Genomic DNA, 110,909 nt, shown 5'->3' on the forward strand with positions numbered 1-110,909 from the left:
GAGGTGGGGAGGGGCTGCTCTGCTGGAAGGCTACTCTGTGGTCCCAGAAGAACACTCACCTCTTTGCTGCGACCTGCCAGGCCCTCCAGAGCCAGTGCTGTCCACCTGGGCCACCTTCCCAGACTTTCTGAGCCGGCCACCGGACTTTTGGCTGTTCCTCAAGCTTCCAAAACCTCAGGACCTTTGCATCTGCTGTTCTTTCTGCTAAGGAAGCCTCCCCTTGCTCTGCAGGGCTACAGCTCCGGTGTCAATGGTAGGAGAGCCCCCTGGGCCGTTGCCAGGGCTGGGGGCTCTGCCTGGGCTGGGCGAGGTCAGAGGGAGAGGAAGGGGCGGGCCGCAGTTCCAGCTCCGAACCCAGCAGGTACCATGAACCAAGGAGTTGAGCCGGAGGGAGCGAGCCAGGAGAGGGCAGTACCCCTGGGGTGTGTAGGTGCGGGCACAGCAGAGCCCAGGGGTCTGAATCTGCCCCTGGCACCTGGGGTTCCTCAGCGCAGACCTGCAACATCGACCCCTAGCTCAAGGGCCTGGCCCACGGTGACCCAGGCGGGGTCACCATGTGCCGCTCACGGAGGACACCTGGCCTGGCGGACCGGGGTGTTCGCAGGGGCGGGAGCCGAGGGCAAAGCCCGTGCAAGGCGGTGGAGCGAGACTTCCTGCACTGCCAGCTTGGCCCCTTGGGGGTTGGGGCTCCCGCGGGGCCGGCCCCGCCCCCAGACCCACGGGGCGGGGCCCCTGGAGGGCGTGTCCAGGGCTGCCCCGCCCTTCGTGCTCGGGCCCCGCAGTCCCCGCAGAGCGCCGCGGAGCGCAGGGATGCCCCGGGCGGCCGCGACCCCTCGCCGCAGGGCGAAGCCCGGGCAGCGCGCGGGGGACGCGGAGCCCTCCCCGGGAAACCGCACAGGTGAGCGCCGGGGCTGCGGGCCACGAGCGGGGCTCTGCACCCATTTCACGGACAGGGAAGCCGAGAGGCGGGCGGCACGGAGGAGGCGGGGAGACGGTGCGCACAGCTGGGAGAAGGGGCGCACAGCCGGTTCCGGGACGGCCCCCAGCCGGACACCCGCCCTAGAACTAGCCTCCCCGACCCTCTCCGCCCTCTCAGCCGGCGCCCCAGCAGAGCCGAAGCCCGGCTGCAGGCGGTTCGAAACCAGGCGGCGGCGCCCAGCCGCCCACCCGCCCAGGTGCGCGCCCTCTCCCGGTGCGGCGCCGGCTCGGTGCAGGGGAAGTCGGTGCGGCGGACGTGGGGAAGGGGCCTCGCTTTGCGGAGAGGTGCTCCTGGCTGGCCCCCCACCCCCACTTCACAAGTGGGGAAACAGCCTGGAGGGGGAACGCCTGCCCGCGGTCCCGGGGCTGCCGGGCCGGGATGAGCTCCGGGGTCCGGGGCGAGGGAGGGCTGGCAGTTAGTTTACTTGGTGATTGATTTCGAGAGTGTTTTGATGAGGGCTTACCGTCGTGCTTCGGCTGGGCTGTAGGAAACTCCTCCGGAGCCCCCGGTTGGAAAGCCGGCTTTGCTGCGTGAACGCGTCTAAAGCCTAACCCTTGTAGAGGCAGAACCACGTGCCCCAGAGCCTCACTTTGGTGGCCGCTGCCCCTCCGCCTTGAGCCGGAGGGTCTCTGCACACCTGTGCCCCAGGCCAGGTGCAGGATAGGACCTGGAGGAGCAGGCCGGCCCGGTCACACCCCTTGGGTGCAGCCGTTCAGCCTTCAGCAATGACACCTGCCACGCTGGGGGGCACTGGCGGGCAGTTCTTTCTCACTTGGGGAAACTGAGGCCCAAGGGGGTACGTTGCCAGCAGAGCGGACGTGCTCAGCTTTGGGAAGCAGGAGCTGAGACCTGCCCCTGGCTGGGTGAGGTGGGTTTGTTTTCTTTGACTCCCTCCCACCCCACCCCTCCCGAGTTTGGTGCTTTGCTGCTTTTCCTGAGGACCCTGTGGCTTTGTTGCAGCACTGCCTGGGGAGGTGGGTGTTGACCAAGAGCTGAAGGACTTGCACAAGCTGAGCCTAGGATGGGGACTGGGAGGTCCTGATGTGTTAGCAGACAAAAGACTGCTGAGAACTCAGCGTGGGGAGGGTTCTCAGGGGCCAGTCCCTGCCCTCTGGCCAGCCCTGACGGGCCCCACCCCTGCTTCTGGTCCGCTACCGCTCAGCCTCCCACACGGAGCCCTTCCCCAGCATGTGGGCTTGGACGCCCCCTCTGACCCGGGGTGTGTCTCTCTGCCTCTGGCCTCAGTTTCCCCATGTGCTACGCGGTGGGCACTGTATACCTGCCCCCAGGCTTGTGGGCTGGCCAGGCGGAGTCGGGGCGCCTGTGCACCCACCCTGGCCATGGTGGCTCTGCTCCTGGGTAACAAGTTCATCCAGACTCCACCACTCCCGTGCCCCGTGGCCCTGGTCTTTTGAGCTGTGAAATGGGGGCCCTCTTGTCCCTGTGGGGTTGTGAAGGGATGCGTGTGTGGGTCTTTGGGAGACACTTCGGCAGTCCCTAAAGCAGAGCATGGAGGGTGTTTTCCCTGGAGTCATAGAACGGACGCGTTACTCTGCTCTCCTGAGAGTGGGTGTTGAACTCCAGCTGCGTCCTGGGGTCCACGTTCTTCCCCCATCGCCCATGTGTGGCTGGTGAAGAGCAGGGGCTTAAATGTTTGTTGAGTGGCTGACTGGGTGCCCAGCCCACCCCAGAGGCCACCCTTCCACTGCCCACAGGCCCCCGCCGGCTCTGGCCCTCGTCCCAGGGCAGCTCTAGCAACTCCCTGACGGGGGAGATTGTGCACGCACGCAGCCCTGCAGGAGGGACACAGGGTGCCGGCAGCTGGAGGTGACCCCCATGCCAACCTTCTGGAAGTCCTTGAGGGAGGCGCCTGGGAAGAGGGCAGCAGGAGGACCCAGGATGGTGAGGGCGTGCCCTGGGCGTCACTCCTACAGCCCTGCAGCACAGCGGACCTGCGCTTGCTCCTTCACAGAGGAGAAACTGAGGCCCGGGGGAGCCGTGGGAATCCAGATTGCCCTGTGTTCCCCCGAGGCCAGCTTGGCCTCCTGCCAGGTGCGGGCAGAGCCTCGATGTTCTCCCCTGAGACGTTTGGGCGGCACACTCCTCCTGGGTCAGAATCAGCCTGGTTCTGTTCTGGAACACACTGTTTATTCCGCTGGTGTGAGCTGACCTGCCAGCCTCCAGGGGAGTGCCTGGGTGACCCGGTCTCCACGGTGGCCATGGTCCACCCTCCATGGGGAAAGGAGCTGTGCTCCGAGAGCGAGTGTCTTGCCCGAGGACACACAGCCAGGGCTGTAGGCCTCCCACATGAGGCTGTTCCTCCTGCTGGGGTCCTGGGGTCCCACCCTCCACAGAACACCTGTATGCGCGCAGGTCACCCTTTTAAACTCTCCTCCTTGGGTTTCCCTTTCCATTTGGGGGAAACAGACTCAGAGCAAGAAGCAACCCCCCAGTGGCGCAAAGACCCAGGCCCAGGGTGGGCTGTCCCTGTGGCCTGCCTCCCCCATCTCCAGTGTTCCTCTGGCAGAAGTGGGAGAGGTAACTTATTTACCTGGGCCCCCGTGGGTGAGGTCAGGGTTTGAGGGCAGCGTGGTCTCCAGGAAGGAGGAGGGGAGGGGCGGGCCTGTGGTCCAAGGTTCCAGATAAAAGATTAACAAGCGAGGCTTGCTCCTTACCCTGCTGGCCACACGGGCTGGGCTGGGGAAGCGCCTGAGTCAGGCTCTGCTCCCCTCAGTGTGAGAGGAGAGAGGAGATGTGGGCCTTGGAGAGCGGGTCTGCCCCTCACTGACCCGGGAGCCCACAGGGTTTAGTTGGGTTTGTGTCTTCTTTGCATCAAACCCATTCACTGTGTTTTTTCTCTTTTAGGGTGTATTTGGGCATAACAAAAAAGAGATAGAGGTGTTATAAAGGACCTGAGAAAAATGCAGCAAAGGCTGAGGGGTTTGCTGGGGTGCAGCGTCCAGTGTCTGGGTGGGTCACAGGTGGGAGGGCCGTCCAGGGGCCCCTGGGTGTGTGTGAGGGTTTTCAGCAGGGACGGGAGAAGATGGGATTTGCCTCTTAGACATCAAGGGTGGGGCTGTTGGAAGGCCAGTGACAGGGGTCTGGGGGTCTCCAGGCTGGGGAGGGGTCAGTGAGGGGTGTGAGCAGAGGCTGAGTTTGCAGTGTGTAGGGGCACGGCTGCTGCAGCCAGCTGGCCCAGCCGCCGAGCCTTGGTGACTCCTGAGGACAGCTCTGGGAGGGCGTCTTGGGCAGGTGTGTCCGAACCCCCAGTAGTGCTTTGGCACCGTCGCACCTCCCTGCCCTGTCCTGGCTGTGTGTCACCAGTCCTGCGAAAGGCTTGTGGGGACCCTGCCAGTGGACAGCTGGGGCCTTGGGTGGACACTGTGGACCTCAGCTTCCTCATCTGGAAAATGGGCTCATCCTGGGGAAGGGATGCAGGAGACCCGTAGGAGCCTGGGTGGGGGAGGGTGGCAGACAGAGGTGTCTGGGGTACCACCGGAGGGTCAGAATGAGGCATGAAGCCCCCTCCCAGGGGAGAGTGTTTCTGAGCTCTGGGCACAGCTCTAAGGTTTCCATGGGTTGGTCCTCCTGTTCTCATGACCCTGGGGCGCCATCGCCCCGTTTTGCAGAGGGGCCATGGAGTCTGCGCGAGGACATGAGTCTGGGAGGTGGTGGAGCAGAGCCTGAGCCAGGGGAGAGGGCCTGAGGTTTGGGGGCTGGGGGACACCTCCCGCTTGTGCGCCTCCTGTCCAGGCTCTGGCATTTCGGGGGCCTGAGCTCCCAGCCTGGCCTCCTCTGCAGGGGGGCTGTGGGCAGGGCTGCTCGCCCTCCCCTCACGCACCAGGATTATTTCCTCAGGCCTGTGTTTTCAAGTGTTCAAGCTGCACACTTGTGCTGGCGGTGCGGCTCCCTGCCTCTGATGGGAATGAGCCCCCCCCCACCTGTGCCGGGACTTGCAGAGTCTGAGCCCACGGGCTGGGAGGGGCCAGGACTGCATTGCAGCCCCCACCCTGAGTCTCTCAGAGCCTTGCTGCGTGCTCACTGGGTGAGCCTCACATCCTTCTTCCTGTCTTGCGTTGGGGGTTCTCCGCGGAGGGTCTGCAGGTCAGCGCCGCCCCTCCCCCGCCTCGGATGCCGCCTCACTGTCCCACCTGCATGGCTCTGAGCACTTGGGGAGGACCACTGCCGGCCGGTGAAACCGAGGTCGGGCACCGGAACTGGCGGCAGCCCAGGATGTGACTGTTGACCGTGGGCCCTCCCCCCACCCCACGCACACGCCAGGGCGCGCTGTGTCCAAGATGGCAGTGATGGTTTCCCTGCTGGGGCTGCGCCCCCCGCCCGGCCCCCTGCTGCACCCACAGGTGGGTCACAGGCCCAGAGCGGCAGAGTGACAGGGTCACCCAGCGGGTGGTGGCCGGCGGGGGGGTGTGGGGGGGAGCTGCAGAGCTGGCTTGCTGCCAGCTTCCTGGGCTGGTGGTGTAGGCAGGCCATGCCCAAGGGGTAGGGGTCTGGGCTGGGCTCTGGGGGGGCAGACTGTGCCACCCGGTTACGGGCAGCAGTGACGCTTGCTGGGGACTCTCCCTGGGTCTCAGTGTCTGGCACACACCCGCAGAGTTGAAGGGATTTGTTACCACGCCTTCCAGCTTGACCCTCCCCGTGGACCTCTCACCAGTGGCTCCGTCCTGGCTCCCGCCACTTGTGTCCAACCCGGGGGCACCTGGCCTTCTTGAGAAAGTTCGAGCTGTACAGACCTTGCTCCGGGGCTGGCGCTGGCGCTGGTGCTGGTGCGAGAGCAGGTGTGGGGGCTGGGCAGACCGCTGTGAGCACCCCCAGGGCTCAGCCCCCTCCCCTCCCCCTGGGCCCTGCCGGGCAGCGCAGAAGGAAGCCGCTCAGCCCCAAAGAATGCAGAAGTGATAGCTCTAAATCGGGGACTGGGAAGTGCTGGCTGCCTGGTGAGCCTGCGGAGGGGCCACGTGGCCGGCCTGTGGCTGCCCTGCACTATCTGCCCGGTTCCAAAGCGCCCTGCCCGGAAGGACGGCATGAGCCCCGGTCCACGGATCCTGGGGGGGGGGCGCTGATGTGCGGCATCCTTCCACTCATGCGTGAATGTGTGGCCGAGCTTGGTCACTTCCGGGCTGACTCTGGAGTCAGACTGTGTGTCACACGGGTACCCCCAGGCCAGCGAGCGGAAGCGGGACGCGTCCAGGTCAGGGCACAGGGCGGGCGCTGTACCCATGCCCTTCCACCCCCCGCCCACCCTGATGGGCTCGTCTTTTTAATGTTGACCGGGCTAACAGGCCAAAAACGACCTCACATTTTAAGTTTGCATTTCTTTGATTGACAGAAGTATTTCCCTGAAACCGTTTGGAGCTTTACTGAGATATAACTCATATGCCATATGATTCACTCATTTGAAGTTACATTTAACGCGTGCAGCTTGGTGGCGCGTGGTGCATTACGGATCTGTGCAGCCGTCGCCGCGGTCCGCGGTGGAACATTTTCATCACCCCAGAAGGGAGCCGTGCGCGTAGCGGTCTCTTCCCGCCCCTGGCTAGTCCACTTTCCGTCGAGGATTGGCCTCTTCCCGGCGGTTCCTAGAAATGCAGTCAGACCACGTGAGGTTCCGTGGCCGGCTCGGCCCCACGGTGGGTCTGCGCCTCTCTCCTCTGATACTCCGTGTGTGGCTTGTACCTCATGCCATTCTCCGTTCATCAGTTGGCAGACATGAGGACGCTCTGGGAACGTGTGTGTACAAGTGCGTGCATGTGTTTCCATCTCGGTTCTGGAGCTGGCGGGGCGTTGCTGCCTCACGCGCTGACTCTCCCCGCCAGGGCCGCGCGCGAGGCTCCGGGTTCTCCGGCTCCCGGGTCCACGGGTCCCCCTCTGTGGCCCCTTGGTAAACCTTTAGAGAAATGTCCATCCAGATCCTTTGCCCATTTTGGTTCCCTTTAAGCATCTGCCTTCAGCTCAGGGCCGGGTCCTGGGATCCAGTCCCGCATCGGGCTCCCTGCTGTGCGGGGAGTTGGCTTCTCACTCCCACTGCTGCTCCCCCTGCTTGTGCGCTCTCTCTGTCTTGCTCACTCGCTCTCTCTGACAAATAAATAAAATATTTAAAAATAATAATTTGTTTTCATTCTTAATACAAGTCCCTTAGCAGAGGTGTGATTGGCAAATGTTCTCTCCTGCTCTGTGGCTTGTCTTTTTACTTTCTCGGGCGTGTCCTTTGAAGCACAAACATTTTTAATTTCGATCAAGTCCCATGTATCTATTTTTTGCTTTTGTTGTTTGTCTTTTGGTGTCATATCTGAGAAATCGTTGCCTGATCCAAGGTCAGGAAGATGTATCCCTCTGCTTTCTTCTAAGAGTTAGCTCTTATATTTAGGTCTGTGATTCGCGTCACGTTAGTTTTCATGGACGGTGTGAGCATAGGGCCAGCTCGACTTAGCACGTGGGTGTTGTCGTCCCCGCACCGTTGCTGGAGCACTGTTCTCGTCCCCACCGAATCGTCCCGGCACGCTTGTCGAAACTCGCTTCACTGTAAATATGGGTTTATTTCTGGACTCTCCGTTCTGCTCCATTGGCCTCAACGTCTGTCCCTTTGTCACCGTAGTTTTGTGGCAAGTTTTGAAATAGGAAAGTCTGAGTCCTCCAACTTTGTTCTTTTTCAAGATAGTTTTTGTGTGGGCTCCTAGGTCTTCTGCAAGTCCTTATGAATTTTGGGACCAGCCTGTCAGTTTCTGGAAGGACAGCAGCTGGGACTCCGGGAGAGGCCATGTTGCGCGTGCAGATGAGTGGAGGCAAGCGTCCGTCCCCACGGGGCCCGTCCCCCGGTCCGCAGGCGCGGGCGGCTGTCCCTTCATTCAGGAACTTCATTTCTGCCAGCAATGTCTTAGAGTTTTCATGGTTTAGGTTTTGCCGTTCTTTCGTTCAGTTTATCCTACGTAAGTACACGGGATTGCTGTCTTCGTGTCGCTTCTAGGCTGTTCACGGCTGCTGTGCTGAATAGGACGGATTTCCGCGTGTCGGTCTTGTCTCCTGCGGCCCAGTGGGACCTGCTTATTAGTTTCTGTAGGTTTTTACTAGATTCCTGGGGATTCTTCTGGACCCAGGATCATGTCATTGGATGGAGAAGTTTTGCTTCTTCCTTTCTGATGTGAATGCCTTTTATTTCATTGTTTTAACTGATTGCCCTGCCCCTGGTTTTGAGACATTTTGTTTTTCTTTTCTGATTGACCCTTGCTTTTCTGTTGTAACTTTGGACACTGTTGTTGGTAGGTAAGTATGGTCTCTGAGGGACAGACACCCCCTGCTCTGCTGCTGCGTTACTTCCGGGCCCTCCCCGCAGCCAGATCGGTGTCCTTGCGGGAAAGTGGGGATGAGGACTCCTCGCCACTGTCCTCTGGGATGCTTACGAGTGCTGCACCAGGCCAGGGGGGAGGGCCCTTCTCGACCGGAACATTCTATCGGAGCTGCATTGCTGGTGGTGGTAGTGATGTTGGTGATGGACACCCGCACGCGGGGAGGCCCAGCCCTGTCCAGCCTTGCAGTGCCTCAGTTTCCACATCTGTGAGGGAGTGATGGACTGCCCTGCTCACGGGAGTGAGGCACCCATTAGGTGCCCAGCACATCCGAGCTGATCCGGGAGTCAGCCCCCCACCAAGTGCACAAAGCATAAGGCCCCCGGCTCACATTCTCCCCCACATTGCAGCCTGTGGGCTCCCCCCCGCCCAGGTTCTCGGTGGGGCCGAGCACTTGCAGCCTGGCAGAGCCCAGCCGGACGCCATCCCTCACGGTCACTGCACACAGCCAGTGCTCGGGCAGCCACGGCTCCTGCTGTTTTCCTGGCAGGGGGCGGCCTGGCTCTGCCCCACACGGGCCGATGCTCAGGGCATGGCCTCCTTCGCAGCCTCGCACTCACAGCGTGGCAAGGGGTGGCCTGACCTCCCCCTGCACGGGGCTGGTTGTGCACAGACGTGTGATGCACCATCCGGGGCGTGCTCTGCCCCCACAGCCTGTGTGAAGAAGGGCTCCGTGGGGGGCGCTCCAGCTCCCTGCAGATGTCCTGCGTATAGATTTTAAAAGCAGGGCCCACTGGGTTTGCTGGTGAATCGGCCGTGGATTGAGAGAAGGAGTCGGGGAGGGCTCCAAGTTTTGGGGCTGGAGCGAGTGAAGGAAGGAGGCCTGGTGCTAACGTCAGTGTGAACACGGGGAAGGCCACGTGAGAGCAGGCTGGGGAGTGCGGGAGCTTGGTGGGTCATCATGTCTCGCGCCCCCCCCCCCGGGCATTGTCCTGAACAGAGAAGCTGAACACAAGGGGCACGTGGCTGGGGGCATGTGTGTGTGCGCACTGTCTGTGTCTGCACACGTGTGTGTGGAGAAGCTGGCCTGGAGCCACCTTGCCTGGTTCCGAATCCCTGCTCTGTGACCTTGGGAAGTGACTTAGCCCCTGTGCCTCAGTTTGCTGACCTGTCAGGTGGGGAGAATGGCGGCTCCCCAGGAAGGTGCTGTGCGGATCAATGCGTTAATGCGGGTAAGGTGTGGGTCCAGCGTCCGGCACGCAGTAAGCTCCGGGAAGCGCCCGCCGTGGTCATTGTGGTTATTTGTACAAGTGCTGTGATTGCTGCTGCATTCAGACGGTCTCTGCACCCTCATGCAGGACAGCGTGGTGGCGTTTGTCGTCGGGACGTGCCTGGATTCCCTGCCCTGGTCCCACAGCAGGGAGCATGGGTGGTTTCCAACCCCCACTCTTCTGCACACTCGGGGGTGAACATCCTGGTGTAGGAATCCTGGCTGCAGACTCGTAATCTTTCCTTTGGCTAAATTCTTGGATGATACAGGACACAAGGCTCTTCACATCATTTTCCCAGACTCGTCCAGGGAGGGTTGGACCCGCACCCGCCAGCCGAGTCCCAGAGTGGGCGGGCGTTCCCAGCCTCAGGACCTTCGCCCCAGGTTTTTTCCCTTCCTTTTTGCCAGCCTGGGGGGAGGGAGACCAGCTCTCCCCACCACTGTGAGGGTTAGCGTCCTTTCCTGCCGCTCGGCTCCTTGCATTTCTTCTTCTTTTTTTTTTTTTTTTAAAGATTTTATTTATTTATTTGACAGAGAGAGGCAGCCAGCGAGAGAGGGAACACAAGCAGGGGGAGTGGGAGAGGAAGAAGCAGGCTCATAGTGGAGGAGCCTGATGTGGGGCTCGATCCCATAATGCTGGGATCACGCCCCGAACCGAAGGCAGACGCTTAAGGACTGCGCCACCCAGGCACCCCTCCTTGCGTTTCTTCTGTGACGGGCTGCTTCCCACGTCCACCGCTCCTGCTCGCGGGGGTGTGCCGCGTGTGTGCGATCTCACACGGCTTGAACCTTTGTCCTCTGTTCCCCAAGTATCTTTTCCTAACTGTTTCTGCATTACGGGGAGCAACGGAAGTTTTCCTGTTTACTCCTCACGCGGTCGCGCTGCCCACGTCTCCCTCCTTGCTTTCTGGACTCTGCCTCCGGAGCAACGCCGAGCTGCTAACGATGTGCCGTTGACCCTCGAACAACACAGGGGTCAGGGGCGCGACCCCCACGCATTTGAGATTCAGGTGTAAGTTCGGACTCCCCAAAACCTTTACCACCGCTGCTCCTGGTCACCGGAGCCCCCCGATCACATCAACAGTGGCTGGACACGTAGCTCGTGTGTGCGACGTGCTACGTACCGTGTTCTCACAAGAAAGGGGGCACATGTCGTTGGGAAGGTCGCAAGTAAGGGAAATACGAGGTCAGTTCTGTCCTGTAAAAAGTCCAGCATCAGTGGACCCCAGCAGTTCAAACCGTGTTTGTTCAAGGGTCACCTGAATTAGCTTTTATGGTCTTCTGACACAAACTTATGTTTTCAACACCGTGGTCCTCAGAACCTCTAGAGTTTGCTTGATGTGGGGATCGGCTCCGTGTTCATCCCTGGGCCATCGGCCGGATGGCCGCCACGCCCGGTGTTCTGGGCCGTGGGACCCTCTCCAGAGTGTCATGTGGCTGGCAGGGCTCCTGCCCGCTCTCCACCCACCAGGGTGGGATCCTCACGCCATCTCTCCTCTTTTCTTCCCTAGGTGTGTGCACACGCGTGCAGCCACCCCCGCGGGGCACCTTCCAAGTCCTCCGTGGCAACGGCACTTCTGTGGGGACCGTCATCATGTTCCACTGCCCCTCAGGCCACCAGATGGTCGGGTCCGGCCTCCTCACCTGTGCCTGGAAGGGTAGCGTTGCTGACTGGTCTTCAGTGACCCCTGTGTGCAAATGTGAGGCCCGCTCCCCCCCGAGCTGCCCCCGGCTCAGCACCTGCAGCGGGTGGGGGGCTGCTGATCCACGGAGGGGGTGCAGTGCCTAGGGGGTCACTGCTGGGTCCTGATCCTGGTGCTGGCAGCTGGACAGCCCCCACGGGGCTTCATGTCTGCATGTGCGCTCAAGGCCCAGCAGCCTGGACCCTGGCTCTGCCACTGACGTGGCCTGTCACCTCCGAGAGGTCACTTGTGCCCTCTGTCATCTTTGAAGCAGGCAGCTCCGTTTGTTCGTTCATCCATTCTTTCATGCACACACATGGCAGATCTTACTAGGAGGATGCCACGGATTGTATGTGCCACGGATCCTAGAACTGGGGACACTGGTGCTCCCAGCCCTGGGCTCCCAGCTGGGGGGAAGAGACGGCTTTCTAGCTTTCGAGTTGTATTTCACACAGGGTGTTAATAATACCCAGCACAGCATTTCCCGAAGTGCAGTCACTGTTGTGTTGATGTGTGTGTGCTTTGAAGACGGGCTGGAGTCATAGGCTGCAGTACTTCTCAGAGCCTTTAAGATGCTCATGTGCCGGATGAACCTCTGAGAAGGAGGGTGCCAGTCAGGATCAGACTCCAGGAGACAGAAAACACAAGACAATGGGTTCACCGAGCTGGAGCTTCCTCTTGCCTGGGGCCCTCGGGAAGGGCATCTTGTATGGATCCCCCTGTGGGGGACCCAGGCCACTGTGGGCTGTGGCTGGGGGCAGGGCCCAGGATGGCGGCACCTGTTCTGGCCGGGCAGGACAAGGAAGCTGCAGGGGAGGCCAGGAGAGGTCCGCAGTGTGGGTGGTCCTGTTCAGCTAGGGCAGGGGATGGGGACAGGGGTGTGAGCAGTGTCCGCGAGGGGGGAGGGTGTGCAGTGTTGCTCAGACTAAGACCCCGGGCCTTGTTTTCCCAGAACACCCTTTAGAATCGGATAGAACCACTTCTCGGCACGTAGCTGAGGTCCCACGGCTGGTAACTGGCAAGGGCCCTTTGACCCCGAACACAGCCATTTTTCTTGCTTTTGAGCCCTTCAGCAAAGTGACTTGAGACGGTCTCTAGACCCCGGGGGTTGTGCCGCTTAGGACCTTGCAGAAGCAGGCTGTGGGCTGTGTGCGGGCATGTGGGGCCCAGGCTGCAGTGTGTGGGAACCAGGGGACCGCCATGGACCTCGCTGTCGGAGCTGTTTCCAGCATGCCATTGTGAACTCCTACACACCCTCCAAAACCCTGCCCACACACCGCGTCCTTAGACGGCAGTGTTCCCCGACAGCCACCCGACAACAGTGTGCACAGAACTTGGCCCCAGCCACCAGCACCTCCCTGCCTCCCCTGTGAACGGAGCTTGCTGAGGTCCTCAGCAAACCCCACGCAGGAGGTGGCCTTGTCTCCCCTGCAGCCGTGCCGCCGTACGAGACCTTCGGCTTCAAGGTGGCTGTGATCGCCTCCATCGTCAGCTGCGCCATCATCCTGCTCATGTCCATGGCCTTCCTCACCTGCTGCCTCATGCGGTGTATGAAGACGAGTGAGCAGCCATCCGACAGGTATGCTGGCCCCGCGGCCTCCCGCCCCCACTGCTGCCAGAGCCCGAGGACAGAGGGCTCTTCACAGGTACCTGCCGTCCGTGCCCGGGCCTCCTGCGGGCGTGCCGGGACGCCGGGGCTGCCCTGGCCACACAGGGAGCCAAGCTACTGAGCGCTGCCCCACAGCAGCGGGGGTGCAGCATCCCGTGGCTCCCGGAGCCTCGCGGCCGTGGAAGGTCTTGCCTAATGGGCCGCGCGCATGCGGCCAGTGTGGTTCTCCCGCAGTCTGGGCCCGCTCGTGGCTTGCGCCCCGCCGTGCTGGGCGAGCAGGGCTGACCGGCGATGGCGCGTTTTCGCGGTGGCTGGAGGCTGACCCACCACCACTTTCCTTTTTCACGGTAATGTAGCATTTCCCATGTGTTTTTCCTTATAAAGTATTTACAGCATGCAAGCTGCCATCTTCACCCTCTGTAAGTGTGCGATTCGGGGCTCGGTGTCAAGCTTCCCGCCGCAGCGGTAGGGCCGCCTCGCGGGTTTTGCTGTCCTGAGCGTCCTTCCCCCATCTCTCCCCAGGGCGACCCAGCTGTGGCTCCAGCTGAGAGCCGGGGACTTGGAGACGGTGCCCCCCGCCTACCTCGGCCTCAAGGGTGTGAACAACAGCAACAGCGGCAGCCGCGGCGGTGGGGAGCCCGGGGGCCGCCCTGGCCAGGCGCATGACAACTACAGTTTCACCACGTGCGCATGGGGGCGGCGAGGGGGGTGCCGGGGCGAGGGCGGGGGCCCGGCGCGGTCAGGACACCGCTACCCCACTGGCTGCCCAGGCTCACCTGGGCCTCCACTCCCAGCCTGCGCCCGCGGCTGGCGGTCCTTCTAGCCCTGGGTCTGCACCCCGCATCTGAGTCCTGCAGAGATGTGAGCTCCCTTCCCGAGGACCCAGCAGGGCTCCCTGTCTCTCCCTGTCCGGTCTCTCACGCTTCCTGCATGTGTGCACACGCTTTCTGAAGCGTTACAAGGACATTCTCTTCTGCCCCTTTCTCTGACTCAGGGAGGCCAGTTGAGGCTGCACGTGGGCTGCAGAGACAACGCCTCCCGATGTCGCTAGCTTTGAGCATGTGCCCTGTGACCCTGATGACAAACGGCACTGGCGGCTGGGGTCTCTGGGCGCTGTAAATGGGACGGCCGTCTGTCTTCGGCGGCATTGCCTTTCGTGGGCTCTGGGCCTGTGGTCCCACAGAGACGGCGTCCTGGCCGCCAGGCTTCCTCACGGTCACACTCGGGCTGCGTCTCTGCGAGGTGCGCCGTGGTGGCGTGGGTGCCAGTCACAGACGCGGGTCGGGCTGGCGCCCTGCGGGCATGCAGACTGGGGTCTCTGTGAGGGGCCGCTCTGCTGCCCCCACGACCTCTGACCTGTGGCCTCAGGGTCCAGGGACGTTCCAGCCAGAACCAGTTACTGTCCTGGGCTGACAGAACGGGGATTTCTGATTCTGCTGTGATTCTGCCACTCCTGTTTGAGGAATGGGATGAACTCTTTTTTTTTTTAAATTCCCATTCTTTTTGTTTTTGTTTTTTGGATGTTGCTCTGAACTCTTTCCTAAAACGTTATTTTGGGGAAATGTCTCGAATACACAGAAGCAGAGGGAACAGTGTAATGGGCCTCCTGCCCCACTGGCCATGCTCGTGGTCTCTGTCCCCTGGCTCCAACCCTTCCTTGGTGGGAGCCGCGCCACGCCCAATTCCTGCCTGCTTTCGGCACGCTCCTCCCCTCCCCACGTGATGCTGCGGGCCACCCGCTGCTCCCTCTGCTGCCGCCCGGGCCTGCTGCTCCTCCCAGCAGGTGGTGGAGGGCAGCGCTCAGGAACAGGGCCTCCTGCCCTTTCCCTCTGCCCGTCCCCACCCGATGGCCATGCCGCATGATGGCCGCTTGGCCCTCGGTGTTCTCACTCCAACGGCGAGGGTCCTGGCAGTGCCTGGGCTGGGCTGGGGCGGGAGGTACAGTGAGTGCGGGTCATCACCGTTCATCCTGCCCTTGTCACTGAGGCTCTCGAGGCGGGGCCGTGCGTGGGCTTGGCGAGGCTGTCTGGTCCCGTGTCTGCGTGCCACGTGCTGGGCCTGTGGGAAGGAATTTATTTCCTGTCCCCTCCCTGGAACTCCAGATGCGGGTCAGGTCACGCACTAGGCATACACCGCAGTGGCCCGGCAGAAACGCTGCCTCACGCCCTTTCCACCGCCGCATCCACCGCCACACCACGCTGTGTCGTCCTGGCGGTCTGAGGCCCCCGGAGCTTCACCCCAAGTGCTCCATTCACTGCACTCGGGTTTGGGTGAATGTTTGCTTATGCAGAGTGGTTTTTCTTTTCCAAGATGACATTTGGGGCCACCCTCGGAATGGACTAGTGGGGCCAATGGTCTGCGTATTTTTATTTCCACGTTCTTTCTCCAGGAACACCAGTGGAGCCACTTTCCCAGCAGCGGCCCTGTCTCCGAGTGTCCTCATTTGTCCGCTTGCTTGCTCAGCCAGTGCCAGCTTCCCGCTCACGGGCATCTCCTCTGTTAACACTGAGGAAGAGCGTCTCCCATGCCCTTGGTGCCGCTTGCATTGTTGGCTTTATTGTGGGTTCCTCTGCTGCGTGTCCGGCTGGTGACTGGTCAGTCCTGGGAGCTCTGTGTGCCTGCAGAGTGGAACCTCACCCGTCCGCTGCAAGTGCCTTCCTTCTTGGCCCAGCCGTGTTGCAGGGCCGTGGCTAATGCATCCCCTTCTTGGACAGCCAGTTCCCCTCGGCAGGTTTCAGAGTTTTTTGGTCACCCCCGCCCAGTGGCGCTATCCTGGTTACAGACCTGTGACGGACTGTCCTGTGTCCCAGCTGGGGAGCGTACCAGTGGAGTGGGGCAGGAATGGCTGCCTCTCAGATGTGCCCTCCTAGGCAAGACCCAGGTGCTCCGCGGCTCCCACTGTGCACCGGGCGGTAAAAGTTGTCTCTAGGAGGCAGGGTGTGCCCTTGACCTTGCTGCTGCTTCCTGGATGCTTCCCGGCACTCCCACCGGCCAGACGCTCTTCTAACCTGGGAGGGGGGCAGTGTTTTCATCCCATCTTAAGAAGCCTGTGCAGAATCACACACAACTAAGTGTAAAGCTGGGTTTGAACTAAAGTTGTCTAGCTCCAAAGTCCATAGACTCACCTGCTAAGCAGTCTTTTCTCTCCACTAATTCATTCATTCATTCACTTAACTCATCAGACTAACAGATAACTTCTTAATTTCTACTATTTCCTAGAGCTTTTCTGAGAATTAGGTGTGGATGGGAGCAGAGATCCGGGGGGGAGGGCTTCCCGGAGGAGGTGATGTCTGTTGTGAACAGATTGGGAGAGCCTGCATTGCAGGGGGCGGGGGAGGGAGGAAAGAGACAGCATCTTAAGGGGGGGCACAGCCTGCAGAGAGCAGCAGCCATTGTACGCAGGAGAGGGGCCCAGTGTGTGGGGGCAGGGTCTGATCAGCCTGCAGAATGGGTTCCTTTGTGGGTTGGGGGTGGGGTCCACAAGGGAACTGAAGATACAGACGGGGGACGATCTGGTCCCAGACCACCAGAGGACAGCCTGACGGGAGCAAGGGTGTCTCCCTAGACATTCCTGGGACCCCTGTGTCCCTTCTCTGCCCCAGAGCAACCTGGCCAGGTGAGGAAGTCTGGCCCCTGGGGTTTATGCACACTCTGAGCCCCCTTCCTCAGCACCACCCCAAGAAGCCCCTTCCCATCCTTGGAAGGTGGGCATGCTGCTTCTTGGAGCACATACCTCTTAGGCATGAGGGTTCTGAGGCCCACGCAGGGACACCAGTGGAGGGACTTCCTCAGGCTCAGGGCGGTTCTGAGCCTGCCCCAAGCCCACGGAAGTCCAGGCCCCAGGGGCCCGTCATGGGGGCAGGGTTACACCGGGTCCCCACTGTTCCCCCAAGCCTTGCCTCTTCTTCCTGCAGGGATCTGGGTGAGGGCACCAGAGAGCTGGCTGGCGTGGCCCGCAGCGTGGACAAGGACCCCTGGACCACCAGTTGTCCTGTGGGCTCACCCCGTGCCCAGGCGATGGTGCACACAGCAGACCTGGGGCACGCCCCGCCTGCCTCCTGGCCCACCACAGGAATGTCCAGGCAGCACATGGCCTATGTCCCAGGGTGACTGAGTCAGAGTCCGGAGCCTGCCCACCACCCAGCCACCTACATCTCGACTGTGTCCGGCTTGCGATGGGTCAGTGAAATCAGCTTCTGGGTTTAGGGATCCGTCAAGGAGCTGAGCTGGGGACTCCAGAGGGGTGTCCTGTCCCAGGGGAGCCCAGCTGGAGCAGCTTTTATATATAGGCGTCCTTGAAGCCACACTGGGGTTCTGGAACCAGATGCAGCCCCCCCAGGTGGCTCCTTTAAAGCGACTGGGGGACGTTTTAATAGGCAAATCTCGTTTTGTGTGGTAGAGACAGCAGAGCCCCAGCTGGGGCATCTGCTCTCTGCAGAGTAGCCACGAGGGGAGAGGGGTGTGAAATAAACAATTCTAACACTGGAAAAACAAAGGTAAAAATCGCTGTCTCAATTTTCAATCTCTCTGTAACAGAATGTCAGGCAGGTTTTGTTCAAGGTGTAAAACAACTCCCTTATCACTCCCACTCAGGGCTTCAGGCTTGCAGGGCTCCTCTGGGCTGTGCGGTCAGCTGGTGACTGGCATCGGGCCACGTGGAGGCCGGCCGGCTCACACGTCCAGGTGCTGCAGCTGTCGGCAGAGACCTCGCCGGTGGTGGCCGTCTCGAGTGGCCTGGGTCTCCCTGCACTCCGGTGGCTGGTGTCCGTGACGGGAGTCTGGCCTTCCAGGGGCCTGGGAAGTCATGCCAGGTCAGGGCTTCTGCATTCCACCTAACGAGGGGGGCAGCTGGGCTCCACTTCTGCGTGGGAGGAGGACCAGGCAGGGGTGGACACCTTCAAAGCCATCCCGGTCCCCCTAACCCACAGCTGCCCAACCCCAACTTGTCAGAGCAGTTCAGTGAGGAGCTGTCCGTGTCTCTTACCCGCAGCCCCTCTCCCCGAGGTAACGGACATCGTGTCGCAGCAGATGTCTGAGGGTCCTTCCTCTTTAAGGCTGAGCCCACTGCGTATATATGCCACGTTCACATGTTCTTCCATCTGCTGCTGGGCATTGGCTTCTACCTCTTGGCTGCTGTGAACACGGGTGTGCAGACCTCTGTGAGACCCCACTTTCAGTTACTGTGTGTATACAGAAGGCTATTTTCAAATGTAGAAATCAGGGATCAGCATGCCCTCTCAGCTCAGCCTCCAACTGTGGGCTCTGGCTACCTGGCTTGTGTGACCCTGCCGTCACCCGCTGACTGCACTGCTGGTGGTGAGCTCCCCAGTGCTCAGCGGGGAGCGGGTGAGCGTCCCTAAGACCACCATGGCCCAAGTATTCACTTTGCACGATGGTGGGTGCGAGAGTGGGCGAGCAGGGAGGACACTGCGCCCCCAGCCAGCAGAGGAACATGGGGTCAGCCCTTTGACCCACAGGAGCCGAGACCACCTGCTGCTCCCGGGGTGGGGCCAGGGCTGGTAGACCCCAGACCCTCTGCGTACTTCCACCAGCTCACCTGAAGGTCATATCCAGAGGCACGGGTCCATACGCACTGGGTAGGGGCCTTTGGGAGTGAATCCCTGCCCCTGGGAGGCCTGGCCTGGCAAGGGACTCTGGCTCTTTGAGCCTCAGTTTCCCCGCCCATCCCATAGCTGGAGTGATGTGAAGGTGGAATGTCGGCTATGGGGTTCAGCTCACCGAAGGTGGGGAGCACTTGGGGGGAAACCCTGCAGTCCCATCCAGACCCCAATGATACGGCGCTGACATTACTTCTAGGGGGAGAAACAACCAAAAGGTAAATGCTAGGGGCCATGACAGTGTACAGAAAGTGAAATAATGGGGTCAGGCTGCATTCCACTGGGAAGCCGCTGTGGGAGGGAGCACCTGGGGTCCGGAGCTGGCTGGGACGTGCCCCAGCGCACAGGCAGGTGAGAGGCCGGGAGGGACTCCAGGCAGAGCCCATGACCCTCCTGCCCCTGAGGTCCCTCAGCCTGGGCCTTCCAGGGAAGCCCGGCTGAGTTCGCTCCTCCTGTTTGGGGAGAGGGCAGCTCCCGTGCAGTGACTGCCGACTAGGCGCGAGAGTTCTGGGATTTCTAGGCAAGTGCACCTATTCCCTGGGTGCTCCCAGCACACGCACCCGTGATGGGCAGTTCTGGCCCTGTTTCACGGGGGGATGTGTGGGCCTTGGGGGATGGAGCACCCTTGTGCTGTCCGTGAAGTGAACGCTGGGTCAGGTCCCGCATGGCAGATTAGAGCCATGAATTTGGGAAGGCCAGCACAGTCAGAGAAGGAACCAGGTAAGACCCAAGCCCTGTCCGCAGTGGCCGTGTGAAGGCACCACTCTCCTTCCCCACCAGCTCTCCATCTCATAGTTGGGAGCAGAGCTCATTCATCTGTGGGGCTGCTGCTTCCTGAGCCGGGAGGAGAGAGCTGCCTGTGGTCACCCATTTTACAGATAGAGAAACTGAGGCTCAGGCAAGGCAAAGACCTCCTAGTCAGGGTCACTGCCGGGCTGGCGTCCTCTTCTGCCCGCGAGGTCCTGAAGAAAGTCTTGCTCCACTCAGGTGACATTGTTAGGTCTGGCTTCTCCCCTGTACCCCCTACAGCCTGGCCTGCGCGACCTTGGGTAAGTCACTTACTCTCCCAGAGCCTCAGTTTCCTCTTTCCGGCCCTGAGGCGTGGTGGCAGGGCGGGACAGCTGAGTGCCCAGCGGCGCTGAGCCACCAGCTCTAGAGGAACCAGTGTGGGGCGGGGCCAGCACGGGCGGAGCCATCGCGGGCGGGGCATCTGTGGGCGGGGCCAGGAAGTGGGCAGCGGCTATTGTGGGAGATGCGCCGGGGCTGGGGGCGGGTCTCGAGCGAGGGGCGGGTCTCAAGCCTGCGGCTGCGCCCTACGCGTCTCCAGAAGGGGCGGGGCTACAGTTACGGCGGGGTTTAGAGCCCTGGAAAAGAACGCCGGGGCGGGACTCAGTGAGGGGCGGAGCTAAGGGCTTAGGAGCACCCAGTACTCTACGCGGGTGCGAGCAAGGCTTCAGACTCCAGGAGGCCCCGTAGCGGGCGGGGGCGGGGCCCAGTGAGGGGAGGGGTTCAGGGCTGAGTCAGTGATATAATAGACGTCAACGAGGGTAGAGCTCAGTGAGGGCGGGGCTTAGAGCCCTGGCATTGGCGGAGAGGCGCAAGGAGCGCCCGGAGTGGGCGGGTCGCAGTGAGGGGCGGGGCCAAGGACTCCTGATGGCGCCTTAGCCGCCACTGGAGGAGGTGGGGCTCGAGGGGGGCGGAGCTTAAGGCCCTCGAGGCGCCGCCGCCGACGCTGGGGGCGGAGCATAACGGGAAGGGGCGGGCTTAGTGAGGGCGGCTTGGTGTTGCGGCGGGGAGGCCGCCGACGCCGGAGCGAGGCCTGCCGGGGGGGCGGGGCCTGCCGGGAAGGGGCGGGGCGAACCGAGCCTGGCGGTGGCGGACCTACAACCTGACCGGCGACGGCGACGGGGGGACGGGCCGGCCCCGGCCGGGCGCGCGCCGTGCCGCCGCCATGACAGGTGAGCGCGGGTCGGGTGGGGGTCCTGTCTGCCATCCCCAGGCCGGGCGCGCGTCCGCGGTGGCCCCCAGGGTCCGGTGCCCCGATGTTGCCCCGGCCACAGCTGCTCGCGGCCGCGGTCGCGGTCGAGTGACCTTGGTCCGTGACCGCCTCCCGGTCGGCGGGCGGACGACAGGCCGGGGGCCGGGGTCGGGGCCTGGGAGGTCCGCGGGGGCGGGGCCGGAGCGCGCCTGTGGATGGGGAGGCGCTGGGGGGGGGGGCGCGGCGGCCTGACAGCGGGAGGAGGGGGTTCTGCGGAGTCCTGCGCTTCTGTGAGGAGCTGCAGCCTCTCCAGCCTCAGCCACCTGACGTCCAGAGGGGCGCGTCCCGATGGGACTCTGCTGCGTCCCGGGACAGGCCCCGGGGAGCTGGGGACACAGACTCAGCCGCCGCCCCCTCCCCCAAGGCTTTGTGCTCCTCGCCAGGCGCCCCTACCCCCTCCAGCTTCGGGCCCCTGCCGTCCCCCCCCCCAGAGCCTGTTTGGACTGGAGAACCCACTCCATCCTGGTCCCAGCTGAGCAGGGCCACCTTGCTCTGTGGAACTTCCACAGTGGGAGACACCTGGTGATGGTGATGGGTTGGTGAGGGACCCCATGACAGCGTGATCAGGGAATGCTGTTGCTCCCACACAGCTAGTTCCCAAGTGCCCCACTTTTCCACCTCTAGGGGTGGTCCACAAGTCCCCGCTCTCTCCCCCGAGCTCACTGGAGTCCCACAAACAGGATTTCAGGGACAGGAACCTGGTGTCTTCTGGGACCACAGTGTCCCAGCCTAGGTCAGAAGAGAACCTAGCTGCCTCCCATGCCCCTGTCATCTCCCTGAACCCTTTTTATTTGTGGCTGCTGTTTCCGAGCCCCTACTTTGGGCTTGGCCCCGAGTCAGAGTTAGGTGTCTCCCATCCAGAATTTCTGTAGGATATCCTCTCTGTGTGGAGGAGGAAATGAAGGCTCAGGTCGGACAGGTGCCAAGCCCCAGGCCACCCGGGTGGTCAGTGGCAGAGGCAGAACTAGGCCTGGGTCCCGCCCAGGCCCTCTCAAGGTCCTGTGGGAGCCTCCCCACCTGTCCCTTTCTCACAGTCAAGTCTGAGTGACGAGCCTCTTAGAGATCCCTCCTGTCACAGCCCTTTACTTTTGGGATGGGTCGCTGAGGCCCAGAGAGTGCAGGCCCAGGAGGGTCAAATGGGCAGCTTTGCAAACCTACAGGTGTGAAGTCCCTGGCTCACTGTCCCTGTGCACTGATGGGGTGCCTGCCTTGTGCTGATTCTGGGGCCTCCATGACAGGTTATAGGATGAGCATTTGGACCCATTGTGTCTGCTCGGGGCCAGTGCTGGCCAGGTGTCACTACAGCTATTCCTGTTGCTGTGGAACCAGGCCCTGCCTTGTGTGCTGGGGAGTGAGCCCTCTCAGTTCCACACCTGAGGCCAGATCTGGCCCTGAAACAGGACGGAATTCTGGGAGGGCCAGGAGCCAGGGTTACTCAGCAAGGCCTCTGCAGGGGAGGATAGTGAGCTGAGCACCACTTGGCTGGGCAGGAACCACAGGACAGGTGTTTTCATCCTTGGGCAGGGGTCCTAGGTAGTATGGTGCAATTGGGGGCCCCTATGCAGGATGGCTCAGCAGCCTGGGGTAAGAGCAGGCGGGCAGCTCCCACAGGGCCTTGAGTGACAGGCGGGGGTAAGGGGTTGGGGGTCTGTGGTCCTGGCACCAGCTGGGCAAGAAGGTGGAGCTCGGCAAAAGAAGCTAGCACGGTCCTGCTAGAGCATTCCCCTCTATCCTGTAGAACTGTCTGGGATTATCAGTTAGGATTGGGGACCAAAGTCATTTCCTTTCCTGTGCTTTTTCGTTCCTGGGTGTGGCCATGTGGGTGTGGTTAGCATGCACAGTTTCCAGCCACCAGAGAAAGCTTTAGCCCCAGGCTGTGCCACTGTGCCAGGTGACTCACGCTTGCGGCAGTAAGACTCCATCTCGCTAGTGGCTGCCGCGGGGGGAGCCGCTACAGTGTGCTGGCCGAAGTCCACGGGTTGCCCTGGGCCTTGGCCCTTGGACCAATATCCATTCAGGAATTCTTTAGTGAGAGCCTACTGTGTGCCTGCCCTGTGCACACACTGCAGAGGCAGCAGTGGGCAGAACTGCCTGGGGCCAGACCAGGAACAGATTTGATGCAACTAATGGTACAGTTAATGAGTGTGATAGTTAGACACGTGGAAAGTCTGGATGTCAAATGGTTGCCACAAAACCGTGTGTGGGTCCACCCTCCATCTTCACTCCCTAGCTGGCTGTCGTCTTAGGCAGGTACCGTATCTCTTTGCCATGCCTCAGTTTCCTCATCCAGAAATGGGGGTGGTGGTCTTGCTCGAGTGGCAGAGCTGATGGAACGATGAGGATGATCTGTATGCCTAGAACTATGGACTGCCTGGTCACGGGGCACATCATCAACTGTGGCCACTGTTCCTAACTCTTGAATCAGAGAGGCTGTCAGTGGGGAAGCCGGATGATCAGAGAGGTCTCTCCCATGTGGCCATGGCGGGTCTTTTGGTGACCCGTGGGTGGCTTCCTTAGCATGCTGGGGCTGCTGATGAGTCCGTCTTCCAGGTAGATTCAGGGCCTGGAAGGATTCAGAAGTTATAAATTCATATTTTTGAGGGGGAAAGAGAGCAGCCAGGACGAGGCGGCAATGGGAGAGAGAGATGAGGAAGATGTGGTGTGTTGAGCCGGCCCCAGGGCGGAAATCAGGGAGACCGTGCTCGTTCCCACATGATGACCCCGTTTTTAAACATCAACTTTATTGAGAGATTATTTACTTACAAAAAGTGCACTTACTTTTAATGAAGAATTTTATAAATTTTGACAAATGTATATGTCCATGGAAATACCAGCCCAGGCCCAATGAAGTCAAACATTTCTGTCACTCCAGAAAGTTCTTTCATGCTCCTTCCCAGGTAACCCACTGGACCCAGGGATTCATCTGCTTTCTCTACCTTCCATTTTTTCTTTAAAATTTAACAGTGGAATTTCCAAGTAGGATTTCTCTTTATTTTTTTTTTTTTTAAAGATTTTATTTTTATTATTTATTCGACAGAGAGAGAGACAGCCAGCGAGAGAGGGAACACAAGCAGGGGGAGTGGGAGAGGAAGAAGCAGGCTCATAGCGGAGGAGCCTGATGTGGGGCTCGATCCCAGAACGCTGGGATCACGCCCTGAGCCGAAGGCAGACGCTTAACCGCTGTGCCACCCAGGCGCCCCGGATTTCTCTTTATTTAATACATTTTATTTTTAGAGAATTTTTAGTTTATAGAATATTGAGCACATAGTATAGAGAGTCCCATACTCCTCCCCCCAACCAATTTCCTTTATTAATAATATCTTGCATTAATGTGGTACGTTTGTTACATGTGATGGACCAATATTAATACACTGTTACTAACTAAAGCCCATAGTTTACATTACAGTTCGCTCCTGTGTTACACATTCTATGACTTTTGAAAAGTGTGTAGTGTCCTATATCCACCACTACAGTATCACACAGAGTAGTTTCACTGCCCTAAAAATCCCCTGGGCTCTGCCCGTTCATCCCATGCTCTTGCCTCAGCCCTGGCAACCTCCGACCTTTCTACCACCTCCACAGTTTTGCATTTTCTGGAATATCATCTAGTTAGTATGTGGCCTTTGCAGACTGGCTTCTTTCACTTAGCAGGATGCATTTAAGTTTTCTCCTTGCCTTTTTGTGACTCCAAAGATCTCTTTTTATCCCTGAATTATATTTCATTATAAAACTGATTAAACAGAACCACTGCTCAGTTATGTATTCATGCGTGTGTGTGTGTGTGTGTGTGTGTGTTAAAATGTGCAGAAGACAAAATTGACCATTTTACCCACTTCAGTGGCATTACATACATGCACAGTGTTGTGAAACCATCAGTACTTGTGCTCCCAGAACTTCGTCATCACTCCAGGGGGAAACTCTGTCCCTGTTACATGGCAACTCCCTTCCTCCCCTGCCCTGGGCTTCCGGTAATCACCGTTCTACTTTCTGTCTCTAGAATTTGCCATTCTGTATATTTCATGTAAGTGGAAATCATATAGTATTTGTCCTTTTGTGTCTTTATTTCACTTCACATGTTTTCAGGGTTCTCCCGGGTTGTAACATCCACGTCTTAGAGGTCCGTTCCCTTTTATGCCCGTGTAACCTTCCACTGTGTGCATTTACCGCATCTCATTTATCCACTCCTCCGTATGTGGACTCTTGGGTTGTTTCCACTGTTTGGCTACTGTGAATAAGGCTGCTCTGAACATTGGCGTGCAAGTATCTGAGTCCCTGCTTTCAGTTACTTGGATGGAGCGTGTACCCAGGAGTGGGATTGCTGGGTCTTGGGGTGAGTCTGTGTTTGACTTGCCTGTTCTGCAGAGTGGCTGCCCCATGTTACAGTGCCCCAGTCCTATTCATACAGAGCTGTGTATGTGTGAAGTGCTTTCTCATCGTGCTTTTTTCTGGGTTTCCCTCGGGTTGAGTGACTGAGCATCTTGGCGTGTGCTTAGTAGTCCTTTCACGTCTTCTTTGAAGAAGTGCCTTGTCAAGTCCTTTGCCCATTTTTGAATTGCATTATTCATGGGTTTTGTTGTTGTTGTTGTTGTTGTTGTTATGGAATGATAGAAGTTCTTTATATAGTCTGGATATTGTCCCTTATCTGTTACATGGTTTGCAAATATTTTCTCCCATCCTGTGAGTTGTCTTTTCTCTGCACCAGCCTCCGCCCCACACACTCAGAATAAATAGGGTTTCCTTCTGGTCTGTTTTGTCCCATTGGCCTTATGCCGGCATCACGCTGTTCTGATCACCGTAGCGTGGTGGGAAGTTTTGAAACCAGCGTGAGTCTTCCAACTTTGTTCTTTTTCAGGAGGGTTTTGGCTATAAGGTCCCTTTTAGGATGAAAAACAAGAAACAGCTTTGGAGTTTGGATAGGAATTGCATTGACTCTGTAGATTAGCTTGGGAGTATTGTCATCTTCACAACATTAAATCTTCCAATCCATGAACAGAGGGTATATTTCCATTTATATGTATCTTTTTAAATTTCTTTCAGCGATGTTTTGAGTTTTCAGTGTACAGGTCTTTCACCTCCTTGGTTAAATTTATTCCCAAGTATTTTATTCTTTTTGATGCTGTTGTAAAGGGAATTGTTTTCTTAGTTTCCTTTTTGGGTTGTTCATTGTCAGTGTAGAGAGATGCCACTGATTTTTGTGTATTGATTTTGTATCTTGCAGCTCTGTGGAATTTGTTGATTAATTTTGACGTTTAGGGTTTTCTATGTATAAAATCATGTCACCTGCAAAAAAGAGAATATTACTTCCTCCTTTTCATTTGAATACCTTTTATTTCCTTTTTTTGTCTGACAGCTCTGGCTGGAACTGCCAGCGCTGCCACGCTGACTAGGAGTGGTGAGGGGAGGCGTCTTGCTTGGTTTCTGGTCATAGGGGGAAAGCTTTCGGACTCGGCCACCACGGAGAATGTTTGCTGTGGGCTCGTCATATATGACCTTCGTGATGTTGAGGAGATTTTCTTCTATTCTTGATTTATTAAAAGTTCTTTTTCTTTAATCAAAAAAGAGTATCTAATCTTGTCAAGTCCCTTTTCTGCACCATCTGAGATGATTGTGGTGTGTGTGTGTTCACTTCATTCTGTTAATGTAATGTATTACTTCGATGGGGGATCATATGTTGAACCGTCCTGGTCTTCTGATGTAGAACCCTTTTAATGTGCTGTTGGATTCAGTTGACTAGTATTTTGTTGAGGATTTTGGCATCAGTATTTGTAAGAGATATTGGTGTGTGGTTGTCTTATATCCTTGTCTTGTTCTGGTATCAGGGTAATGCTGGCCTCACGGAATGAGTTAGGAAGTGTTTCCTCCTCTCTGTTTTTGGAAGAATTTTAGAAGTGTTGGCATTTAAACGTTTGGTAGAATTCGCCAGTGGAGCCGTCGGGTCCTGGGCTTCTATTCGTTAGGACTGATTGATTTATGATTTAATCCCCTTGCTAGTCAGAGGTCCATTCAGATTTTCTCTGTATTTGTGTTTTGGTTTTGGTACATTGTGTGTTTTTTAGGAATTTGCCCACTTCATCTCATTTGTCCAATTTGTTGGCTTACAAATCTTCATAGTATTCTTTTGCAATCCAGTTTATTTCTGTGTAATTGGTAGTTTTCCTACTCTTATTTCTGATGTTAGTCACTTGAGTCTTTTCTTCATGTGTCTAGCTAATGGTTTGTCAGTTTGTTGATCTTTCCAGAGAACCAAGTTTTGCTTCTGTTTTTTTTTTTTCTATTTTCTGTTGCATTTATCTTTGCTCTAATCTTTATTAATAATTTCCTCCTTTCTGTTATTTTCGGGCTCGTTTGCTCTTCCCTTCCTGCTTCCTTAAGGTGTGACATTAGGTTGTTGATTGGAGAGCCCTCCTTTATTGTAAAGTTTGCACTTACAGTCTAAATGTCCTCCTCTGAACTGCTTTCCTGGAACCCCTTAAGTTTTGGTGTGTTGTATCTTTATTTTAATTTGTCTCAAGGTATTTTCTCATTTCCTTTGTGATTTCTTCTTTTGATCCATTCATTCTTTCACTTTCACATGTGAATTTTCCACTTTTCCTTCTGTTACCGGTTTCTGGCTTTATTCCATGTAATCAGAAAAGACCCTTTGTATAATTTCAGTCTTTTTAAATATATTATGACTTGTTTTGTAGCCAAACTTGTTTTGCGGTCTCTCCTGGAGAATGTTCTGTGTGCACTGGAGAAGAACGTGTACAGGCCCAGCTCTGAGCTATTGTGGGTTTGTTTCCAGACAATAAATAATTGTTCCACCACAATGAAGTGAATATTGCAATCAAGTGAGTCCAGTGGGTGTCTTAGTTCAGTGCGCGTCAAAGTTCCGTTTACTCTGCTGCGTTCTATCAAGGGCACAGTAGAGTCTGTCTAGCGATGTGTAAACCCCAATTAAAAATATTTTATTGCTAAAAAATGCTACCGATCATCTGAGTTTTCAGCAAGCCATAATCACTGATCACAGATTGCCATAACAATTATAATAATAATGAAAGTTTTGAAGAATAAGAAGTTTAAATTGTGCAAATTATCAGAATGCGGCACAGAGACACAGTGAGCAAACGCTGTGAGAAAAGTGGGGCCGATAGAGTTGCTCCACGCAGGGCTGGCACAGACCTTCAGTTTGTAGAAACGCAGTCTCTGTGAAGCACGGTGACATGCAACGTGCCTGTGGTGTTGGGTGGAATGTCCGTGTGTCCGTGTGCGTGTGTCCACGTGTCTCTCTGTGTGTGTCCATGTGTGTATCTGTGTGTCCACATGTCTCTGTCCATGTGTATGTCCATGTGTTAATGTGTATGTGCGTCCGTGTGTGTGTCTATGTCTCTGTGTATCCACGTGTCTGTGTGTGTGCCCACGTGTCTCTGTGTGTGTTTCTGTGTGTGTCCGTGTGTGTCCACATGTTCAAGTGTGTGCCCACGTGTCTCTGTGTCTGTGTGTGTCTGTGTGTGTCCACACATTTGTGTGTGTGTGTACACGTGTCTGTCCAAGTGTGTATGTCTGTGTGTGTCCATGTGTGTGTGTCCACGTGTCTGTCCAAGTGTGTATGTCTGTGTGTGTCTGTGTGTCTCTGTGTATGTGTGTGTCCGTGTGTGTCTGTGTGTCTGTGTCTGTGTGGTTTATACTGCAGCTCGCCCCTGCACTTCCCTCTGTTCTGGCTGTTATTAAGGTGGGGTACTGACGTCTCTAACTATTCTTATTATTCATGATTACTAAATCTTTATGATTTGGGGGGCTCTGATATTTGGCGCCTGTGTGTGTTAGATGTTTTTGGTCAATTGACCCTTTTATGAACATAGGATGTACTTCTTTGTCTCTTGTACTCGTCTTTGGTGTGAAGTCTATCTTGTCTCCTATTCGTGGAGGCCCCTGCTCTTCCAGCTTCTGTTTGCCGCCAACACCTGTTCCCCTGCTCTCGCTCTCAGCCTGTGGGTGTCTTTGGATCTGAGTCTTTTGAAGACGGCATGTGGTTGAGTCATACTTTTTTTAATCCTGAGAGGGAAAAGAACTCTGTTCCTCCTCTACTCCTACCCCCAGCACTCGTACTTCTGAGGCCCCTGCCACGGCTGGTCGCCAGATGTGTGGTCTCCCCTACATCGAGCAGCTCTCCGACACGAGCTGTGTGTCTCACAGTTCAACTCTCGTGGGACACCGTCTCCCTGGGGATGGCCTCCAGTCCCACCTGTTCGGGGCTCAGTCCTATACGGCGCCCCATCTGCAGACGTGTCGCCAGGCCAGCCAGCTGCCACCCATGCTTGTGACGGACTGGATGTAAATCGAGGGTCCCACGACCCCGTTTTTGGTTTAGTCACTTGCTGCAGCTCACAGAACCTGGGAAAACACACTAGGTGCTATTGCCACTGATTCCAGAGGACATTCGAAAGGATACAAGTGAATCTCCACAAAGACGAGATGCTTAGGGCGAAGTATGCGCGAAGGGGCGTGGAGCTTCCATGTCCCTGCCAGGCGGACCACCTTCCCAGCACCTCCAGGTGCTCAGCAACCTGGGAGCTCTTCAGACGCCATCCTTTAGGGGTTTTATGCAGGTTTTTTTCGTTTTTTGTTTTTTGTCTTTTTACATAGGCACGATTAGTTAAATCCCTGGCCCTTGGTGGTCAGTTGAGCCTCCAGCCCTGCTCCCCTCCCTGGAGGTCGGGGTTGGGTGGACCGGGAAGCTCTGAGCCTCTGTGTGTTGACGTCACTGGCAACCAGCTCTCATCCTGTGATTCTTTAGGGGCTTTCGAAAAATCACCCCATTCACAAAGTCAGACGAGGCTGAAAGGGGCTTGTTAGGAACAACAAAAGGCACCCTTCCCCTTCATGGCTCATCCCTTAGGAAATTCCAAGGGTTTAGGAGCTCTGTGCCAGGAATTGGACTGAAGACCAAATAGCTGTTTCTTACTATCAATCACAATATCACAAATCCATTTTGCCAATCTGTCTTTAATCTGTTTACATTTAAAGTAATTACTGTAATTACTAATAATGAATAATTCATTTCTGCCTTTTCGCCATTTGTTTTCTGATGTCTTACAGCTTTTTTGTCCTTCACCCACTACTGCCTTCTTTCATGTTTGGTTGACTTTCTGTAGGAACACATTTGGTTTTGTCTCTATTCCGTGGATATTTTCTTTGTGGTTACCTAAGAATGACACATAACATCCTGAAGTTCTAACTGTCTAATTGGATAGATAGACAGTGAATTCCAATCACATACAGACGCACTGTTCCTGGGCAGCTGCCTGCGCGCAGCCCCCGTCTGCCGGCGGGTGGGACGGCCGAGGTGCACCTGTTCGGGTAGCTGACACCATGGAATCGGGACTCTCCCTTGCGGATCCTGGGCCTCCCACCAACCAGTAATCCATCCCTGGTCTTTAGAGGCCTGTTGTCCTAAAGAACATTCTTAATGGGAAAGCAGGTGCACAGTGAGGCTTTAACATGGTCCTGAAAGAAGCAACAAAGGGAAAAGCACCGTGGCCCATGCTGTTCTGCGGCGGCTTCTTCTCAAGGCCTTGCAGGTGTGGCGTGTCCGTGGCCACGGCAGCACGGGCCCCCAAGGCCTGCGCTCCTGACCCTGTGAGAAACGCTGTGGGAGCTGCGGGGTTAGGCCTTCTCCAGGCTGTCTGGGCTTTTCCACAGGGCCCTGAGGGGGTCCCGTGGACAGCACACTCGGCCTCTGTCTTCTGCGGTGAGCTCTTGGGCATAGAAGAGAGGGGCCAGAGTCTCCACTCTGCTTCTGAGCCCTTGGGGTCGTTCCCACACACTAGCACCCCATCTCTGATGAGGGGGGTAGCAGGACAAGGCGGGGTCCGGGCTGTGCGCACCCCACATAGGTGGGACGTCAGCAGCTGTCCTGGTGCTTACAGCTGATGTGCCTCCAGGGGACCTGGGGGCCATGCTGTGTGTGGTGTGGGAGACCTGCTGCCCCACCTCCACCCCAGCCGTCCTGGCTCATGGCCTCCGTGCTCTCTGCTGTTTCAGAGCAGACCTACTGTGACCGCCTGGTCCAGGACACACCTTTCCTGATGGGCCATGGACGCCTCAGTGAGCAGCAGGTGGACAGGATCATCCTCCAGCTGAACCGCTACTACCCCCAGATCCTCAGCAACAAGGATGCGGAGAAGGTAATGGGGGGCATGTCTCCCGTGGTTCCCTTCCCCCTGGGCTGGGAGGAAGCAGAGCTGGGGGCAGGGCAGGACAGCTCAGAGGTGAAAGCCCGCCTCCTTGCAGTGATGTTGGGCCCAGAACATCAGCTCTGCGAGCCTCAGTGTCTTCTTGTGTCATCGGAGGCTGCTGGCGGCTGTCCAGAGATGCGGGAGCAACCCAGGAGACAGGACAGCATGCCCCCATGCATGACAGGCCTGGGAGTGGCGTGCGGGGGGAGGGGCGAGGCGTGGGGCTGCTGGCGAGACTCCACCCCAGTGCCACAGGGCTCTGCCCCTGCCTCGTGCAGAGGTTCAAAAGTTGACGAACATTCGGGGACACCGAGGGACAGTGGGTGCACCTTGCCTGCACCTCCCTTTCTCTGATTCCCCGTCAGGGCCAGGGCTTTGGGGTACAGGGCCCCCCTCCAGCTGGGTGACTGAGTGAGCCCTGCTCTTGGAGCTGCAGCTCCCGCCGCTGGTGCAGGGCAATGGTGCCTCATGCAGGGCTGTCCACAGGGTTAGGGGCCTCTCCTGGGGACAGCTGGAATCTACATGGGCCCTGCTCCTGCCTCAGAAGCTTAAGTTATAAAAGTGTACAGTAAGTGAAAAAGCACGGGTAAAATTTATACCTTATTATTGTAAGTCTAATATATTGTGTACAAATTTGAATTTGAAATGTTTCAGACGTTTATACAAAAAAAAAGGAGGCTCCTGCATATACACACCCACGCTGTTCCACTCCTCGTAGTTTCCATGGCCCCTGCCATATGCTTGTCTTTGCCACGTAGTTTCTGGTTCATTTCTGGTTTCAAGTGGAATGGTACGCTGCCACCAGGTGGCAGCACCAGGCCACAGCCTCCAGGTCCCACAGATCCAAGCCAAGAGCCCAGTTCACTGACCTTTAGAACCACACATTTCTCCATCAAACACATCAAAAGAGCTTGTGTTCTTCTGCTTAAGCCTTGTTTTTATTTTTTTATTTTATTATTTTAAAAAATATTTTATTTATTCATTTGTCAGAGTGGGGAGGGAGCACAAGCAGGAGAAGCGTCAGGCAGAGGGAGAAGCAAGCTCCCTGCTGAGCAGGAAGCCCGATGCGGGGCTCCATCCCAGGACCCTGGGATCATGACCTGAGCCAAAGGCAGGCACTTAACTGAGCCACCCAGGTCCCTTAACCCTTGGTTTTTAAAAACTTGAATCGCATTCCTGTAGACTGTAAACTACAGGAAGTTATCCCTTTCACCCCATTGATTTCCTGTACTGACCCTACCATTTGGGAGTTTATTATATCCTTTTTACAAGTGAGGAAACAGAGTCGTAGGGGGTGAAGTGACTTGCCAAATTCACACTGCGAGCCATCAGCTTCAAACAGTTGGAATATTGTCACCACTCTCCTTCTCGAGACTGTGTCTGGCCCCCACAGGGAGGGAGTGCCAGGACTGGTGGCTGTGCTATGGCCACAGCCCCGCCTGGGGTGCTGCGTGGGTGGGCCGTGGCCCTGGGTGGTCTGGGGTGGTCAGTTGCTGCCTCCTCTGGGTGTGCTGAGCCCCCCGAGCCCCCCAGCTGCCCGTGGCCCTGCCCCTCCAGCCTGACCTTCCCTTGCACCCTTTCCACTCCCAGTTCCGGAACCCCAAGGCGTCCCTGCGTGTGCGGCTGTGTGACCTCCTGGGCCATCTGCAGCGGAGCGGCGAGCGGGACTGCCGGGAGTTCTACCGGGCCCTGTACATCCACGCCCAGCCCCTGCACAGCCGTCTGCCCAGCCGGCTCGCCCCGCGTAAGTGTGCCCGGCCCCTCACCGGAGGCCATCTCCGCAGCGGCCCCCAGAGAGAGGAGGGAGTGTTTCAGATGCAGAGATGGTTGTCTCTGTCTCTCGTGGGCCAGTCTGTACACAGAAAGTAGCATCTTGTGCGCACAGCTCTGCCCTACCCTCGAGCCTGGCGCACTGGGAATCCTTATGCTTGCGTTGGAGGCGGCTCGCGGCTGTACCAGCCTTGGGCAGACTGTCCCCCCTTCAGAAGCCAAGGTCGCACCCACAACTGCGGATGCCCGGGGGATCTCCGTGGTGTGGGTGTTTCTGTAGAACAGTCTCGGGCACAGGTGGCATGTGTGTTCGGTTTATAGTCTCGCCGGAGTGCTCAGGAGGCGCGTGAGTCCCACGCTGCTGGGTTGGGGTGGGGGAGGTGTAGGTGGGGATGGTGGCTCAGTCCTGAGGCCTCTGTGCCCTGGTCCCCTGGAGGAGGGGCTGCTGTCCCTCAATCCTCTGCTGTGAAGCTGGAGGCCTGAGGGACAGGGTGTCTCACCTGCTCACCCCAGGACGCTCAGCTGGGACCCAGGGCTGGTGTCCCTGACCTGAGGGTGGGCGGCAGGAGTGGGCCCTGAGCTCTGGCCCAGGACCAGCGCATCATACCAGCCACTGGGGGGCCCACAGCCTGGCTGGCAGTCAGGCCCCTTCCAGGCTCCTGGGCCACCGGCAGGTAGCTGGTTGGGGAGTTCTGGGGAGAGCATGCTCCCTGCCCTCATGTGGACATCAGACTTGGGACAGGCAGGCGTTCATGCTGCATTTGGTGTCTGCATCCGCAGGGAATGATGGCCCCCAGCCCGTGGCCCTCAGGGTCTCAGGAAGTGGACAGAAGGAAACACAAAACTCAGGGTTCCATGAGACTGGTCCCAGAGTCTCCTCTCTGGTGCTGACTCCCCCAAGCCCGGCCCAGAAGGCTGGGTGCCTGTACCACCTGGTCCTGCCCAGCCTGGGGGCCCCCAGGGTTGAGGGGAAGGAGCCTGAGCAGGCCCTTGGTTTCCTGCGGGCGGGGCAACCCCCTTCCTCTGGCCCGCCCACCACTAACCGAGCCCTGTGATTTTGTTTCCAGAGAACTCAGATTGCACAGAGCTAGACTCAGGCACCGTGGGCCGCGAGCTCAGTGACAGGGGTAACCACCTCCGCGTCCCCCGCCCCTTCCCCCCGCCCAGGGCTCCGTCTCTGCCTCAGGGGCTGCTCCTTTCCAAGTCAGGCTCGGTCCTGGCTTCCCGTTGCACGGGCCCCAGGGTGCTTGCTGGGGCGCCCCGTCCTCCAGGCTCAGACAGCCACTTGCTCACGTGCCCCCTTTCTCCCCAGGACCCGTGGCCTTCCTGGCCTGCCTCGGCCTGGCCGCGGGGCTGGCGCTCCTCGTCTACTGCTGCCCTCCAGGTGGGTGCTGCCTGACCAGGCCCAAGCACCGGGTCCCCTGGCCTCCCTGTGCCTCAGTTTCCTCACCTGCACAGTGGGAGAGTGGCAGGGCCCACCTTGCAGGGCACGGGAAGAAGAGAGAATGTGGGGCCCCGGTTCTCAAGCCCACCACCCCCAGGGGGAGGGGAATGACAGCCCCTGATGGGAGGCAGGGCGCAGCTGGGCTCTGTCCTTTGTGGGGCCTGGAGCAGGGCACCCACCTCTGGCACCTTCATGGCTCAGCCCTGACAAATGGTTGGGAGGCCTGTGGCCCAGCGTGGCAGCTGCCATCCCTCTCCTGCCATTCTGGGCCTGTCACACCTGTGCATGGGGAGCCCGCGCTGGGCAGGCCTGCTTGGCAGGGACACCCCGTGTCACTCGGCAGTGGGGCTTGGTGACACATGGGGCTGAGAAGGCAGGTTGGTGGCAGTTCCTGAGACCACCTTGTCTTCCAGACTCCAAGGTGCTGCCAGGGGCCCGGCGTGTCCTGGGCTTCTCCCCCGTCATCATCGACAGGCACGTCAGCCGCTTCCTGCTGGCCTTCCTCACAGATGACCTGGGAGGGCTCTGACGACCCCCGCCTGCCCGCCACCCACCAAAGAACCCCCACCTGCCCACCCAGGGGCTGGCCACTTCTTTTCTAAATGCTTGTTTTTCACTATTTATACTTTTTTAAGAAAGTTACCTTCACCTGACAAAGATGCTCAACAATATTAAATGTTGGAGTCTTGTCCTTTTTCTCAGGAGTGTTTTCTAGATGATTCTGACCTGAGACCCTCTCGCATCTCCAGCTGGTGGGCAGACCCTGCGCCCGGTGTCCCACAACCAGCCTGGGGCCAGGTCCTGCTCAGGCTGGCCCCCCGCAGTCCCTCTCCCAGTTGCGTCCCCGTCAGCTCCTCCCCCAACAGCCTCCTTTTGGGGAAACGGAAGCATATTTGTCAACCCAAGAATCACCATGAGTTTGCATTTTCCGTGGGAGGTTTCCGGAGATGCCAGGGCTGGCCAACTCCAGGAATGGCAGCTGCTCCCAGGTTTCAGGGCGACAGGGCACGGGGAGGGGAACTAGTGGGGGCAGAGGAAGCAGCTTCAGGGCATGGTGCCCCACCCCCACACAGCCAGCTCTGGGGTTAATTCACTCATTCCTGTGCCCAGGTGGGCAATGAGGGCCAGGGCTAGGGAGAGCTGAGTGCAAGAGCCCTCTGGCACACCTGGATGGGACAGCATGGCCTACTCCTCGCTCTCCATCTCTGTGCGGCAGGCTCTGATGTGTCTCCAAACTCGGAGCCTCAGTTTGCCCATCAGTATAATGGAAACACTCCTGGGAGAACTTGAGCAGGCCTGGGACAGCACTGCTCAGTTAAATGCTGTTCCCCAGAACTCTCTCTGTGAATTTACCAGTTTCTGGGAAGGTGCATCAGATGCATATTTCTCTCTGGGACACCCCGGTGGGTGGAGCAAGCGTGGTTGCTTGCATTTGGCTGTGAGGACACCCGGGCCACCCTGAGCCACTGGGCTGAATAGAGCCCCCGCAGCTTTGCCTACACGAAGGTCTTGACTTTGCTCAGGGCCCAGGTGAGGACTCTGTGAGCCTGCCCATTCCCCAGCTGTCCCCCTCCAGGGCCTGACTGGGGCTGGAGAGACGTACTGCATTTCAGATCCCTTGCAGCCAGGTCCCCATGCGAACGACTCCCATCACTGCGGAGGCTGGACTGGAGGCCGCCTTCTCGCTGGCCTGCCAGACCAGGGGCCTGGTCCCTGTCCCTGCACCTGCTCTGGACTCTGAGCTCGGGGGTGGGAGGGTGGGGGGCAGAGGTTCTGGAGGTCAGCAGACCCCTGAGGCTCAGCCAGGCATGTCCTACCTGGTCTGCAGCCATTCCACCCATCATAAGGGGCCGAGATGCCACTTCCCAGGGTACATTTCTTCCTGGGCAGGTGCCCTGGGGTGTTCTCCATGTTTGTCCCTCTCTCTGAGAGACACAGCTGGGAAAAGGTGACAGACACACCCTGGTGAAGGTGACAGAGACAGTGGGTCAAGGTGATGGATGCTCCCAGGTAAAAGTAAATTCAGCCACTGCGTGAAGGTGCAGGCATGGCTCGCCCCCAGGAGGTGAAGAGAGGTTTCTGGAGTGTTATAATTTTACCTCAGCCGATAACACCTCCTATGTTCTGAACATTTGTGTCCCTCCAAAATCCACAGTAGTGAACCTAACCCCCAAGGTGATGGTGGTAGGAGATAGGGCCTTAGCGGGTAATTAGATCATGAGGGTGGAGCCCAAGAGGGATTAGTGACCTTATAAAAGAGACTCCGGAGAGCCTGCCACGTGAGGGTACAGCGAGAGGAGGAAGCTGTTCTCACCAGACACCGACTCTGCTGAGGCCTTGATCTCAGACTTCCAGCCTCCTGAAGTAAATGTCTATATGTATCAGCCACCCAAACCAAGACAGCGCCTTTGAAGAAACATCCCAGGGACAGACAGGCCCAGCAGGCCAGTAGCGGAGAAGGAAGGTCCTGCTGCTGTCCGCCACCTGAGACCTGTGAGGCCTCCACTCCTTAGGGCCCTGTGGTAGGGTTCCTTCCCCGAGCAAGGGGTGGTCGGTCCTGCCTCAGGTCTCAGGACCCAGCTGGTGAGCTGTGGTGGTCTGCCAGGGCATGAAAGGGCACCACAGGTCACAAACTCCCCTGCTCCCCCTGCCCCAGCTGCTCTAGGCCCTCACCGTTAGTCCCTGTGGTGAGGGGACTGGAACCTCTCATCTACAACTGGAACCACTCATAATCCATGCCTGAGCACCTTTCACGTGCTGTGTCCATAGCTGGCATGCTCTTTCCTAAACCCCCATGTATTTAACCTTCAGTCTTTGGTAAAATGTTACCTCCTCCAGGAAGCCCTTCCAAATACTACAGTAACAAGAGTAGGTCCTCATCGTGGCTACAATAGTACTGAGATGCCATTTCTACCTCCAGAAGAGTTCAGGAGCTGGGAGAGGCTTCCTGGGGTGGAGAATAGTTCCCAAGATTAAATATGTCACAGTTGTGTGAGGAGGGTTAAGGACAGTGAAATGACATGTGAGGAGCGTGTGTGGAGGTGTGAAGTGGGAGGTGATGTGAGGGGGTGTGAGGAGGGTGTAGGAGGTGTGAGGGGGTGTGAGGAGTATATGAGGAGGTGTGAGGAGGGTGTGATGAAGTTGTCAGGTGGTGTGAGGAGGTGAAAGAAGGATGTGAGGAGATGTGAAGAGTATATGAGGGGGTGTGAGAAGGGTGTTGGAGGTGGGGGAAGCAGGTGGGAGGGGGTGTGAGGAGTATATGGAGGTGTGAAGAAGGTGTAAGGAGTATATGAGGAGGTGTGAGGAAGTGTGAGGAGGTTGAGGAGTATGAGGAGGTGTGAGGTGATGTGATGAGTATGTGAGGAGGTTGAAGACTGAGGAGTTGTGAGGAGTATATGAAGAGGTGGGAAGGGATGTGAGGAGTATATGAAGAGGTGTGAGGAAGTGTGAGGAGGTTGAGTATATGAGGAGGTGTGAGGTGGTGTGATGAGTATGTGAGGAGGTGGGAGGAGTATATGAGGAGATGGGAAGAAGTGTGAGAAATACATGAGGAGGCTGAGGAGGATGTGAGGCGTGAGGAGGTGTGAGGAGGTTGAAGAAGACGTGAAGAGGTAGAGGAGGGTGTGAGGAAGGTGTGATGGAGAGTGTTGGTGAAGTAGGGGTCTCCTGGTGGAAGGAGTATGGGCTCTAGATGGCCTTGCCTTGGGCGGATGTGGTGAGGGCCATGTGGTTAGGGCCGGGTGAGGACACAGCCTGGTGTTTGTGGAGCAGGAAATGGCAGCTGCCTCTTGCACAACACAGCGCTCCCTCCCGGGAGAGGGTGGTGTTGACTGCAGGTGCAGTGTCAGGGTGAAGGTGCTGACCCTGCTGAATCTGGGGTTGTTATTTCCAGTTCCCCTGGGTCAGCGTTCTTTGATGGGCTCAGAAGATTCCTGTTTTCCCCATGCCCCCCAAAAGTTCTGTTCAACACCAGGCCTGCTGAGGCCCCTCAATTGGCCGCCTGCTGGAGGGGCCCTGGGACCCACTGTCCCACAGATGGGATGAAGGTCCCTCAGCACTAGCCAGGTGGCAGCTGGGACCCTGATTCCTACCTCACCTGGAAGGGGCCAGGGCCCAACCCCCCAGCTGAGGGACTGGGACTGGGCTGGATGTGGTGAGGGGTGTACTGCTGCCCTGGGGCAGCTTCCTCAGGCCCCACACCGGTCCCCTTACATCAATACTTGAGAGAAAGAGAAAAAAAAAACAAACATTGAAACCTTCAGCTCCCTGGTTTTTAAAAGTAATGCCCAGAGAAAAGCGGAATTCAATTCAATTCAATTCAATTCAATTCAATTCAATTCAATTCAAGTGGGAGAGGAGGCACCTGAGGGAGGGAGGAAGGTAAGGGCGGGTGGCCACCTGGTGTGGGAAGGAGGAAAGACCTAACCCTGCAGCCTCACCCAGCCTCACTTCCTCGGGCCCCTGAGCTGCCCCCGTCCTTCCTCCTCTCAGGTCAGTGACTCCAGGGCCTTGAAGGGTGGGCAGTGGGGAGGAGCGTGGGGGAGGGGATGGGGGGGTATGAGGGGTATGGGGGGGTGGGGGGGTGGAAACCGCCGCTGGAGTAGATCCAGAAGACACAGGTTACTGGTAGAGGTGGCGGGTGGCCTTGGCCTTCTACAGCACAGAAGCTATTCCTCACGTGGGAAGGTGCCTGGGTGGCCCGGGGATGACCGCGTCCACTCCTACCGCCTGTCACCTACCCTCTATTGCTCACCTAACAACCCTCCGCCCTAGTCCATCCATCAGCTCTCTCCAGTTAAGCACACCCCTGCCGAGGCTCCCTCCAGGCCCCCGGCACCGCCTGAGGGCGCCCTCCATGTCCACAAGCACACCTCCTGGCTCCTCACTCCCCTCCCTCACTCGCAAGGTCTCACTGTCCCCCCAGGGCTCTGTTAGCCCCGGTTTCCCGATGCATATGCGGCACCTGGCTCTGGTGGGTGAGTGAGTAGGTCTGCAACAGACATTTACTGAGCGCCAGCGGTATGCCAGACATGGTTCCAAGGACACAGGACACAGGTGGTGGCGTCAACCCTCAGGATACTGGCAGGTAGGACCCTCCCTTTCTGGGGGGCAGCCCTGGCCTTGAGCCAGGCATGGCAGGGGTGGGCAGGGCTCAGACATGGGCCTGGGGGGACACTGTGGATGCTAGCCAGTCCAGTCATCTGGGGTTCGCCCCTCTGGTGCGTGCTGACAAACTTCCTGTCCTGGCCAAAGGAGGAGCTAGGCCATCTGTTGGCCATGTCCCTGGCGCTCCCCACATGACTACCGGCCAGCCCACATCACAGGCCACCGGCCACTGTGGACAACCCCAGGGGCCTGGTGCAGGGCGGTGTCCACCTGTGTCAGACCCTGGGCAGGACTGGGCCAGGGGAACAGGCTGCCTGGGACATGTGGGGGTGGCCGGGAGGAGAGGGGCAAGGGAGACAGGATGGGGTGCCTGGGTGGGGGCGACAGGAGGGCCAGATTATGGGGACAGGTCACAGATGTGAGCCTGACCCCCCCCCCAGCTTTCTGTTAAAAACCAAGTCAAGGAAGGGGAGACATGCTCCTGAAGCCAGCAGCGGGAGAGTGCGCTACACTCCCCGCCCCCCCAGGGCCATTTCCGTTCCTGACCCCCACGCCACCAGACCCCAGGGCCGGCCACCGCACAGCTCTGCGTCTGCCCCTGCTCGGCGGGGCTCATGCTCATCAGCTCCACGGGAAACACGTGTCCACCCTCCACCCACCTGTTCCTTGCGCTTCCTCACGGACCTTGTCCCACGCGTGGCTCACCTTTACAAACCCTCTTTGCAGGACACGGAGACGCTCACCAGAGCAGAGGGCTGCCCTGGGGCCCCAGCTCCTGGCTACCCAGCACTTCTCCACCTTGTTTCATCCGTTTCCCCAAGCTTTTTCTTGGAGTGGTTTGTTTGATTTGGGGGGGTGTGGGCAGAGAGAGAGAGAATGCCAAGCAGACTCCGTGCCCAGTGTGGAGCTTGACGCAGGGCTCAATCCCACGACCCTGAGACCATGACCTGAGCCAAAATCAAGAGTCAGATGCTTAGCCGATTGTGTCTCCCAGGCGCCCCTTTCCTGTAGGGTCTTAAAGCAAAACTTGGCCCATCTTACCCACAAGCACTTCTGTTTATTGATCACTTTGTGCGAGCTGACCAGGGGTCACCTGAGCATTTTTAAGGAATGGGGTATTGGAGCTGCCCTGGGCTGAGATGGCGGAGGGGCCTTGGAACCGGAACATACCCCACCTGAAGGGCCAGGTGAGGGTGTCGCCCCATCAAGGACATGAGGGGTGGGGCCAGTGGGGGTCGGGAAAGAGGGGCCAAGGGGGGCAGAGAGGAGGGCTCCGTCCCAGGAGGTTGCAGGGGTGGACTGAGAGAGCAGGGCGTTCCAACCAGTGAGGAGACCCTCGGGGCAAGCCCTTGCGGGTGTCTGCCCAGCACCAGCCCCCTCCCCTTGGCCCCCTCGGCTTGATTGACCAGCAGTGCTGGGCACCCTGCATGGACCAGGGCTGTGGGCACAGAGGGGAGACCGTGGGCATGCAGACTGCAGGAATCCTGAGCGCTGGAACTTTCCATGAGGTCAGGGGTTGTGGGCCGCGTGCCCTGAGGACGCATGGGGGTGACATCTGGCTGCTCCCCAAGGTCATCGTGCACACCGTCCTTCCCCCGACCTCTTCAGTGGAGGGTCCAGGTCTTGGCTTCTGACCCCAAAAGCCACCAAATTTGATGGGGCACCAGTGGCCCTCCTGCGGCCCTGACACAGCACCCCCGGCCAGTCGTCCTGAACATGCCCACCTGAGCCCGGAGCCAGAGCCAGGGGCAGGGTATGCACGGTTTATCCTGCTATACGAGTCCGCGGGCTATCTGGCAACGCACGCACAGGTCTGCAGTGTAGACGAGAGCTGTGGGTCAGGCTGGTTTTCTGACCTGGTCATCGTGTGTGGTCATGTCGGCAAACTCATTTCTGGAAGGCTCACCCTGACCCTTTTGGCAGTCGGCGCTGCGTGCTGTCCCTCACGGGAGCCATGGCTGCCCTGGAGAATCCATGTCCCAACCAGCCCCAGGGTTGGGGGCCATGGCTACTGCTCACGGAGCAAACAGCGACCCACCATGTCATCCTGGGGCTACGGGATGAGCCATTTCTGCAGCTCTAATGTGCGTCTCAATCAAAGATGCCAGGCACCGGAGCTCCCAGAACCCGGCTTCTGCCTCAAAACCGTACCCTGACATGCCAGGCACCAAGGAGCTGTGCGAGCCCTCGGTCCCTGAGAAGGTGCCCGTGGTTGGGACTGCAACCCCACGACAGCCCAGTGGGGCGGGGAACCCCTCACAGGCTCGGGGGCCTGGGGACATCATGCAGGGCCGAGGACCGAGAGGGGAGGAGGTGTGTCAGCTTTATTGGTCGTTGGTGCTTAGAAATGTGTGGGCTCAGGCCCCCGAGGAGGGGCGGGGCGGGGCGCTGCCCCGTCACTGCTGGTGGAAGGCGTGTGCAGGGCCGGTGGCCAGCGGGGGCAGCAGTCCAACGTCCTGGGTCAGGAAGCACAGATACCCCGGGGCCCCAGCGTGGGGCCTCGAAGCCCAGATGCCCGTTGCGCTGGCAGAGGCAGGGGCCTCCTTGTCCTTCTAGAAACGTCCTGAGACCAAGGCCGACCGGGGCCCCCACTCCCATTCTTGGGCTGCTGCGTGTCTGTGGCGGCCACGACCCTTCTCCACTTCTGTCTCTTGGGCCACTCTCCAGGGGGAGGGGCAGCCGAGGATGGAGCAGGACCTGGGGTGGCCTAGCCATGGGCGGCTCGTCCCAGGACACAGTCTAGTGGAGCCCGCCTGGGCTCTTGTGGTTGCTGGGAGTGCCCCCCATAGGGAGGGCCTCACGGGGGAGGTGGCTCCAGGATCTGGCTGGCTGTGGCTGGGTGCGATCCGGGGACATCTGCCAAGAAGGGAGGGGAGGGGTGTGAGGGCCTCCAGCCCCGCTCTGGTGGCCAGACTCGAGCCTCGAGGCCGCTACGACTTCAGAGGCAGAAGGGCCCGATTCTGACCTGGGCAAGCCTCAGTTTCCCTGTGTGGGTCACTGTTAGGATTTAAAGGGGGGCCTTGGAGAGCAGAGGCTGGTGGGCTGATGATTAGGGAGGGTCAGGACTGCGTCTGGGGCACATAGCAGGCAATTAATAAACGGCTTGGTCACCATGCCCCAAGCAAGGGAACAGGCCGGCATCCAGAAGGTTCCACGGGGGACTGACTTGACGATAAACAAGGGCCAGCAGCCGGGCAGCAAGTGGGACCTCAGGTGCGGCCGACGGCCATGGTGTGGGCAGAACAGACACTCCCAGCCAGGCCACGTGCCGGCCCTGCTCAGGGTCAACTGCCGGCCACTCCGGAGCAGACAGGTGTTCACGCGGCCTCCTGCCCACTCTGCCGGGGGGCGGGGTGCTGGTGGGCAGACGGCTGTGTTAGCAGTGCTCACCCCCTGTCTGGGGCAGGCCCAAGGCCGTGTGCACCTGTGGTGCGCGACCCGGACCAGGGCCCAGGTGTGGGACACGCGACACGGGCTGGACCTACCGACCTTCTGCATTTGCCCTCGAGACACCCGGGGGTCACCCAGCCTCCCTGCAGCTCCTGCTCCCAAGTAGGACGACCTTGGGTGGGTGAGGGCGACCTTGGGTGGGTGCTCACCTCTCTGAGCGAAGACAGGGGATGAGCATGGGGGGCACGCGGCCATGGGCGGGAGGCCCAGACGGGACATAGGGCACAAAGGTCTGCTTGTGGTGGACAGCGGGGCCCGTGCCCTTCTGGCTCACCTGAGCCCCTACTGCCGGGGAGCCACGTCCATCACAGGCTTCTGGACACCGAAGGCCGTGATGAAGATGTTGACCACGACAATGATGAAAACCAGGCCCGTGGCCAGGTTGTTGAGGAAGTCCAGCTTGGCGTGCTTGGCAGGGTTGTTGAGGTCGTACCTGACTGTGGGCACAAGGGGGCAGACACTGCACCGGGGCCCTGCACCCCTTGGGCCCGCTGCTGGGTTCGGGGTGAGATCCGTGCCTGTGGGCTCAGCTTGGCAGCCCTGCTTCCTGCTTCCTCCACGCACGAAGCTCAGAGCGGCCCGGCCCTGGCGCAGAGCAGAACCAGCCCAGCGCCCAGGGCTGGACCATAAGGCACACCGTGCCGAGTGCACACAGGGAAGCCCCGTTCTGAGTGCCCGTGTGCAGTGTCTAGCAATCTTCACGCCTACCCAAGGCCCTGTCCTTACACCCACGTTATACGTCGGGGAACTCAGGCCTGGGGGGTCAAGTGCCTGCCCCAAGTTACACAGCCAGCAGTGGAGGCGAGCCCTGACCCTCACCTTGGGGGCAGGACCACCATCCAGTCCCTGGAGACCACTGGGAGGTTACCTTTTCCTATATCCTCAGCTTGGGTGGGTGGGAGGACAGAGACATGGGGGGGCCTCCGTGGGGAGCCACATCCTGACTGACCGCATGGCTGGTGGGCCTGTCAGGTGGTGAGCACCCTGTCCTGGGTGGTATGCAAGCAGGACAGGCGGATCATGGGCGGGGCCGCCCCAGGGCCCTCCCCCCCGTGGGGGCCCCAGCCCAGGCTCACACCAAGGAAGATGAGCAGCACGCCCACGCCGATCTGGAGCACGAGGGAGATGGAGATGAGGACCACCAGGGGGACGAAGAAGGCGAAGCCGGGACCCTGCTCGATGACGGCCTTCAGCTGGGAGGCGTTGGCCATCAGCAGGGCGATGTCCAGCATGCTCTCAGCTGCGCTCTTCTTGTTGGCGTAATGGTTCACGTTGATGGGCCGGTTCCGGCCCCAGCGGGACGGCTGCGGGGAGGGGGCAGTCAGCCTGGGACCGGCGGGGCTGTGAGGTGGCTGTGAGGTGCGGGCGCGGTGGGGCCTGCACACCACACGTTTGAGACGAGAACGCCGCCGACCCGCCTCGGGCCGTCCCTGCGCGCCCCCGCCGGTGCCCGCCTGCCCTCCCTCCCGGCTGGTGGCTGCAGGCCAGGGCGGCAAGTGACGAGCGGGACGGTCCAGGTCCCTGCGTGCTCACCCAGCGCCTCCCAAAGGAGGGCTACGGCTGAACTTAGCTGCTTCTTTGATTTTTATTTTTACAAACAATTTTAAACCACTCTGTTGAGGTGTGATCGCCACAGGAAAAGCTGTGCAGGATGACCGTAAACAACTTGGAGCCTCAGGAGCTGAGTGCACACACGGGACCCCTCGTGGCTCCCAGGCCGCCCCTCCGGAAGCCTCCTCCTGCCTTTTTATTCAGTATTTGTGATGAGGTTTGTCCCCACAGTGCCTTGGGGACACGGGGCGGGGCGCTTCCTGTCCAGGCTTCCCAGCACCTCCGCCTGGGAACGTGGCCGGGCCTCAGAGCCAGGTCCACGCCTCGTGCCCTCCACGCCCCGCCCAGAGGTCACCACCTCCAGGAAGCCCCTCTCTCCTGGGATGCAAGGTGGGGAGGGCCCTCCTCCCTCAGTAGGCCTCCCCCAGCTGCCCCTGGCTGGCCCCTTCCCAGACCCCAGGACAAACCCGAACCCCTCAGCCCTGGCCCTTTGTCCGCAGGCTCCCCGGAGCCACCGGGCCCAGCACTGCGGCCGCCTGGGGCACTTGGGAGCTCGTGTTTCTGAAGTCATGAAAGATGCAGGCCTGGGAGGCAGGCTGCCGGGGAGGGGCCCACACAGCAAGTGAGAGGCCCCCTCCACTTTCTGCCGCTGGAAACCTCACCCCGGAAAATCCTGAACTCCACAAGTGGGGCCGCGTGGGTGTCTTGTTCAACTTAAATGTAATCTAGAATAGCATGCCCAGGAGGGAGAATTCCCTCAGCGCCCCGTGGCTAAGCGGCAAGCGCACTGGGTTTAAGATCCACGCCCAAGCCCCACAGAGAAAGCCGGCTCCTCGGACTGCTTCTGGAATATTCCACCCACTGCCAAGGCCCACCGGGGTCTCAGCTTCGCCTCCAGCTGCGCCCGCCGCTGGGGGGGCCACACCCCAGGCCTCACCCATCAGAGCACAGCTGCGACTCCCCAGGGTCTGGTCGCGGGCAGCCGCCGCCTCGCCGCCTCGGGGCCTGTGCTCCCACAGCACCTGGCTGTCCCCCCTCTGCTCTTGCAAAGCTGCCGGGCTGGCCACGCCTCCTCCCGTGTGGCCCCTCTGCGGGGCGGGGCGGGCGTCCGGGGTGCCGGCCTGCTGCGCGTGTGCTCCTGGCGTCAGGAACCAGAAGCGCCCAAGCAGCTTCCCTCAAGGCCACCACAGTCCCGGAGGAAAGAGCGCGGCGCCACAAGCACGGGTACGTCCACACGGATACGAACAAACGTAAGGGCGCACGCACGCGCTCACGTATACAGACAGGCACACGTGCACACACAGCACACGCACGTCTAGGCTACCCGCTGGCCTCCGTGGAGGAGGAGGAGGAGTTCCCTTCTCTCCTGAGCCCCTCTAGGCCGTCAGAGTCCTTTACAGACACGCAGTCAAATACGGAAGGACACCTCAGTGCCCCGCGTCCCCACTCCCCTCCGCCCAGGGCGCAGCTCACTATCTTGCTCATCCTTCTGCTGGGTGTCCTCCTCCAGGGTGCCCTCCCCAGCCCCGTCCTCAGACACACTCACTGTGGGTAAACTGAGGCTAGCCCCGGAAGCACCTTGTCCAAAGCCAAGACAAGTGAGGGCTGCACTTTGAACCCACGCACCGGGGCTCAGAAACGCCCTGCAGAGGGGGCTGGGGTCAGGGCCAGCCTGTGGGGGCTGTGCACTCAGAGGCACCCCCGGGCTCCAGCGGTGTGACCTCAGGACAGCCAGCGCCCTGGGGGCCTCAGTCTCCCATGCGTGAACCAGGGCCAGGAGCACACAGCCCGTGAGGTTGTGGTGGGCCTGGCCGCTGCCTCGGAGCCCTGGGTGGCAAGCTAGGGCCTGGGCCACACGCCTCTCCTGGTGCAGGGCACTTCCTGCCCACGCGACCATCTGCTTCCTGTTGAACCCTTGCAGTGATAGGGGGCGCCAGCAGGAGCCCTGTCCGCCCCGCTCACCACAGCCTGGCCGTGTGGCCTTGACAATGTGCTCGGCCTGCGGCTGGTCTCCGTCTCCCCATCGGTAGGCCCCAGGCCGCGCTCTGGGCACAGAGCTCCCCACTAATGGAGAGGGGGCATTAACCTCCCTTTTCACAGAGCGGGGGCGTGCGGTGGAGGGAGCTGCCCAGGGCATAACACAGCCTGGTGGCCACCGAGGAGGGGCTTGGAGCCGCAGGGGGACTCTGGGGCCTGGGTGACGGCTGAGTCCCAGGGAAGCCCACCAGGGTAGGGTCGGAAGGCGGCCGCAGCCCTGGGCCAGAACAGACTTCCCGGAGCCACTCTGGGAACCGCCCACAGAGGCCTCTGCCCATGACCTGCGTGGGCCACGGGACTTCCGCAAACCACAGTGGTGGTCCCAGGAGCTGGGTGAGCTCTGGATCTTTTTCCCTTAAAAGCCAGGAAGGCGCCTCATGGGTAAGGAGCTGGAGGAGGGCAGGGAAGCCCACCTTCTGTGGATGGAGGGCCTTGGGGTGGCTGTTCACGGGCAGCCAGCAGGGCCCAGGCCACCTAGCCCAGGGCCACTGTGCTGTGTGTCCTCGGCTCAGACGTGGAGGGTTTAGGACAAACGGGAACCAGACCTGCTGCACCCAAGCACCCAGTTCTGGCCAAAGCTTAATGGACGCTCCAGTCTAGCCCAGGCCTGGCTGGGAGGAGATAGGGTGCCCACCCCAGCCTCCTGCTCCCCTGGGAGATGAGACCAGGCCAGAGCTCACTGATGCCCTCCAATCCTGCCTGCCCTGCCTGTCACTGACCCCACACCCCGGTCAGAGTGTGGGACAGGAACTCCTGCCCAGGGGCACCTTCACATTTTTAGAAGGAGAGACCAAGGCCACCACCAAATCCACGATGTCCATCAGCTGCCCTGCTAAGAGCTAGGGTGCACTTCCACAGGCGCCTCTGTCTAGCACCCCAGAATCCCACACCCGCGTTCTCTGCCTCAGTTCCCTCATGTGCAACATGGGCAGACGGGACTAAATGCGGGCGTGGAGGCCCCTTGGTCTGCTGGAGCACAGCCAGCCAGGGCATCCGGCCTCCCAAACCAGCCGCACGGAGAAAGGACAAGCCCGGGAAACGGCTGTGTGAGCTGAGCAGGACCCAGGACTTCAGATCCTGGCCCACCACAGCCCCTCCGCTGGGGCACAGCGAGTACCAGTGGGAGCGGGGGCTTTGAAGTCCTTCCCTCTGGGGAGGGACCCGAGAACCTAGGAGGGTGTGGCAGGGCCTGGGTGTCCATCATCTGACCCAGCAGAGTGGACACAAGCCTACTGCTCAGATGTGGCATGAAGGCCACAAGGTGCGAGCCTGCCCTGAGAGGTCTGCGGACCCACGTCAGTGTCCCAGCAGGAAGTCCTGCTGGGGGAGTTTCCCGCAGCAGCTGGGCCGGAGGCTGGGCAGACCTGCTTCCCGTGGGCTCAGCACTGGCCGGCAGTGACCCCGTGGCCATGTCAGGGTGGCATTTTAGAACTTGGGCAAGACCCTGCCAGTCCTGAAGTCTTCCAGGAAGGCAGAAGTGAGGAAAGGAGCGAATTTCCCCTGGACAGCTGAGCTCTGTGCAGCCCCGATGTGGCCCAGGAGCCACATCCCCCCTTGTCCGGCTCCCTCCCTGCCGTGTCCTCAGCTGGGTGTGAGCCCAGTGTCTCCTGTGGGCCAAGGCAGGTGTCTCCACGCCAAGACACAGCAGGCATGACACAGCCAAGGGCCATTTTCACTGTAAAGTTGATGTTGACTTTTCTTCCTGTCTCCAGCCACAACCCGCTCCTGCAGGGAACGCGGGCAGCCTGGCCTCCGTGAAGTCGTGGGGGCACAGGCACAGCTGTGGGGGCACCTGCGGGGTCCATCTGCTGTCGGGCTCTTCCCTGCGCCAGGCTACCCTGGAAGGTGAGTGACCTGCCCCACTGCCCCCACGAGGACACCCTGGCCTGCAGCGGGCATCCTGAGACGGACAGGGGCTTTCAGCGTGGGCCTCCCAGTCAGTCCCCCCACTGCCAGGTGTGCGCCAGGGACACAGGACCAACCTAGCCCAGCCACCCTGCCATCTGGGGCTCCCGCTCCAGGTGGTGCATCTGAAGACCCCGGGGGTTTGCCTCTCACCCCAGCAAGACTTTCTTCCCACCCTGGCGCTCATGCGGGGAAGGCTATACCCGTCCAAAGGGTCCCCCATGGGGGAAGGTGCTGCCCCAAGTCCTCTCCAGGAGTGGGTGCTGTACGGCGGGCAGGAATGTGACTACTGTGTGCCCAGCACACACATTCACCCAGTGGGTCCTCACCGTGCTCTTGGAGAAACTCACTGCTAGCATCCTAGGTCACAGATGAGAAACTGAGACACAGAGTCATGGACACAAGAACGCAACAAGGCAGGTCCTGAAAGTGGGAGGGGAAGGCAGAGGCTGGGGGTGGGGTCAGGGGTCCCAGTCCCAGGCAGCGGGAGCAGTGGCCTTGAGGCTGCCCACCCTCCCTGGAGCCTCCCTGCCTGTGAATGGAGACCCCCCCACCACACTGGCTCTCGGGCGGGCCGTAGAGGGGCCCGACCTCCTGTCACACGCCTCCTTCCCAGCCCTGACTGGCTTGGTGGTCCAGCCCTTGGGCCTTTCTGTCGCTGTCCTCTCTGCTGGGACGTCCTTTCCCACACTGCACAGGGCCATGCCACCCCCGCTCCGGTCCTGCAGTACCCAGAGCCAACGTCCCCGCTGCACAGGAAGCCTTCCTGACTCCCCTCCCACCCGCCCACTGGTGGGGTTTAGCCCTTACCGTCTGGGCGGGTCTCCACTCTGAGACAGCGGCTCAGTGATAATGGGGCCACGTCTTCCCACACTGGTCCCAGAGCCGCACAGAGACTCCACCTGACCTCCCCGGGCCTGAGATGCACGGGAGCCTGCAGGCACACGGCCAAAGCAGAGGGTGCAGAACAGGCTTGGAGCGGAACGCACAGCCACAGGTTGGGAAGTGAGCAGGACCCCTCCCTTCCGACCCACCTGCCCTATTTGTTGCCTGACTTCCCCAAAGCAGGCAGGGGCGTTTTGTTACTCGCTTTCCAGACCGTGCACAGGGGGCCGAGAGAGGTGAGGCAGCCTCCTCAGGCACACACAGCCCTCGGATCCAAAGTGCTTACATGCCAGGACAGGGCCGCGTGAGGACCTCCTCAGTCCTTGGTTTCCCCACCACCAACCCAGGGACAAGCGTCCTGTGCTGTGCCACCCTAGGGCGGTCAGGCTTTACTGAAGGGTCAGCATGGAGGCTGAGCCCCAGGAAGCTTCTGCCAAAAACAGGCAAGGATGGACAGGATTACCGCGTGGGGCCACCTGCACACGGGCCTGCCCCTGCCACCCCGGGCCTCACTCATCTCACATGCCCTCCTACACGGGGGCAGCGCAACCCCAGTCTGGTTCATGAGGCTGAGAGACCGCCATCCCTGCCCCCATTCCCAGGGGGTCAGAGAGTGAAAGAATGTTCAAAGTCAACAAGTCACCAGAGGGCCATGCCCGGGACTGTACCACCAACAGAGGTGCTGGGGAAGTGCTGGGCCCTGGGAAGAGCGCATGCCACCGCCGGACAGGACTCCGGGGCGGGGGGGCCCAACCACCTCCCCCGTGCGAGTCGGGACCACCGCCCGGGGGCCTGCGGTGGGGACAGGGAGGGGCCACAGCCGGCCCAGGTTCCCCACCGGGGCACGCAGCAGATAGAGCGGTCGCGGTGGACACGGCGGGTGACGTAACCGTCTGCCCGCTGCTGGCCTGGGGCCCGGAGGCTGGATCCTGCGCGCCCGGGCGCGCAGCAGCGGGAGGAGATGCGGGGGCCGAAGTTAGAGGCCCGCGCGGAAGGCGGGGGAAGGTGGCGCCCAGGCCCCTCCACCGCGCGGCTCGGCGTGGGCACCTCCCGGCCGGACCCTCGCCCCTGCCGGGGTGGCCGGAGCCCCGGGGCCACCGCTCGGACTGACGGCACGGGACGCCCCGGCACCCCGCAGTGCGGAAGCGGCGCGCAGTCGGCGGCGCCCCCAGGTGCCCGGGGAGCAGCGGGCGCGGGGCCCAGAGAGGGCGGGCGCCGGCCAAGATCGCACAGCGGCGCGGGCGGAGCGGGGCTTACCGAGGCGTCCGGGGAGCCGGGCGAGCCGGGGCGCAGGTCGCCGTTGAGCTCGAACTCCTCGGGGCGCGACTCCATGGTGCGGCCGCCAGAGCCGCCTCGCTCCGGGGCTGAGCGCTGCCGGCGCGGGGGCAGCGGGGACCCGGCTGCGCGCCCGCCCCCGCCACGCCCCCGCCACGCCCCCGCCACGCCCCGCCGCCCCCGGACTCCGCCCCTGGCAGGGGCGGGCACGCAGGACCCACCGGACCCCTCCCTCTCCGGCGAGGGCAGCGGGGGCGGCGCGGTCCCCCAACACCCGGGCCTCGCGCGGGCGGCGGCACGTCCGCTCTGCCCCGTCGTGGACACTTTTAATCCATGAAACGAGGCCAAGGGCCAGCCTTTCCCGGGCCACTTCGCAAACTGCCGGGCGCGCCAGGAAGGCGAGCGCGCCGCTGCCAAGGCGTGGGGGTTCTCCCGGCGCCGCGAAGCCCGCGGGCCGGCCCGCACCCTGGGCTCCCTGACCCTGGGCCCCCCAGCCTCTGAGCCTGGCCTCCCGCACGCTTGGGAGGTGGGGGGAGGCAGAGGGCCATCGCCGTCGGTTGGGCCCGCTCGGTGCCGGCCCCCGCCCTGTTGGCGCAGCCTCTGTGCCCCATGGTGGGAGGCAGGCCCCAGTGCCTGGGGTGGCGCCGCTGCGTGCGTCCAGAGCGCGTCGGTTTCCCCAGCCCTTGGCTCAGTCGGGTCCTGTTTCCCCGGGCGCCCTGCCCCACGCGAGCGGCTCCCAGGCATCCGAAGCCAGGCGGGTGCGGAGGGGCCGCAGGCGCGGGAGGGGCCGGGTGTTACCTCCCGGGGCTGGTTTGCGAAGATCCGGGCACTGTGTCCTCCGGTCCTGACCCTGAGCCCGCGGCCAGGCCCAGCTGCTTAGTGTCTATCGATGTCTCCACCTACCTACCCCTAGTGTGCAGTGCGCACGGCCACCCACCAGCGGCTCTGGGGCATGCCTGGTCCCTCTCAAGGCCCAGTGGCCCAGCGGGGCCAGGCTGCGGGACCTATAACCCTGAACCATCGTAGCTGTGTGCGCTGGGACAGGTGGCTGGACCTCTCCGTATCAGCTTCCCCATCTGTGATGGGGGAGTGGTCTTCTTAGGCTCTGTGGGATAATCTCTTACCCTCCCCATAACCCGACATCAAAGAAGGTCACCAGCCATGCCACAGGTCAGGCAGCAGCAAGTTAGGTCACTGACCTGGAGGCTTGTTCGTTCACCCGTATCATCATGGGATGCCCACTGTATGCCAGGCCCTGTTCTAGACCCAGGGGGCTGCAGCTGGAGCCGGGCTTGTGGGGTGGCCCTGCCTGGGGCCAGGAACATCGCTTGTCTTCCAGCCTTACAGTCTTACAGTGGGCTCTCCCCCCTCACCCGGCAGGGGAGGAAACTGAGGCACAGCTAGGGAGAGGCCCAGGAGGACAAGCTCAGAACTCCTGGGACGGTTGTGGGCCGTCTAAGCAGTGGACTGGACCCTCCCCCAGGTCTGCATGGCCAGCAGGTGGGCACCGTGGGGGTGAGAACCCAGGGCCTGTCTTGCTGGTCCTGGGCACACTCCAGGCTCAGACCTCTGGTCCCCCACCCTACGCCTCACCCCTGCTGGGAGAGCAGTTTTATAAGTGAAACCAAAGGCATGGAAAATGCAAGTCACCCACGGGATTTCTCAGAAAAAGGGATCTTCCACTAAACCGAGTCTGGGCCCTGCCGCTGACCTCTCCCCCTCCCTGGCGTCGGGCAGCCAGCCCAGGGCCTGCTGGTCCGTGAAGGAGCTGCCGTAGGCCCAGTTCGAGGCCGAGGGAACTGAAGCTCGGAGACATGGCCAGTGCCTCTGTCACTCCGTCCTGCTTCAGGGGCCCTGTGAGCGGGGACCCCGCAGTGCCCCGGGATCTGGACCGTTCTTTTCACAGAGCCCATGCGTGACTGCTGACAAGCCGCTGGAAACCACAGAAGCACTCCCCCCTCCCACCCTGGGGGCGGCGCTGGTCCTGGAAGGGCCAGAGAGAGGGCTGCCTGAGAGAGCGTCCTGAAGGTGCAGGGGAGGCTGGGAGGTGCGGAGGAGAGAGGACGGGAGCCTAGGAGCCTCACCCCTTCAGCAGGGGAGAGGGTCTTGGTGGGCCTCGTGGGGGCTGCAGGCGGGAAGGCTGGGGGGCACCGGGTCTGCCGTCCCGAGCGCATTTCTCCTGTGGGCCCCAGGGCAGGTCAGAGCTCAGGTTTACCATCCGTCCAGAAGGAGGAAGTCCTGTGATGTAACAGTTCAGCCTTTACACCTGGGTTTGTAGCCCCCCCCCACTTCACCTTCCTGGGGTTCGGGTCACAGCCAGCCCCCACAGCTGGGGCTCGCCCTCCAGGCTGCCCTCCCTTGAGTGAGTATCCTCAGGGAGGGCCTTCCTGGCTCTGTTCTGTCGTCCTCGTTTGCCTGGGAAGTGTGTTTCCCAGACTGTTGCGAGCGCAGACAGACCGAGGGTTTCAGGTCCTCCTGCAGAGACCAGCCGGAGCGGCCGAGGTGGGTCTGGGACGCCGCACGGAGCTGAGGGTCGGTGAGAGTGGGGATGGGGAGCGTCCCAGAGAGGGGGTGGGTAGGGAGGGGTGGGTTGGCCTGCTCCCGCCCGGGACACTGGGACGCCCAAGCAGCACCCACCTGGAGACACACCGGCACATAGCGTCTCCACGGAGCTGTCTGACAAACAGGGACGCTGCGAAGAAGGAGTGTCCGGCCCATTTGACACCAAGGCCACTGTCCCGCGCATGGGGGCTGCGGAGCAGGCCCGGGCACATGGGCAGAGCCCAGGACACCTAAGCAACATCCCTCTTGGTGGGGATGGACCCCAGTCTCGCCCACGCCACCCACCCCCAGAGCTGTGCCCCCGCGTTACCACGGGGAGAGCACGATGTGTCACCTCGGGCCGGGGAGGATGTGCGTGCAGACAGGCCATGTTTGCTGAACGGGAGCCTTAGGAAGTCTCGGGGTCTCTGGCCCCTCTGTCTCTGAGGGGCGTGGATCCCTGCGGGCAGTGTTTCCATTTTACACAGGGAAGGGCCGGTGCGGGAACGCCCCAGGAGCCCCCGCCCAGTGAGCCTGTGCTCCGTCCTGCCCCAGGAGGCGGGCTTTGCAGCCAGAGGCAGCTCCCGCCACCACCAGGGCCCAGGCCCGCCCGCACATGCCCACCACCAGGGAGAGCCCACGGCAACGGCACACCCTGGGAGCTGGTGGCCCGCTGCCCACCGCGCACCCGGTGGGACCGTGACAGGGCGGCCCCAGGCTCTGTGCGTCTGTCAGGTACTTGCAGGGACCACAGCTCCCAGCAGATGGGGGCGCAGAGCCAGGAGGCCGGAGTTGCCGCTCCATGTCCAGAAGGTCAGAGGGGGGTCGGCCAGGCCTATGAGGAGGTGCTGTGCCATCACCCCCACTTTAAGGACAGAGAGGCATGTGCCAAGGTCACGGAGGCATGCCAGGGAAGGGATCGTAATGGGCCAGGTAGTGTGGCGTGGGCACACTCGCAGGTGTCTACACTGCCTCCCACAGCCCCCCAGCAAGGCATGACCCACCGAGGCCGCCCAGTACGATGCAGCGAGCCCCAGAGGGCTTGGAACCCCAGAAGCAAAGGGAGTGCACCACGAGGGAGACATTGAGACACAGCCATCCATGTTTTGGAATGTCGCAGAGCCATTAACAGAGCGCGTGGGCGGCAGGCTGGCTGGCCTGGAGGGACCCGCCTGGTACCCTGGACAAAGCAGGGACAGGTGGCTTCCTCCTGAAGCCCTGAGCCCTCCCCCGAGCAGGGTGGGGCTGACTCCACTTGTCATCTCTGAGCCTCTGTACTCAGCAAAGCCCTTGTCCTGGGCAGCCAGGTGGCAGGGTCTGTGGTCAGTTCTTCCCTTCTCCCTCTGTCACATACTGCTGATTTTTAGCTCAGCAAATGGCTTCCCAGAAGAGAAACTGCTTTTGCCTGCTCTCCTGCAGCTAGGGGTGCCCGTGTGGCCACATTCTGGCAGTGGAAGGGGGCGTGCAACATCAGGGAAGGGATCTGAAACGGAGGGGGTGTGCCATTCTTTATTACTTCCTCCTGTCTGCTGGGTGGCATACAGATGTAATGGCCAGAGCTCCAGCAGCCACACTGGGCCATGAGGGGACCTCGGGCCTAGGAGTCTCACAGTAGAGCTAAAGACAGAAGGAGCCTGTGTCCCCAGTCGTTGGCACACAGGCCTTCCCTGGGCTGCCCACCTCAAGACTTCTTGGGTGTGAATAAGGAAAAAAATCTATCTTGTTTGGAGGGTTCCATAATTTGGGGGGGTTTGTGATACAGCTGATTTAGATCCTATTTTTTTAATGTGTTATTTTTTCATTAATAAATAGATTTTCTTATTTAAACACAGAACATATAACAGATTGAGTCACATCCCCCCAATCCTATTTTGAAAATGTATATTAGATTATGTCATTGGCCAGCTTAAATCCCTCTCTCACTTTTTAAAATATTTATTTGAGAGAGAGAACTTGAGAGAGAGAGAGAGCACTAGCAGGGAGGGCAGAGGCAGAGGGAGAAGCAGGCTCCCCACTGAGCAGGGAGCCCAGTGTGGGACTCGATCCCAGGACCCCGGGACCATAACTTGAGCTGAAGGCAGACGCTTCACCAACGGAGCCACCCAGGCATCCCACCTCTGAAGTTGCCTTGAAAAAATCCTTGCTCCTGGTCCCTGAACAGCTGAGACCCCTGCACCCTCCCCTCCCTTCAGCCTCCCCTCTGCCCTGGACTCTATTCCTTGGACTCTATACTTGGGGCCTTTGCACCCCGCATTGACCCCGTCTGATGATCGTGCCCCCAGGCCTCCATGTGGGTGGCTCCTTCCTGTCACCTGACCACAGACCATCCCCACAGCCCGAGGCCCCCCTCACCCCATGCCCCGGGTCAGCTCCCGAGAGCACCGTGCTTATTTATGTGCTTGTTGTCAGCCCCCTCCCTCCCAGACACCAAGTCTCGGGCACTGCTGACCCTCGGCCCACGCCCTAGCTGCCCAGGGCATGCCCTAGCCATGTCTGTTTTGTCCGGCCTGCAGGCATCCCTCAGCCCAACTGGCTCTGCCCAGCCCGTGCTCCGCAAACCACTAATGACAGAGCTGCTGGGCTCCGGATTCCTGGCCCTGACATGGACCGCTGACTCAGGCCATCAAGCTCATGGGCTGCAGGTGATCGTGGGAGTGAGGCTGGGTGTCTGGCGTCCCAGCAGGGCAGGTGGCCTGTGGTTTGGCGAAGAGACATCGCTGGCAGGTCAGGTCTAGTCTGGCTCCCTCCCACCTCTCCTGAAGGTCAACCGCTGACCCTGGCCAGTCCAGGGAGCTGGCAGGGCTGAAGGCCTAACCGCAGGCCAAGAGGAGGTCCTCTGGGCAGGCAGTGGCTCCTCCTTAGTAAACCAGGTCAGAGAACAGTTGCTGAGGGACCGTGCGGCCCAGGCACACCCATCCCGCAGCCTCCCTTCCCCGCCTCCCCCTGCCTAGGGCCAGAGACTTGTTCTCCAAGTCTGGGGGTCACCTCCTCCAGGAAGACTCTGGATACGCCCAGGTCTCTCCCAAGGACACCCCCCCCTACACACACATTGAGGCTCACTGAGGCTCAGCGCAGCTTCCAGGATGCTTCCTGCCATTGGGGTCCATGGCTTATGACCAAGTGCAGACACCACCACCAGGAGGCTGAGGATGGGACTAGCAGGAGTTGCTAAGGGACCCGGGCCAGGGCCTCGGTGTGCAACACCCATTCTACATTGGGAAACTGAGGCTCCCAGCATGGAGACTTGAACCCAGGTCTCCTGAGCCCACCCCCCCCCCCCGGTGGGTGCCTGGGAGCTACCTTGAGGCTGTGGTGGGGGCACGGAGGCGTGCTCGGCTGACTCAGGGGCCTTTCCTCTGGCCCACCTCAGACCCTGTGCTGACCACAGCTTTGCTCTCCTTGGGGAGACCTCAGCAAATGCCCCCAGGAGCTGCGGTGGGGAGGGGGCTTTGGACCCAGGAGGCATGGAGCCCTCCTGTGCCCCGTCCCCTGCCCCGAGGCCCCCAAGCCTGCTGGGACACCATGCGGCCCCCTGCAGAGGGGACAGCCCTTGTGCTGCCTCTAGTTCGATCAGCATCACAACTACCGAGGGACCCGGCTCTCTGGCCCACCCCCAAGTCCCGGGGAGGCTGTGCAGCTGGTCTGGGGACCCCAGTTTGACCCCCAAGGTGGGGAATTTAAGTCAAGTCATGGATCTGACTGAGGGGCACAGAGAGGGAGGGCCCCCACTTCTGAGCACCCGCCGTGGCCACACACAGCTACTGTCACTCATCACCCCTTAGCACAGGGCACGTGTCCCTCTGCGGCGGGAAAGTCAAGGCTTGTCAGTGTGGCGTGTATCAGTTTCTGCAGGGAGGGAGGCCCCACGGAGGGTCCGTCCCGGTCCCCAGGGCCGCCACAGTTCCCATGCAGCTGGGTTCGCGAGGACTATCCTGTCACTGTCACATCTCCTGGCTGATGAGCAAATTCGAATTCGGTCCAGCAGATGCTGAGGCTGCCTGCCTCCTGCTGAAGGACTCGCCACCCGCAAGCGGGGGTCCCCTGGAGGGCCTTTTCGAAGAAGTACTGCAGGGCAGGGGCCAGGTGGGAGCAGGCTGCCCCTTTGCTCTCCACCCACCTTTGGAAACACCTGGTCCGTGCTGCTCGGTCTGAACACGTTGGCTTCTTCTTCCCGGCCTCCTTGGACCCGACGCTTCCTTCTTTCCTTGAGTCAGCCAAGGCTGATCAGAAGGTTGCAGAGCTGAGAAAGTCCATTTTGATTCCAGCGGCTCCTTCCTGGGGGGGTGCAGAGGTCTGGGGGCAAAGCAGCCTGCCCCAGGAAGCAGGTGGGAGGCAGGTGTGCCCCTGGTGGCCGGCGATCGGGGCGGCCGGCCCCACCCCAAGGGCTCCTCCTGGGGGCCACCACTGCTCAGGGGCTGAGCCATCAGACGGCTGGGGCTCCAGTCACATAGTCAGGGCAGGTGCGAGGAGCTGCTGGGCCTCTCCGTGGGGCTGACTGCCTGGCCAGCCCGTGGATGTTTGTCCCGCGCGGCATACAGGCTGCAGTCTCCGGGGAGGCTCCCCAAAGTGCCCACGTGTCCCTGTCCCCTGGCTCTGGTGGCGTCCAGGCTGGCAGCAGGCCAGGCCTGGCAGGCCCGTTGCTGGGCAGAGCCCGGGACAGCATGCAGCCGGCTCTCCTTGAGGGCATCTCACAAGTTGATGGAAACCCATCCAGCACAAAGGGGGCATTTATCGGACTAGATGCTGAGTCTCCGCCCTAACGCAGGGAGGACAGAAATAGCCCTTTCACACAGCGCCAGCAGGGCTGGGCTCTCTGCTTTGTAGGGTGTCTGTTTTCCCAGCTCCTTCTCTGAGCTGTGCAAACCTGTCGTATTCATGGTGAGCTACTCACCGTGTCCTGGGCGGGGGACTCTTGGATCCCTCTCCTGCTGAAACTGTTAAACTCTTAGAGGGAGGGAGAGGGGAGAGAGAGAGAGAGAGAAGGAGGGGAGTGCAAGAGGGATGGGGGAGGGGAGGGAGAGGGAAGGAGGGGAAGAGGTAGGGGGGAGAGGGAGGAAGAGCGGGGAGGAGGGGAAGGCAGGGAGAAGGGGGGAGAGAAGAGGGGAGGAGGGGGAGAGGGGAGAGAGGGGGAAGGGAGGAGGATGGAGAAGGGGACAGAGAGGGAGGGAAGGGAGAGGGAGGAAAAAGCGGGGAAGGAGGGGCAGATAAGAGGGGAAGAGGAGGAGAGGGAGAGAGAGGAGGGGAGGAGGGAGGGGGATGGGGAGAGGGAGGAGGATGGACAGGGAGGGGGGAGAGAGGGAAGGAATGGGGGGATGGGAGGGGGAGAGAGGGGAGAGGAGGAGGGAGGAGGGGAGGAGAGGGGGAGAGAATGGAAACAGGGAAGTGGTTCAGTCAGGGACACTGCCTCAGTGTTCCCCTGTGGCGTGAATGCTGTGGCTCTTGGTAAGATGATAGCACGTGGGCCTCACTCCTGGAAGAGACTTCCGTGTCCCTGAAAATGGCTATCCTTCCCACAGCTTTGCTTGCGCTACTCCTTCTGCCTATCATATCTCTCCAAAAATGGCACCGGGAAGCAACAATTAAGTCCCCACTTGATATCTATAAAGAATTTTAAGAACTTGAATGTGCTAAAACCAATGCCGGTAACGTTCTAAAGAGGCTAAGTACCGCAGTTGCTACTAACAGAAAGTTCAAAGACTTAATACAGGATTTTTCTCTCACATGAAACAAGCCTGGAGTTAGGAAATCTAAGGCTAGCATCCACAGTGTTATTGGCGACTTTTCTTCCCCGCCTTGCATAACGTAGAGTTTCCATCCTCAAAGTAGCCTCATGGCCCAAGATGGCTGCTGGAGATCCCACCATCAGTGCAAGAAGCAGGTGTAGGGGGCAAAAGGGGGCTGGTTTCCAGTTGTCTGTCTCCAGACAGTGGATCAGGCCAGCCTGTGTGACTGGGGACCGGTGCTGGAGTGAGCTGGGTGCCCCGAGGTCGGGTCATAAGGGGCACTGTGGCTCTGCCCTTCCCTCCTGGGCTGCCTGCTCCAGGGGAGCCACTGCCACGTGCTGAGGACACTCAGGCCGCGCTGTGGACAGTCCCGTGTGGGTGGGAGCAGAGGCCCCCAGCCAACAGCCGGCACCAGCTGCCCGTGAGGGAAGGAATCTCCTGGAAGCGGGTCCCCAGCCCAGTCAAGCCTTCAGGTGAGACTGCAGCCCCAGCCTCACGAGACCCCGAGCCAGAGCCCTGCAGATTCACTCCTGATTCTTGACCACAGAACAATTACTGGTTTTTAAGCTACTAAGTTTTAGGGTCCTTTGTTTCACAGCGATAGGTAAGTAAAACCGTACTTTGGTCCTGAGGCCAAGCAGCTCTGTGGTGTCAGAGAAGCCCCAGCATCTTGGGGCCGACCCGGTCAGATTTGTTTCTCACTCATGCACGTCGGATGTGGGCGGGGGCTCCCTGCTGGTCGCCCAGGGACCCAGTGCTCTCCGCCCCGATGCCAGGTCACTTCTTCTCCCTTCCAGCAGTGGAGTTAGTCGTGTGGTCACACCCAGACCTGCGTGGCCGGGAACGTATCGGTATAAACTCAGCACTGTGCCACGGCGATCACGGGAACCTCGGATACAGGTAACATGGCTGTGCGGACAGGAACGGTGACACGGGGTTTCGTCCGGGTGGTGGCATGGGGTGTCTTTGTACCGCTGCAGACTTGCATGCTGTCTCCAGTGGGCACTGGCCCCTCAGCAAGCCCGCTGGCCTCCTCCTCCGTCCGTCGCGTAGCTCGGTGTGTCCCAGTACCTCATAACCAGACAGAAAGGTAGAATGAGAGACCACACAGTGCTGCGGGTGGTTTTGACCCCTCATCGAGGTCCTGTCTGTGCACTTCACTGTCCCCTCTCTGGTGACATCTTCCCAGCACTCCTGAAGCTTCCCCAGGAGTGGATGCAGGTGGGGGCACAGGCCAGGCAGGAGTGGGGGGGCTTTGGAGAGCACCCGGGTCCCTCCTGGTCCTGCCTCCCTGGGCTCCTGGGCACTGCCCACTCAGCCCAAAATGAGACCTCCACCTAAGGCTGGGGACATTTCCCACCTCCCTGGCCACTGATGCCCATGCCCTATGATGCCCACAGCCCCCCAGGATGCCCAGCGATGACCGCATGATGCCCACCTGCCCATGACGTCCACATCCCTATGATGCCCACAGACCCCATGATGCCCACAGACCCCCCCCCATGATGCTCACAATCACCGAGGATGCCCGCGGCCCCCCGTGATGCCCGTGGTTTCCTGTTGACAGTAGGAACCCTCTGCTCCCAGCCCCCAGCCCTCTGCGTGCACTGTCTTTCGCGCACCCCTCAGGGAAGGCCCCGTCCTGGCTGTGGTGGCGGGAGGAGTGAGGTCTGGTCACAAGTTAGTCATCAGGGTAGGGGCTGGGGTGGACAGTGGGAGCCTGATGGACCAGCTCACCTCAAGGCTGGCCTCGGCCCCCCTGGCCGTACGGCCTCAGAGCATGGTCTCGTGTCTCTGAACCTCGTGGGGGAGATCCCACGGTGGAGCCACCTCCCCGAGCCTGGGTGCTGCTGAGCACTGACCTGTGGCCCTGGTGAATGGTGTCCTGGAGGAGGAGGGCCGGCCCGCACGCGGCCCTCACAACAAGCCTGGCTGTAGGTACTCTTACCCATTTGATAGATGAGAAAACTGAGGCCCACAGGATGGTAGAGCCGGGGGGCGGAGGGGACGGCTTGAGAGCCCAGAGGCCCCCAGAGCGCTCTCACGTGGTGGCTGTGAGGGGTGGCCCTGCCAGGGTGGGGGTCCCCCGCACCACACGGGCACAGACCGTGCTCGTGGGGCCGGGGCACAGGTGGTGGTCAGGGCCACCGGCAGAGCTGACACTTCAGAGAAGCTTGCGGGGAGGGGGGGGCCAGAGCCGCTGTGCAAGGCCTGGGGCCGCAGCTGGTGTCTCCCGGGGAGGAGGTGACGCGGTGGCTGACCTGCCCTGGGTGGGAGTCAGGGCCGGGGAGGGCCATGGGTGTCAGCAGCGGGAGCTGCCTGACAGCGGCCAAGCCGTGCGTGCCCAACACCCCCGAGGTGCTTGGCCTTGGCTCAGGGCCTGTGGGAAAGCAGAGCAGGTCCAGGCGGCCCGAGAACGACGAGGGTCAGCCGAGGCGGGAGCCGGAAGCCGTGGCCTGATCCCCGGGAGCAGCGCAGAGCCAGACCCGCGGGCACCGGGCCAAGTCCACACGCGATGGTCCATGTGGCTCCGTGTCGGACGGGCCAGAGGCTGCGGGTGCCGCGCTCGGGGTCAGCAGCCAGCCAGATGTCCTTCTAAGCTGGAGCCCAGCAGTGAGGGGACACACAATTGCTGCCTCACCCCATGGCCGCGTTGGCTGCCACAGACACTGGGGAGACGAGATCTGGAAGAGGAGAGGTCTGGTAAAGCTTCACAGAGAAAGACAGAAACGAGAGGGAACGGGGTGGGGGGGGGGGGAGCAGAGAGACAGAGATGGAGACACCGAGAGAGACAGGGAGGGAGCGAGTGGGAGGGAAAGTCAGGGAGTCGGGGGAGCTGAGACGCCCCTGATGCCCCCTCACGCACCTGTGTGGTGTGGCTGCCCTTGGAACCAGCTGCTTCTGACGTAGTCCAGGTGCACGGTGGCCCTGAGCTCCTCCAGAGAGGTGTGGGGTGACGCTCTTGGGGTGCACGCATACTGTGGTTCTGGTCTGAGGGACACGGGGGACTCCTGGGGGTCGCCCTGTGACAGGTTTCCATGACCCGCAGTCTGCCTCTCCCCTGTGGACACTGGCCCCTGGTGCCCAGCGCCCCCACTCCTCAGCACAGCCTGCACAGCCGTCAAGGCCGCATGTCCGCCCTGGGGTGAGGGACGGCCTCACGGCTGCCCAGGGGTGAGGGACAGGAAGCAAGCAACACGAGGTCAGCCTGCACTGCCTGCCCTTGCCCTGGTGTCTAAATGACATCCACTGAGGACTTCAGTAAAAAATTCCAGGATTAACTTTTCTGCCATTCATGTTTTCCAGAAATTTCTTAAAACAGATCACAATGGCTACAGGTGACCTTTTCCTCCTTCCCTCCACGCTGGGGTCCTGGCCCAGCCCAGCTGCGGATGGAGGGAGGCCCCTGACTCATGGGAGACGGGTCCCAGGGGTGGCACAAGCCCGTGGTCGTGGAGGTGTCCAGGCGGGGAGATGCTGGCCCTCGCCCCGGAGCCGGGCGTCAGGCAAGTGGTTAAGACATCATCACAGGTCCGACGGTGGCCAGGGAACTCACCCCACTCACCAAACCCTCAGAGCTGGTCCTTGGGGGCAGCTGTCAGAGCAGGTTTATAAGCTAAAAGCATCCACCTCTTAGGAATGACGGTGCGTCACATAACAGAAATATGATTTCTCCCCTCCCATCGCTAGGTCAGACCTGGGCAGCCGCAGCCTCGTCCAGAGGCTCAATGTTGTCTGAGCAGTATCTCGGGATGCTCGTGGCCTTCTCCTCAAGGTTGCTGCCTCATGGTCACAACACGGCTGCCACAGGTCCAGGCATTGTGTGTGTGTGCAGACCAGGGAGAAACAGGGAGGAGCCACTAGCCATATCTGCCCCCATTTCTCCTGAAAGCAAAAGCCCCAAACGTCTCCAGAAGACTGTCCTTTAGGTCCCAGGGCCACTCTTTGCTGCAAAAGAGTCTGGGAAATAAGGAACAGATTTGACCTACTCTTGACCGATTGCCTGGGCTGAATATGTTGTCTCTGGGGCAGACACTACCACTGCATACCCATTCTTTCCCTCTTGATTTTTAGGAATGGAACCCCTCAATTTTATCTGTATTACCCCAAATAAAGCCCGATTCTCTATCTCCTTTACAGCGTAAAAATTAGTAACAGGAAATCCCACTGAAATGGAGTCGGGAGGCTTGGTGGGGGAGCTCTCAGCCCTAGCTCATGGTCAGTTGCAGACCCAATGGGAAGAGACATACTTGACCTTGCACACTTCCCTGATCCAGCAACAGCTCCTCCAAGGAGAAGCCACCACACTCGGAACGCCTGGTTTCCTCTGATGGACTTTTAGTTCATAACCACTTTCCCAACTGACCCCTTTTCTCCTTAAAGAAGCGTACCTCTCCTTTGTTCCCCAGATTTGCCTACAGTTTCACCAGCGCTTACTGTCCTGGGCTGCAAGTTTCTCTTCCTCCCCAATAAACCCAGCTTTTGCTGGTAAAGTAACTGGCAGTTCCACGTTTGAGGTTAACCACGGCCAGGCGTGCCCACGTGCCTAAGCTCCGCTCCTCCACCTCGACTTGCTGGAGGTTTGCGGCTGAGAGCTGAGAAAGAAGGGAGCAGAGGCTGTCATGGAGGCCTCGAGGCAGGAGCTCTGGCCTTCTGCGGGGCAGCTGAGTGGCGCACATCCCAGACCTGCTCATCAGACCGGCTGCTGGTCCTCCCCAGATGAAAACCTTCTCACCATCTCCACCTTTTCCCCTCGGGTGGCGGTGAGACCACGGCAGGCCCGTCCTTGGGCCTGGGCTGTGGCACCGGGGAATGGGCTGGACAGGGAGGGACGGGCCTCAGAGGTCAACGCTGAATTGTAACTCACACCCATCTTGAGAGTCATAAACACAGACCATCACGAATGTCAACACTTGGAACCATGTCGTCCCCCGGAAAGTTCTTTGAGGCAAGGCCTCCCCGCCTCCACAGAGGCCACCGTGGTTCAGACTCATCGTGCCTGTTCTGGAATCACAGGAAATGACCTATTATGTATCCGGCTTCTCTGGCTCACAAAACGTTTTCCAGATGCATCGGTGGTGTGGGTGCGTCAGGAGCTCGTCCCCCCCAGCTGTGCGGCTGTGGGGGGGGCCCTGAGGGCGCCGGTCTGGGGCCGTGCTGAGTGAAGCCGCTCTTCACGCTCGCGTGCGAGGACTCGTGTAAACATATGTTCTCACTTCTCCTGGGCAAACGGAGTGGAATCTCTGGTGAGTGCGTGTTCAGTGTGTCAGAAACGCCCAGACCGCTGTCGCAGGGGCCGCCTTTCTTCCAGCGAAGCCCGAGTCCCACTTGCTCCGCACCCCCGCGCTGGGGGTTTCTGCCGGCCTTTCTCCCCCGCGCTGGGTTTGCAGAGGCGTCTCCCTGAGGGTCAACGAGCGCTTCCCGCGTGATCGGTGGCGTTGAGGACGCTTGGATGTGCTCGTGAGCCGCTTGCGGGGCTTTTCTGGTGAGGTGTCTCTTCAAGTCTTTGGCTCATTTTATCTATTTATTTATTTTAGAAAGAGCAAGGTCTTTGGCTCATTTTAAAATTTGGATTATTCATCTTTTTAGCCTTGATTTTTTAAGGCGTTCTTTATATATTATACATATCTACCTGTTGATCTTAAAAATAAAACAGTTCTTTTGCCAGAAAAAAAAAAATGGATTGATTGAGGAATGGCGGAGAATGGCAGTCCGGGACGGCAAGCTGTGGCAAACCACCCGCTAGCACAACACACAAAGCAGAGGAACACTGTTCGGTGGTGAGTAAGGAGGATGTCCGGAGGGTGGTTTTGAATCCCAGTCCGTTGGAGAAAAGCGGAGTCAGTGTGAGGCGGTTTCTCACAGGCTGAGCTGCGGGCTGGTGGGTTTTCTGTAGGAGACGCAGGACACATCTTCCCCTGTTGGGGCCTGCAGCTGAGGCTTCTCGCCTGCTGAGAGTCCTGGCCGGGTCTGTCGGGGACTCGCGGGGACACAGGGCCCTGCGCTGTGGCAGCTCCCCCTGCTGGCCTCCGGGCTCCACTTCAGTGAGGTTTCCTTTACTTTTCACATTTCCCACTTTCGATCAAGATTTCTTTTTTCTGAAAGCATCACTGATCAAGAGTGAGGTTTTCCGGATTCCCTGGCCTGTGTCCCTTGGCGCCAGGAAGGACCTTTCCTGGGTGTCATGTCCCACGTCGGAGGGAAACTGTACCGACTGGAGGCCCATTGGAGTAACGAGGAATATCAGGAAGGAGAAACTCTCAGACACTTCCTTCCGGTGTCCACATTTGTCAAGGTCGTAAGCACTGGGCATCATCCCCTTATCGCATATCATTTTTGTACAGGTGTGACGGGCAGCGAAATACAAAACTCAAAATAATTATACAAAACAAAAGAAGTTATATGATAATTCCAAATTGTGTCATGGTTCTAAACCAGGAATCTAGGTCTGAAAGGAGCCAACTGAAATATTGATTGGGATTTATTCCAACTTAGAGGGGAAAGATTCTCCTTACAAGGGCAAAGCCGGAGTCCTGTATACCTTCTGGGAGTTTCTGCCAGAAGCAGCCAGGAACGCTGACTAGTGGATACTGCAAGAGCACACTGGAAGAATTAACCAAGTACATTTGGGGAGATACCATGTAGATATAAATACGAAACAACAGCTGATGAACTTTTTGCAAAAACAGCACAACTTCGAAGACGTTGTAAAACAGTGTTGTTATCTCAAAAGAACTGTTTGGAACCAAATCTGCTATGGATAATACAGCCTGTAAGCCTGCCAATTCAGAGACCATGAGTTTGGATAAGAATCCAAAGTCAGTTACTAGTTCAGAAGAAAGAAGGCTTTGTGGATTCTGAACCTTCTAACCCTTGGAAGAACGCAAGTGAAAATGAACCTGTCCCGGGATCATAATGAGGCTGTTTCTAAAAAGACACGCTCCAAAGAAGAGGTTTTCCCCTTTCACAAGGACTTGGATAAAGCAGAAAGGGGCACTGTCTTCCTACAAAAGAGAGAACAACAGTGAGAAGAAGGGATACTGGCCTGGTCCAGACGTCGTGGGAAAGCTGTGTGGTCAGGCGTTGTCCGCTCCAGCTCTGGGAACTCTGTGCTTCGGGGTCACCAGACGGCACGCGGGGCCAGTCAGGGTTGGGTGCCTTCCTTGCATGTGTCCCGTGCATCCGAGAGCCTGTTCCCTGGAGTTTGGCGGCACTCTCCAGCGAGGCTGAAGATGATCCTTCTGGAGACTATCTTCCAACAGACGAAATCTCCAGGTTACAAGGGGTGATGCAGGTCACCGTCCCCCCGGGAGCGCACCGTGGAAACATCGCTCGGCCAAACGGTGGTTATTTTTAATAGAAGCAGCGAGGCCTTGGGCCCAGTGAAGTGGATCCCCCTCTATCGGCTGTGGGTCGGAGGAGGCAGGGGCCACGCGGGCCGGATGTCCTGGGACTATCTGGGAGCGTGAGAGTGCAGGAGTTCCAAAGACAGTGGATCCGAGATTCAGAAGGACCCACGGCAGTGCTTTCGGCCAAGGTGTGCAGAGGGTCTCGACAAGCGTTGCCAGTTGAGACTTCGTGATGCCGTCAGTGAGTGTGACTAACTCTGAGGACTGAGGACGGTGCGCACGGTGCCAAGTGTTGTAACACCCGCCACACAGCGCACATTTGTCGAAGCACCTGACCGGTATAATGGGTTCTCTGATCGCCGTGAAGTTTGAGAGGGGTCCCCAGGTAGGGGTTCTCTTTCTCACAGAATTTGAGCCACAGAAGAAGCAGTGGCCTGTCTGCAAGGGAAAGCTTCGGTCCAGTGACAAAACATACAGACCATGACTAAAATGTGTTTCTATCCCTGAGATACGGAAGCGACATCAGATCCATTTGCCAAATGTGGAATGGCCCATCAGGCCGTCCGGGGTCTGGGAGCAGCGCAGTTCTCCCCGAACTATGCCTTGAGCAGGCGGGACAAGCAAGATAGGCACAGTGGATTCCGCCAATATCTGTTGGAGATTTTGCCCATAAGGAGGATGGCAGCTGATCTCAGAGGGACAAATGATTAGCGTCTTTGGAATCAGCTCCAGTTAGCTCAGAGACACAGCAAAGAAAAGATGTCCAAGGGGCATTTGATTTACTTATTCGGCTACTTCTGGTGGCTCCTGTCAAATTCTAGAATGATTTCCGCCTTTGGGGAGGAAGGAATTCCAGCATGAAATTTTTCTAAGAGATCTCAGCCCGATAAGTGAACAGGAGCAGAGGAACTAAGGAGAAAAGGGCCTGGACAGAAGGGACTGGGCTCAGGGACAGGCACCTTTTGGGTTGATGAGAGACCCCACTCTGGGAGCTGTTTCCGTGCTCCGAGGCACGGGCTGCTTCGTGGCAGTGGGGCTGAGCACAGAGTGTCAATACAGACAGAGAGAGATTCACTCCCAGTCTGGAGGGTGGGTTCTCTGATTAAGAAAGAGGATTGGGAAAAGCCAAGAGTGCCTTGGAGCCCCAGCCCTGGGAATCAGGAGGACATTGGACAAAGTTGCCTAGAGGGTCGAAGGGGCCCAGAGCACTTCAGCTGGTAACAATCTTTTCCCCAGTGTCCTGGCCCTTTGTCATAATAGTAAAAACCATGAAGGTTTTGGTTTTAGGGGCCTCCATTTGCCAGAGTTGGAAATTGAGAGTTTTAGCGGTCTTTGTTTTCGGTGACTCATCCAGGGTTCAAGCAAGCTAGTTTGCCAAATTGACTAAATCTGGGGCAGACATCGTTTCACGTTCCATGCTGGTCCTTGTAACTAAAAGAGAAAGGTCCCAGTTTGGCCCCTTAAAAAACATAGAGTTAAGTGTTACCCGGTTGGATTCAATGTCTAAAGGAAGACCAGAACTTTCTTTAAAGACGACCTGGATTCAGTGACCATAGCATAATGAATGGAGTTGTTGGCTTGCTGTGTTGCACACCCAGACTAGGGAGATGTTGTGTGTCAGCTCTATTTCAATACAAGAAACAACAGAAGAGTGAAAGGGTTTGACTAATATTCTTTCAAACTACCATCTGTCATAAGCAAAATAGAAAAACAGCAAACAAACTGGGGGAAAAAAGTGGAACTACGTGACTAGTTGTCAATATGTTTACATATTAAAAGTTATTTTAAGTCAATAATATAAAGCCAAGTATTCCAATGAAAATATAAAAGAAAAAAAACAACGAAAAAGAAAACATAGAAGAAAGAAATGAACAGATAACGTGTGAAAGAAAAAAAATACCAAAGACTTATAATATAAAAGATATTTTCAGTAATAAAAAAACACTTGTAATGACAGCATCAATTCTATTAGCTGTGTTGACTTAGACAACGCGTATTAACTTTCTAGGCCTCAATGTACTGATCTGTGAAATTAGGATTAAAATTAGTAACTAATTTACAAAACTCCCGTGAGACTATATAAGATAAATATGTAAAGAACTCCCCACAAAAAGTGCTCATTAATTTTGACTATAATTTATCATAATTTTACAAATTTTACCCCCCAAGTAAACACATTTAAAAAACACCCATTGCTTGTAGGGATGTATGCAAATGTGCACGTACGTGTTGCTCGTGGTTACGTAAATTGAAATTAATATCTAAGAGTTAAATTTGAAATTACAATCTTGCTTGCACTGGTATTAAAGTAGAAGCGACTCGGAAGTCCAGGGTGGGAATGGAGTATTAGCTACGAAGAACTGTAGTTAATTCATACGATCAAATACTCTTCGCCCATGACAGTGATGCTATGGATTATTATATAACGTTTTAAAATACCCATGTGCGTGTGTGACAGTGCAGGTCACAGATAGCGTGTGGCAATCCTGGCGTGCAGAGAGACCGGCTGGGTGTGTGGGCACGGCGCGAGCAGGTGAATCCTGACTCCCGGGGCCATGCGCAGGCCTGGCAGGAGCTGCTGCGCTGCCCGAGGAGCGGCCCAGGAGGTCCGCGGCCCCAGCCGGGTGTGTCTCTGCGGGTTCCTTCCAGGCGGGCGAGGCCCCCCGCGTCGGGCCTGCTCGCACGGAACCCGCGCCCGGGCTGGGGTCTCTGAGGACCGCCGGCGAGTGCAGTGACTACTCCAGGTATCAGGCGGGCCGGGGTCCTCGGTCGTGCAGGACACTGTCTGTGGCCCCCGTTACTGTGGCGTCCGCGCAGGCCGCACCGCCGAGCTGGGGGCGCGGGGTCCTCAGAAGACTCGAGTTCAGGGGTCAGGTTTTAGTCGGTCGAGGAGGCCGGTGGAGGCTCGGAGGACGGGACGGTGGCAGAGACACGCAGACCGGGAAGCCCAGGGGTCGGGGGCCGGCAGCCATTTTGACTTCGTTCGGTGGTCCGCCTCGGTCTACAAACTGTCGTTGCTTTTTAAAAAATATTTACTTATTTATTTGAGAGAAAGAGAAGGAGAGCGAGCGAGGGGAGGGACAGAGGGGGGAGAGAATCCGAAGCCGACTGCCCGCTGAGCACAGCCTGACCTGGCACCGTGACCCTGAGGTCATGACCTGAGCCGAGCCACCAGGCGCCCCTCTGTCTACGAACTGTGTTTTGCAGAGACGCAGCTTTAGATTCCTGGCCACGTTCGGAAGCTGCAAAATACCAGTCAGTGGCCCCCCACGGTTTCGAGAACTCCAGAGCCGTGGTTGGGTCCTGGGATCGAGGTCCGCGCCTGGGGCTCCCTGCTCAGCGGGGAGTCTGCTTCTCTCTCTCCCTCTGCGGTTCCCCCTGCTTGGGCGCGCTCTGTCTCTGTGTCAAATAAATAAATAAAATCTTTAAAATAAAATAAAATCCTGTGGTTTAGTTGGTCCATTTAGTCAGAAGTGTGCATGTGGAGGCCTGCAGTGTTCGCACACAAGACTGGCCGGGGTCTCAGGGCCGGGGGAGGGGCGCCCTCAAAGCAGTTTGACGGCTTGCATCCCGTTTCTTAGAGGTTTGTCTCTAGAGCAAAGAGAAAAACCCCTGAACAGCACACTTTGAACAGCAAGAGTCTGTTCCGAAAGAAATCTGACCAAAGCCAGCACATTTCCAGTTAGGAACAGTTTGGTTCCAAAAAGGAGTGGGAGCAAAGACCAAACGAGTGCTCTCGTTTAAAACATCCCCAGTAAAGCCTGGAGAGCTCAGAACGCGGAGAGCGCGGGGCTGGAAATCCAGGAGACACGGACCCTCCAGCCCAAGGGTCTCGAGGAAGCAGGGAGGTCAGCAGGCCCTGTGGCCACCGCCACCGGCCTGCTCGCCAGCCTCAGGGGGTTGGGCGTCTTCTCCAGCCCCAGGTAGTGTTGACCTGAAAAATAAAACCGCTTTTTATTTTACCAGCAAAAACAGATTCATTTGGGAATAGCAGAGAATTGCAATCTGGGACAAGCACGCTACCGCAAAACCACAGCATAGGTCAGTGTAACAAAAGAGAGGAGCGCTGTTTTATGGAGAAGGAGGACGTTGTTTTGCAAGCACGTCACCGGGGGGGGGGAACCAAGAGTTCTGCGCGATGGTGGTTTCACGCTGCCTGGGTTGCAGGGGTGGTGGGTTTCTCCCAGGAGTTGCTCCCCTTTCCTAGCATTGAGGGTCCTTCTGTACCTGGCGTGGGCGGTGGGTGCGAGGCCCCCCGCCCGCCTCCCCACTTCCCTTCGTTAACTGTCACACGTCCTTCTCGGGACACGGGTCCTGTGAATAGTTTTCCAAGTCTGCACCTTGTCTGTTTCCTAGACGGTCCTTTGGAGCAGCTTTTATGATTATGTCTCTTGGCATCCTGTCCCCGAGGCCTCTTCCCTGCGGTCTCTGAGCTCTGAACACCCTTCACTACCTGCTCTGTGGCGACATTGCTCCTTTGCGGCCTGTGTGATGTCATGCTCTCCCAGCGCAGGGCTCTGGGGGTCCGCGGCATGGGGTGAGGATCCGGCGCACAGCCATGGGCCCCTTGTGACCTTGCAGCCCGCCTGGCCTGGTGCTGCCCTGCTGTGGACTCTCAACCCGGCTTCCCCACTCCAGGCTCACCCTGCGTCCAGCCATTGGGCTTGGCGCCAACGCCACCGTGGTCGCAGACCAGCCTGGTGCGTGCAAACCAGCGGACTTCCCTGACCTCCACGCCCTCCCCAGGGAGACCCGGTCCCTTCCAAGCTGGCCCTCCCTCCACCCTGGGTTTCCTGCAGGTCCTTGCACCCTATCAGGGCTCGCTCACTCGTGGTGCTAATGTCTCCCTAAGCGTCCCTGACTGGATGCAGACTGACGTACGGAGAGATCAGGGTCTATGGCTAGTCTGTACCCGCATCTAATCTGTATGTAGATGTCTACCTGCTTTATTTTTAAAGCTTTACTTATTCATTTTAGAGAGAGAGAGATGGAGGGAGGGGCCGAGGGAGAGAGAGAATCTCAAGCAGGCTCCCCGCTGAGTGTAAAGCCGGACACGGGGCTCCATCCCACGACCCTGAGATCATGACCTGACCCGAAATCAAGAGTCAGACACTCAACCGACTGAGCCACCCAGGCGCCCCCTACCTATTTTTTAAGAACAACTTTTTTTTTTTTTTAAGATTTTATTTATTTATTTGACAGAGAGACAGCCAGCTAGAGAGAGGGAACACAGGCAGGGGGAGTGGGAGAGGAAGAAGCAGGCTCTTAGTGGAGGAGCCTGATGTGGGGCTCGAACCCAGAACGCTGGGGTCATGCCCTGAGCCGAAGGCAGACGCTTAACCGCTGTGCCACCCAGGCGCCCTATTTTTTAAGAACATCTTAACCATTGCTAAGTGTCCAGTTCAGCAGCGTTAAGTGTGTTGGCGTGGTCGTGCAGCCATCCTCCCTGTCCGTCTCCAGAACGTTCCATCCTCACAAACGGAGACCGCGTCCTCATTAAGCTCGACTCCCCCCCGCACCCCCCCCGCCCCAGCCCCCGGCACCCACCATCCACTCTGTCTCTGTGATGTGACGACTCCGAGGACCTCCCGCGGTGTTGGTCCTTCTGTGACGGGCACTCGGCATCTGTCCTCCAGGCCCGTCCATGCTGTGGCAGGTGTCAGGGTGTCCTGCCTCTTGAGAGCTGAGGAATGTTCCATCACCAGTATGCCCGCGTGCTGCGTCTGTGTTCGCCCGCCTCGGCCACTGGGGTTGCCGCGCCGTCCGCTGCTGTGAAGAAAGCTGCTGTGGTCATGGGTGTGCACGCGTCAGACACGATCTGTGGATGACCGCAGCAGGGCTTGATGGTGGTGGTTGTGACCGGGCGTTGGCTTCGTGCTGAGCAGGGAGCTGAGGCTCAGGAGGCCGCATGGGGAGGCGGGGGCAGAACCTCCAGGGCTCTGGGCTTCTAGGAGTCAGAAGACAGACAAGCAAGCAAGCGTGCCCGGGGGCGTGGGGCAGGCCTGCGCTGTGCTGTCCCCGTGGGCCCGAGAGTGTGAGCGCTGTTCACTCCCTCCCCCACACGGTTGGGACTCTCTCACGTGCACTGACATGCTCACACACACTCAGACATAATCACACACTCACACACGTACACACTTACATGACAACATGCTCACACATAACCACACGCGTGTACACTCACGCATATAGTCACATACATGTTCACACCCAATTACACGCTCACATGTACACATGTGAACACACACATGTTCACACAGCCACACACGCGCATGTACACACGCATATGCTCACACGTGTTCACACCCAACCACACGCTCACACGCATGTACGCACTCACGTGCTCACACTCATGCATGTGCTCACACAGTTGCACTCATGCATGCACACAGTACAATGTCTCACACACATGCTCAGACGGGTATATACACACACAATTATACACACCCAGAATTGTGTGCTCACACACACTCTCTCACACACACCCTCCTTCATTCTCAGCTGACCCTCACCTACTTTTCCGGGAGTCTGGAGTGAGGGGCTCTGGGTGAGGACCCGGCCCCGGGCTGGCAGCCCCTGAGCTCCCCTGCTCACGGCATGGCTGCTGGGGCCTCCCTGGGAGCGCTGCCACCGGTCCGTCTGCTCCTGGGGCATCTGTGGAACAGTTTCAACTCTGGCTGCTTCTCCTCTGGCACTCAGAGGACTTTCCTGCCACCCAAACAGCAGATGGTCAGGAAATGAAGACTCGGTCCAATACCAACCAGAGGAAAATCTAATTCAATTGGCAAAGTGGATGGTGGGAGAAGCATGTGGGTCAACACGTGCCATCTTGTCAGGGTGCTGGCCTTCAGAGACTGAGGGCCGACAACCAACAGCTGGTCCAGGGCTGGGGCGCTGGAGTGTGGGGTCTTCTCGGCTTCGGCCCCGCTCCCAGGTGCGCAGGCCCGAGCTCCCTTCTACCCGACCCAATTGCAGCTGAGTGTCTGGGTCTGACCCGCAGTCGGATGCTGTGACAGGCCGGGCACTGTGCCTGCACTTCATATGCCGGGTTGCTCGGGGCTGAGCGCGACTATGGGAGACACGAATCCCAAAGTACCCGTGGCTTAAGCAAGGAAGACGTTTCTTTCTTATCCCGTAGAGGCCGCCCCGGGGCAGGCAGGCAGGGCTGGTGTGGTGGCTCTGCGCTGTCAGGAGCTCAGGCTCCTCCTGTCGCAGGCCGTGCCACTGTCAGCGCACAGCCTCCCCTCGTGGCCTGAGGTGGCTGCTGGGGTTCCAGCCACTGTGCTTGCATCCCACCCAGCAGGAAGGAGGAGGAGACAAAGAGAGTACACCCTACACTCTAAGACGCTTCTCGGAAGTGTCTAGACACGTGCACTCCCATCAAAGCCCAAAACTGAGTCACGTGGCCATAGCTAGATGTAAGGGAAGAGGGGGAAGTACTTCCCCAGCATCCATGCTCCCCAGTGAAGCTGCAGGTTTCTATGACTGAGGAGGAAGGGAGCGCAGAGCGGAGGGCACTTAGCCGTACCTAATTTTGCTAAGTTCTAATTCTTTCTAAAGCTTAAATCTTATTTATGTGTTTTGTCAAGTAGCCTGATTACACAATAGGAAATCCAACACACTTTGTGGTGAAACTTCTCCCTTCTGCTCCTGGGCCCCAGGACTGGCCCAGCGTCCCTGGGGATTTTCAGAAACGCAGGTTCCAAGGCCCTTGCCCTAGACCCACCGAGTCAGCTGGCCTGGGGGTGAGGCCAGGAATCCATGTCTCGTGCTACTCTCAGGGGTGCTGAAGTCGGAGGCACCCCGGCTCGTCTGCATCCGAGGAAGCCCGCTCCCCACGCCGTCCTCCCGCGGCTCCACGGAGCAGCATTCAGAAGCGTGCGCCAGCCCCCACCCCGTAGACAGCTTGGTGGAGACGCAGCCCACACTTGCCCGCGTCACTCACTCGAAGTGTGCATGTCGGTGGATTTCGTGTATTCAGGGCTGAGCGTCCGTCACCATCGCCTGTTCTAGGACACGTCGACCCTTCCTTTTCATTTTTAATTTCCTGTGTGAATAAGCCTATTCAGGTGACTCAGACATTTTGAGAACGCATCCTCCGTGCCTGCCCCTTCCTGCTCACTGCCCTCACACCCAGGCGAACTCTGTTTTTGGGTCTCTGTTTCCTTCCAGAATCTCTCTTTGTGAAGCGGTGAAGTGGGATCAGGCATGTGGTTTTTGTCCGCACACACAGGAGGGCCGGGCGCACCCTTGTGTCCTGCACGTTGACCTTCCCTGCCTCTTCCGCCTGCTGAGGGGCCCAGCTGGCAGGCCCTGGGGTTCTGCGGGTCACACAAGGAGCAGGACCAAGGCCTCTGGCACCCCCCCCCAGGGCTCCTTCTGTCCACGGTCAGCTCTGGGCTGCTGCTCGGGGGCAGTGACGTCCCTCCTCCCACACCCCAGCCCTCAAACCCTGACCCTGGCCTGGGCTCCTGGGGTCCTGACGTGCACTCCCCTATGGCGTGGCTCTCCCAGGCTGTGCGCTCCCTGGGGCTCAGCCGGGGTCTGGGGGTGTGTCCTCAGAATGTTTGTGGGGTGACTGCTCGAGCCAGCCTGTCCCTGCAGCCCCACATGTGACTCGGGACCTTGGGCTCCCACCCACTCCCAGAAGCCTCTGTTTTCTGCGCTGGGAGTTGGGACGTGCCCGCATGGAGCCGTGGGCAGGACCCAAGGAGAGGTGGCCGTGGGGCTGGGGAGGCAGAAATGTCCTCCTCTCCTACCCTCCGGGGGAAGAAAAGCAGCCCTGAGCTGTGGTCATCACTCTGCCTCGTCCCCACACCGTTGCCTGCAGCCGGCAGGGGGCGCGGGGCGCCTGGGTTGGGGAGGGGAGGGCTGCGGGGGGGGGGGGGCGGTGAAGCAGGGGACTGAGCAGGAGAGGCCTGGCTTGGCCAGGCTGGTGTGGGGGATTTACTCTAACATTCTGTTGGGCACAGTCAACGGAGGGTGACACAGCGTCTCCAAACCCCGAGATGCTGCTTGACGCCCTCTGGGTGGTTCGAATCAGAAAAAGGGGCGATCCCAGCAGCGAGGTTGTGGAGACATTGGAACCTGGGGCACGGCTGGGGGGACGGGAAATGCCGGCCAGTGTGGGGGCTTCTCTGAGGGCTGGCACAGGACAGCCTCGTGACCCAGAAGCCCCACGTAGATAGACAGGAGAATGTGCATGTGAACGTTCGTGGCAGCCAAACCCTGGCAAGAACCCCAACGACCACCATCAGGGGATGGGTAAGTAGAACGCGGTCTGTGGGCGGCGTGAAGGGAGCAGGGTCGCCAGAACCCACTCCGGGACAGCGGATGGGCCTTGAGGGCGCGATGCTGTGTGTGAGGGGAGCCGCGTGCTGCCCCCAGAGCCAGGTCCCCTGGTGGCCACGTGCCTGCCCTGGGCTTGGGCCGTGGCGGCGGCTGCGCGGGTCCCTGCCGGGCTGACTACCGCTGGGTTGCACACCTTACAAGGGAACTTTAGCGCATGTGAATTATGTCTCAGTTGAAACAAAGGACGCGCTCGGGGTGAAGATGTGGCCAGCATTGGTCATGACGCGCCCAGTGCGCTCGCTGCTCAGCGTTCCTGCCGTTTCCGAACATCTCAGGTCTGTCGAGGTCACGTTCTCATTCATTTTACTCTGTGGTTCCTTCTCCGGGGAGATGTGGTGAGAAATTGCAATCTGGCCGACAGAATCGAGTGCACGGCCGCGGCTAGGGGGCGGCCGTTTGGCCCGGGCGGGGTGTTCACCGTCCCTGGACCCTGCTCGGCTGTCCCAGGAAGACACAGGGGCATCTGTGAGGCCGCGGCCTCGCACCTGGAGGGATTTCCGCGGGGCTGGCAGTCATGCCTCGGGCTGCGGGGAGGGCGTCCTTGGGGCTGGACCCCACGATGCTGACTTTCTGGGTCGTGTGTCGTGGGTACAGCCCAGAGTTACAGATGGCATCTCCAAGTAGATTATATAACAAAACTCTGTTTTACGATTGGCCCTGAGAGAGAAGGCCCCCAAAAGCCCGGCTGGCCTCACTACCTCTGGCCTCTGGGTGTCGCTGCAGGCAGGCCTATGGGGAGGTCAGGGTGAGGCCACACGAGAGCCCCTGGTGGGACCCAACGCAGCAGTGAGCACGCCACGTGCTTCCCAGTGTGCACACCGACTGCCGCGCGGCCATGTGGATACAGCGAGGTCCCCTTGCCCCCCAGCCATGTGTGAGCCAGCTGAGAGAGCCGGGACGGCCCCTGGGGTGCCGCTGGCACCTGCCCGAGGGAAGGGTAGACGCTTGGGCAGTGGTGTTCTGAGCAGCCTTCTGCCCGCTCCACACTGCCTGCGGGGGGTGGGGGGCATGCAGCCGTGGTCCTCCCACGGGCCGGACACGCCGGTGCTCTCAGCGGAGGCAGCAGACAGGCAGGACTTGGGGCGTGGGGCCTACCCCACACACAGCGTCCAGACTGCAGCGAGGCTCGGGCCTGCGGGCCTTCCCCGGCCCTGCCCTCCTCCCGGCAAAGCCAGCGGTAGGGCTCACTCGTAGGACAGGGACAAGGAAACCACATCCGGGTTGTGATTCCCATGAGGACAGGACAGGGGCATCTCTGGGGTGTCAAGACCTTGGGGTGTCGAGTGAGTGTGCATGCTGGTGATTCGCTGAGCTGTTTCATGCCCTTCCTGGGAATGTGTTGTGTTTTGCAGTAGAGAGGTTTACAGTATAAACAGACAAGCCAATAAATGCCTGGTTTTCCGGAAAGGAGGCAGCCGTGTGCCTGGCCCACCATACTTGCCAGACCAAGGGGTGGAGACGTCCATGTGCAGAAAACGCCTCTAGAAACACAGTGGCTGGATCACCTGTGGAGGCGTGGAGGGAAACGGGCAGGGAGGGGTAGGAGAGACCTGCCAGGCCGGTGGCCGCTGTCCTCCTGCCGGAAGAGGTAGCGTCCAAATGCTGCCATGAGTGATGTCGGGCCAGCGTGCACTGCTCACAGTAACGACTGGTCGGGGCTGTGGGAAGGAGGGGCTGACGGGTGTCCATGCAGCTGTCCTCGGGTGGCCACCTCCTCTGTGGGGGGGATGACAGTCCCCAGTGCAGGCCTTTCTGAACGGTAGGCCCCTATGCGTCACCCTGAGAACACCCAGATCCACAGCCATTGGTCCAGGGGGCACGGAGGACCCCAGCTTCCCCCAGCAGAGCCTGGTGTGGGCTACAGGCAGGCCTGAGAGCTGGGGGAGGTGGTTCGGACCGCTGACCCCGGCCTGGTGATGATGCGCCGGCTGGAGTCTGACCGGCAGGGACCAGGCGTGGACTCAGCGGTCCTTATAGCAGCTGCTCCCTGGCTGTGGCACAGGCTGACCATGGGTCCTGGGAGGCATGACCTGTGGGAGGCTGGGGGCATGGGGTCGTAGATGCCCAGAGCCTCACGGACTGACCCTCCTTCGCTCCAGTCTGGGCTGCCCCCTACAAGCCCTGCAGATGTCCCCTCTGTTGTCCTCATGGTGACCTCGGGGTTGATGGTCCCATGACACAACGTACGACTGAGGCCTGAGGGGTGAGCTAAGGGGCAGTGCCCACAGACAAGGTGTGCCCTGGGGTGACCCAGGGGCCTGCTGGCCACCACACTGGCTCTATCTTGGGGCAAGACCCCACTTGGTGGAACCTGGGGAGAGCGAAGTGGTTTCATGCACCCAGCACAGGTGGCCTGCCATCAGCTTAGTCCTCTGTGGGGAGGAAGGTGCTGGAAGCAGAGGGCAGGGTTCAGAAAGGGGGTCCAGGGAGACGCCAGGCCCCATGTGGGCAGGATGCAGAAAAGAGGTGTTCGGTGGAGCAGCCCAGGGCCTGGGGCAGAGGCTGAGCTCACACGTACTGGGGACGCGGAAATTAAAGCCTCACCGGGATACCGGTTCTCTCCTGATGCAAAAGTCAATTAGCGTGCTCGGTGGGCGAGGCGGCGTCTCTGGTGGGAGTGTAAATTGGTACCACCTCTCCCGAGGGCGATCTGACAAAATCTACCACAACTACCAATGCGGACTTCTGACCCAGCACTGACTCGGGCCGCCCAGCAGGCGCGGGGCACGCACAGCTGTGGGCCAGCCGTGGCCACCATCGGAAAAACACAGAGGAAGGGAAAGGGAATTCGCCGAAGCAAAAATAGCCACGGTGCGTAGCCACGGTGCGTAGCGGGTGTATCTTCTTACACGAGATCATGCCTTCGTCCGTGGCTCGCATGAACCTTCCGTGAGCTTCCGTGAGCTTCCGCGCTGCTCTCGGCTCTCGGGTGCCAGGATGCCGGGGCCGAGTGCAGGGGCCAGCGTCTGCCGTGGTCGTGATCTCAGACCCCGTGGTTCAGGTGACGGAGCTTCCCCAGGCCCGCCTGCGGGAACCCCGTGGTTTCCAGTCTTTCTGTCGGCATTTTCAGTAACTCTGAGCTAAACAACTATGGGCCCAAGGCTTTGCTTTCCTCAGGGAAATTCCAGGACTAGGAGTAAGTGAGATTTTGCCAAACTGCTTTCCTGAAAGGCTGGTCCAGCGGACTGGCCCGCAGCTCTGTCCCACCGCCAGCACGGGGCCTAGTTATTCGAACGAGGACCGCTAGCCCCTGCACCAAGTGGCGGACTTGTCTCGCCTGCCCTGAGACAGTTCCTGGTGAGACCACTCTGTGGTTTTATGTGTCCGTGACCTTCTGTCTGAGCTTGTCCTCTGCTCTCCTTTCTTTGGGGAATTCGGCTTTTCCACCCATACTGACTCACGTAAACTCTTTGCATTTATATATATATATGCTTAAAAGATTTCATTTATTTATTTTAAAGAGAGAGAAGGCGTACGCATGTGTGCACACGAGTGGCAGCGGAGAGGGAGGGAGAGGGAAAGAGTCCCGAGCGGACTCCGCACTGAGCGTGGAGCCTGATGCGGGACTCGATCCCGTGATCCCGAGATCACAACCTGAGCCAAAACCAAGAGTCGGACTCTCAACCAAGGGCACCACCCAGATGCCCCTCAGGCTCTTTGTAGGTGAATGACAACACCCCTCACCTTTCGTGTCTACTGCGAACGCTTTTCCTCAAGTAAATGCCTGTTCCTGAATATTTTAAACTTCAGTCAGTTTACGTTTGTTTTCAAAACCCGGCTCCCCCGCCCCCCTGCTGCTCTTGTGTTTGGAGGACCACGGGCACAGGTCTGATGCCGGTTCACAGAGAGCTCCCTCTGGGCTGGGAAGGGGCCTCCTTTGAACCTGGTTCTGTGGCTCTCTCCCTGGGTGCCCGGTGCCTCCCTTTTCCTCCCCAGACCTCAGTCGAAAGGCCTGCTTTGCTCTCGCTGGTGTCTGCACTGGCCAGGCCCCTCAGCTTCAGGCCCCAGCCCCCCACGCACCCCCACAGAGACACAGACCAGAGCCACAGCCAGTCGCATGCAACACACACCGCCCCACGTCCTTACCCCGTGGGCTCCTGAGCTTGTCCTGACCTGGCTGTCCCTGTGATGCTGCCGCAGAAATCCCCCAGGAGACTGGGAGTGCCCGCTGGTGCCCTGGGGACACCAGCAGCACCTCGGGTCTCTCTAAAGCCGAGAAAGCGTCTGCTCATCGGTGCACAGTTCTCTTGCAAAACGGCAATTCTATCTCTAAGACCACCAAGCATTGTTTCATCAACGGGTCAGTGCTGTGGTTTATTGATCGGTGACTTTGTTCCTGGATGAGCCGGTCACATAAAACCTAGCGGAGAGAGACGTGCCGCCAGCCCAACAGGCCGCTGAAGCCGTGACCGGCTCCCTTCACAGGTGTGTGCAGAGGGCTGGGCCGGGAGGGCAGGGAGCGCTTAGCGAGCGCCTCCTGCGTGCCAGGCTGTCCTTCACCCGCGGCCCTGGGCAGGAGGTAGTGAGACCTTCACCCTGCACGGTGAGGGGCACAGGGCGCACCCCACCTGGGCTTGGGCAGGAATGAGCTGTGGGGCCTGGCGGACGTCTCCCCTCGGAGCCCTTCGGGGTCCCCACGGTGGGGGGAGCGTCTGAGCACAAGGATCGACTCCCCCAATTCTGGATGTCTCAGAGGCCGAGACCCACGGGCCTCACGCCTCAGGCATCAGAGGAAGTGAGAAGGGAGGGCAGCCCCACTGCAGTGAGGAAGACAAAGAAAAGCCATTTATGATGACCCGTCTGTCCTCGAGCACGGATGTGCGAAAGCTCGGTGCATATTCCAGAGCAAACTCCCGGGACGAGGTCCTCGCGTCCAGGGCAGCCTGGTGTCCCCCCGGCCCCTGTCACCCCCGGACTTCCTCAGCGGCCGGCCTGTCTGCTGGAACATGGCGTCGCGAGGGTCTGGTTATAGCTGTAATCGCCAATTCTCTTCTTATTGTGAGCGAAGTGGCACGTTTTTCATACCTTATGAGGCTTTTGTGTTTCTCTGTTAATTCTCTGCTTACCTCCTCGTCCGTTTTCCTGCTGGGTCGTGGGTCTTCCTGTTGGTGGGAGCTGTTCAGGCACTAAGGGAATGTGTCCTTGTCTTTCTCCTTTACGAGATTTTTGCCAGGCAGAGGCTCGTGTGGCTAAATTCACCCGTTTCCCCCTAAATGCAGCCCATGCTCAGCATTCGTGGATTCCGTGTGTGTGAATTTACCTACTCACTAAAGTTTATTTCTGACCCATAATCGACAGTCTCCTCACCTCCCAGGTCACTTGTGGACGCACAGAGCCGTGAACGCGGCAAGCAGCTGACGCGTGCGACCCCGGCGGCGTGTGACAGGTGCTCTGCCCCCTGGTCCAGCTCTGCTGCGAGCTGGTGTCCTGGTCCCAATTTCTTTTGCATCCATTTTGTTTTGTTTTGTATTTTTGTGCCTTTTGTTGGTGATTTTGCTGATTAAAATGGCCCAGCGTGTTGCACGGACAAGCCGGGTGGCGTTCCTACGCGCAAGGGGACGCGTGCGGAGGACGAGCTTTCCTCCGGCTCCAGACGTGGCGCTGTTGGCCGAGCTCGATGTTAGTGACCCTCAATACACGTTCCGTAACGCGCCCTCGGACAGGAACACACGTGCAAGACTGTGCGTCAGCCAGTCGACGAGAGTGTTGTGGCCAGCGGCTCACAGACCCCTGACCGCGTGTCCCCGGGGGCCGAGCTCGATGTTCACCAACGCAGGGCTGGCAGTGACGTCGTGGAGCACACGCGCTGTGAATATTGCATCACCGTGTCCCCTAGACCGAGCTCCCGTGCCGTGTGCCTCCCCGCGTGGCGATCCTGTAGAGGAAGACACCTCTCCGTCTTCCTCCTTCGTCTCTGCCTCCCTCGCGACGTGGCCGTTTTCCAGGGGGTGCGCCGGGCCCGGCAGCCCTGGCAGGTGTTGATGCCGCCTCAGGTCACCGGTGCCTCTTCAGTCTGAACGGACAGGCCCTCCCAGGGGCAGGCGCCCCCGTGAGCGCTGAGGGTGCTGGAAAACCCCACGATAGGCAGCCCGAGTCCGTGGCTGGTGGAAAAAGCCCCCTGTGTGTCATGTGGAGAGTGTGAGGTCCCCTGGGCTTGCACGGGCTGCATGGGCTCCTCTGAGGGCCAAAGGGCGACTCTGGGCAGAAGAGAGCCCTGCGAGCCCTGCGGCCCCAGTTGGCAGGACAATGTGTCTTGGTCACTGGTCAGAGCTCAGCCTGGATGGTGGCGTGGGCTCTGCCCTGAGGACCCCACCCCCCAGCCTGTCGGGCAGGTGGCTAGACATGTGTCTGCCTGGCTCCCCACCCTCCTCCACATGCCCCCTCCCACCAGCCCTGTGGCCCTGAGCACAGACCCCTGAGCCTCTGCGTCGCCCTGTGGAAATGGGGAGCGGGCAGCCCTCCTGAGTCAGGGGCTATTCCCCTCTCCTCGGGCAGACCCCGCGGGCCGGAGCCCGCCAGAGTAGAGGAGAGCCAGTGCGCTTCAGTCCTTGGGCTGATTCCTTCAGCACCCCCCACCCCAGCCCCAGGACAACTAACACAGAAGCCGCCACTCAGAGCAATCAACCCATGATGGGCTGAAGGTCACAGCCAGGGGGCGGTACCAGGATTTGAAGGCGCCTCCAGACTCTGCCCTCTGCGGAGCCCTCCTTCAGGGCCGGGCACCTTTCCCAAAGTCTCGGCAGACGTGAAGGGGAGGCACTCCCGTCCCACGTGCAGGAAAATGCACTAAAGCAGAGGCACCCACCGCTCCCTCCAGGCCTCCCTCTGCTGCGTCCCTGGGCATGACCTCCAATCACTTCCTGGGTCATAGCACTCTAGGAAGAGCTTCTAAGTGGCTTTGTCCTATTTGATCATGTGAATATAGTCTACCTGCCCCTTCGCAGCTGCAGCACGTTTGCAGCATTCACCACGCCCTTTACAAGCCATCCGTCAGTGACCAGCTCTGAACACCACAGCTGGTCACTTCATCTGCATGCCTTGTCCGAAAGGAAGGTGCTTCTAACAGAGGGGACTTGATGCCAGGTTTGGGTGCCCAGAGCCCCATGGGGGACCCACAGGGACCTGGGCAGCACCCCCGGGATGGGGGTGGAGGAGGCTGTGGCGCTTGGAGGGGCGGCCCCGCAGGTGTGTGTGGCCCCCCGCAGTGGGGGTGCTGGCTGCTCCTTGGAAGGGGAAGGAGAGGTGTGACCAGCTCTGGGGGCTAAAGAAGCCCGAGGGAGAGCCCGCAGTCACCCCGTCCAGTGGATGCCGCTGAAACCCTTCCAACCAACCCCCCCACAACACCACAGCACCCACCTGAGCAAACTACCGGGGCCGAAAAGTCTCTGTGCTGGGCCTCAGCACACTCCTCGGTGACATGGAGGTGGTCACGCCCCTTGGCCTGCCAGCCGTGGAGGCCGCGGCTCCAGGCAGCAGAGAGACACCGCCAGCACCAGCTGGGTTCAGGCAGTTTGCACAGTGTCCCGCAGCCCTGGCTTGTGGGAGCCTCAGGACACCCAGCAGAGCAGCCCCCATCACAGCCGGGGCATGGAAGCTCAGAGGTGCCAAGTGATCTAAGGACGACCATGATCCTGGCAAAGCCCTGGTCCCAAGGTCTGTCCAGGGATCCCCCAGTCTCGCCTTTCCTGGATCCTAGGACCTGCTCTTGAGTCCAGCCTGAGGGTCCTTGCAAAGGAGCTGCTGTTTACTAGCTGCTTAGCCATGGACTCCAATGGTCATGAGTCAGCAGAGGGAGTGAGCTCTCTGTCACTGGAGGCATGTAAGCACAGATGCCCGAAACCACCCCTAAGGGCTCTGAGAGCAGGTACCACTCAGTCAGGGACAGGTTCTCCCCACTCCCCCATGGCCTGGGCTGCCCCGTGCTGTGGGGGTCCTGCTCCCATGCTATGCAGATCTGCCAGCTGTGGTGGACAGAGTCTGCAGAGGGTGCTGTGACTGTCCAGCCATGTCCTCCCTCACCAGACGGGCAAGATGCTTGCTCGCTGCCAGTGTGGTCCAGGAAGCAGGGAGGAGGCCAGACCACCTCGAGTCTGTCCACAACACACTTCGCTCTACCTCTTCTCAGTTTTCCCTTGGACAGGCCTGGGTGTGCCCAGCACGGACAGGCTTGGGACTCTGGGCACCCTCCAGGACTGACGGAGTGTGGGAGGAACTGGCAGTCTTTAGAGGTGGACAAACTAGGATGGCCAGGCTGGTTCTGCGGGGGATACTGAGGCTTGCTGCAGCAAGCCAAGGTCATGCACATGATGGAGCAAGGTTAGGGGTCTCTAGGCTCCAGACAGAAAGAGCCTCAGCGGCCCCACCTCAGCCTGGCCGGCCCCCACCCTGGAAAGTTGCGCTCAGATCCCTGCCTCAAAGAGTCTCAGGCGAGTGGAGCTGGTGTTAGATGTTGTCCCTTCTTTGGGCTCTGGGCTGGACACAAGGTGATGTGACCACTGGAGGGTATATTCAGAAGGCACGCACCAACTGCCCAGCCGAGCACCAGCGCGCCGTGGGACCTTCTCTGAGGGGAGAAGCCCTGATGTGTGGCATCTGCCCGTTTCCACGGTGCAGCTGCTCCCAGCACCACAGGTGTCACTGAGCAGGGTTGGGAAGGGACGTCGGCGCTGGTGAATCGGTCGTGACTGACTCCAGGACTTGGGAAGTCCTGCTGCTCTGGGTAACTGTGGCTCGGCACACCTCCTGTATAACTGCGATGGTTTGAAGTCCCGTGAGTTAGTTTGTGCCAAGGGCTTGGAGCCCATGGGCACCCCGTGTGTCGGATGGCATGCCAGACCTAGGGGCAGCGCCCAGGTGGGAGCCGCTGGGCATCTCCCCTGGAACAGCTGCCTCCCTGTGCCTTTGTTCTGTCAGCTCACTGCAGCCACAGGGTCACCAGGGACTGGACAGCTGAGCTCAGGGCCTGGCGGGGCATAGGGCTCAGTAATGAGCAGTGAAGTCTTTGCCATATGCCATGTCCCGGCAAGAAGGTTCAGGATGCCCAAGATGGGTGTTGTCTGTGGGCGTCCAGAGGAGAAGGAGGGAGAGAGAGATGAGGGGGGGTGGCATTTGACAGGTGGGGGACAAAGAACACTGTGGGCACAGGGACTCCTGGAAGCCTCTGCAGGTCCCTGTCCACTGGCATCCCAGGGCAGTTAGAAGCTTTGGGATTTAGGGCAGATAACTTCTATCTCAGGGCCTCCGTTTGCTCAACTGCAGAGTGACCATGAGGATCACAGTACTCCCCCTCCTGGCGGCGAGGTCCCAATGGATCCTCTTGAAATGACAGGGAGAAAGGACACTCCAACCCCCTCCCAGGGTTGGCCCCGGGGCTGGGGTCTCGGGCTGCTTCCTGAGGGTTGGGAGGACCACCGGCCCTGGGCCCTCGCCTTCTAGCTCGCCTCTTCTGCCCTGGCACAGGGCGGCGAGTGCTGGCGCGCCTGCTGGGACAGGTGAGGAGATGAGTCTGTGCTTTTTCTTGGGCACACGCGGGACTGTCCCCGGCCGGCCGCCTGCGGGTCATTCCTGAGCCAGGGGCCCAGGAGCGCCGCCTTCGCGGGGCCGGGGCGGGGACCCGGAGCTGCGAGCCCGCCCGCAGGTGGCCGCGCGCGCCCACGGCCAGGTGGGCGTGCCAGGCCCCGCCCCGCCGCGCCAGCTGGGGGCGGGCAGCCGAGGCCCCGCCCTCCCAGCGCGCCGGGTCGGAGCCGGTGCCCGAGCGCAGCCGCGCGGAGCCGGAGCAGCACGCGGGAGCGCGGCCCCGCAGCGGGCCGGCCGAGGGAGCAGCGCGGCGACCCAGCCCGGAGCGAGGACCCCGGCCCCGAGAGCGACTCGGCCCCCGACCGCGGACCCCGGCCACCGGAGCGCGGCCTCGCCCGCCTCTCCCGCCCCGGCCGCCGGGCCGCGGGCATGGACGGCGCCCGCTCGCCCTGTGAGTGCCGAGCCCCCCGCCCGCCGCCTTTGTGTGCGCGCCGCGCCGCCGCAGCCCCCTCCCCGCGCGCCCCTCCTGCGCCCCGGGCCGCGTCCTTTGTGGAGCAGCCGCCTGGCCGGTGCCTCCCTCTCTCCGACCTCCCCGTCCCCTCTGCGAGCCCGCCGCGGGGACCCCAGGGACACACCGGCAGCCCCCTTTCCCGGGGCTAGGCTGGGCGCGAGTGCCCCTCCCCCGGCCTCCACCGCAGCCCGCCCCCGGGAGGGCGCCCAGGGGCAGCCCAGCAGGCGTCTTCCCCTCCCCACCCCAGCCCGGGCCTCCAGGTCCAGTTTGCAGACCCCTCCCCCGGGGCAGTCCCCCGCAGGCCCCTTAGCGGCGGGGGGCGGGCGGGGCGCGGGCCCGGGCGGCGCTGTCTCATCCGCGGCCGGGCAGGTGCGGCGGGCCGGCTCTCACGCGGGCCGGGTGTCCTTGCCCGCAGAGATGGACGGCGATGGCGGCCGCCGGGACGGCCCCCGCGCGCTAACCGAGGCCGGGCGCGGCGCGGGGCCCGCGGGCATGGCGGAGCCGGCGGCGGTGCCGCGGGCGCGGGCGGCGCGGCCCGGGCCCCAGCGCTTCCTGCGGCGCAGCGTGGTGGAGTCGGACCAGGAGGAGCCGCCGGGCCTGGAGGCGGCCGAGGCGCCGAGCGCGCAGCCCCCGCAGCCGCTGCAGCGCCGGGTGCTGCTCCTCTGCAAGACGCGCCGCCTCATCGCCGAGCGCGCCCGCGGCCGCCCCGCCGCCCCTGCAGCTCCCGCGGCCGCCGCGCAGCCCGGCGCCCCCGCCGACCCCGGCCCCGAGCCCGCGGGCGCGCAGGAGCCCGGCCCGGACCCCGCGCCCGCGCCCCCCGGAGGCCCCCGCGAGGAGGAGGCGGCGGCAGCGGCGGCCGCGGGGCGGGAGGACGCGGCGGCGCCCGAGGCGAGGCCGGAGTCTGGGCGCACACGCCGGGAAGAGCCCGAGGAGGAGGAGGACGACGAGGACGACCTCAAGGCCGTGGCCACCTCCCTGGACGGCCGCTTCCTCAAGTTCGACATCGAACTGGGCCGCGGCTCCTTCAAGACGGTCTACAAGGGGCTGGACACCGAGACCTGGGTGGAGGTGGCCTGGTGCGAGCTGCAGGTGAGGGCGCCGGCCGCAGGTGGGGGTGGGCGAGCGCGTCCCGTGCGGGGCGGCGCGTCAGCCCTTGGGGGGCAGCCGCACCGCCTGTGTGGTCGAGGTTGGACCTCCCAGCGTGTGGCGGTGAAGTGACACAGTGTGGGTCGACGCTGAAGAGTGGGCGCGTGGAGGGCGTGTCCGTCAGTCTGGCTGTGACCACCCAGGTGGTGTGTACCGTGGCCTTTGCAGCAGCAGTGTGGACGCCCCGTGTTCCAGGTGCTCTGAAGTCTTTAATGGTGTAGGCGCCCCAGCTGGGGATGCTTGAGGGGCTGCTTCTGACCCGTGGTCGGTGCCAGGTGGGGCTGCCCCAGGCTCGGACGCCTCGGGGGGCCTCTTGATTCCTCCAGGGCCCGTTGCTTCACAAAGCGGACGTGTGAGAGGTCTTAAAACCAAGTCATACAAGATGTGGGTAGGATTTTTTTTTTTTTTTTTTTTTTTGGATGCAGAGGCCCCGGACATGCATTTTTCATAACCTTGCCCTCACGTTAGCTGTGTCAGCCCCAGCCCTAGAAGATTATATAAACGGTAACCTGAGCTGCCTGGGCCAGCCTTGGAAGCCAGGACAGTGCCTGTCAGCTCCCGTGTTTACGGGCCCTCCCTCTTGGGGGGGGGGGGGGCTCAGCTGTCAGGCATGGGTCTGTCCTGGGCGAGGGCTGGCTGCGTGGGTGTAAGCCTACCCCAGCACCCTGTAAAGTTAGCAGGGCCTTCCAGGCCTGATGCACGGCTGCCCGCCACACTGTAGGCCGCCTGCCTTTTTGGCTCCGAAACTGGATTTGGTTGCTCTGTCCTTTGGGCCGCTGCAGTGTGACCTGCAATGTGGGAGCCCCACTGATTTGGTGGGTGTCGACCTGTCCTTGGTCTTTCTCCAGACACAAAGAGCTCCAGAGGCCACCCCTTCCTGCAGTCCCTTGGTTTTGCAGTGGCAACGTGGAGTTTTGTTGGTAGGGCTGGTGGCGTCCTGTGGAGTCCTTCAGGAGGACTGAGCTCTTCTTCCTCATGGCTGTCGATTCGGGGCCCTGTGGAGGGCTGGCTTTGGTGGTTTGTGGTCTTGGGGCCGTGGTGTGCCACGAATGGCATCGCTGCTGTGTGAGTGAGGGAGTGAGCTGGGCATCGCTGCTGCGTGGGAAAGGGAGGACCGGAGAGGAGCAGAGGACCCCAGGTTTTAGAGCGTGGCCCTGCGCCTTCCCTTCCCTTCCCACCTTCCCCCTCTCGTCAAGTGACCCTGTGTGGCGCTGTGGGCACCCGCTGGTGCAGGGTGGTGGGCAGGAACGGGAGCGGCAGCAGGCGGGGTCCGAGGTAGGCCTCAGCAGCGATGAGGCGTTGCAGGCGCACGTGACCCTCAGGAAGGTGTTTAGTTCCCATTCCCTGTAAGGCAAGGCAGGCGGCTCTGCCTCTCGCTCCCTGAGCAGAACACAGGCCTGGAGCCTGGCTGCCGTCCACGGGTCTTTTATGCCTGGACTCTGGGTGGTAGTGGGAAGGCTGGAGAAGGCTTCCCATCCGTCTGGTCGCCGCTCTTTAACAGGAGGTACTGGGAGCCCCTGTTGGCAGGAAACCGTCCTGTACCTCTCCCAGCGACTGAGCAACTAACGTTTCCTCCAGTTCCATGGGCAGCACCTGGGGTCAGCTGCCTCTGCTGGGCTTTTCTGGGGTGGGGTTTGGAGCAGCAGGACAGCAGCCTCCTGCTGGTGTCCAGCTGCCTCCTGACCAACCAGGAGGCTGTTATTTATCCCATTCATTGTTGAGGACCCCCCAAGGTCACCATCGAGGACGCAGATGGTGGGAGGGTAAGGGGGGGCAAGGGGGGAGTGCAGCGTCACGGGAGGAGGCCTCCAGCCTGGCGAGGCCATTCTTAGTGGAGGAGGTGAGGGTTGGGCCTCTGGGACCCCTGTGCACTGAGAGAGGGCAACAGGTGGCATGTTGGCTCTGTGCCCAGGGAAGGGGTTGCGTCCTGCACGGTGTGGAGATGTCCATCCTCTGTCGGCCTCCGGGATTGCTGGGTGTCAGGGATCCCAGTGGAGGGCAGGTCATTGGGAGTATTGCCTTCAGCATGGGGAGCTTTGCAGGATTCTCCCCGCCCTCTGACCCCCTTCCACAGCCCCCAGGAATGCCTTGGCTGGCAGCTTTGGAGCGCCCCAAAACCAGCTCTCCAAAGCCTGTTTGCTTCTCCTGCCCTGGGGTTGCTGGGGGACATGTGTACCTGCTGGCCTCTGCGGGAACGGAGGAGGGCTCACCCACTCTTCTCCCAGGGTGCCCTGCCCAAGGGGGGAAAGGCTGCATCTCTAGACCGAATCAATCTGGCTTACAGGACGAAAGATTCCCATGACATCCAATTTCCTCCCATAAATTAGTGTTGGAAGGGCTTTGCAGCAAGACACATCGCCTTCCGAATTCTCTAGACGGCCAGAGTGCACACTGATTTTCCGGAGAAGCCATTTTAAAGTCTCACTTCCCTGTCTTTTTCTTTTGAATGAACTTTTGTTTTGGCCTCAGAACCCGTTCTGATCGCAGAGGCTCATGTTTCCCTCATCCCTGGGGTCCTTGGTAGCTCCCGTCCTGTGTAGACCCTGACCGGGTGTGGGAGCAGATCTCGACCACTGACACTGTCCTGGGTGTCTGAGGGCACCTTCTCACCTGCTGCCCCCTCTGAGCCACTGTGGGTCCCTGAGCAGACCTGGCTGGCATCTGGAAGCTGTGTCGGAGGCGGGCTGCTGGCCTTTCCTGGGTCACCTGCTTCTCTGTGTCTTCCTCAGGATCCTGGAGAGAGCCTTGGTTTTCAGCCCCCTCCTGGGAGGCCACCCCACCCGTCTACGGTCCCCTGCCTTCAGGGAAGACGGGTCTCCCTGCATAAGGCTTTGGGAGCCACTGTTGCAGGGCTGGGCACTGCCTCTTGGGGGAGGGGGGCAGCTGGGACCATGTTTCCTGTGCTGGTGTTCAGGCCCACACACAGGGTGGGCGTCATTCTGCCTCATGGGAGTGTTGGTCCTTGACCCTCTGTTCATAGCACTTGCAGGGCCCTTGCGTGGCTGCGTGAGTCCTAAAGAGTTACTCCGGGGGCTGAGCCTGCCAGCTGGGGATAGGTTCCCAGACCCTGCTGGTGCCGTCACAAAGGGGCCTGCTGCTCTGTGTCGCCCGGAGGTGATTGGGCTCCTGAGGGGCAGGCCAGGCCGGGGAGGGACTGTGGACACGGGGGCCGTGAGACCTCTGGCCTCCCCTTTGTGTGGTCAGGGGTTGCTGTGTGTTCCCAACTTGCCTGCCTGCCTGCGGCCTGGGAGGCTCTTTGCAGGTGGGCGTACATGGCCAGCCAGTCTCCTCCGTCCGCAGCCTGGTGGGGTCTCCTGTGGCCGTGGTGTCCCTGCCTGGGCGGGCGCTGAGCCGGCACCTACCCATGCAGGTGCACCATTGCCTTTCACAGACGGGCCAGGGACACATCATGTGGTGCTGGGCGGCTTCACACCCAGGGTTCAGAGGTCCCCTCAGGGGCCTCGTCTGCTGTCCGAGTGGCCTCGAGCAGCGTGACCTGGGGGCGGGGGCCACACGTGGAGGGGACTGTGCTTGCTGGAGTAGGATGCATAGAGCTCAGTTTGCGGGACCCAGCTGGACTCTGGCTGGTGGTCACCCTGCTTTTTTATCTTTGTTTTCAGATGTCTTTATTGCTTCATTTTGTCGGGGATGTTGAAATTTGAAATCCGTGGGATGACAACGTAGAGCTTGCTTTCTCCAGCGATGTTTGACATGCCGGGCCCCTCACGGTTCTGGTTTGGTTGCCTGAGACACCTGTGTAGACAGGCCTTCTCCCCTTCCCTGCCTTTGCAGCAACGGGGTGCCGTGCTGGCGAGGCCAGCGTGGTCAGGGATGGATGAGCACCCCAAGCTGTGGGTCACCGTTGTGGGCGCCTGGACGCCGTGGCTTGTTTCCTGTCGGAAGCAGGTGTTCTGCTGCTTTGCGTGTGCCTTTTGGGGCATCCTCGGAGGCCCTGGCATCTGGGGCAGTGGACAGCCTGATTCGGGGCTGACCACCAAGTAATGAGGACCCCAGACTTACTAGTGTGGCGGGCTGACGGGCTTCCCCCCCATGTCATTTCCGGGTCGTGGCTTTAGCTTACTCAGGTGTACGAGCTTTGCAGGTGGGCTGTTAGCCAGAACATGATGGTGGAGAGGAGAAAAGTTGCTAAGTGGTGGGGAGCTGTTCCAGAAGGTTCCAGATGCCAGGTCCCCTGTCAGCGCTGCAGTGGTATTTGGCTCAGTGGCATTTGTTGTGTGGGTGCCCTGGTTCCAGCCTGGGGTACCACAGTGAGCAGGGCAGACCATATCATGGTGGGAGAGCCAGGTCTTCACGGAGGAGGGGTGTTTTCTAGAAGCTTGCAGGAGACGAGGAAGCGAGTGTGGGGAGAGGCCATCCTGCCGTTCTGGCCTGAGGGGGCTGGCCCTACGCCTGCCACTCACCTTCCAGAATGGCTCGGACTTGCGGCCTTGTGCGTGGCCATAGGCCTCTCCTGGGGACTGTGGCTTGGGCTGGCTATAGGCTGAAGCTGGGTGATGCCCAGGGTGACGACCTGGAGCTTCAAGTCACCTCTTCTAGGGGACAGAACTTGACCTGGTCTGCAGAGGTTTGGGCTGTGCGCCTGGGTCTCCTTTGCCATCCGCTTGGCTGAGTGGGGAGGTGGAAACTGGCGTCTGCCTCAGGTGCTGGGAAGGGGCATTCAGGAGCCTTGCGGCCAGATGGGGCACCCTGCCCAGTGCGTACGAACCCCCCAGAGCAGGGCCCCCACTGCATTTGGGCCCCAGGCCCACAGCTTCCCAGTGGGGAGGCCTTGGGGAAGACACCTGCCGTTGTGAGCCTTGGTTTACCTGTTTGTGCAGTGGGCCTAGTGCTAGCCAACCGCCATGGGGTCGTGAGGACTGTCGACAAGTGTTTGCATTGAGCAGAGAGCAGAGTGAAGCGCCCCCCCCCCCCCCCCCCCCCCCCCCGCCAAGCGTAAAAAGCAGAGGTTGGCCCTCCAGGAGCGTGGAGGTCTGCCTGCAGGTGGGAGCTGGTCCCCGGCAGGCGGGCGGCCTGTGCTCCGCCCCAGCACCTGGCTGCTGCTGCCTAATCATCTGAGTGGCTGATAAGAGAAGTGTGAGCATAGCCGTCGGAGTCTCCAAGAAGCAGGTTAGGATCTGCCTCTGGCCGCAGACTGGTGAGGGCTGTGTCTGGGCAGAGAGGCTCCGGGAGGAGGGTCCAGGAGGAGAGGTACAGCCCATTGGAGCTGGGAACCAGAGGGCTGGCCGCAGGTTTTCTCACTTCAAATAGTTTTCAGAGCCGGTTCTGTTCCCCAGAGAGTTGCATTTTAAGATTTTCCGGACTACTTGATCACTGCCTCTAATTTATGTCAGCTTTCTTTAAATACATGTTGAGTTTTTGGAAAAGAATAAAAGAAAGGAAATGAAGACAGTGCAGTACTGGCGAGAGAATAGACAAATAGTTGAGTGCGACAGAGCAGAGAGCCTGGAAACAGACCCACATCATGGAGTTACCCGGCCTTTGACGAAGGAGCAGAGGCCACTCAGAGGGGCAGGGACAGTCTCTCCAATAAACGGTGTTGGAATCACTGGACGTCACACACAGAAAAATGAATCCACACATAGACCTTACTCTTCACAAAAATCAACTCAAAATGGACCATAGACCTAAATGCAAAGTGCAAGACTTTAAAGCTCCTAGGAGATAACAGAGAATCTAGGTGACCACGGGCTTGGCAATGGCTTATGTTCTTTTACTCTATTTTGTTTTATTTTATCTAAGTTCTAGTAGTTAACACGCAGTGTTATATTAGTAAATCAGGTGTGCGATATAGAGATTCAGCTCGTCGGTACGTCACCCAGTGCTCATCACGACAGGTGCACTCCGTACTCCCCATCACCTGTTTCCCCACCCCTCCCCCACCTCCCCTCTGGTACCATCAGTGTGTTCTCTGTAGTTAAGAGTCCGTTTCTTGGTTTGTCTTTTTTCCCCCTTTGCTCACTTGTTTTGTTTCTTAAATTCCACATATAAGTGAAATCATATGGTATTTCGCTTAACATAATACTCTCTAGCTCCATCCACGTCACTGCAAGTAGCAAGACGTCACCCTTTCTGATGGCTCAGTAATATTCCATTGTATATACATGCCACATCTTCTTTATCCGTTCGTCAGTTGATGGACACTTGGGCTTTTTCCATAATTTGGCTATTGTAGATAGTGCTGCCATAAACATTGGGGTGCATGTGTCCCTTTGAATTAGTATTTTTATATTCTTTGGGTAAATACCCAGTAGTGCAATTGCCAGATTGTAGGGTAGCTCTATTTTTAACTTTTTGAGGAACCTTCATGTAGTTTTCCACAGTGGCTACACCAGTTTGCGTTCCCACCAACAGTGCAAGAGGGTTCCCCTTTCTCTACATCCTTACGTACACCTGATTTCCCAGTGTTGTTGATTTCAGGTGTGACGTGATATCTTATTGTAGTTTTGATTTGCATTTCCCTGATGATGAGTGATGTTGAGTGTATTTTAATGTATCTATTGGCCATTTCTATGTCTTCTTTGGAAAAATGTCTGTTCATGTCTTCTGCCCATTTCTTGACTGGATTATTCTTTGGGTGTTGAGTTTGATAAATACTTTATATGTTTTGGATACTACCCTTATCAGATATGTCATTGGCAAATATCTTCTACCATTTTCATAGGTTGCCTTTTAGTTTTGCTGATTGTTTCGTCAACTGTGTAGAAGCGTTTTATCTTGATAAAGTCCCAATAGTTCATTTTTTCTTTGGTTTTCCCTTGCCTCATGAAACATATATAGAAAAATGTTGCTGCGGCCAATGTCAGAGACATTACTGCCTGTGCTCCCTTCTAGGATTTTTATGGCTTCAGGTCTCACATTTAGGTTTTTCATCCATTTTGAATTTATTTTTGTGTATGATGTAAGAAAAGTGGTCCAGTTATATTCTTTTGCATGTTGTCCAGTTCTCCCAGTGCCATTTGTTGAAGAGACTGTTTTTTCCCGTTGCATATTCTTGCCTCCTGTGTAGTAGATTAATTGACCATATAATTGTGGGTTCATTTTTGTGTTCTCTATTCCATTCTGTTGATCCTTGTGTCTATTTCTGTGCCAGCTCCAAACTGTTTCAATCACTACAGTTTTGTAATATAACTTGAAGGGTGGAATTGTGATATTTCTAGCTTTGCTTTCCTTTTTCAAAACTGCTTTGGCTATTTGGGGTCTTTTGTAGTTCCATACGAATTTTAGGGTTGTTTGTTCTATTTCTGTGAAAAATGCTGTTGGTACCTTTTTTTTTTTTTTTTAAAGTAGGCTCCACACCCATAGTGGAGCCCAGTGTGGGGCTTGAACTCAACCCTGAGATCAAGACCTGAGCTGAGATCGAGTCGGATGCTCAACCAACTTAGCTGCCCAGGCGTCCCAACTCTTGGTATTTTGATAGGGATTGCATTAAATGTGTAGGTTACTTTGGGGAGTATGGACGTTTTAACAATATTTGTTCTCCCATTCCATGAGCATGGAATGTCTTTCCATTTCTTTGTGTCCTCTTCAATTTCCTTCATCAGTGTTTTATAATTTTCAGAGTACAGGTCTTTTACCTCCTTGGTTAGGTTTATTTCTAGGTGTCATTATTTTTGTTGCAATTGTAAATGGGATGGATCTCTTGATTTCTCTTTCTGCTGCTTCATTATTGGTGTGTAGAAATGCAACAGATTTCTGTATGCTAATTTTGTATTCTCTGACTTTACTGATTTCATTTACCAGCTCTAGTAGTTTTTTGGTGGAGTCTTTAGGGATTCTATGTAGACTATCATGTCATTTACAAATGGTGAGATTTTTATTTCTTCTTTACCAGTTTGGATGCCTTTTATTTCTTTTTCTTGTCTGATTGCTGTGGCTAGGACTTCCAGTGCTGTGCTGAATAACAGTGCTGATGAGAGGGGACATCCTTGTCTTGCTCCTGACCTTAGGGGGACGGGCCTCAGTTTTTCCCCATTGAATGTGTTAGCTGTGGGTTTATATACACGCATGTGTGTAGAGCCAAGGTATGTTCCCTCTAGACCTACTTTGTTGAGAGCTTTTATTACGAATGGATGTTGTACTTTCTCAGATGCCCTTTTTGCATCTGTTGGAATGATCATATTGTTCTCGTTCTTCCTCTTATTGATGCGATGTATCATGTTGATTGATGTGTGAACATTGAACCCCGCTTGCATCCCAAGAATAAATCCCACTTGATTGTGGTGAATGATTTTTTAAATGTGCTGTTGGATTCAGTTTGCTGGTATTTTTTGGAGGATTTTTGCCTCTATGTTCATCAGAGATATTGGCGTGTAGTTCTCTTTTATTGTGGGGTCTTTGTCTGGTTTTGGTGTCAGGGTGATACTCTTGGCAATGACATTTTAGGTACAAACCAAGGGCACAGTCTATTAAAAAAAAAAGTTTACTATGCAAGGAATTCCTAAAACTCAACAATAAGAGAACAAACGACCTGATTTAAAAAATGGGCCAAAGACCTTACTTAATAGATACCTTGCCAGAGAAGACAGACAGACGGCAGATAAGCACGTGAGAAGGCGCTCTGGAATGTCACGCATCATCAGGGAAATGCACACCTGCTAGAACGGCCAAAATCCGGGCGCTGACAAGACCAACGCTGGCCAGGAAGAGGAGCGGCAGGAACCCAGTCACGGCTGCAGGGAACGCAGACCCACACCGCGGCTTCAGAAGACAGCTTGGCAGCTTCTTAGGAACCAGGCAGACTTGGAGACGCCTGGGGGGCTCCATCAGTGAAGCGTCTGCCTTCGGCTCAGGTGATAATCTCGGGGTCCTGGGATCGAGCCCCATGTCAGGCTCCCTGCTCAGCGGGGAGTCTGCTTCTCCCTCTGCCCCTCCCCCCTGCTCATGCTCTCTTTCTCACACTCTCAAATAAATAAATAGAATCTTAAAAAAAAAAACCCCACACACTCTTACCATTGGATCCACCAAGCAAACCCTAGCTGTTGACCCAGATGAGCTAAAAACTTAACTTCACACAAAATCCTGCACATGACGTCTACAGCAGCTTTACTCGTAGCTGCCGAAACTTGGAAGCATCCGAGACGTCCTTCAGTGGGTGATGGACAAAGAAACTGTGGTCCGTCCAGATGAGGAACTATTACTCAGCACTAAAAAGAAATGCGCTACTAAGTCATGAAAGACAGAAATGAACCCTAAATGCACATTAGTAAGCAAAATAAGCCAGCTGGAGAAGGCTATGTCCTGAGTCCAGCTATAGGAGTTCTGGAAAAGACGCGGCTGTGGAGCCAGGAAAGAGATCAGTGGTTGTTGCGTGTTGGGCGGGGCAGGCGGGATAAATGGGGGGGGGGGGGCTCAGAGCAATTTTAGGCAGTGAAACGACTCTGAGTGAGGCTGTAACGAGTATCCTCAAACATGTGTTCAAACCGCAGAACTTCCAGCCCCGGGAGTGAAGCCTGATGCAGACTCTAGGCTCCAGGTAATAATAACGTACCCATGTGGGCACGTCAGTTATCGTCCATGTACCCAGCGCACCAGGTTTTAAAATGGTCTTGTTTCTAAAGAGTCTTTTAATGCTGTTAGTTTTCAAGGGGAGGCTATGGTTCAGGGTTCATTGCCGTCTTTGTGTTTGCTGTTCTAGAAAGTTCTCAGCCATGCTGGCAGTGTGGGGAGAAGCTGGGTCTGGACTGAGTGTTGCCGGCTGCAGAGTGGCAGCTCTGGATTACGGGCTCCCTGAGGGTCTGTCCCAGGGGTGTTGGTGCCGGGAGGTCCAGACTGGTGGTCCCTTTCACGCCTGCCTCCCCCTGAGCTGGGCGTATTTCCCAGAGGGTTCAGGTGGCCCCAGAAATAAAGATGCCATGGTATGAGCCCTGCCCAGACACGTGGGCAGAGGAGCCAGTGAGGTAGAGGGGTGCGCCAGGCGAGGCTTGGTGCCCCTGAGTCCTGATGGTTTATGTAGGCTGCCTTGGCTGGGGGGTCTCCTCCACAGGGAGATGTGGGCATGGCCCTCAGCTGGCTGCAGGTAGGGCGGGGGCATGGAGGACTTTTTCAAGACTCCTAGACCACCTGTGAGCTTGTTGGATCTTCAGAACCACCATGGGAGATTTTGGATTCCGCTTTTACAGATGGGGAGGCTCAGCATGAGGGGAGGGTGGGTAGCTCACACTGTGGGGCAGTGGCTGGTGGCATGGCCCAGGCTTCTCTTCCCTGCATCGGCATCTCATACACATGTTTAGAGGTTGGCTGTGCAAAGGCAGTGTCCCTGGGCAGGCTTGGGGAGTGCTGGGCCAGGCAGGCATTGCTGTTGCGGTACTTCTCAGAGCCTTTAAAATGCCCGCCGTGTGTGAAGCTCTCAAGGGTCTGTCAGAGGCCCTGCCCCCTTGCCTTTTCTTTTCCCATTGCTTCATGGGACCGGGACGAGCTCTGGGGAGTGCCGTGCCAACCACGGTTGGGATGCGTATGTCCCTGTGGCATGTCTTGGCTCTGTGGCGGATACCATGGGGGCTTCTGCCCCATTCATCATTGGGGCCATTGGCGGTGCTTAGCTCTGGGCATGGGACACTGCCCTGAGACTCCTGCCATCTCAGGCTGGTTGCTGTGGGGAGGGACCTGTCCCCCTCTGGTGTCCACTCTTACCCAGGTTCCCTGCTTTTCTGGCTCTTGCTTGGGAGCATGTGAGCTGGGAAAATTCCCAGCTGTGAACCGAGTGTGGCTAAGCAATGCAAACTTTTCATCGTTCCCAGGGTGGGAAACTGAGGGGTGGCCAGCCGAGGGCCCTGGTGGCTTAGCAGTGTTGGCAGGGACGGTGGTGTTTTCCTGTTTTTCTTTCCTACTGTCCTCGGCCGTGTTGGATTTGCCCACAGGCCCATTGCCTCATGGCTACAAAAAGGCTGCCATAGCTTCAGGCATCACAACCACATTTTAAGGCAGGAAGCAAGTGGTTAGATAAGTGTCCATGTTTTAATCCATGAGGGAAACTGTTTACCAGTAAGTGACATTGGTCTCTCAGGTTAGAACGGGATGCCTGTCGCAGGGGCATCTGGGAAAGCCTTGCCGCTGTGGATGGATTTCAGTCTGTTCCTGGGGCTGAATACAGTGGGATTTGTTGGCAGGGAGGGTCATGCTGTGCGAGGGCGCCTGCCCGTGTCTGTCCTGGTTACCTCATATCTCCGAGGCCCTGTTGGTGCCTGTGTGTGAGGAGGCCCTCCGCCCGGGGCCTGTCCCACCAACAGAGCAGCCCCCACACCCACTGCTTCTGGACGCCTCCTGCCGCCCTGCCCCCAGGCGTCTGTGTGGGGACATCGCCATCCCCTCCCGTGGCTCCCCACCCTCCTCTCTCCCCACCTCAGAACTTGCTCCTCTCTGCCAGCGACTCGGTTTCCATTTCCCCACCAACTTTTTATTTTGAGAAACTTGGGAAAGTTGGACTGCCAGGTGTTAGCAGCTCGACTGTCTGTCCCTGTAGCCGTTGCGTGTGTCCCCCAGCCCATGTCCCCGCACCCGGGGTGCCGCTCACCTGCCCACAAATCCACAGCTCCGTGTCACACTGACACCCGGCTTGGATGCCATTAGCCACGCGTCTGACGCGGGCCGCGCCTCCCAATGGGGCTGACCGTTTTCTCGTTTGGATCCAGGATCCAGTCAGGAGTCGCGAGCTGCCTGTTTGTCATGGCGGATTTCATCTAGAACAATCCCTCCACTCTTCTTGATCATTGTTTTTGGATCTCTGTGGCACTGCCTTTTTCTCCCACGGAGACGGTGTCCTGGGCCGCTGGGTTTCCGCACGGCCACACTTGGGCTGCGTCTCTGCGGGGTGCGCTGTGGTGCCCATCACAGATGCCGGTCGGGCTGGCGCCCCGCGGGCACGCAGACTGGGGTCTCTGTGAGGGGTCGCTCTGCTGTCCCCACGACCTCTGACCCATGGCCTCAGGGTCCAGGGACGTTCTGTCTGGAACAATCCAGGCTTTTGGAAAGATCGTGCTGGTCCCCTTCCTGGGGGGCAGTCAGCAGCGGAGTGGGACCTGCTGCCAGGAAGCTGGGCCGCGGGCGTGGTGGTTGTGGGGCTCAGGGCTGCAGGCCTCCCGCCTTCCCGGTTCGGGCTCCCGAGTGGGCCAGCCCCCTGTTTGGGCTGCATTGTGGACGCTGCAGTGCCCCGGTGGGGGCCGTGTTCCCCCGTCCCTCCCTGTGCCAGCACTGGGCCCCTCCGGGGGGCGGGAGCTGTGAGGACGGATGCAGAGGCCACTGCAGGGGTGGGGGGTGTCTCTAGGGATGTTCCTGAGAAGGTGATGATGGACAGATGCTGAAACGCACCCCAAACCTCCTTCCTCTGACGTGGCCGCATTCACTTGGGTCTCTGCCCTTCTTGAAGCCTCTTTTTTATGTTCTTTGGTATTTTTGCCAAGTCATGATCGTGGCGTCCGAGTTAGCACGTGCAGTGACAGTGAATCACCACCCACAGCCCCCGGGGCCTACCTGCCCCAGCTTTGGCGAGAGCCCACCGCAGGGGCGAGCGGGCCCAGCAGCCTCCCCCATCCCCAGGGGCGAGTTCAGGGGGGTTCAGCCGCAGCTCTGCCCGCAGCTGGGCGCTGACCTGCAGCAGGAGCCTGATGCGTCGGGGACCCTCTCCTGTGCCCTGTGGGGTGCGCTCCTCAGCGGGGCTGTTGGGCCCCCAGAAGGCAGCTGGCCACCGTGCTGTGTCTTCCAGCTGGGAAGTGACCGCGCCAGGTAGACCCGCACACATCCACGGACTCCTGCCTGGACGGGTTCGGAGCAAGAGAGTGTGTTTGGTTGTCTTGGAGGAAGCATTGCCAACTCCAGGGGGAGAGGAGTGAGGGCAGGGACAGAGCAGGGGTGCGGTCAGTGGGCATCTCCTGGGGGGCAGTGGGGACCCTGTGTGCTTGGGTTTAGGGAGGATTCGGTCATTCTGAAGCCTTACTGCACAGTGCTGGCGACCCACTTTCGGGGGCCACGGGGTCCTTCTCAGCAGCATGAGGGGCCCCTGGTGCTGCTGAGAGACCCTTGGAGGAGGACACCCCCTGCCCCCCAATCCTCCCCAGGGCGACGGCCATCCCACGCTCCTGGTGGGGACCTGACAGAATGGTCTAGAAGTCTGCGTGTTCTTGGGTCCTGGGGACGCAGGCCCCACCCCCCAGGCCCTGGTGGCACACGGGGCCCGTGACCCGCGTGGGAGCCACACTAGCGTTTGGGGTGGGATGGTTTTTGCTCTGACGTGATGCAGGGTTGCCTTGCTGCATGGACTATGGGGGCCCTTGGCAGACAAAGCTGCCCTTGCGGGTGGCCGTCTGCCCTGTTAGGCTCCCAGACGTTTCCTTAGGGGCATCCAAGCCAGACTGTTCCTTTTCTTCTCAGCCACCCCTGAGCTGGAAGTTGGAGGGTCTGGGTGGGGACTCGGAGCCCAGGTGTGGGTGCCAAGCAGACCTGACCCTGCAGCGGCCCCGTGGGGAGGGGGAGGGCGGCAGGAGGGTGCTTTTATCGCAGGGTGATGGAGAACACTGCTGCTGTGAGTGATTTGCAGGAGGGAGGGGTGGGGCAGACCCTGGGGAGGGGTGCAGGGGGGTGTGGGGCGGGGCTTCCCCGGCCCTGCTCCTGCAGCCCTCTGGCCTTGGTGGCCCTGACCGTCTGTGGATCGGATTCCTGGCTTGTGGGCGCCGGTGGACCGCCTACCCCACATACACCGTGTGTGGGTGTGGGCGCAGCCCCGGGGAGCTTGTCTGCCCCTCCCGTCCTCCTCGCGGCTGTGCCGGGTCAGCCTCACGCCTGCAGGATGGTGTTTCACGGCACCCGCAGGGCGGTCTGTCCGGCCGCGGCCATTCTGTGGCTGCAGGCTGGGTCTGCACGGGTTAAGGGAAGGTCAGAAGGTGTATGAGCTCAGTGGGTGCTTTAGGGATGAGGCAGGAGTTGAGGGAAATCAGCTAGAGACAAAATGAAGGAAAAGCAGATGAAAATAGTGGAAGTCTTTAACAAGGAAGGGGACATTCTGTACATGCGGAATGACGGAGGGGAGCTCTTGCCTCCGTTGTTTTGGAAGTGACATGCTGGAACGAGGGGGCAGGCCAGTGCGTCCGGGCCCCCCCGGGTGCAGACCTGCGTCCCAGGCTCAGGCAGCACGCTTGCTTTCTGTCCCGGACGTGGCGTGCCGCCCGAGAATTTCTCACACATGGATCGCACGGTCTCGTCACGACGCCCTTCGGTGCTCGGCCCCACTGTGCCAGCCAGCCCCCGGTCCCTCTCCCACCGTGCCTGGGGCTCCCCGTCTGTGGGTCCGCGCACCTGCTGCTGACACTGGGGCAGCCTAGTTTGGTCTGTTACAGGTGAGAGGCAGGCTGGGGTGGACACGGGCATGCAGCTGCTCTCTCCCTTGTCCTTGGCGGCGGGAGGCACCTGCTTGCCCACCCAGGATGGATGCACACTCACACCATTGCTCTCGACCTCCCTGGAGGCCCAGGTGCAGACAGCTGTCCAGCCCCTGCTGGCCCTGGGCTCTCGTCCAGCCAGCAAGGCCCCAGGCCCCAGTGGGCACGCTCTGGCCTGGGGACAGGGGCAGCTGCCCTGCAGGAAGCCGCACCCCGCCACCCGGCCTGCTCACCTGCGCCTCTGTGTGTCCTGGGAAGGGCGGTGATTGGCTCCCAGCTGGCCTGCCTGAAATAGTCCGTGAGCCCCTGTAAATATTTGATGACGGGGAAGATAGCAAACAAAGGCCTGCTCTGTTCCCAGGGGGAGTGAGACAGTGACACTGGAACGTTCTGGCCCTGCGGGCTGCTTCCTGGTGCAGCTTATGGATGCATTTTTTGAGGCAGGCCCTTTGTGTCTGTGAGCGGAGCAGGGGCCGTGTGTGGCCTGGCAAGGTGGAGTGGAGGTCGCGTTGCCAGCTTTCTACCTGGAACCGGCCAGGCCTCTTCGATGGCTGTCAGCCTGCCCAGAGGTCACAGAGGGGTCTCGCCCTTCAGACACAACTTGGGACAAACTCTTGGCCACAGGCTCTGGGGAGAGGCTCAGAGAAGCCGGGGGCCTAGGGCTTGGCACGGGCGCCTGACGTCCCAGCAGAGGGTCAGCACGTGGCCAGCGCCGTGGGGCCCGGTGGGCTAGGCAGGGCTGCCACAGACGCGTCGCCCGCCTGCCCCCTTGGCCTGCGTGTTGCCACTGTGGCCCCCGATCCCGGCTTCTCTGCTTGCTGGCTGCCGGGTGTGCCATGAAGACACCCCTTGCTGGCCTGGGTGCTCATGTGTGTCTTGTTGGGTTGGCGTGCCAGGGAAGAGGCCCTGGCAACTGGGAGTGGACGCCTGGGGTCCTGGTGACCGTGCCACAGCCCTGCCAGGTGGGGAAGTCTTTCTCCTTGGGCGGGGCAGGACCTGTGGGGGGGCCTTGGGTGTCCAAGGCAGGTGCTCTGCCCTGACGGCCTTTCAACAGGGTTTCTGCTACGTTTTCTCTCTGGGGGAAGGAAAATACTGTGGGTGGGGCTGGGATAGGCGTAGCTGGGTGGAGGTTGAATCACGAGGGTTTTCAAAGACCTTGGTCTCTGAGTGTAATTATTAGTGGTTGTAATAACCGCTGTGGCAATTTCCTGAACGCTCGCAGGAGCCCTGCGCGGACCTGCTTCCCTTCTCTCATGGAGCCCTGGCCACAGCCAGGGAGGCTGGCTTATCCTTGGGGTTTGGGGTCTCCGAGGCCCACGAAGGCCATATTGCTGGAGACGCCCTCCACCGCCTTGGAGCGCCTTTGCTGGGGGTTCCCGTTGGCGGCCCCGAGCCCCGCCCGAAGCCTCTGCTGAGGGGAGGGCAGGCTGGAGCCCCCGCTGGCAGGTTCACGTGCTGACCCCACGGCAGGTTCTTCACTCAGTTTGCCGAGTGAGCCTCCTGGCCCGAAGCCCCAGCAGGGACTCCAGCCTGGCAGGCGGGTGCGGCCCCGGGGAAGGTTGGAAGGGAGCCTGCAGCGACAGGTGCCCTGTCCACGCCCAGGGTCAGGCAGGTGGGAGAGGGATGTGGGAAGCTGGATGGGCGGCCCCATGCCCCGACCTGTGGATGAGGTGCCTTGAGGACCCTGAGATGGGGGACAATCCTGGTGTCACCCCCTCGGTCCCTCTGGCAGGAGGACGTGGTGGCCTCTAGAATGTGGACGAGGGACGGATTCTCCGAGGAGCCCCGGAAGGAAGTGGCCCTTGTGTATCTCCTTGACTTGGCTGGGAGGCTGCCTTCTTGCTCTGGCTCCAGCTCGGGAAGAGTCCGTGTGCTGTTTGGGCCACAGCACGGTGTTTGCTGAGGCGGCGACAGGAGGACATCCTGCCTCCCAGTGGACAGTGTGCGCCCAGGGCCCGGGGAGGCCACCCTGGGAGGACCACAGGGGGCTGTGGGCGAGGCTGAGTGTGAGCAGGGCTGGAGCCTGGGAGCAATGCCGCTCAGGCCCGGGTATGTGGCCTACGTGCGGGAGAGGAGGGGCGTGGTTCACCAGGACGCACGGGTGTCGTAACCACCTGGCCTGGTCAGTGGCTTTGAGGGGACGTTGGGGGGTGATATGAAGATGGCTCAGGGACAAGGCCTGACCGCTGGGTGTGAGGTGCCGGGAGCCCCTCCCTGGGAACCCATCCCTTCAGGCAGCCTCCTGGCTCATCCGTCCTGGGGACAGTGGCCCCCGGTGATGAAGAAAGGCCTGGGGCCAGGCAGCTTTTGCAGGGCAGGGAGGCCTCTGGAGAGAGTCTGGCACCGGGGCCCAAGCTCCGTGGGGCAGAACCTCCAGGAAGTGGTGGCCTGCCCCACCCTGCAGCCCAGGGGCTCTGAGAGGACTCAGCCTTGGAGCCTCGAGGCTCCTGCCCCACGCCTGGCTCTTGGAGGGGGCAGTGCACATGCCTCTGTCCACCTGTCACAGGGCCACACACGCCCTGGAGGGAGTCAGCCAGTGTTAGGAATCAAGGCTGTCTGGGGGACCTGTTGTGTTCAGGTCAGACAAGCACTCAGTGTTCGTGGGAGGTCTCTTTCCTGCCCTCCTTCCTGGTGCAAGTACTACTGTTCAGCACACCCTCCCTAAGTCTGGATTGTAGACCAGCTTTCCAGTGCCAGACCTGAGGGCCAGGGCTGCCCGGCACTCCGCTGGTACCTCCCTCCTCACCACTGACCAGCCTCTCTCCTGCCCCCAGCTCTGCCCCTCCCCTGCCCCCCATCGCTGCCTCCCTCCCCCATCTCTCTCCCCTCCCCCACCTCTGTCCCCTCCCCATCTCTTCCCCGCCCCCATCTCCGTCCCTTCCCCATCTTTGTCCAGTCCCCCAGTCCCCCATCTCTGCCTCCCTCCTTCATCTCTGCCTCCCTCCCCATTTCTTTCCCCTCCCCATCTCTGCCTCTCCCCCATCTCTGTCCCTCCCCATCTCCATCCCCCTCCCCCATCTCCGTCCCCCTCCCCCATCTCCGTCCCCCTCCCCCATCTCCGTCCCCCTCCCTCATTTCTGTCCCCCTCCCTCATCTCTGTCCCTCCCCCCTGCCGGCTGGAGCCCTGTATCCATAGCAACAGTTGCTGCTGTGGAAGCTGGCGCCTGCTCCCTCATCCCGCGGGGAGGTATTTTTGGCACTGCGGAGAGATTTTATTTTATCTTTGGTGTTGACTTTTACTCTTTGAGTGAGTGCCGCACAGACAGAGCTGGGGCGGTGTTCAGGGAGGTCTGAGGGCTACCCGTGTTTGTGTAGACGCTGGCCCTTCCCCTGTAGACAGGGGTGCAGTGTCGCAGGGGGCTCTGGTAGGTGACTCTGGATGGCGGGAGGGGCCCGGTGGTCACGCTGGTGGCCAGCCTCGGCTTGGCCAGGGGCCATAAGGACGGATCACTGGGAGCTCTGAGGTGCTTGCTTTTTGGCACTGGCCACAGCGCAGACCCCTTGGGGAGCCTTAGGTGGTGAGTGCCCACACTTTGCCCAGGGCCCTTTGTACAGATGAGGCCACCGAGGCCGCCAGCGTAGTCCTGGTGTCTCCTTCTGGGACGTCTTCCTGCCCCCACAAGGCCCACGTGGAGGCATGATGTCTGGCGTCTGTGGGCCCTCTTGTTTCTGTGGGGTCAGCGCTGCCCCCACTCCCCTGGTCCTGGTGGCCGGGAGCACAGGTGACCTCAGATTTGGCACCCCTTGCTAAGGCCCCGCCAGTGGGACACCCAGGAGACTCTGGGGCGTGGGGCCTGCCCTGCCTAGCCCTGCACACGTGGGTGTGGTCGCTGGGGGTTGGATCCCCAGGGGTCCTTGACTGGGCCTGACGCAGGGGAGGGTGGAGGTTGCGGGCTTGGGGAGGGGCGGGTCCACGTGTGCACCCATGAGGAGTGCAGAGGATGGCCCATGATGCCCCTGCTGTCCTCAGGGAGGGGGGCCCCTGGGGAGCAAGCCCAGTGGGGTGTGCAGCCCCAAGCCCCACAGAAGCTCGAGATGGCCTCTCCGGGCTTCCTTGGGGAATGTGCGGTGGAGGCAGCTGGTGTGCAGCGCCCTGGGGTCCCCAGAGCCACTCCCTGACCGTCCATCTCTTCATGTGCCCAGTGGGGGTGAGGGCAGCTGGCCAGGGGCCATGGGGCCATGCCTGGGGCGTCCAAATCAGAGGCAAGGCCCGCAGAGCTGGAAGCTTACTGAGGCCCAGTAGGGTTATTTCTGCCTTGTCATCATGGAAATCCCAAACGGGCCAGAAAGAGAGCCACCGTCTGGCCTCCTCAGTCTCATTGTTACTGGGCGTGTCTCGTATGTTAGTCTTCTTCCCAAACTCTCAGTCTTGCATGAACCCCCAAGTGCAGGCCTGGAGGGTGGACGGGACCCTGGCTGTCATCGCCCCCCACAGAGCTCTGTCTCCGGCCACTCGGCACACAGGAGGTGCTGTCCACACGTGTCCTTGAGCCATGAGCCCAACAGGAGGAGATGTTCAGGGTTTAGTGGGTTTTACAGAATTAGGAATTCTCCAGGAAGGCCACCTCTGAAGCCATGTAGGGAATAGACATGGAAGGGGGCGCTTGAGGAAGTCTGCACCGCGGTATCCTCCCCTTGGGAAGGAAAGTAGCCTGGCATGGGGATGTGGCCGCATAGGGTCGTGAAGTTCAGCGGATTGCAGAGAATCGGGGACACGGGGAAAAGGAAGCAGAACTCCCACGCTTCCCTCCTGAAGGCAGCCCTTCTCATTCATTGTTCGGTCCGCACCGTGGGAGTTTTGTTAAACCCCGGCCTGGCGCTTTTCACCTGCGCCCGCCTGCCCTGCTCCCTGCTCCCGGAGGTCTGCCACCGGCCTTCTCCATCCGCTAGTTCTTAGGCTATAAATAGCCGTGAGGTGAAGAATTGCGGCCACGCGCCCAGGCATCGAGGTTTGGACGACTTCCCTGCGGGGGCCGAGGGTGAGAGTCCCAGCTGAGCGCCGCAGCCTTCCGGGCGCGTGGAGCTCTGTGTAACGTTGTCTTTGCACCCTTCTGAGCAACGCTTTCAAAGCAGTAGAGGAAATGGGTTTTTGTGGAGGAAGAGCACCGTTGCTGTCACCGGGCGGCTTGCTTGACCTGCGTCCCGTGCGTGCACCTGCCTCCACGCCTGCACAGTCGGGTGCTCAGAGGTGCCGGACCTGTAGGGATTGGGGGCATTTTTGGGGGAGGCACAGCTCAGTGGGGAGAGAGGGAACAGAGCCAGCTTCGGGCTGTGTAGCATGGGGCGGGCGCTGCCTCTCTGGTCAGGGGAGGGTGGTGTGAGCTCTGGGGCTGCCCGGGCGCAGGACGCCTCCGCCAGGCTCCTTCTTGGATCCGGGAAGCCCACCGTGCACAGCCATGACTGTGACCCCAGAACAGGCGGCCGTGAGCCTCAGCAAGGAAGCTGATGGCTCGTTTGTACAGGTCACATGTAGCCTGAACCCCAGCCCTGACCTGGGGAGTCTCATGGTACAGGGAGGAGGAGCCCACCTGTGTCCACATGGACAAAGGACATTCAAGGACGCTTTTGAGCGAGGCTGGCACTTTTCTCAGTGATCTGCGCTCCAGCAGGGAGGGGGTTGTGCCATGAGGGTGGCCAAGTTGGGGCAGTGGGGCTCTGACCTGCGAGCCTGGGGTGGGCAGGCCCCGGGGAGTGTGGCTGACTGCTGACTGCTGTGCACGGGGTCCCTCTCAGGAAGTGGCATCCCCACCTCTCCCTGTTAATGAGCACCACCCTGCTAGGCTTTGATGCCACTGCCTGTGGATTCGGGGAGGACCATGGGGGTGTGGCAGGCTCTGGAGTGAGCAAGGGAGGCTGGGCCTGGGGAGGCCAGGGGCCACCTGCTCCTAGGGCCTGTGCTGGCCACGGTGGGGCACTGGCCACGGTGGGGCACCGGCCACGGTCAGTCCGTTAAGGATGCTAGTGAGACCTGCTGTCTGCAGAGCTGCCCTGCTAACAGTGAGCTGGAGTTTGAGCTTTGGGAACTCACCCCACTGTGTGCACGAGTCCTGGGTCCCTGCAAGCCTCCCTCCCTGCAGCGTGTACCCTCTGCTCCGACTGAGCTCGGTTGGCTGTCTGCAGGGGCACCAGCCGCAGTCCCAGGATCCCACAGGCTGGGTCTCAGGTCCTCATCCCCGGGCAGCCCCTCGGAAGGGGGGGAGGCAGGCCCTACACGTGGGCAGGGCCCCTCTTCTCTGGGATGCTGAGCGGGGGTGGGGGTTGGAGAAGGTGGGAGCAGGCCCTGCAGGCACTTTTCCATTGTTTGCTCATTCACTTACTCGTTCACTTGCTCTGCCTGTCAGTGGTGGGGCCGGCCCAGGCCCTGTAGCGGGTACAGGATGGAGGAATTTCATTCCCTTTCTTCCTGGATCACGCTGGGCTTGGGCAAAGCCAGCATGGGAAATGAACAGGTTGGCCGTAGGTGGCATAGCTGATCGTGTTGCCGTGCTCAGGGGGGCCTACCTGTCTGGTGGGGTCACGGTGCGAGAGGGTGCCCCCCTCGCAGGGCTGTGTCCAGAGAGGCTGTCCCCACCCCATCAGTCTGCCAGACAGAGGCCTGCTTGTCCCTGGCTGTGCCGTTTCAGCTAGGCCCTCCTACCACTGGCCCCTGGGACTCGGGGCACTCAGGCCCCCGCAGTGGCCTGTAGCCAAGGGACTCGCATCTGGAAGCCGGGGTGGTGGCCGGTCTGCTGGTGTGGAACCTCTCTGCCCTCTGTGAACTGGACAGCATCAGGGTTGAGATGTGAGGGCAGAGGTCTTGCCCAAGGATAGCTTTCTCGGCCTGGCTGGTGCATGGCTCTGCGGCAGGCCATGGCTGCTGGTAAATGTTTGCCTGAAGTGAGAGAGAGCTGCAGGTGTGTGTGGGGGGCTCTTCTCACCCGTCAGGATGTCACCTCAGTTTTTATTCCTGGGCTTCAGGGTTGTCCCACCTGTTAGAGGTTGGGGCAGAGAATCCCCGTGGGGCGCCGGGCACGGCCTCTCTGCATCTCAGTCCTGAGCTGGGAGGTGGCTTTACCATCACCTGGAGAAAGAACCCACCTGCAGGAGGGGGCCCACTGAGCACTGGCTCCCTGTTGGATTTGGAATTCCATTTCGATCTTGGGAGGGACACATGTGTCATCTTCCCAAAGGTCATTGGAGCAACGGGATGGTCGTGCTTCTGCGTGGGCATACCCAGGAGACCTGGGCTATAGGGCAGACGGCCAAGGGGGCAGGATGGAGGAGGGTGCACACTAGGACGGTGGCCAAAAGCTTGTTTCACCTGCCATTTGTTTTACTTGATGTCACTGGGAATGTGTAAGTTTGGGCTGTATTTCATTGCATTCTTGCGTATGTACGTGTGGTGAACGTAATGGCTGAGGTGTGGTGTGATGAGTGTGCCCAGTGGTTGGACGCACCACTCTTAGGGCTCCGGGCAGGTGGGCATTTGCATTTGGGAAGTTTGTCATGCGTTTTCTGGTAAGTTTTACTGGTTCCCCCAGAGATGATGACACATATCCTTGACTTCTCCCACATCCTGGGCGGGTAAGGGACTTCGAACACTACACTTGGTCCACCCACCCCTGCCTCCTGCCTGCCATTTGCAATGTGGCTTCTAAGATTTCCTTTATGCATTTGATTTTTAGTTTTATTTTGCTGTAATGTGCTCAGTGTGGTTTGTTTTCTGTACTTAATCGGCTCGTGGCGTATAGCACTTCTTGAATCTATGTCTGGATGTCTTGCTTCAATTTTGGAAAACTTGGGAGAGTTATTTTATGCGTGTTGCTTTTGTCTCATCTTTATGCCCTCTTCTTTCGGAACCCTGTTTACCCGTAGGCTGGACCTTTCCACGGTGTCTATGAACTTTGCATCCTCCTCCCTATATTTTCCACGTGTTTTGCTTCCATGTTCCAGTCTGCATATGTCCTCTGATCTGATCTTCTAGTTTGCTGATCCCATCTTCAGCTGTGTCTTAGTTGTTGCTAAGCCCATATATTGAGTTCCCTATTTCATTTCTTAGTTCTAGATTCCATTTGGTTCTAATTTCATAGATTTTAGTTCTGGTGAATCTTGGTTGTCTATTTTCCTTCTTTACTGAATTTTTATTTTTTATGTTTCAAAATTTTATCATAATACCAGTTAACATACAGTGTTATATTCGTTTCAGGTGTACAATATAGTGATTTGTCACTTCCATACATCACCCCGTGCTCATCACAGCCGGTGCCCTCCTTCATCCCCATCACCTGTTTCCCCCACCCCACCCACCTCCCCTCTGGTGCCAGCAGTGTGTGCTCTATAATTAAGAGTGTGTCTTGATTTCTCTCTCTCTCCGTTATCTAGCTTCTTGGCTACACTAATCACAGTAATGTTAATGTCTGTCTGATACCTCCGATATTTGGATCCTTTGGGGTTTGTTGCTATTGTTTGTTTTTTCCCCCACATTGATTTTCTGTCATTTGGTCTCAGCTCCTAGTTGGCCTGGCTATTTTAGATTGGTGTATTTAAAGCTCATAGAGATATTTGAAACTGTGGGTGATTTTGTTTTCCTCTAGAGAAGATTTACGTTTGTCCCCACCAGATGCTGTAATAAGGGCAGGTTGTGTTGATCCTGTCCGGGATTGAGTGCAGGCTTTGTGAGCACTGCTCTGTTCTGTTCTATCCATTCTCCTAACATTTAAGCCTCTGGAGAGTAGGCTGAAAGCTTGGTGTTCCCTGTCTGACTGCAGAGCTCTGCCCAGTGGCTCAGCTTCTGGTTTGCGGCCTGGTGCAGATCCCTGAAGGCAGTGCCGTCCTACAGGAATGGAATGTGAGCTACGTGTGTCATGCGTGTGTTAATGGCCACATTGAATGTGTAAAAAGAACAGGTGGAATTCAGCTTGATAATATTTTTCTTTGGTTCAGTACATTCAAAGTATTGTTTTTTTTAACACGTAAGGTATAAGGTAATTAATGAGGTTTGAACAATTATACAAAAAAATGTGTCTTAGAAAGCTGGTGCATTGGTATCTTACACGTAGGTGACCTCTCGGAAGAGCCACTCGTCGAACACTCACAGCCACATGTGGCTTATGGCTGTTGTCTTGGGCTGAATGTGGGGGCTCCTGTCACACCCAGACCTGGTGGCTCATTTCAGGTGGGTGTGCAGTGAGCACCTACGGTCTTGCCTTGGTTGTGGCCCTAAGGCCCTTGCTGCCAACGTGGGAGGAACTGAGGAGTCTGTTCCCAGCATTGGGGCAGATGTGAGCTGTGGAGCCTTTCCTCACCCCAGACAGGCACTGCGTCTATCTGGCAGGGTGCCTCCTGCATCCTACCCCACCCCCTGGTACAGCGTAGGCCTCGAGGGACACCCCACCCCTGCCCCACCCCCGGTACAGCACCTGGCCTGGAGGGACACCCCACCCCTGCCCCACCCCCTGGTACAGCGTGGGCCTGGAGGGACACCCCTACCCCCTGCCCTACCCCCTGGTACAGCACCTGGCCTGGAGGGACACCCCCACCCCCTGCCCTGCCCCCTGGTGCGGCGCTGGCCTGGAGGGACACCCCCACCCCCTGTCCTACCCCCTGGTGTGGCGCTGGCCTGGAGGGACACCCCCACCCCCTGCCCTACCCCCTGGTGTGGCGCTGGCCTGGAGGGACACCCCCACCCCCTGCCCTGCCCCCTGGTGCGGCGCTGGCCTGTAGGGACGCTGTGGATGTTCAGGCTGGGAGCATGTCTGCTCAGCAGACACTGGCCTAAGGCCATTGGTGGCCAAAGCCCCTGCAGCCTGGCCTCTGGGGCCGTCTTAGGTCTGTTGGAGGGCTCGTTCAGGCTGGACAGGGCTTCTGGACAGGAGAGGAGTGAGGTCCTAGCCACTTCTTTCGAGGGGAGGGCTTTAGAGGGTGTGGCCAGTTGCTGCCTTCTCCACAGGCAGGTATCAGGACCCTCCCCCCATGCCTGAGTAGCCAGAGCTATGGTTCTGCGGATTCCTTGGGTTGGCAGTATGTAGGGGAGAGGGGTCTGCTTTCTGGGGAGAGTCCACAGCATTCAGCAGGTTGCAAGGACCTTATGGCTCACTGCTACCCTGGTGTCCGCCAGCCTTTGGACCCCGTGCAGGGGGAGGGACGGCCATGAGGCAAAAGGGGGGTGACTCCTTTTTTTTTTTTTTTTTTTTTTTAAGACTCCTGACTGGCTCTGCCCCAGCTGGCCCTGAGCGGGGTGGTATCGAGTGTCCTGCCCCCACCCCTATCCGT

The 110,909-nt window shown here is 59.3% G+C and overlaps 4 protein-coding genes and 1 long non-coding RNA gene across 8 annotated transcripts in view; 4 read left to right on the forward strand and 1 right to left on the reverse strand.

The window, feature by feature from the left end:
• Positions 1–791: 791 nt before the first annotated feature.
• Positions 792–17,333, forward strand: SUSD3 (sushi domain containing 3). The gene is made up of 5 exons (XM_048218301.2): positions 792–898; positions 11,059–11,247; positions 12,664–12,808; positions 13,361–13,522; positions 16,753–17,333. Exons 1-5 carry the CDS (start codon positions 811–813, stop codon positions 16,946–16,948), a joined length of 780 nt encoding a protein of 259 aa, XP_048074258.1. The 5' UTR covers positions 792–810; the 3' UTR covers positions 16,949–17,333.
• A 2,970-nt stretch (positions 17,334–20,303) lies between these two features.
• On the forward strand, positions 20,304–34,627 carry CARD19 (caspase recruitment domain family member 19). 2 transcript variants are annotated; one of them, XM_026519142.4, is made up of 6 exons: positions 20,304–20,414; positions 30,518–30,660; positions 32,302–32,455; positions 33,549–33,608; positions 33,794–33,865; positions 34,339–34,627. In XM_026519142.4, the coding sequence occupies exons 1-6, from the start codon at positions 20,408–20,410 to the stop codon at positions 34,452–34,454; spliced, it is 552 nt and encodes a 183-aa protein (XP_026374927.2). In that variant the 5' UTR covers positions 20,304–20,407; the 3' UTR covers positions 34,455–34,627. The 2 variants fall into 2 exon arrangements, with proteins under 2 accessions (XP_026374927.2, XP_026374928.2); XM_026519143.4 differs by lacking the exon at positions 33,549–33,608.
• Positions 34,628–41,335: 6,708 nt separating this feature from the next.
• Positions 41,336–50,264, reverse strand: NINJ1 (ninjurin 1). 3 transcript variants are annotated; one of them, XM_026519144.4, is made up of 4 exons: positions 50,117–50,264; positions 43,560–43,785; positions 42,756–42,918; positions 41,336–41,887 (listed from the first exon to the last, which is right to left on the reverse strand). In XM_026519144.4, exons 1-3 carry the CDS (start codon positions 50,189–50,191, stop codon positions 42,764–42,766), a joined length of 456 nt encoding a protein of 151 aa, XP_026374929.1. In that variant the 5' UTR covers positions 50,192–50,264; the 3' UTR covers positions 41,336–41,887; positions 42,756–42,763. The 3 variants fall into 3 exon arrangements, with proteins under 3 accessions (XP_026374929.1, XP_044247190.2, XP_057161641.1); XM_044391255.3 differs by lacking the exon at positions 50,117–50,264 and adding an exon at positions 48,304–48,706; XM_057305658.1 differs by having other exon boundaries at positions 41,336–42,918; positions 50,117–50,257.
• Positions 50,265–61,260: 10,996 nt separating this feature from the next.
• Positions 61,261–67,701, forward strand: LOC113270104 (uncharacterized). Its single transcript, XR_006411700.3, has 4 exons — positions 61,261–61,600; positions 61,705–63,883; positions 64,055–64,178; positions 64,504–67,701. It is a non-coding gene; the product is annotated as an uncharacterized LOC113270104 (long non-coding RNA).
• A 17,152-nt stretch (positions 67,702–84,853) lies between these two features.
• Positions 84,854–110,909, forward strand: part of WNK2 (WNK lysine deficient protein kinase 2) — a 67,053-nt gene continuing 40,997 nt past the window's right edge. Inside the window, exons 1-4 of the mRNA XM_057305549.1 lie at positions 84,854–85,065; positions 85,541–86,233; positions 86,326–86,488; positions 87,468–87,546. Of these exons, the coding sequence (XP_057161532.1) occupies positions 85,543–86,233; positions 86,326–86,488; positions 87,468–87,546 (933 nt within the window). The 5' untranslated portion in view covers positions 84,854–85,065; positions 85,541–85,542. The remainder of the gene's footprint in view (positions 85,066–85,540; positions 86,234–86,325; positions 86,489–87,467; positions 87,547–110,909) is intronic.

Source organism: Ursus arctos, unplaced genomic scaffold (genome assembly GCF_023065955.2).
Source record: "Ursus arctos isolate Adak ecotype North America unplaced genomic scaffold, UrsArc2.0 scaffold_33, whole genome shotgun sequence".
In the NCBI taxonomy this organism is placed as follows: Eukaryota; Metazoa; Chordata; class Mammalia; order Carnivora; family Ursidae; genus Ursus; species Ursus arctos.

What these genes read in the sequence shown, in the direction of transcription:
- SUSD3 (XM_048218301.2), top strand. Translation starts at nt 811, where the DNA reads ATGCCCCGGGCGGCCGCGACCCCTCGCCGCAGGGCGAAGCCCGGGCAG. An exon ending in AGTGACCCCTGTGTGCAAAT is followed by an intron (nt 11,248 to 12,663) that starts GTGAGGCCCGCT and finishes TCTCCCCTGCAG; the next exon opens with CCGTGCCGCCGTACGAGACC. An exon ending in AGTGAGCAGCCATCCGACAG is followed by an intron (nt 12,809 to 13,360) that starts GTATGCTGGCCC and finishes ATCTCTCCCCAG; the next exon opens with GGCGACCCAGCTGTGGCTCC.
- CARD19 (XM_026519142.4), top strand. An exon ending in GCCCAGCCGGCTCGCCCCGC is followed by an intron (nt 32,456 to 33,548) that starts GTAAGTGTGCCC and finishes TTTTGTTTCCAG; the next exon opens with AGAACTCAGATTGCACAGAG. An exon ending in CCGCGAGCTCAGTGACAGGG is followed by an intron (nt 33,609 to 33,793) that starts GTAACCACCTCC and finishes CTTTCTCCCCAG; the next exon opens with GACCCGTGGCCTTCCTGGCC.
- NINJ1 (XM_026519144.4), bottom strand. Translation starts at nt 50,191, where the DNA reads ATGGAGTCGCGCCCCGAGGAGTTCGAGCTCAACGGCGACCTGCGCCCC. An exon ending in CCGGCTCCCCGGACGCCTCG is followed by an intron (nt 43,786 to 50,116) that starts GTAAGCCCCGCT and finishes CCCTCCCCGCAG; the next exon opens with CCGTCCCGCTGGGGCCGGAA. An exon ending in CGTGCTGCTCATCTTCCTTG is followed by an intron (nt 42,919 to 43,559) that starts GTGTGAGCCTGG and finishes TTGTGCCCACAG; the next exon opens with TCAGGTACGACCTCAACAAC.